The sequence below is a fragment of the Apodemus sylvaticus genome, chromosome 5 (genome assembly GCF_947179515.1).
Source record: "Apodemus sylvaticus chromosome 5, mApoSyl1.1, whole genome shotgun sequence".
In the NCBI taxonomy this organism is placed as follows: Eukaryota; Metazoa; Chordata; class Mammalia; order Rodentia; family Muridae; genus Apodemus; species Apodemus sylvaticus.
In genome coordinates this window covers 44,678,538-44,822,716 of record NC_067476.1, presented here as the reverse complement: position 1 = coordinate 44,822,716, position 144,179 = coordinate 44,678,538, and the positions used below count along the sequence as shown (strand labels likewise).

The 144,179-nt window shown below is 38.0% G+C and overlaps 1 pseudogene; it reads left to right on the top strand.

Annotated features, from left to right (window-relative positions):
- Positions 1 to 139,556: 139,556 nt before the first annotated feature.
- LOC127684761 (glutamine amidotransferase-like class 1 domain-containing protein 1) lies at positions 139,557 to 140,310 on the top strand (annotated as a pseudogene).
- The last annotated feature ends 3,869 nt before the right edge of the window (positions 140,311 to 144,179 follow it).

Below are 144,179 nucleotides of genomic sequence, written 5' to 3'. Positions count from 1 at the left end.
TACCTGATTATCATAACTTAAGCACTGAATTGTAGTCTTAAACCTGGAAAAAGCAATGAATGATTCCACAATTTTTTCTCTAAAACTAAACACTAGGTGTATTGGGACTAATAAGTTAAAGGTGCTCAAATTAACCTTTGAAGGCAGGTAAGTGTTAGAAGAACCATTAGTTTGCGATGCCTTTTAAAATGATTTTTAATCTATGTGAAAGCATCTCTTCCCCTCCCAAGTAATTTTAGAAAAGAAATCTACTTGAAGAAAGTCACTCAAAATCAGATTTTATACAGAATAAAATTGAGGCAAGATACTTTTTTCTCCACAAAGGTCACAAAGTACTCGCAGAAATATAACAGTAAAAGAAGACAATAAGAAAAATTCTCAGTGAAGTTTAATTCAGAAATTAACAGTTTGTTCAACTGAATTGCTATGCTTACACTAGCTGCTAATTTTATTGACCCCATTCTACTAAGTGTCTTACCAAGCAGGCATATGTTTTTGAATAATTAATTATTACTTGCTGTGATGATATCTCATTACCATACATTGGCATTTTCAGATAGCCAAAGTATCCTTAGGCAGACAGGGTCTTTGGCATAGAGCTACTGTGAGAATGTCAACTCTAGCACAAAACAGTGTCTAGAAATGTGTTTGGAAGCTAATGGATCCCAAGAACTAGACAGCAGGTGCTTTTGTTAGGATCTCAAACAACATTTTGTTAATGGCATATCACAGAATCAGATGTTTCTCTCCATAGTTCTATTGGCTGCAACAGTTATTAGCATGAGAAGCATATTAACCTATAATAAGTAAGTCTGCCAGCCCTGTGCACAGATGGTTCCCAACAAGTGACAATTTGAGGCATCAGATTTATCATGAAACAAACAGAACTGTTTATAACAGTATTCTGGCCATGAAATTAAGAAGAGGAATCACGGTAATTAGTAATTACTGTTCTGAGGGAGTAAAGATTTTTAAATTGCATTTAGGAAACAATAGATAGCGAATTTTCTAAGATCAAAACTTTTCCGTTTCCTGTTAAATTTTTTTCCTTCTTTATTGAGCTACAAACTAAATCTTTGACCTGTGTCTGATAATAATTTCAGTTCACACTTTCTGCTTACAGGGTTTTAGCAATATGTGCTCATCTGTATGCATGATTACAAAGATAATTTTTGTGTATACATCTACTAAAATGTCAACAGAAATCACCTGTGAGAAATAGCAGAAAGGACCGAGGGTATTATGACATGTGGAGGTTGGAGATTAGAGGCAAAATCAAAGTGATTTTTCACAAGCACATGGAGGAGATTGAAGAAGACATGCATTAATGTGCCATTAAATAGAAGTTTAGCATATTACAAGGAGAATCCATGCATAAAGCAGTTGTGAGACATACCTAAAAATTAAAACAGAGGTTATTACCAGCACAATATTACTCTAATATCAGTGCCATAACTGACATCAACCAGAGTTAGCCAGAAATGATTCTCCTGAGGCAACCGTTATTTCTTTCTGTTGTCCATATCAATTGCCTGAAGACCCTTTTTATTGTCAATTTCTAGTGTAAAAGTTCTTGCAAAAATGACTTAAAGGATGCTTACTGGAAGATAACTTTTATTTAGCAGAATGTCATTTTTCTTTATCTGTATGCTTTCTAATTTAGGCTCCAAATCTGTTGAAATAGTTTAAAGCATAATTGGAGTGGGAAGAGAATTTGGGCTGCCGATTATGACCGAGAGGAATTTTAGTTAAGTAGAAAAGAGACAAGCAGTTTAGTGTTCTCCTGGATGTGAAGATGCCAATGATGTTCAACAGTGGTTGGAACTGTGTGAGAGAGCTGGCAAGGGCCTCAGTGGGTAAAATGCTTGTTCTCACAACCCCAAAAAACCTCACAACCCAGATTTGAACATTTGGACCCATAGCAGAAGGAGATAGTAACTCGAAAGAATTGTCCTTTGACTTTGGTTTGTGCACGGCTACTCCCACACACTCCACCTGATTCCAATCACGCACAATCTAAGCAAAATAACTCTTTGTAAGAAAAATACTCAAGTTTTAACTGAATAATTTTCTTGGAATGTTTGCATCTACCTACCCATTTAATAAATGATAGAGTTACAAAATTAATTGTCACAATCATAACAATGTTATTGTACTAGGTCCATGTTGAATATACAATGAGAAAAGATCTTGGCCCAGGATCAAAACAGGAAGAAGAGAAGACTGAGGACAAGAAAGAGTATTAATATACATAGTTCTAAAGTATAAATATACCTGGACAATTATAATCACACATAAGAACATACTGTAAAAGATTATTTTAAAGATGAGGGTCTTTTCATTGTTCCCATACCTTATAACCCTGGCTATTTTCTGCTTCTGGCCACTGCAATTTCTAGTATTCAAAATTCTGTTGTGTTAAGGATTTCTGCTATTTTGCCTTGTAATATGTAAAGGACTGACACATATTACAAAAGGAATTTACCATTAAATTACAAATACTATACTGTTCAGACTTAAGAAAAATTTGCCGGAGTTTTAAAAAAAATATTTAGTGATATTTCGCAATTTGATAAAACTTTAAACCACCAGCGATATTTTCATTAAAATTTCAAAACAGGTAAAAAATATAGCTAATGTGCCTAATTGGTTCCATTTTGATATTTATATACAACCATAAGATTATTCCTATTATCAAATGTATTAGTTATTTGGGGTTAGATATGACCAACCACTTGCAAGAAACAACCTGAAGAAGGAAAGTTTTTCAGAAGTGTCAGTCATGATAGTGGCGAGGTGGGCAAAAACCAAAGCACCCCCTAAGAACCAAGAAGCAAGAAAAGGCAATGCAGGAAGAACCCACTGCAACATGGAGTAACAAGTAATTGGTGTGTTCATTAGGTCAGAATTCATGTATGGAAATATCAACACAGTCATAATTTGAAGGGTGTTTTATCTGTATTTTTGTCCCCTTAGATGCAGTAGTTGATAATGACGATTAATCATTGCATCAAGCTGAGAAACTTTTCTAGAATCAACTGCAGTCTCTGTGTGTTACTTTGTGATCTACATTTCTTACTGTTTCATCTATAAGCAAATTCTAATCTGTTTTCTAATACAGCTGAGTTCTCATTTTCCAGAATTTGTGTCAATGCAGACTTTAATTTTTATGTTCTTTCATTAAAATCAATAATTTTAGGATGCATCGATCTTGTTGCACAGTGCTTTATTAATTAGCTGATAAATTGAACATATTCTTGTTTAAATGATAAAATTCTTCCATATATATGTATATATATAAAAAATTTATCACTTTTCAAATTATATTCTTATTAACCTAAAGCAACATTAAAACAAAGTAAGTTATGGTATAACCCCTAAAACTATTCTAGTTCCCAAATCTTTTTTTTATTCGATATAATTTTTTACTTACATTTCAAATGATTTCCCCTTTTCTAGCCCCCACTTCCCGAAAGTCCCATAAGCCCCTTTCTCTTCCCCTGTCCTCCCACCCACCCCTTCCCACTTCCCCGTTCTGGTTTTGCCGAATACTGCTTCACTGAGTCTTTCCAGAACAAGGGGCCACTCCCCCTTTCTTCTTGTACCTCATTTGATGTGTGGATTATGTTTTGGGTATTCCAGTTTTCTAGGTTAATATCCACTTATTAGTGAGTGCATACCATGATTCACCTTTTGAGTCTGGGTTACCTCACTTAGTATGATGTTCTCTAGCTCCATCCACTTGCCTAAGAATTTCATGAATTCATTGTTTCTAATGGCTGAATAGTACTCCAGTGTGTAGATAAACCACATTTTTTGCATCCACTCTTCTGTTGAGGGATACCTGGGTTCTTTCCAGCATCTGGCAATTATAAATAGGGCTCCTATGAACATAGTAGAGTATGTATCCTTATTACATGGTGGGGAATCCTCTGGGTATATGCCCAGGAGTGGTATAGCAGGATCTTCTGGAAGTGAGGTGCCCAGTTTTCGGAGGATCTAGTTCCCAAATCTTAAACCTCCTCATTCTAACTGGTTCCCGACTAGTTATCTAATCTCTGTGGATAGTCTAATAGACATGCACCTATTTAAAGCATAATCCAAGAAAACATAATCATGTGTTTTTTAACATACCCTTCCTTTCTTTTAACCGTTTGAAGGATTCATTTAAACTGTTTCAGTTGACATGATAGAGTGACCTATGCCTCTTTCTTGATCTTTGTCCTTTCTAAGTGATTGCACCCAGTTTCTGTCTCAATGCTTTAAATATGATAAAGGTACAGATTACCTACCTCTCATGAGGTAACTTGTTCTAGATCATTTCATTAAGCTTCATATTCATATTAAATTTCCTTTCCCACTTAGGTATTCAATATAAAAAGGTGACATTTTTAATATACTCTACTTTCAGATAGCTACGTGTCCAATCCTTGAAGCCATCAAAAAGGAAAAATATGAAGCATGAAAGATAAGAAATATTAAAAAAAAGATATTTTTATTTATGCTTAACTATGTTACCAAATAACATTAAGTATACATGGCCTCAGTATACCAAATAAAAAATGGAGATTCTTTTAAATAAATCTAAAAAGAGAATATCAGGATCTATAAGTGCTAGACTCAGAGATTCACAAGAATGGTGGTCACGAAACTCTGGGTACTGCTTTATGAAGTTGTTGATCAACAGATGCCTTTTCAGCTCATAGGACTAAGATCATAATTTCTATCATTCAACTTGCTAAAGAGAGTTGATAATAATATATTTTATTCTTTTCGAGGGTAGATTTTATGTGCTGTCACCATAAAAATTGTAAATACATAAATATTGCATGGGTGGTTTTTTTCCTTAGTTATTGCATGAAACAAAGACATCAATGCATATTTAAAACTAAGTGTTGTAAGTTAAAAGAAATACAATACTATTCATCAGTCAAAGTAATGCTTATACCAGCAGGCATTGACACAAACCTGTTTTTAGAATAAGTTGGAAAATAAGGCCGGAGGTTAACAAGTTCTAAGGTGCCTAGTCACAGAGCAAGACCTTCTCACCTAAATCATTAAATCTTGAGACTATTTAGGAAAACTTGTAAGTACTCTATGTTGCCTCCAAGAAGTGGTAACTATAAAGAAACAAAGTAAAAGTAGGACATAATATGTGTAATCCACATTTGTTTTTTCAAACTAAATGAGAACAGCTCTATTGCTGAATAAAACACTTTCTTTCAAAGCCCTCAATGCTATGAGGCACAAATCCCTCTGAAAAGGCATCCAGAGGGCATGGCAGGGTAAGTGCATTTCCACCAACTAGCCATGCTGTGAAATATACCAAGCTAAATGAACAGGATTGTTTTCATTAATAAATTATATATAGTTAGAGAATTTAATTTCTCTGGCCTAATAATAATTGGAAGAGGTAAATAGAAATCAGTGAATGCTTTCCTTATTACCAACTATTAATTCAACTTATTGAATTAATCTGGAATTATAGGCCTTTAACCCCAAAGTAGCAACACACATCATCATTTCAAACATATATAAAGACAGACCAAATTTAGGGATTAAAAAGTAAGTTTCATCAAGTTTATAGGAATTTCAGTTATAGTACATATTTTCTAAGTGCAGTGGCATTAATTTGGAAATTAATAACAGAAAGATGCCTGGAAATCAATTAGAACTGAAAAATGTTTTATAATGCTATGGGTCCAAAAAGAAATTGAGAGTGGAATCAGAGAGATATTGAGTTGCATCACATTAAAACTTCAAAAACTTTAATATGGTGTTTTAAAAGTGCTGAGTAAATATATATTAATAAAGTGTGAATTTAGATTCATTTCTATTATTTTTGATTAAAAAAAAACACCCTGACATAACAACTTTAAGAAGAAAGGGATTTTTTGGGTCACAATTCCAGGTTATCATTGTAGGAACATCAAGGAACCTAAAGTAGCCACTTATATTCCTTATCAGGAGTGGAGGAAAGGGAGCTCTGGTGTACTTACTGGACACATGTTCTCTGCCTTTACACAATTTAGGACTCAATCCCTTGGAGCTGGAGCAATGGCTCAGCAGTTAAGAGTAATGTCTGCTCTTCCAGAGTTCCTGAGTTCATTCCTAGCAACCATTTGGTGGCTCCCAACCATCTCTACTGGGATGGGATAACCTCTTCTGGCATGGAGGTATGCATGCAGATAGAGCACTCATGCATAAAATAAATAAATAAGTCTTAATAAAGAGTGGGCTCAATCCTGAAAAATGGCGCCACTCATAGTAGGCTGGGTCTTTCTACATCAATTAATGCAACTGGAAGAATTGCTACAGACATTGTTATTAGCCATCCTGATCGAGACAATCCTTTCCAGAGATTTTTTTATCAAGGAGTTCTAAATTTTGTAGATTAAAACAAACTACCACATTCCTTACAATGGAAAAACAGCTAAATCCTCAACTTAATTGCAGCAGATTCAGCTAAAAGTAATGAGATAGATCAAGGGGAGTTCAATAATTATAACAAAGGTAAAAAGCAAATAAAAGCACACTTTAGTTAATAGAGAGGACAAAACACAATTTAAAACCCTTGAGAGAACAGATTGAATGTGAAACAAAAAATAAGACACAAGTTACCAACACCAATAATGAGAGACCGCATCAGTACAATTATTATAGGTAATAAGGAGAGTTATGAAGAATATCCTGTTAATAAATTTTAGAACAAATTAGATGAAAGAAAAATTTTGATACTATTAAATCTTACCTAAGATGATGTGCATTTTAGTTATAAATACTCCCATGGAAGTGGCAAGAACAAATATATTTCCCTCTTCAGCAAAAAAGTTGGCTTTGACTTCCAAGACTCCAGTGTGTCAGGAAACAGACAGATTCTATTGAAGCCACTTGATAGTATTTTGTTTCAGTATCCCACAAAACCTAAAATAGTTATTTATTTCAGTGCTTGTTTTGGGTGGATTAGTCTTATGTAAGTTATACCTTAGATTGTTTTTTGAAAGGTATCAGAAAGTGACAGACTTTGGAGTTTTCTCCTTCCCTTAAGAGTTAGGGATACCTGCAAAGATAAGGAAGATAGAGTTTAAGAGCCAAGGTAGTACATGACTCCAGGGAGACAGCTTCTTCCAGACACGGCAGATGCATGCACACATAAATGCACAGAGAATATGCCAGCATGCACAATACCAGAACAGGTTCAAACCAGACAAAATCCCAGCACTGAGAAGTGGATATAAAGTTTCATCCACCATTACTCCAATGGAGTAGCACTGGCCCCAAGCCCACTAGTAGTGGGTCAAATCAAAAATACTCCATGGGTTTTTTTCCCATCCTTTTTTTGCTTGTTTATTTTGTATTGATATTTTTCTCATTAGTTTTTCTTTTATTCTTTTTTGTTATGATATAGCAAAGTAGACCAACCAGGTCTGGCTCAGAAAAAAATTTTTATTGGATATTTTTTATTTATTTATATTTTAAATGTTATCCCCTTTCCCAGTTTTCCCTCCGCAAACATTCTATTCCATCCCTCCTCCCCCTGCTTCTGTGAGAGTGCTCAACTACCCACCCACTCCCTGCCTCACTGTGTTAGCATTCCCCTACACTGGGGCATCAAGCCTTCACAGGACAAAGGGCCTCTTCTCGCATTGGTGCCAGATAAGGCCATCCTCTGCTATAAATCCAGCTGGAGTCATGGGTCCCTCCGTGAGTATTCTTTGGTTGGTGGTTTAGTCCCTGAGATTACCGGGTAGTCTGACTGATTGATATTGTTGTTCTTCCTATGGTCTAATCCATTCAGCTCCTTTAGTCCTTCTCCTAACTCCTCCATTCGAGTCCCTGTGCTCAGTCTGATGGTTGGCCGCAAGCATCCACATCTGTATTGGTCAGTTTCTGGCAAAGCCTCTCAGGAGAAAGTTATATCAGGCTCCTGTCAGCAAGCACTTCTTAGCATCAGCAATAATGTCCGGGTTTGGTGTGTACATAGGGGATGGATCTCCAGGTGGAGCAGTCTCTGGATGGCCTTTCCTTCGGTCTCTTCTCCACTCTTTATCCCTGCATTTCCTTTAGACAGAGGCAGTTCTGGGTTAACATTTTGGAGATGGCTGGGTGGCCACATCCCTCAACAGTCTGGCCATGCCTAACTTCTGGATATGTTCTCTACAGGTTCTTTCACTCCTTTGTTTGATATTTCAGCTAATGTCATCCCTGTTGGGTCCTGGGAACCTCTTGCTTTCCTGGCATCTGGGACTTTCAGGTAACTACCCCAGTTCCCCATCCCCCATTAATACACACCTCCGTTCAATTTCTTGACCCTTAGTACATCTCCCCTGTCTCCTCTCATACCTGATCCTGCCCCTCTTTTTCCCCCTCCCCTCCTCTCTCCATTGTATGTCCCTTCCTATGTTCTGTGATTATTTTATTCCCTCTTTTAAGTAAGACTGAAACATCCACACTGTGGTCCTCCTTCTTCTTGAGCTTCATATGATCTGTGAGTTGTATGGTGGGTATGGGGATATACTCAAAAGATGCTCCAACATATAACAAGGACACCTGCTCCACTATGTATATAGCAGCATTATTTATAATAGTCAGAAGCTCGAAACAACCTAGATCTTCCTCAACAGTGGAGAGGATACAGAAAATTGATACAGGACGGAGACCGGGCGGCGGCGGCGGCGGCGGAGGCAGCGGCAGCTGCAGCAGTGGCTGCTCCAGCTGAAGGGCCATCAGCGGTGGAACCAAGGCGTCACAGGGACCAGTTAGGCCCTGTGCCCACGACCACTGACCTTCGCTGACCAGCTGGCCAGCAAGCAGCTGCAGTTGTGCGGTGCCTTTCCTGCACGGAGGCCACTTCAGAACTCGGCCTCCCACCAGTCAGGAGAGGCGCATCCATCTTGGTTCCGTACTCCACGGATCGGACTGAGGTACACAAACATAATCCGAGGCCAACACCGCGGTGGTCTGAGCCCGACGGGCGTTGGCCTGCACCCAGGCCCTGGGCGGGTCGGGGGGCCATCGGGGTGCCAACCCAGGCAGGAGGTTTTTTTGCACAGGCCTGCGAGCGCGCCGCCGCCATTTTGCCTGCAGGACGACAGAGAGCTCAGGCGGGCAGACCTGTAACAGGCATAGCCTAAGGCTAACAAAGCGGGGGTCCAGGCCCCAAAAGGCACAGGACTGACCCCAAGAACTGGGCCGCTTGGTGGGCCATCTGTGAGTCAACCCGCCCAGGTGATTGTTAGCAAAGCAGACTCTCCCGGCGCTTTCAGGGAGCGCGGGCGCGCACGCCCGCCATCCTAGTCACCTGGTAGACCCAATTAACAGTCATAGCCCTAGGGGAACTTTGCTCGGACCTTGGCCTCCCAGGCTTTTGCCTGGACTCAGGGACTGGGCGGCCAGGCTAACCTTGTGTGCGACAGCCCGGTTGGTGGATCGGCTGCCCAGCGGAGTGAGCGGAACACAGAGGAGGTCACAATAGCATACACCATCAGCACTCCCTGGGAGTGCACACGGGCTCCATCTGCTCCACAGACACAATCTGGGGCAAGGCCTCAGGCAGAAGCCCTTAGCTCTACTCTCTCCGCTTCCGGATCCAGATCAGTCTGGGCGGCAGCATTACATCTCCAAGTCCTGCAAGTGGCTAGCTGGGCTTCCGGGCGGCCAGCTGGGAGAAGTCAGTGTGCTCCAGTGAATCCAGCGGGCCCCAGCGGGAGCCTTCGGGTGCCTGCTTTGGGATCTGAACAGCCTGGGCAGCAGCACACTGTCTACAAGCAGTGCAGGAGGTAAGCTGTGCACCAGAGGCCAACTGGGAAGGGGCAGCTTGCACTGGTGAGTCCAGCACTGAGAAGATAAACTAACACCAGTGAGAACTAGATGGCAAAAGGCAAACGCAGGAACGTCACTAACAGAAATAAAGGCAATATGGCAACATCTGAACCCAATTCTCCTCTACCAACATGCCCTGGATACCCCAGCACACCAGTAAAACAAGATTTGGATTTAAAATCACTGGTCATGATGCTGGTACAGGAACACATGAAGGTCATACATAAAGAAATTCAGGAGAAAATGGATCAAAAGTTAGAAGCCCTTGCAAGGGAAACACAAAAATCATTGAAAGAAATCCAGGAGAATACAAAAGCCAACAAGGAGGAAATGCAAAAAACACTTAAAGAAATACAGGAGAACTTTGCTCAACAGGCTGAGGTCATGAAAGACGAAACACAAAAATCTCTTAAAGAAATACAGGAGAACTTTGGTCAACAGGCTGAGCTCATAAAGAGGAAACACAAAAATCTCTTAAAGAATTACAGGAAAACACAAATATGCAAGTGAAGGAGCTAAGCAAAACCATCCAGGATCTAAAATCAGAAGTAGAAACAACTAAGAAAACTCAAAGGGAGACAACTTTGGAGATAGAAAGCCTTGGGAAGAAATCAGGGGACAGAGATGCAAATATCAACAACAGAATACAAGAGATAGAAGAAAGAATCTCAGATGCTGAAGATTCCATAGAAACCATGGACTCAACAGTTAAAGAAAATGCAAAATGCAAAAAGCTTGTAACCCAAAATATCCAGGAAATCCAGGACACAATGAGAAGACCAAACCTAAGGATTATAGGCATAGAGGAGAGTGAAGATTTACAACTTAAAGGGCCAGCAAATATCTTCAATAAAATTATGGAAGAAAACTTCCCTAACCTAAAGAGAGAGATGCCCATGAATATACAAGAAGCCTACAGAACTCCAAACAGACTGGACCAGAACAGAAATACTTCCCGTCACATAATAATCAAAACACCAAATGTTCTAAACAAAGAAAGAATACTAAAGGCAGTAAGAGAAAAAGGCCAAGTAACATATAAAGGAAGACCTATCAGAATCACAGCAGACTTTTCACCTGAGACTATGAAGGCTAGAAGGTCCTGGGCAGATCTCATGCAGACTCTAAGAGAACACAAATGCCAACCAAAACTACTATATCCAGCAAAACTCTCAATCACCATAGATGGAGAAACTAAGATATTTCATGACAAAACCAAGTTTACCCAATATCTATCCACAAACCCGGCCCTAAAAAGGATAATAGGAGGACAACACCAATACAAGGAGGGAAACTTCACCCTGGAAAAAGCAAGATAGTAACCTTTCATCAAACCCAAAAGAAGTTAAGCATTAAAACTTAAAAAATAACGCCAATAGGAAGTAACAATCACTATTCCTTAATATCTCTTAACATCAATGGACTTAATGCCCCAATAAAAAGACACAGACTAACTGAATGGATACGTAAACAGGACCCTACATTTTGCTGCTTACAGGAAACACACCTCAGGGTCAAAGACAAACACTACCTTAGAGTAAAAGGCTGGAAGACAATTTTACAAGCAAATGGTCTCAGGAAACAAGCTGGAGTAGCCATTTTAATATCAGATAAAATTGACTTTCAACCCAAAGTCATCAAAAGAGACCCTGAGGGACACTTCTTGCTGGTCAAAGGAAAAATACAAAAAGAAGAACTGTCAATCCTGAACATCTATGCACCAAATGCAAGGGCACCCTCTTTCGTAAAAGAAACTTTATTAAAACTAAAAGCACACATTGCACCTAACACAATAATTGTGGGTGACTTCAACACTGCACTTTCCTCAATGGACCGATCAGGAAAACAGAAACTAAACAGGGACACAATGAAACTAATTGAAGCTTTGGACCAATTAGATTTAACAGATATATATAGAACATTCTATCCTAAAACAAAAGAATATACCTTTTTCTCAGCACCTCATGGTACCTTCTCCAAAATCGACCATATAATTGGTAACAAGACAGACCTCAACAAATATAAGAAGATCGAACTAATCCCATGCCTCCTATCTGATCACTATGGAGTAAAAGTGGTCTTCAATAGCAACAGAAACAACAGAAAGCCCACATACACGTGGAAACTGAACAATACTCTACTCAATGATACCTTGGTCAAGGAAGAAATAAAGAAAGAAATTAAAGACTTTTTAGAACACAATGAAAATGAAAACACAACATACCCAAACCTATGGGACACAATGAAAGCAGTGCTAAGAGGAAAACTCATAGCCCTGAGTGCCTCCAAAAAGAAAATGGAGAGAGCATACATTACCAGCTTAATGACACACCTGAAAGCCTTAGAACAAAAAGAAGCTATTTCGCCCAGGAGGAGTAGAAGGCGGGAAATCATCAAACTCAGGGCCGAAATCAATCAAGTAGAAACAAAGAGAACCATACAAAAAATCAACAATACCAGGAGCTGGTTCTTTGAGAAAATCAACAAGATAGATAAACCCTTAGCCAGAATGACCAAAGGGCACAGAGAAAGTATCCAAATTAACAAACTTAGAAATGAAAAGGGAGATATAACAACGGAAACTGAGGAAATCCAAAAAATCATCAGATCCTACTACAAGAGCCTATACTCAACACAACTGGAGAATCTGGAGGAAATGGACAATTTCCTTGACAGATACCAAATACCAAAATTAAATCAGGACCAACTAGACCATCTAAACAGTCCCATAATGCCTAAAGAAATAGAAGGAGTCATAGAAAGTCTTCCAACCAAAAAAAGCACAGGACCAGATGGCTTCAGTGCAGAATTCTACGAGACCTTCAAAGAAGAGTTAACACCAATACTCTTCAAACTATTCCACAAAATAGAAACAGAAGGAACACTACCCAATTCCTTCTACGAAGCCACAATTACGCTGATACCAAAGCCACAAAAAGATCCAACAAAGAAAGAGAACTTCAGACCAATTTCCCTTATGAACATCGATGCAAAAATACTCAATAAAATTCTTGCCAACCGAATCCAAGAACACATCAAAACGATCATACACCATGATCAAGTAGGCTTTATCCCGGGAATGCAGGGTTGGTTCAATATATGGAAATCCATCAATACAATCCACTACATAAACAAACTCAAAGAACAAAACCACATGGTCATTTCATTGGATGCTGAAAAAGCATTTGACAAAATTCAGCATCCCTTCATGCTTAAAGTCTTGGAGAGAACAGGAATTCAAGGCCCATACCTAAACATAGTAAAAGCAATATACAGCAAATCGGTAGCCAGCATCAAACTAAATGGAGAGAAACTTGAAGCAATCCCACTGAAATCAGGGACCAGACAAGGCTGCCCCCTTTCTCCTTATCTTTTCAATATTGTACTTGAGGTACTAGCTTGGGCAATTCGACAACATAAGGAGGTCAAAGGGATACAAATTGGAAAGGAAGAAGTCAAACTATCATTATTTGCAGACGACATGATCGTCTACCTAAGTGACCCAAAGAACTCCACTAGAGAGCTCCTACAGCTGATAAACAACTTCAGCAAAGTGGCAGGTTATAAAATCAACTCAAGCAAATCAGTGGCCTTCCTATACTCAAAGGATAAGCAGGCTGAGAAAGAAATTAGGGAAATGACCCCCTTCACAATAGCCACAAACAGTATAAAGTATCTTGGGGTGACTCTTACCAAACATGTGAAAGATCTGTATGACAAGAACTTCAAGACTCTGAAGAAGGAAATGGAAGAAGACCTCAAAAAATGGGAAAACCTCCCATGCTCCTGGATCGGTAGAATCAATATAGTTAAAATGGCCATTTTGCCTAAAGCACTATACAGATTCAATGCAATACCCATCAAAATCCCAACTCAATTCTTCACAGAGTTAGAAAGAGCAATTATCAAATTCATCTGGAACAACAAAAAACCCAGGATAGCTAAAACTATTCTCAGCAACAAAAGAAAATCTGGGGGAATCAGTATCCCTGACCTCAAGCAATACTACAGAGCAATAGTGTTAAAAACTGCATGGTATTGGTACAGTGACAGGCAGGAGGATCAATGGAACAGGATTGAAGATCCAGAAATGAACCCACACACCTATGGCCACTTGATCCTCGACAAAGAGGCTGAAAACATCCAATGGAAAAAAGGTAGCCTTTTCAACAAATGGTGCTGGTTCAACTGGAGGTCAGCATGCAGAAGAATGCGAATTGATCCATCCTTGTCTCCTTGTACTAAGCTCAAATCCAAATGGATCAAGGACCTCCACATAAAGCCAGACACTCTGAAGCTAATAGAAAAGAAATTGGGGAAGACCCTTGAGGACATCGGTACAGGGAGAAAGTTTCTGAACAGAACACCAATAGCATATGCTCTAAGAGCAAGAATTGACAAATGGGACCTCATAAAATTACAAAGTTTCTGTAAGGCAAAGGACACCATCAAGAGGACAAATCGGCAACCAACAAATTGGGAAAAGATCTTCACCAATCCTACATCAGATAGAGGGCTAATATCCAATATATATAAAGAACTCAAGAAGTTAGACTCCAGAAAACCAAACAACCCTATTAAAAATGGGGTACAGAGTTAAACAAAGAATTCTCACCTGAAGAACTTTGGATGGCGGAGAATCATCTTAAAAAATGCTCAACTTCATTAGTCATTAGGGAAATGCAAATCAAAACAACCCTAAGATTTCATCTTACACTAGTCAGAATGGCTAAGATTAAAAATTCAGGTGACAGCAGGTGTTGGAGAGGGTGTGGAGAAAGAGGAACACTCCTCCACTGCTGGTGGGGTTGCAAATTGGTACAACCACTCTGGAAATCAGTCTGGCGGTTCCTCCGAAAACTGGGTACCTTACTTCCAGAAGATCCTGCTATACCACTCCTGGGCATATACCCAGAAGACTCCCCACCATGTAATAAGGATACATGTTCTATTATGTTCATAGCAGCCCTATTTGTAATTGCCAGATGCTGGAAAGAACCCAGGTATCCCTCAACAGAAGAGTGGATGCAAAAAATGTGGTATATCTACACAATGGAGTACTATTCAGCCATTAGAAACAATGAATTTATGAAATTCTTAGGCAAATGGATGGAGCTAGAGAATATCATACTAAGTGAGATAACCCAGACTCAAAAGGTGAATCATGGTATGCACTCACTAATAAGTGGATATTAACCTAGAAAACTGGAATACCCAAAACATAATCCACACATCAAATGAGGTACAAGAAGAAAGGAGGAGTGGCCCCTGGTTCTGGAAAGACTCAGTGAAACAGTATTCAGCAAAACCAGAACGGGGAAGTGGGAAGGGGTGGGTGGGAGGGCAGGGCAAGAGAAGGGGGTTTGCGGGACTTTCGGGGAGTGGGGGGGCTAGAAAAGGGGAAATCATTTGAAATGTAAATAAATTATATCGAATAATAAAAAAAAAAGAAAAAAAAAGAAAAAAAAAGAAAATTGATACATATACACAGTGGAGTACTATGCAACTGTTAAAAACAATGACTTCATGCAATTCTCAGACAAATGGATGGATATAGAAAATATTATCCTATGTGAGGTAACCCAGTCACAAAAGAACATACGTGGTATGTACTCACTGGTAAGTGAATATTAGCCATAAAGAAGCTCCAAATACCCATCATACAACTCTTTTATTAATTTTGAAACACAATTTTGTTTTTCTGTATTTTTAAGGAAGACTAGAGAGAGGGAGAGAGAGAGAGAGAGAGAGAGAGAGAGAGAGAGAGAGAGAGAGAGAGAGAGAGAATTTGGCTGAGGAGGTAGGTGGAGAAGTTAGAGGGGAGAGGAACGAATATGATCCAAATATATGAATCTATATGAAAAACATTTAAATAAAAACTAACGAATACTGACTTAGTTTAAATTACATTTTGGCATTAGTATATAATTAATTTTATTTTTAATCAGTTAATTGAATTTTATATATAGGTATTTTGCATGCATGTATATTTGTACACGTTGTGTGCCTAGTGCCCTCCACGCCCTGAAGAGGGTACCAGATTACATTGAACTCTAGGTACAAGCGGTTTTTAGACACCACATGCATGCCAGGAATCAAATTCTGGTCCTCTGAAAGAGAACCAGTCCTTCTTAAGTGCTAAGTCATATATTCAGCCCTGTCATAGCTTAAACAAATACTTTAAATTTTATATGTTTATGGTTTTCTCCTTTGGCAAATTTGATGAAAGTTTTGTCTTTCCTTTTTTTCCAAATGAAGATGTTCATATCTTCACCATTTATATATTTTCTCTCAATTGTACATGCAAGTAACTTTTATTTTATTTTCACATCTCAGAGTACATTCATTATTTAAATAATGTTTTGTAGACATTAGACATCTTTGCATCATTCCTGATCTATTGAATCCATGTGCTTGCTTTCTTCTCCATTAGATTTCTTCACTAGTATTGCTTTTGTATGTCCTATTCCAGTCGTCTCTAGGATAATAACCTATAATGTGCATCTCCTAGCATTACTAGCATAAGGCTGTTTGCCTCTTCAGAATTAATGGAATGACACCTTAAAGTGAAATTGTTGATTTTTGTTGAGTTCAGTCTTCCTTTGAGCAAGGGAAGACAGCCTGCCAGAGGAGAATTTCCTTGAAAGCAGATTCTGAAAGTTTCTTATCATCAAAATCCACCGGAGTAAATCTGCAAGCAGATTTTTCCTTAGTGGATCTAGGAGATGACATATCCTCTGGTTTGTAATTTCTTTTTTATTTTGACTTTCCATGTGGCACCGGGTGGCCCTGTTCCTTCAATATCAGCATCCTGGCTTCCCAGTACTAGGTACCATGCCACACACATACACACACACACACACACACACGCGCACGCACACACACACACACACTCACGCACACATACACAATCTATCTGTCTGTCTGTCTGTCTGTCTGTCTATCTATCTATCTATCTATCTATCTATGTATCTATCATCTATTGTGTGTGTACATATGCATTTGTGTGTGTGTGCATGTGCATGTATATGTGTCTGTGCGCGTGCACACGCGCGCGCGTGCGTGCGTGTGTGTGTGTGTGTGTGTGTGTGTGTGTGTGTGTGTATGTGTTTAGATCAGAGGAAATTGTGTAGGCATAGGTTCTCTTCTTTTATTATGTGGATCTAGGGAGTCAATTTAGTCATCAGGTTTGAAAGCAAGGCACCTTTACCCTATTCAGCCATTTGGCTGGCACCTCAGAATTTTATATTTAGTTGTCCTCAATCAAACTGTCTTTATGTTTAATTGGCCTTATTTCTTTTACTAAGCCATTGCCATTTCAGCTGTATTTTATTTATTTGTTCATAAGTGTAGTGTATGTCTGCACACATGGAAGTCCGAGGCTGATCGTAGAATGTCCTTTGTGCTCTCCACCTTGTTGTGTTAGAGCGATGCTCTCACTGGGCCTAGGAATCCCCGATGACTGGCTAGGCTATCCACACATGTCTGCCCCTTCCTTTACCTCCTCTACACACACACACACACATTCACAGGAGCACTTCAGGTGTGTGAGATCATTGATCTTTTTCTCTTCTGTCTGGGGGACAGGAACTCAAGCCTTGATGAATGTCAGCTCTTTGCTGACTTAGCCATGTCCCCAGAACCTGTGTTTATTTCTTGATATAACCATTTAAAATAAAAAATTTCCTCTTTTGATTTGAATTTCTTGCATATTTAAGTAAGTGCAGTTTGCATCATCACTAAGTTATAATATACTTTCTGATTACTCATACATTTTTTTAGATCTCACAAAATGATATTCTGAAATTTAAATTATAGATATGTAAGACAACAAAGTTATATTTCTTTTAATGACAGTGCCTTGTGAGCTGAGAAAGCCTTATATTCTCTGGGATTTATTGCTGCTCTTTGCATAGACACTAGTGTGTTCTCTTTATATTAATGTTATACAAAAATCCAAAGTACTACCCATTCTTAGTCTATGCAGATGGTATTCTGCATTCTCTCTCTTCATAATCTTATTAGTAGTTTCTTCAAAAATTTTACGAGTCTTCATATTTTTGTCTGTTTGTTTGATCCTACTTGCTTTATAATTTCTAAAATCTCTGAGTGCATTTATTGTCATTTGTTTTAAGTACTTGATTTATTATAAATGTATACAGTTATACTTGGTCCTCTGTACTTAATGCTGTCTATTCTTTAGTTTGTTCCTATTACCATGTACAGAATATTTTTCCTTTGATTGCACTGTTTTGTCTTACATGCAAGTCTGTCACATATTCAGGTAACCACACAGGTTTTGTTTAAATGTTCCTGGTATTCTTCCCCCACCTTTTTTTTATTTAAATTTCTTACCTAATTATATTTGCATTTATACTACATATTTGTTTTTTTTTATTTATCCAGGGTTTTATTGATACCAGTTTAAAATGCCAGTACCTCTTTTAGCAATAATACATCTACATATATAAGTGTAAATGTGAATAGTTATCTTGGGTTTCTGAGAGCTCCCGCTTGCCAACGCTTCTGTAGCTATTGAAAATAAGGGCTCTGTTAAAAAGTCCCCTGTGGGCTGTACACAAAGCCCCACCAGCTGGTACATTTCTTGGCATATCACTATGGTTCAGTGCCAGCCACATGAGGGAGGGCAGGAAAAGAAAGATTGAATATGACAAACCTGTAATTATGCTTGTGTGATATCCTTCAAATGAGTATGAAAACAGTATTTGATAGAATTTTTCTTCTCAGGATTGACTTAATTGGAATTTAAACAAGTATATATTAAAAGAGCAAATTATTACTATTTTAGGCTGTCAAAATGAGCTGAAATAGATACATTTGCATGTGAATTATGACAGCCTTACTCCGCATTTTCTTTCTTTATCTAAACTCTGTTTAGATGTATTTTGAAATTTCTTATGGTATGGTGCATGATGTTGAAAAATATGTATTTGAATGCAACTTCTCCCTTGCGAATCAATAGTAACAAGTTAAATCAGAAAATACTGTTTCTCTTTAAAGCCTGGCCATTCTGGGGCAAGTTCCAAGTGCTTATCTTGACGGTTTACTTTGAGGTTGTCTGAGCAAAGTGGAAGCAGCATGCTGAAGGCTCTTTCACGGGTGATGTCTGTTAAGTGTCATTTACAATTTATGTTGTCTTACACAGATCATTTTTTTTCTTTTTATCTTTAGAATCAAATAAATAAAAATATTCTTTTGCTCCTTACATTTAAACCTGTTCATCCAAGGAAATATTAAAATCTATCTTTTAACATGATGGGCTTAAAAAAATCTATTGCTTTCTTATTTTATTTTTAAATTTCTTTGTGTACTTCTTTCTAGGATATTCTTTCTTTGTTATTGTATTCGGTTTGATAATTAGAAATACATTTGTCTTTAATCTGGGTGAATATTTTAGGAAGTAAAATGTACTTCAGTCACCCTGAAAGTAAGTTGTGAGCTCTTTTCTCTTTGTGTGAGGGATTTACATTATGTCCTATAGAATATGTGCACAGCTGAAGGTAAAACCTGCTACAGTGTCAGAGAGGAACAATATACAAACAGTGCCTGGAAATACAGCCAAAAAATGACAAAGAATTAATCATAACACAAAGCAATGCAAATCTGTACTTGGTAGAGCTTGTTCTGTTAACTATTTAGTTATATGTAGCAAAACGGGTAAATGAATATGGATAAAATACCACAATGTCTATGTATCTCATAGGAAGTACTTAATAGTTAAGAAAAAAAAGAGCACAGAATTCATATATAACCATATGCTGCTTTTCTGTGACCACAATAAGAAGTATCATTTTAAATACTGTAATTCACTTATATCCTTATTAATGTTTTTAATATTTGACTCAGCAGGAGTCAGTCTCAACATGATAAGATAGGGATGTTGCCTGGCAACTTCTTTCAAGTTGAAGCCTTCATTCAGTCCTTGAAGGAGGTTCCTTACAACTCAGGGATGGATTCTAAAGGGAGACTCCTTAAGACACAGGAATTAAAAAATTTACAAGTGCTAGGAAGTTCTTGCAACTTCCTAGACTCATGAGCCCCCTCCTGCCCTGAGGTTATAAGTAGTAAGAGCTGCAGAGGAGGAAAAACTCTATGACCTACAAAACGCCCACAAGCTGTGCAGCACGCCTCAGGATTCCAGTTTTCACCAGTTATGCCCCATGCCAGGAGAGACTACTGCTGACATCGAGTCATGCCTGTTTCAGAAAGGAATCCAAATAAATCGTAGGTTCACTAGCTCGGACTTTGGTGGTATTGCTTCTGCTACCTGTCATTAACTCTCTATCTGGGGAACAAAAAGAGACATTTGTTCACGTGTTCTTGTGAAAGAGTATCATGCAACAACATATGTGTGTGTATTAACAGCATACTAATTTATATTAATGTAAGAACTGTTCAAAGCCAAGGTGAAGCTAGTGCAGAAATCACAGGGAAGATCAAAGATCTGAGTCTGTTTAGTTAGAATGATCACTTTTAGTTGTAAAGTTCCTAACAGATCTCACCCTCATTAATGACCACTAAAGTAGATTTCAGAGACTGCATTTTCAATGCAGGGGAACTTGACTAACAGGTGTAAAAGGATGAATGAATGATGTTTTTTAAAATAATTAAATAAAATTTTCTTGGGAGAAGTTTGTAATAAATGGAGGGTAAACAAAGATTAGAAGAAGAGAGGCGTTTACTCCCTTGTTCTCACTAAAATGTGAGCATGAATGAAGGAGAAATAACATTGATGAGAAGTCACAGAAATGGCTAGTAGAATACACAACTAAAATGATATGCTGAAAAACATGAGCGCCTGTAGAATTTGCCTTCTATGAACATGGTGTGAGGAAGCACTTCTCCTCTGTACATGGTTAGAATAGTTGGTAACTTGTTGCTTCCTGGAGCTGACATGTCATGTCCAATATGGACCTCATGGCTAGTGGCGAATGACAAGTGTAGGCTCATGTACTATTCATTTGCATAGCAAGTTGTGGTGCAGGCTTTTATGTACAGTGGTTCTTCTGGATCAAGGTTTATCACCCACTTATAAGTTGGCCTAAGCCAAGCTTACATAAAGTTAACAGATTCAAAAAATAAAAATAAAGATATTTGATTTTGTATATATGGGTGTGTGTGTGTGTGTGTGTGTGTGTGTATCTTTGTATCTGTGCACAACCTGCATATATAATGCCTATGGATGCCACAAGAGGAAATCAGATCCCCTGCAAGTGGAGTCACAGCTGTTTGCCGTCATGTGGGTGCCGAGAATCAAAACCAGGTCCCCTGGCAGAGCTATCAGTACTCTTGACCCCTGTTGTGTCTCTTTAGCACCATGAATGTAAATTTTAACACCTACAGCTCAGTCATCTAGAAAAGCCAATGTTCTGTAAAAATCAATTATCATCAAGTACATCAGGAAAAAAGAAGAGGACTTAGATCCTAGCCTGTATTGCACAAAGGAAGTAGCCAGTACATAATCAGTCAGGAAGGTGACAGAGAGCATCTTCCATGGGTGAAGTTTCCATGGAAAGTTCACGGGTAGTTCCTCTCCTATGAAATTTGAGGCATGGTAGTTGCTGTGAACAGGTTGCTCGCATAGCTCTTTTCTATAGTCCTGATCATGTCAGAGCAACTGGAACTTTCAGGAAAAGACAAGTCAATACCTGGGACATATGATTGTGGCCAGGTTCATCACTATGTCAGTGTGTAAAGTGGTTCCTTCATTTGGTAGTTTCAGAGTTCCACAGTCCAGGGATTAATAATTTTACCACCAGTCTAGGTGTGGTTCTAGGCATGTGGCAGAGAATCTAGGCTTAGCCACCTACTACTAATTTCACTGAGTTGAGGTTTTTTTCTATCACTAAGGGTAAGTGCATAAATAGACTGGACATATAAAATACAAAAAGCCCACAGACATCACCACTGGCAATATAGTGAATATACCTTGCTGATGGATAATATGAGCTAAGAAGACATGTTAGGGATCATGGAGGTTCATTTAGAGTTCAATGGACTAAGGGAATTTAAAAAGTCTGTAGACATAAAATGAATTTGGTTTCTGAAAACATACTTTTTCTGAGCTTTAAGGACTTCATGAAGATATCATGGAATTATTAGAGCAGCATGACAAAATTTGTAATAAGCTGATTTATTGTATTGTTATATTGTAACATTTTTGAAAATCTGTACAAAAAATAGGTTAAATGCCCACTTGCCATTTACCATCTTCAAAATTATTTCTAATATATATTTCCCTCTAGTAAATTTTATTGTATTTTTGTCTAAACTCTTTTCTTGATAAAATTCTGGTAAATATGAGCCTAGAACAGTTGTGCAAGCAAATTTCCATTTGATTTTTAATTTTTATTATCAGAAATACCCCTTCAACTCAGCCCCCAAAATCAGCAAAATAATAACAACAAAACTACCACATAGCATCTCCCAGATTTCTTCAAAAATAAGGTTGTTCTTACAATATTGAGAGTATGTGTGGAACTATCAAGAAAAAGATGCTCTACGAAGTTCTTCAGACTCCTTAACTTGAGGCTGGAGCATAAACACTAGGTGTAATTGAACAGCTGGTAGAGATCTACCTAAGGTTGATAAGTTCTTTGGTAGCATTGGTTCTAATTTTAGAACCAATAAACTTAAGGCAAAGTAAACAATTCTACAAGTCTGCTCAACAAAATTCACTTCTAAAGAAGTGTTAAATGTTGATGTGGTTGACAGAGTGATGAAGAAAACTATTGGTGGCCTATGCCAGCACAACTGTCTGTGAAAAAGCATTTTAGAATAGCAGAATATTAAATACTATAAGGAACTACTGTTGTGCTTCCAATTTTTACATGATTAGCCACTTAAAAATAAGTGAAATCTGACTAAGAATTTTCCCAATCTAGAATATTGTGTTTGATATTAAGAGTATTTTGCAATTAGTTGTATCTCTGTTTTAATAAATTATTTCACTCACACCCACTTTGACATGCATTTCGGTTTTTTAGTTTTCATGGTGCCGAGCTGGCTGTAGTGAAGATAATTTGCCTCTTGTGTGGTGTTTCATGCTTTATTACATTTGCTACTTCAGGATTAAACACTGCTGGGTTTCCTTTAGAAATTAGCGAACAGAGATGACAGGATTACCTTTGTCACCAATATAATGTGATAGATATATCACTCACATTCATCCTCCCTTAAGACTCCAAACAGCCAAGTGGGGTTTGTCAAGATGAAAGTTTTCTTCCACAGTTGTTTAAGCAATAACATTCGGGCCACAACATCAGCAAAACAAAGAAGAGAGTGTGCATCTTTGTCTCTCTGGCTATGAAAATTCCACTTGGCTCTTTTCTGGGTTATGGGGATTGCAGGTTGTGCTGATGGTGGGCAAAAGGTCCATTGCAGATGGACTGAGATCAGAAATAAATATGTGGTTCAGCCCTGATGAGTTAGTTTTCAATTAGAGACAAGCATCAGAAAACATATCTAGCTTTTGCTTTCACTCACTTCTAATGGGCACCTGCACGATAATAATGTGGAGGTGATAATTGTCAAAGAGTTTGAAATTGCAATTATTTTTACTCTTTGTGAGGAGGAGAGAAAAGAAAATGAAGGATTTTTCATGTCTCTCAGACATATTGGCCTATTCTCCAAATGACAGGTTCCTGACTGATCAACGGTACCGCCTGCTCCTAAAGCCCAGTAATATTAGTCTGTGGAATGGTTTCATTCTCATCTCACACCTCAGAGATCTTGCGCTCAACCCCAGGTATCCCTTGTGTGTTTAAATCAGCTTAACGGCTCATACGGTGAGCTGATTTCCTTGTAGGCCTCTGTTTTCTCAAAAAGTGATCACCTTTTGCCAATGCCCTCAGGATTAAACAGGGCAGTCTGGGTTTCCTTTTCTGCATTGGCTATACCTTTGTAGTCAATAAAAGACTAACTCGAAAGGAATCAGCTGATGAGAGAATCAATCTTCTGGAAGCCTCCCCACAGTTTTCTCATCATTTCTGTGCAGTCTGTCATCTCGGGTTGTAAAATGGAAACCCAAACTCAGTATGTGGGAAGACTTTTACTGCTCCTTGTTAACAAAAACAGTAAGACCAGGGGTTTTGATCTTATGAGTGTATAGGTAAACAGTAAGCTGTAAGTGCAGTGTCTTGAAGTGGCTTTTCTCTGTTTCTAATGGAGGTGTGCAAAGAATTATCAAAGTGGAATCACAAAGGTCTCCCCACACACTGGAGTGTGGCTATCCATTCTGAGGAGGTCAGGTTAAATCTGAAGGTCTTAGATATGACGATGCTGGGGAATCTTGTGCTATAGCAAGCAGTTCTACCTGCTTCTTAATAGCCATAGAAAAAGAGACATACAGAAAGACCCTTTCTGCATTTTTATAGCAGGCTACACTGCATTAATTTATTGCTGCAGCGATACATTTTAAATCAAGTGACATTTTGCCTCATTTAACTTTTTATCCTGAACAATTTTATCTCACATAATTTGCTTTCTTGTAGAATACTCACAAATGTGTAGGAAATATATTTAGATTACCTTGGCCAATAAAGGTCATTTCTTCACACAAGTCATTGTCTGTATTTTTTTTCCATCATCAGAGATTTTGAAAAGCAGTTTCCTCCTGGTTCTATTTTATGATTTTAGATCTTGTTTATAACTTGAAAAAAATTAGCTACAACAGGAATGTAAAATACAGAGCTTGAATTTTTTTATTAGTTTAGGCTTATAGTTCTTTATATTACTACATCAAGCTACTTAGGTTCTCCCTCTGATAATATTTTACATATTGATGATAAAAATAAAAATGTCTATTTAAATGTGTGGAATCTCTTATAATTTCCTCCAGTCTGCATTAGATCAGCACCTCATGAAGACAGAGAATGGTGTTCTTACTCTTCTTCAGTCACACTAAAATAACCACATAATTAAACTCTTACATGATTGTATTTGTTTTTCCTGACACCAGTGAATTCACTTATTACTGGTAATTTTCATGCATCAGTTCATGTTTTTGATCATATTCAGATATATTTTGATATGCTTATGGATATTTAGGAAATAATATTGTAAGAATGGAAAAAAAGCAAAGGCCAAATGGTTTAAATCTCCATATAAATTATGTAAGAAATTATCCTCCAAATGAAAACATATGTACTGTAAAAGTCTTTAGATCTTTTCTCTGTGATAGCATGTGTATTTAGGAGCAACATTGATTACTGATTGGCCAGCCATTGTATAGTATGTTATCTTTCCCTGGATACTCTATAATGTTTCAATGTTAATCAAAAAACAAAATGATATAAGGTAGAACTGACTTATTATTCTGTGTTGTTAAACAATCTTTGTCAGTTTGGTGTTACCTCTCTTCCATTGTAAATTATCTTTCACATTTGTGTTTAATCTTTATTTCAGTCTTATTCTTCTAGTCACATTCAGTAGCTACAATTTCCTGAGAAAATTAGGCAGAATATTGTTTTTCTGATTTTATACTTTAAAGTAGTTTTAAAGTATACTTTAAAATATTGCTTTGTCACAAAGAGTTTAAATCCCATGGTGGCAGGGTCCTCACCTGCCCCATCACTGTGGCTTCTCTTGTATCCAACACATAAAATCTAAAGGACATGCATGGTATGTACTCACTTATAAGTGGATAAAGTACAGGATACCCATGATACACATTCTACAGACCCAAAGAAGCTAAACAAAAAGGAAGGCCCAAGTGTGTATGCTTGAATCTCACTCAGAAGGGAAATAAAATAGACATAGGAGGCACAGGGAGGAAGAAAATTGGGAGGGAGAGGGGAGAGAGAAGGAAATGGGGGATCAGGATATAGTATGGGGAGAGACAAGAGAGAGACCCAGTGGGCAAGGAGAATGAATGAAAATCTGAAGCTATAGGGGGTTGGGTTGGGAGTGGGAGGACTCTCTAGGAAATCCCAGAAACCTGGCATGGGGAGGCTCCCAGGAGTCAATGCTGATGACCTTCGATGGCATGGGGACTATGTAACCTAAAGAGGCCACCTCCTGTAGCCCTGCATGACCCCACATGGAGGGATAAAGACAGCAATCCACCCAGAGACTTTCAATCCTAAATTTGTCCTATCTAAAAGAAATGTTGCACCTTTATTGGCCCCCCTTCCAGATTCTATCACCCATCCTATCTGCTATAAGACAAAGACATAGTAGAGACGAAAGTGGTGGCCAACCAATAAGAGGCCCAATTTGAGACCTGTCCTATGGACAAGCACCAATAACTGACACTATTAGTGATACTCTGTTATTCTTGCAGACCGGAGCTTAGCATGACTGTCCTTTGAGAGGCTTCACCCAGAAGATGACAAACAGATGCTGATATCCTCAGACAAATATTGGACAGAGATCTTCCAAATATGGAAGAGTTGGGGGGAAGGACTGAAGGTCCTGGAGAGGATAGAAACTCTACAGGAAGACTAACCAAATCAACTAACTTGGATCCTTGGGCTCAGAGAATGAGCCACCAACAGAGCATACACAGGCTATACCGAGGTCCCCAGCACATATGTAGCAGATGTACAGCTAGGTTTCCATGTGGATCCTCCAACAAGTGGAACTGGGGCTTCCTTAAAGCCTAACTGTGAAATCTGTTCCCCTTGTCTGGCCTCAGAGCCTTCAAGCACAAGAGTGAGATATACCCAGGTGTCCCCACACTTTCAGAGGAGAAGCAGATAGGATGATAGAATATGGAAGGGGGATCAGTAAAGGTGCAACATTTGGCTTATTAATAAATATGTAAATAAGAAATAGAAAAAAAGCTAAATAAGTAATAACTGTAAACTTAAGAAGATTTGGAAGATGAACCCAATGGCTCAAGATTGTGAAGCCCTTACTCAGGAACCTGAGGCAGGAGGACCATGCCTTCTAGGAAGTACAGAGTGACAAATACGTTCACAATCTGTCTAGGCAACTTAGTGAGATTCTGTCTCAAGGGGAAAACCAGTCAAACGAGGGCTGATGTACAGGGCAGCAAGAAAGCACTGAGACAGATAGCATGCATCAGTCCCTAGACTGGGTTGTAGCCTCTGCACACCAAATAAATGTATGGAGGTTATTCTGGATTCTTTTGCCTCAGGAAGCTACGAGGTCTTATGTTTTATAATACCAGAAGTGTACAAAGCATTGTGGTATATGCATTGAAAAATAATAAACTGTTTAGAAGCAATCTACCAAAAATAGGTCATTGAGCCCTCCCTGGTCCAGTATTTATTACCAATGAGAATAGGGCCATAGCTGCATGATCTAGTATTCACTTAACATGCAGAAGGCCCCATATTTTATTTCAACACTAGAGAAAACAGAGAAACAGAAAATCTTTTAAAACCTTAAGTATAGAGCAATTCTAAAATTGTTCCTTTTTATTGCATATATCTTTCTCCATCTGGGAATAACTTTATTTTATATATGTATATACAAAATCTCTGTCTATCTATTTATCAATCTCTCTCTATATATAGAGAGAAGATGCTATTGCTTTAATATAACCATTTATTATTATTTAAAAGTAGGAAATTCAATATCATATTAAATTCATATGTACCGTATATTTCACATAGTTTTGAGTCAGTGGTCACTGTCATGCTAAATACATGAACTGACAAACTGGCTGTGAAGATATCCAAATAATTACTAATTAGAGCTCTAGTTAGGGGTTATATTACATTTCCTTGAATGTTACATATATAGGGCTGTTCTCACTGTTTCTGTCAATGTAGCTTTTTTTTTATTCGATATAATTTATTTACATTTCAAATGATTTCCCCTTTTCTAGCCCCCCCCACTCCACGAAAGTCCCGTAAGCCCCCTTCTCTTCCCCTGTCCTCCCTCCCACCCCTTCCCAGTTCCCCGTTCTGGTTTTGCCAAATACTGTTTCACTGAGTCTTTCCAGAACCAGGGACCGCTCCTGCTTTCTTCTTGTATCTCATTTGATGTGTGGATTATGTTTTGGGTATTCCAGTTTTCTAGGTTAATAACCACTTATTAGTGAGTGCATACCATGATTCACCTTTTGAGTCTGGGTTACCTCACTTAGTATGATGTTCTCTAGCTCCATCCATTTGCCTAAGAATTTCATGAATTCATTGTTTCTAATGGCTGAATAGTACTCCATTGTGTAGATATACCACATTTTTTGTATCCACTCTTCTGTTGAGGGATACCTGGGTTCTTTCCAGCATCTGGCAATTATAAATAGGGCTGCTATGAACATAGTAGAGCATGTATCCTTATTACATGGTGGGGAATCCTCTGGGTATATGCCCAGGAGTGGTATAGCAGGATCTTCTGGAAGTGAGGTGCCCAGTTTTCGGAGGAACCGCCAGACTGCTTTCCAGAGTGGTTGTACCAATTTGCAACCCCACCAGCAGTGGAGGAGTGTTCCTCTTTCTCCGCACCCTCTCCAACACCTGCTGTCTCCTGAATTTTTAATCTTAGCCATTCTGACTGGTATAAGATGAAATCTTAGGGTTGTTTTGATTTGCATTTCCCTAATGACTAATGAAGTTGAGCATTTTTTAAGATGCTTCTCCGCCATCCGAAGTTCTTCAGGTGAGAATTCTTTGTTTAACTCTGTACCCCATTTTTTAATAGGGTTGTTCGGTTTTCTGGAGTCTAACTTCTTGAGTTCTTTATATATATTGGATATTAGCCCTCTATCTGATGTAGGATTGGTGAAGATCTTTTCCCAATTTGTTGGTTGCCGATCTGTCCTCTTGATGGTGTCCTTTGCCTTACAGAAACTCTGTAACCTTATGAGGTCCCATTTGTCAATTCTTGCTCTTAGAGCATACGCTATTGGTGTTCTGTTCAGAAACTTTCTCCCAGTACCGATGTCCTCAAGGGTCTTCCCCAGTTTCTTTTCTATTAGCTTCAGAGTGTCTGGCTTTATGTGGAGGTCCTTGATCCATTTGGATTTGAGCTTAGTACAAGGAGACAAGGATGGATCAATTCGCATTCTTCTGCATGCTGACCTCCAGTTGAACCAGCACCATTTGTTGAAAAGGCTATCTTTTTTCCATTGGATGTTTTCAGCCTCTTTGTCGAGGATCAAGTGGCCATAGGTGTGTGGGTTCATTTCTGGATCTTCAATCCTGTTCTCAATGTAGCTTTTATAATGGCTAGAACTGAATATTGTTGAGAAGGTGAAAACATGGCTATCTACTGAAGAATTATTTAATGTGCAATAGAAAATATATAAGTTCTATATGAAAAACATTTTTACAAATTATACCAGATATGTTGTTGTGGTTTGTATATGCTTGGCACAAGGAGTAGACTAATAGGAGGTGTGACCTTGTTGGAGTAGGTGTGCCACTGTGGAGGTGGGCTTTGAGACCCTCGTCCTAGCCATCTTGGAGCCAGTCTTCTAATATTTGTCTTCAGAACAAGATGTAGAACTTTCAGCTCCTCCTTTACCATGCCTTCCTGGATGTTGCTGTGCTTGATGATACTGGACTGAACCTCAGAACCAGTAAGCCAGCTCCAATAAGAGTTGTCTTGGTCATGGTGTCTGTTTACAGCAGTAAAACCCTTAGATGTATGTCTTACTTAGAAAAATAAGAAAAAAATTAAAACAACGATATCAGAGGAACACTTGCATTTTTGATGTTTTGGATTTTGACTTCTCTCTTTTTTCTTTTTTTTAATATTTTTATTTTCTATATTCTTTGTTTACATTCCAAATGATTTCCCCCTTTCCCGGATCCCCCCTCCCCATATGTCCCATAAACCTTCTTCTCTCCATCCCTTCTCCTATCACCTCCCTCCTTTTTCTCTGTCCTTATATTCCCCTCCAATGTTAGATCAATCCTTTCCAGGATCAGGACCTTCTCCATACTTCTTCATGGGAGTCATTTGTTATGCGATTTGTGCCTTGGGTATTCAGGGTTTCTGGTCTAATTAATATCCACTTATCAGAGATTGCATTCCATGTGTATTCTTCTGTGATTGGGTTACCTCACTTAGGATGATATTTTCCAGATCAAACCATTTGCCTAAAAATTTTGTGAATTCATTGTTTCTAATTGCTGAGTAGTATTCCATTGTGTAAATTGACCACATTTTCTGTATCCATTCCTCCTTTGAGGGGCATCTGGGTTCTTTCCAGCTTCTGGCTATTATAAATAAGGCTGCTATGAACATAATGGAGCATGTGTCTTTATTGCATGCCGGGGAATCCTTTGGGTATATGCCCAGGAGAGGTATAGCAGGGTTCTCTGGAAGTGTTATGTCTAGTTTCTGAGGAACCTCCAGACTGATTTCCAAAGTGGATTTTGACTTCTCAGAAGACATTGGTTTAATATCTCACATAACCCTCTTTAGCAGTGACTTGTATTTTCCTAAACTAGTTCAGGAGAATATGCTTAAGATCCTCTTGAAGGTTTGAATTCTGCTTTTAACACTGTGCCCACTTAGTACAATTGCAGCTTCAACAAAGCACCAAAAATTTATACTCAAAATTACCGCTGCCTTGTTAAACTTATAATAAAACATATCATTTTTGTTTGTTGCCCAAAATCAAGTAAAAAGAGTGGCACAAAATAAACTCTTAGAGGATGAGCACACTGGTGTTTTAGTATTTGTCAGCAGTGGCTTCCAAACTTTTGCACAGTCTCTGAGTTTTAATGTATTAAAAGTCATTTTCAAAAGCTGTACATGGAATTCATATTCTACTTACATAGAGCTATCCCAACGCAGATTTAATTGGGTTATGCAAAAGGAAATTGGGTATGTCTTATGAATGTCTGGATCTAGAAGTTCATCTGAAAGCAGGACCCATGATCTTTGTCATGCTTGGCAGTTCACTGAGAAGCCAGTTAAAGGAGGTAGACCAACCTCAACTCTGACTGTTCATCTTTGTTACCCAGGCAACAGAAAGTATTTCCAAGCAAATGTGAAACAGGTATAGAGTGAGGTGTGTGGACTGATAGGAACTGTGGAAACAGTGAGAACAGCTGTGAGATTCTCGAAGCTTTGGCATAAAACACCTTCTTTCAGTTCTGCCTGAAGATGCCACACTAATGTAACCACCTCCCTGCTCCACAGTTTCTCTCAACCAGTATCAAATTCTGTTTAAAGTTCCTTTTCACAATTTTCTTTCCAGAATTCTAGAAATAAGCCTAGACAAAGGGAAAATCAATTCCTAGATCTGATACTACTGAATGTTTCCAAAGGTTCACTCTATACTTCCTTTGTTGGTTGGTGAGGTGAACAAAGGGTAATAACAGTTTTCCAGCCTTTCTTGCAGCGAGTTGGAGCCTCCAAGGAGGAACCCATTCCAGTAGGATGGAAAGGTGACAGCCATAGCTTATACAATAACAAATTAAACACAAAGCTTTTCACCTGGAATATCCACTAATTTGCCTTCTCTTGGGTACAGTAAAGGATGTATGCACAGCCTTTGACCATGCTGATAAAAATACTTTGAGAAAGAATTCTTAACCTGAAGTAAAAAACAAAACAAAACAAAAAAAGCCCAACAAAAACCAAGCCATTCTAGTTTAGAAAGGAAATACATCTAAATTTATATTAGCCCTTAGCTAAAAAAAAAGTGTATCTTTCAATTGCTTTAAAGAAAGCATTATATTTTTAACAATAGATGGCCTCTTCATCCATAAAAATAATTAATACCATTTTCTTTTCATCTTTTTTTTCTGAGGTAAGATCTCATTGTACTGTCCAGGCTGGCTTCAAACTTATATCTTCAAGTGATCCTGTCTCATAAAACTCTCAAATAGCTGAGGATTACAGGCATAAGTCCTCGACCAGTTAGATATACTTAAGAATATCGAAATTATTTTTTCCTGACAATTTCTATGGAGACATTGTAGTTATTATCAAATCACTTTTCTTTTAATATGTTAATAGGAAAATATATCACAAAGTTATGTTTGTTTGTGAGTATTTTCTGGCTTATATTAGTTTTTTTTTTTGGTTTTTTTTTTTTTTTGATGTAACCAAATTCTTACTCACAACAACTTAGGACATAAAACATTCCTTTGTCTCATGGTCTCAGAGAGATGGCAGTTCATTAAGCTGAAGAAGCTTGGCAGAGTCCATCTTGGTAGGAGCATGTAGCAGATACTTCTCAAATGACAATACACCAGAAAGCAGAGCAGTCATGGCTACCAGCAGATGTCTACTTCCCAGCCAAGCCCCCTATCCTTAATGTTCAAAATCGTCACAATAATATCAGCAGATGTGGAGTGAGAACTCAGTAAAAGACCCTTGAGGTGGACAGTTCATATTGAAACCATAATTTCATTTAAACTAATTTCCTTTGTAGTCTTATGTATTTTATTTAATGCAAATAAAATATCACCATATAAGAAATTCATAGACTTTTGATTATAGTTAAAGGATCTTGTGACTCAAAAGGATTAAGAGGCAAGTGTCTGAGGTTCTCAGCTAGTTGGTACCTAGTGTGTATGTGTTCTTACTGTTGTGGTAACAAAGTAACACCAAGTAAAACACCAGAAATTAAGCTTTCCTGGCTCTTGTGTTTTACATTCTTAATGTCATCAAAGAGCAATTGTCCACCCACATATCTTGGGGAGGGGGGTGGTGGGGGCATTTATTAAACCCTTATGGTCCTACTAAATCCTAGACCAACCTTCCTAATGCTGCTACCCATTAATACAGTTCCTATGTTATGGTGACTTCCCCAACCATAAAATTATTTTCATTGTACTTCAAAACTGTAATTTTGCAACTGTCATGAATAATAATGCAAAACTGTGTTTTTTCTGATTGTTTTAAGTGACTCCTGTGAAGGTGTCATTTTACCCCCCAAATAGGATTTGACCCACAAGTTAAGAACTGCTCTCCTAGATGTTTCTGCTACCCGAAATATTTTTCCAAACTCGCCTTTTCAAAAGTCCTTCTCTCTGTTTCCCATATAATCTTTCCTTTATTCATAAGCTCAAATTGAGTTAATAGCTCACCCCACTTCAAACAGCTGATTTTCTCTTAATTCTTTAGATTCACAGTGATCACACTTTCAAATGAAGTCATACAATTGCAGAGATTTAGAAGTTCATTATATACAATGGGAAGACATAATTCAGATCGTAACTTTGCAGACACATGTGCCTGTAATTTAACTCAGTCTATTTTGTAACTCAGTCTATTCTATAAACACCATTCCCAAGCAGTTACACTTTGGAACAAAAACTGAGGTGAATTCTAATTTAGATGCAGGTAATGGAGCCCATGTGGGATCCTGACTGCCCATGCAAATAATTATTGCTAGATTTTCCAGTTCATAACTGTGTTCTCTGATCAATTAACAAGGCAATTCTTCTAGGACAACAGTACAGACTGCATCTGTTTTAATTCAACAAAAAGGTTGTGTAGTTGCAACAGAGGCTGTAACTCACAAAGCCTAAAATATTCAGTACTTCTTTACTTCTTTAAGTAAAAAATATTTTTTTCTGGTCTAGGATGCAAAAAAAAGATGAGAAAATCTGGATTTCTCTTATTATATGTTCCCCATAACAGAATATAAAGAACATGGGTACTGTTTTAACATAGAATCTGAAGAATTAACCAGATAGTACAATATGAACTAGACATTAGACTGAGATTATAAACTGCTGAATAAACATATGTAATTAGGGAATACATTTACCCATATAAGGATATCAATAGAAAGGAAGAAAGAAAACCATTAGCAAATTATTAAACAGTTAAAGCAACCATAAATTAAACTCACATGAAATAGGAGGAAATGGTCATTTGGCATAAAAAGAGTGGACAAGAAGAATCAGGTATAATTGTATGGTATATCTTACTTTCACTAGCATTATTAGTGGGACTGCTGTTTGACCTGACAATAAGAGTGGCCTCCCTTGAACATTTTGGCAGTTTTATTTCTGTCCTTTGAGAAATACGGAACAAAGGATAAAAGTCCTTTCTTGAACACTGAAACAATAACATGTTGTGAAGAAGTCTCAAGAGCTCAAAGGACTCCATTTTTTTATGGCTTCCTTGGAGCTAGAAATTTCATAAACACTCATATAAAAGACCTCAGTCCCCTTGAAATCAGTAGTCACATGGGAGAGTATCACAGTGTTAGGCCCTTATAACAGAGTAATGACACTTCTTTTGGGAAAACAAAAGATATCTCACATTAAACAATCATGAGCACCTGCTGATGAACAGTTAGTGTGATGGATTCAGGCACATTTCAGAAGGAAGACAGAACTTAGTAGTCATAGGTAGGTTCAGTTAAGTCCAATTAAGTTTTATTGTTATAGCTGAAAGTTTCCATAATTTTGTGATGAAGAATGTACATTTTACAGTTGGATTACTTGACAAATATCTTTAACATACCTAGAGGAAAGCCACAATGACAATGTGGTGGTCACTGTTTCACAAATAGTACTAGGGCACAAAGGTTTGCACTCTTGCCAGAATTTAATGAAACTTAAAAAAAAATGTGTTGACATTCCTAGGTACCAAAACACAAGAGATTTTTAGTAGATAGCTGTTCAACTTACTGGCCCCACTACTTGCTTTAAATCATACTATCCCTTGATATCACCCACATGAACTATTACCATGTACTGAGAAATTGTCTTCTCATTTACTGGCCCTTGTTATCTCATTTGTTCCCATTTCTCCCCAGTCCGTTTCTCATGCTAATCATTTGTGATAAAGCAACTTTGGTTCTCTTAACTACATGGATTTATGTTAACTATTAATGCATATAGGTTGTGTATATGTTAAAAAGACTTCATTAGATATTTTTCTAAGTTAAGAAAAGGAACTGGAGAAATGGCTCATGCTGCCGAATGTTGAGGTTCTTCATAAGTTTGAAGTTGCGTTTTTGCATGGTGATAAATATGGATCTATTTACATTCTTTTACATGCAGCCATCCAGTTTGATCAGCACCATTTGCTAAAGAATCTAGACAAAGCCTTCACTGAGGCTTGCAGAAAATGAGGAGAATCTGGCTGTTTCAGAGTAATGGTCACAAATTAGATCATACACACTACAGAGCAGAACAATCATGTACAGGCAGAGGTCTTCAGCACATGAAAAATTGATACTGGGAAATGGTGAAAACGGGATTTCAAATGTACAGTTCTAGTATGATCATTCATGTCATGAATGCTTACATCAGGTATTTATGGCACTCTTAAGAGGCTAGGAAAATGTGTCAACTCTATCTTCTAGCACTGATGGGAAGAAAATGAGAAATTTTAATTTCATTGAGATATATCGAGTACATGCTATTTATGAATGCTTGTATTTTGTTATCACTATTACTTTCTTCAAAGTTAAAGAAAATGTTCAGATACAGAAAATGAGTACAAGTTTAAAGTAATAGGACAAACCCAGGCAGCTAGAAATTAGGCTTGAGCACCTGGAGGCTTCTAGGGTGCTCAGAGCTCTTTTTTTCAACTCTAATAGAAATTATACCTGTTAGTAGGCCCAGACAAGTGGTCGGTAGGTGTTGTATTCTCCATCAGATCGGCTCAATATGATCAGCTCCATGAGCTTCATGCTCAATAGGTTTCATTTAGAAAACAACTATAGAAATGAATGGCATCTATAGTCTCCATAGGCTCTTCAGGTTTACTTCTTAGTAACTCCCAGCTTTCTTTGATGGGCAAGCATATATTAATGGAACCCCTCTTCTGCTAATATCTTGATTATGATGTTGTGAGCAAGCGATTTCAATTTGTCTTGAAACAATACTGAAATGATCAAATGCCAGACTCTTTTCTGAAGGAAAGCCCAGGCTCTTTGCTTAGGTCTAGGTGATAAGCTTCAAAAAGAAGACTGAGTCTTACTTCTCCCCCCTCTAGAAGGGCTGGGGAACTGAATTTGTAGTTAACAACTGTTTCGTTTTAAACAATTTTACTAATGTATGAAACAGTGGCCTTTTCATGTAGTTATTTACTAAAGAGTTTTGCAATCATTGATAGCTCCTAGACAGCCTTGGATAAGGTCTTTTATATCTGATTTCAAATGAGTCTTTTCAGCTAAATGAACATCTCAAAGAACTGAAGCAATTTTCTCAAAACTCTTTATTTTATGTAGATTTGATAAATATCTTTACAGAATTGTATTATGTGGGATAGATAAAAGAATATGCTTGAACTAATTTAACTATTTCCTGATGAGTCAGGCCCATTATAACACACATTAATCATAGTGCTTATGGCAAGACAATATAGGCCTCTGGGACTGTTAAATTAGACAGAACAGTCTGTCCCTGAGAGCAAATTGACTCAAGTTACTGTCTTTCCCTGCTTAGCTGTCTGTTCTCTATTCCTTTTCTTTTGTCACCTGTCATTAGCAGCTAAGATTAAGACAACCACATTTACTAAAACAGTAATCTTAGTTTTACATATGTAACATCTGAACTTATGTATTGGTTATATAGACTCTCCTAGGTAGTTGAATTCTAACAGTTGGTGTAATTCTCTTTCCAAGCATCTACTGCAATTATATTTTAAAAGAATTCTGATTTTAAAGCTACACTAAGATAGTTAGTTAATAGGAAATAGAATTTAAGTTACATAGAAAATATTGGTTCAAATATCAATACACAAAGAGAAGATCTATGTGATTCTTAATTCTTAAAAATATTAACAACATGTTGTTTCCCGAGTGCTCTGGATAGCTTGCTCTCCTTCTTTCCTCTTGTATATGTTCATCATGTGTGACTCTACACTGCTTTCTGACTCCTCAAATCTGCATATTATTTATTTTATTTGTAATAGACAATTTAAAATTTTCTCAAGATTATTTGAACATTCACCTTATACTATAGTCATAAGAATATTTAAATTCTTTCTATGCTTCAGATTTTAAATGTCTCCCTCTGTTATAAGCTTGGTCACCAGCTTGTGATACTATCTTGCAGATAGTGAAATCTTCAATGTGTGCCCTGGTGAAAAGCACCAGGCCAGTGGGCTGCTTGATTGAATACTGTTGCTCTTGCTACAGCCCAGCTTTTTTCCCTTTTGCACCCAAGTCACCCCAAGGGGGTAGCCTCCTCTGCCATGCTCCTTCTCCTCTGTACTGGGCCACCATAAACCCAAAGCAACAGGCCAAGTGCCATGAAGTGACACCTGTGAAACTGAGCCAAATTAATGCCTTCCCTCCTTTAACATTGATTATTTTGGATATTTAGTCAGAGTGACAGGGAGCTAACCTTGTTTTGTTCAACTCAGCTACCACCTCCTGGCTATATTTATAGCTCCTTTTTTTCATCAACAGAAGCCACAAGAATTACACAGGGTGGCCTCCATGAAAACCTCTACTCATTTTAAGTAGGACAATAGAATCCATTAGTCTACTCTCAAGTCTTCATCTTACTTGTCTGGGTGACTGCATATGGCAGAGTTGGTGATCTTTTCTTTTAAACAACATGATTCTTTTAGCTTCCTAGTCCTTATGACGTTCTTAAAGTCTTTCTGTCCAATGGGTCATTCTCCCTGAGTCTCCATTGCTGCCTTCACTTCTGCATCCAGTCCTTTGTATTATTATGTTGCCTGGCTTCTATTCATACTGACTTCCCAGGTACATGTGTTCTTATGTACACTGTGCTTGGAAATCTTACTTTTATGTCAAGAATTACTGAATCTTTGTCTTAAGTATTCCTTATTCTGAACATCAAATGAGTATTTGTTGTTTAAATTTGGATGCCTTAAATGTACCTTGAAATTGAATAAGATTTAAAACAAATTTAATATTTTCCTTCAAGAAGTGGACTCCTTCTTTCTCATTTCAGAATACAATGATGCTATTATTCTAGGTGTTCCTTTCTAAATTGTTTAAGAAAATGTTTATTATTTCAGAGATTCCAGAAGTCTTTTATCTCAAGTGAGCACTATCATAATATACATTTTAAAAGTCTAACCATAGGAAGAACAACAATATAAACCAACCAGACCCCCCCCCCTCACAGCTTCCAGGGACTAAACCACCATTCAAAGAGTACACATGGAGGGACCCACGGCTCCAGTCACATATGTAGCAGAGGATGGCTTTGTTGAATATCAGTGGGAGGAGAGGACCTTGGTCCTGTGACAGCTCTATCCCCTAGTGTAAGGGAATGTCAGAGAGGTGAGGTGGGAATAGGTAGGTAGGTGGGGGAGCACTTGCATTGAAGTAGGGGAAGGGAGGATTAGATAGGGGATTACAGAGGGGAACCAGGGAAAGGGGATGGCATTTGAAATGTAAATATATAAAATATGCAATTAAAAAATATGAACAACAACAACAAAAGCCTAACCATATCTCCATTGCTCCCATCCTTTCTCTTCTGACTCAGACATCTATAACTCTTAGCTAGCACAGTGCTGTGTGCTCCAAAACCTCAGACACCCGATTTTATCTAGTCTCTGACAGTCTACTTGCACTTCCAGAAGACATAACTGACCTTTTAAAAGTGAAACATGTTACATCACATTTCTCTTTGTCCTCTCAGGTACTTTACTGGTGAATTGAGAAACTTGGCATGGTTTGCGAAGCTGCAGATCCTGTAAAGTTGGTGCCTACAATCAAGTAGCTTATTAGGTATAAATTCCTATTCTGACTTAACCACCCAGGCTTTGATGCTATTCTTCATATATATCATATTCAACTTTCGTTTATGCTAAGTCTCTTCTCCCAGAGCTCATTTCCATGTGTGGCTGTATCTTACCCTCACCACTATCTTTCCCTCAGTAATATCACCAGTTAAGTGTATCCTTCCCTGACTGCTCTGTTAAAAATGATAGACAGGGCTTTCTGTGCATCACGTCAACCTCGGAACACCAGGCTCTTCTGTTTCTTACAAGTAGAATGTCTGACCCTTGGGTCAAAGCTTCTTGGCTTTGTCACTGTTCCGTCTTCAGACCATGAAACAGTGAAACAGTGCATATACATAATGAACAATACGTATGTGAAGGGTGAGTGGGTGCGTAAATAAAGACCTTTGTGGATTCCTCTATTTTGTTAGCTTCTAGTTGAGAGAAGTGCTTTTTCTAATCTGTCTGCAGACTCTCGGATTGTACTTGTCACCCTTTACTGTTTACCCAAACACACACACTAAATCAATTTGTTCTGTGTGGAGGATAATTCTACACCTAATCTGTACTACCAGATCTTTCTGACAATGGCGTTCTCTGATGCTTGGGAGCCTCTTTAAGCCTTATTTTTGGCTTGTGGGTTTCTTGTTTTGTTTTGTTTTGTTTTTTGTTTTTTGTTTTTTTTAAAAAACTAATTGTAGTTATCTGAAGCCTGGCTGCCAGTGAAGGCAGAAATTATCTTATGAAATTTTTAGTGAAAAATACCATTTTTTTTTACAGTGACTCTGTTGAGAAAATTAGGTTTGATTTTTTTTATTTATTTTATTTTATCTTTTATTTTCACTCTAGAGTATATTCCCTTCCCTGTCTACCCTCTGACTGTTTCCCATCCCATACCTTCCCCCACGCTCCCACCCACACTCCACACCCCAGTCGACCTCTAAACACCCTAGGGCCTCCAGTCTCTGGAAGGTTAGGTACATCTTCTCTGACTAAACTCAGCCCCGGCAGTCCTCTGATATATATGTGTTGGGGGCCTAATACCAGCTGGTGTATGCTGCCTGGTTGGTGGTCCAGTGTCTGGGAGATCTTGGGGGTCCAGGTTAATTGAGACTGCTGGTCTTCCTACAGGGTTACCCTCCTCCTCAGCTTCTTCTAGATTTTCCCCAATTCAACTACAGGGGTCAACAGCTTCTGTCCATTGATTGGGTGCAAATATCTGCTGGACTCAAATTTCCTTTGGCTTTTCAACATGTCAGAGCCAAATAAAAGCAATTTAACTTTTCTTTCACTGACGCTAAGTCTCTTCTACCAGAGCTTAATGTCCTTATATAAAATTTACTGAAATGGCATTGAATATATTAGAGTTAAATATAAGGGAAGAAAAATAGTACAATTGTTGAAAAATACATTTTTTTAAAAAGTCCCCAATGGGAAAATGAAGAGTAATGCAAGGAACAAAAATTTCTGAACCAGAATAAATTAAAATGAGAATTGAAACTGATACTCATTTTTATGTTGACAAATAGTGAAAACTTCACAAATGGAACTATATAAAATGATGCTATCAATTCTAGTGTAACAGCAGTTCTAATATACCACACTTATGGTAGCAGAATTATGTGCAGTATAGAGGTTTTAGGAGATGGGATTCCACCCACATTATAGGTAGAATAGACTTGAATGTGATTTGTTTTGAGCACTAACATAAATATAAGAAGTTTCAGTAATAACATGACTGTCAATCAAACAAATTCATAGAGGAATATTACTACAGTTACAAAATATTATTTATTTTTTGTAGTATAAAACCACCTCAAAATAGACTGAAGGAAACCCAGGTTCTTAAAATATGTGAAAAAAAATACAGAAAAGTCAAATGCTTTAAATCAAAACCAGACACTATATTGAAAACCGCTTCAGTTGGCAACACACTGAATGTATTGAAGAACTTGCTAAAGATAATATTGTGATATACGGGGGGGGGGGTGGTTATATATATATCCGGGTGGCAGATTTCAAATTTTTTAGTTTTTATTAATCATTCAATTCATTTACATCTCAAATGATATCTCCCTTCCCAGTTGACCCTCCACAAACCTCCCATCCAATTTCTACTCCCCCCTCCCCTTTGCCTCTATGAGGGTGCTCCTCCATCCATTCACCCACTCCTCCTCCTCGTGACTCACTGCTCTAGCATCCCCCAATGCTTGGGCATCAAGCTTCCACAGGACCAATGGCCTCCCCTCCTATTAATGTCAGATAAGGCCATCCTCTGCTATATATGTATCTGGAGTCATGAGTCCCTCTATGTATACTCTTTGGTTGGTGGTTTCATTTCTGGGAGCTTTGGGTGTCCAGTTAGTTGACATTGTTCTTCCTATGGGGTTGCAATCCTCTTTATCTCCTTCAGTCCCCTCCCCCCTGTCCCTTCCATTGGGGTCCCCAGGCTCAGTCCTATGGCTAGGTATGAGTATCTGCATCTGTATTGGTCAGGTGATGGTAGAACCTCTCAGAACAGTCAAATCAGGCTCCTGTCAGCAAGCACTTCTTGGCATCAGGAATAGTGTCAGGGTTTGGTGTATGCAGATAGACTGGATTCCTAGGTGGGGCAGTCTCTGGATGGCCTTTCCTTTAGTCTCTGTTCCATGTTTTTTTCTTATTTTAAAATTAATCATCCACTCCTTTAGATTTCAAATGATAATATACTTTCCCATTATCCCTCCACAACCCCCCCATCCCACCACCTCCCTCTCTTCCCTCTCCTTTGCTTCTATGAAGGTGCATCCCCACCCTTCCACCCTCTCCCACCCCACCCTTAGAGCATCCCCCTACTACTGGGCATTAAGCCTCCACAGGATGAAGGGCCTCCCCTCCCACTGATGTCAGACAAGGCCATCCTCTGATACTTATATATCTGGACCCATGGGTCCCTCCTTGTACATTCCTTGGTTGGTGGTCTAGTCCCTGGGAGCCCTGGGTGGTCCAGTCAGCTGATATTGTTCTTACTATGGGGTTGTAATCCCCCTCAGCTCCTCCAGTCCTTCAGGCAGATCCCCCACTATGGTCCCTGCCCTCAGTCTTATGGTTGGCTCCAAGCATCCACATTTGTATTGGTCAGTTGCTGGAGAATGGCTCAGTGGTTAAGAGCTCTGACTACTCTTCCGAAGGTCTTCAGTTCAAATCCCAACAACCACATGGTGGCTCACAACCATCTGTAATGAGATATGATGCCCTCTTCTGGTGTGTCTGAAGACAGCTACAGTGTATTGGTCAGTTGCTGGCTTAACCTCTCAAGGAGCAGTCACACCAGGTTCATGCCAAGAGGCACCTCTGGGCAACAGCAGCAGTGTCTCTTTGGTATCTGCAGACAGGATGGATTCTCAGGTGGAACAGTCCTCGAATTTGGACTTTGGACTGGAACATTTCTGGCTTAAAAACTTTGAGATGGGTTTGTGGTTTCATTCCATGACCAGGGGTCATGCATACTTACTGGAGGTGGTCTCTACAGGTTTTATCTCCCCTTCTCTGCTAAAATCATCCCCATTGGGTTCTGGGAGCCTCTGGTTTCCCTGGCTTCTGGGAAACAACAATGGCTATCTGCAGTTCCTCATCCCCCACTGCTACATATTTTTATTTAATTTCCTGACCCTCTGTACTTCTCTCCTGTCCCCTCCAGTACCTGATACTGTCCCTCTTATATCCTCCCTCTCCTCTCTCGCTCCCAGGTCCCCACTTCCACCACCTCCCTAGATCATCTTGTTTCCTCCTCAATACATTACTGAAGCATCTATACCCTGGTCTTCCTTCTTCCTAAGCTCCATATGGTCTGTGGGCTGTATCATGGGCATTGGGAGATTTTGAGCTAATATCCACTTATCAGTGAGTACATACCATGTGTGTTCTTTTGTGTCTGGATTACTTCACTCAGGATGATATTTTCTAATTCAATCCATTTTCCTAAGAACATCATGAATTCATTGTTTTTAATAGCTGACTAGTAATCCATTGTGTAAATGTATCACATTTTCTGTATCCATTCCTCTATTAAAAGAAATCTGGATTCTTTCCAGATTCTGGCTATTATAAATAAGGTTGCTATGAACATAGTGGAGCATGTATCCTTGTTATATGTTGGAGCATCTTTGAGGTATGTGCCCAGGAATGGAATATCTGGGTCCTCAGGTAATACTATGTCCAATTTTTCTGAGGAACTGCCGGTCTGATTTACAGAGTGGTTGTACCAGCTTGCAATCCCACCAACAATGGAAGAGTGTTCCTCTTTCCCCACACCCTCGGCTGCATCTGCCTTTATTTTCATTAAATTCCAAAATGTCTATAATTTCTTTCTTTATTTCTTCCCTGACCAAATTATCATTGCGTAGATAATTGTTCATTTTTATGGCCTTTCTGTTTTGTTTGATTGTTTGTTATTGAAGTTCAGCCTTAGTCTGTGGTGGTCAGATAGAATACATGAGATTAGTTCAATGTTCTTGTGTCTGTTGAGGTTTGGTTTGGTTTGTGTCCGATTATAGATTATATGGTTGATTTTTGAGAAGATACCATGATGTGCTGAGAAGAAAGTATATTCTTTTGTTTTAGGATGAAATGTTCAATAGATATGAGTTAAAAACCTTTAGTTCATAACTTCTTTTAGTTTTACTCTGTCTCTATTTAGTTTCTGTTTCTATGATCTGTCCATTGGTGAGAGTGGGTTGTCAAAATCTCCTACTATTATTGTGTGAGGTTCATTGTGTACTTCGAGCATCAATAAAATTTCTTTTACAAATGTGGGTGCCCTTGCACTTAGGGCATAGATATTCAAAATTGAGAGTTCATCTTGGTGGGTTTTTCTTTTGCTGAATATGTTGTGTCCTTCCCCATCTTTTTTGTTTGTTGGTTGGTTGGTTTGTTTTTTGACAACTTTTGGTTGAAAGTCTATTTTATTGGATATCAGAATGACTACCTTGTTTCTTGGGACCATTTGCTTGCAAAAAGTTTTTCCAGCTTTTTACTCAGAGGTAGTACCTGTCTTTGTCACTGAGGTATGTTTTCTATATGTAGAAAAATTCTGGGTTCTATTTACATATCCAGTCTGTTAGCCTATGTCTTTTTATTGAGGATATGAGTCCATTGATGTTGAGAGATATTAGGGACGAATGATTGTTGATTCCTGTTATTTTTGTTTTGAGAGATGTATTTATGTTTGTGTGTTTCACTTCTTTTGGGTGTGTTGTGAAAAGATTGATTTTTTGCTTTTTCTTGGGTGTAGTTCCCTTCCTTTTATGGTACTTTTCCTTCTATTATCCTCTGGAGGGCTAGATTAGTGAAAAGATATTGTTTAAATTTGGTTTTGTCTTAGAATACTTTGGTTTCTCCATCTATGATAATTGAGAGTTTTGCTGGGTATATTAGCCTGAGCTTGCATTGTTGTTCTCTTAGGGTCTGTATGACATCTGCCCACGATCTTCTGGCTTTTAGAATCTCTGTTGAGAAGTCTAGTTTAATTCTGATAGGTCTGCCTTTATATTTTAATTGATCTTTTTCTCTTACTGCTTTTGATATTCTTTCTCCTGTGCATTTGATGTTTTAATTATTATATCAGGGAAGGAATTTCTTTTCTGGTCCTATCTGTTTGGTGGTCTGTAGGCTTCTTGTATGTTTATGGGTATCTCCTTAGGTTAGGAATTTTCTCCTACAATTTTATTAAAGATGTTTGCTGGGCCTTTGAGTTGGGAATCTTTACTCTCTTCTATACCTATTATTCTCAGGTTCAATCTTTTCATTGTGTCATGGATTTCTTGAAATTTTGAGTTTTTTTTTTTTTTTTTTTTTTTTTTACAAATGTGGGTGCCCTTGCACTTAGTGCATAGATGTTCAAAATTGAGAGTTCATCTTGGTTGGTTTTTCTTTTGCTGAATATGTTGTATCTATTTTATTGGATATCAGAATGACTACTCTACCTTGTTTCTTGGGACATTTGCTTGCAAAATTTTTTTCCAGCTTTTTACTCAGAGGTAGTATCTGTCTTTGTCACTGAGGTATGTTTTCTCATTATTTTCCTTGTATTTTTTGTATTTTCCTTGATTGTCATGTCTATATCTTCTATGGTATCTTCTATACCTGAGATTCTCTCTTCTATCTTTTATAATCTGTTCGGATGTGACTCCTGGTCTCTGTCCTAGGTTTTCCATCTCCAGGGCTCTCTCCCTTTGTCTTTTCTTTAATGTTTATATTTCCAGTTTTAGATCCTGGATGGTTTTGTTTAATTCCTTCATCTGTTTGGTTATGTTTTCCTTTATTTCTTTAAGGGATTTAAGTGTTTCCTCTTTAAGGGCTTCTACTTGTTTGTCTGTGTTCGCCTGTATTTCTTTAAGGGAGTTATCTATGTACTTAAAGTCCTCTATCATCTTCATGAGCTGAGAATTTAGATATGAATTTTGCTTTGTAGGTGTGTTGAGGCATCCAGGTTTTGAGAGTCTGTGGTGGGAGAACTGGGTTCTGATGTGGCCACTTAGTATTGGTTTCTATTACTTATGTTCTTGGGCTTGCCTTTCACCATCTGGTTATCTCTGGTGTTAACTGGCCTCACTGTCTCTGACTGGAGCCTGTCCCTCCTGTGATCCTATGATCCTGTGATCCTGAATGTGTCAGAACAGCTGGGGCTTTGAGCTGCTACTGAGGTTGGTGTTGACTGAGTAGGTTGGGATCAAGAGTAGAGGTTCTACTCCAGGTACAGAAAGGGGAGGAGTGCAGGTATCTGGCTGGGCACTGTGCACCCCAGTGTCCCAGGGGTCCCAGTTAAGCTGGGTATTGGGGCGGGGTTAAGGTCTCACCTGTGATCCTGAATGTGTCAGAATACCTTGGGAGTCAAACTGCAACTGGGGTGTATGCTGAATGGCTTGGGATTCAGGGCAGAGGCTCTGCTCCCAGCACTCATGCAAACTGGAAGATGGAATATTAGTAAAGATGGAATATAGATTTTACTGTCTTAGTCAGGGTTTCTATTACTGCACAAATATCATGACCAAGAAGCAAGTTGGGGAGGAAAGGGTTTATTCAGCTTACACTTCTGCATTGCTGTTCATCACAAAAGGAAGTCAGGACTGGAACACGAGTAGTTAGGAAGCAGGAGCTGATGCAGAGGCCATGGAGAGATGTTCCTTACTGGCTTGCTTCCCCTGGCTTGCTCAGCCTACTCTCTTATAGAACCCAAGAATACCAGTCCAGAGGTGGTACCACTCATAAGGGGCCATCCCCCCTTGATCACTAATTGAGAAAATGCCCCACAGCTGGATCTCATGGAGGCACCTCCCCAACTGAAGCTCCTTTCTCTGTGATAACTCCAGCCTGTGTCAAGTTGACACACAAAACTAGGAGTATTGGATGGGAGGCATAAGCAATGTGCAAATTTGGTAGTGGATCACCACTGGGATGACTAAAGCATATTAAATACAAAGCTGTGTTTGTGTGTCTTTCATTTGAGAGTCCAGAGCATTGGGGCAGGTAGCAAGGAACATGCATACTTCTGCTTGGGACAGTATAGTGGATTAACTAACTACGGTAACATCCTGTGTCCCAGGTTACTGAGGACCTCCTGAGAGACAGACAGGCTCTAGAGTGTAGAAGGGTATCAGGCCCACTTATCTGACCCAGATCGGGAGACAGACCAGAAGGAAGAGGTAGATTTGTGTTTAAGTTTTACTATTCAGGTAAACCAAACTAATTCATCTCAAGCTTTAACCAAGCAACATGCTAATTAAATACATTTTATTATTTTCTTCTATTTATTAAATAATGTAATAGTATATGGTGTATAAGTTAGGAAGCTACATTTGTCCAATGTGTTTAGAACTTCTTATACTGACTTCTCTCATTTGTATTAACACATTCTGCCTTTTAGTCAGAATGTTAGTATAATTTTATTAGAAAATGTCATATCTTTCTTTCTTGTTACCATGTTGGCAATGCTAAGTCATAGATATGAAAGCTTTTAGTAAGTTTAATTTATGTTATAACAAAAAACAAGTTGGCAAGGAATAAACTTATTTTTAAATTACGTTTGGGTATTGTCAACTTGACAAAAAGCTAATCACTCCTGGAAACAATGAGTCTCAGTTAAGGAACTGCGTACATCAGATTGGCGTATAGAGTGGCCTTTAGGTCTTTTCTTTCTTTTCTTTTTAAGGTTTTATTTCAGTTTATTCATTGCATTTCTACATCACATTTCACCATCAACAGAAGTCAAAGCACGTATTCAAAACTGGAGTTTGAAGCAAAAGCATTCTGAAGGCTTGTTTTCTTAGAGCACCCAAGACCACTTAGTTGGTACCAACCACAGTGGGCTGAGTCTCTTATCAATGTTTAATCAGATATGGTCATTGTACTATCTAATGTTGGCAATTCTTTCTGAGTTTCCTCTTGTTAGTCAATGATATAGTTTTTATGAGCTCAAAATTACCTAGCAAAATATTATTATGAATATAGTCCTGACCCCCCCTGTGGGAAGGAATACCAGTAGACAGGTGGGCCTGGGTTGTATAAGAAAGAGCTGAGGAGTGTTCCTCTTTCTTTACATCCTCAACAGCATGTATTGTCCCTTGAGGGTTGGTTTTTTTTTTTTTTTTTTTTTTTTTTTTTTTTTTTTTTTTTTTGTGGTTAGCCACTCTGACTGGTATGAGGTAAAATCTCAGAGTCACTTTGATTTCCATTTCCCTGATGACTAGGAAGTTTGAACATTTTTATTTTTTTTATTCGATATGTTTTTTTATATACATTTCAAATGATTCCCCCTTTTCTGGCTCTCCACTCTCCAAAAGTCCCATAAGCCCTCTTCCCTCCCCCTATTCCCCCATCCACCCCTTCCCACTTCCCTGTTCTGGTATTCCCCTATACTGCTGCATTGAGTCTTCCCAGAACCAGGGGCCACTCCTTCATTCCTCTTGGACATCATTTAATATGTGGATTATGTCTTGAATATTCCATGTTTCTAGGCTAATATCCACTTATCAGTGAGTGCATACCATGATTGATTTTTGAGACTGGGTTGCCTCACTTAGTATGATGTTCTCTAGCTCCATCCATTTGTCTAAGAATTTCATGAATTCATTGTTTCTGAAGGCTGAATAGTACTCCATTGTGCAAATATACCACATTATTTTTTGTATTCCTCCGTTGAGGGACACCTGGGTTCTTTCCAGCTTCTGGCTATTACAAATAGCGCTGCTATGAACATAGTGGAGCATGTGTCCTTATTACATGCTGGGGAATCATCTAGGTATATGCCCAGGAGTGGTATAGCAGGGTCCTCCGGAAGTGTCATGCCCAGATTTCTGAGGAAACGCCAGACTGATTTCCAAAGTGGTTGTACCATCTTGCAATCCCACTAGCAGTGGAGGAGGAGACAGCAGGTGTTGGCATGGATGTGGAGAAAGATGAACATTTCTTTAAGTGCTTCTTTTTTTTATTGCGTATCTATTTCTTCTTCATTTACATAGCCAATGGTAAAACCTTTCCTAATTTCCCCCCTCCCAAAAGCCCCCCTCCCCATAGGTTTCCTACCCCTCCTCCCACCCCCTGCCTCCATGTATATGCCCCTCTACCTAACACATTCCCACCTCCCCCCAGTGAAGTAACCCAGTCACAAAAGAACGCACATTGTATGCACTCACTAATAAGCAGATGCTAGTCCAAAAGCTCAAAATGAACAATTTACAATTTACCCAACACAGGAAGCTTAAGAAGAATGAGGACTTAAGTGAGGGTGCAATGGTTCCTCTGAAAAGGGGAACATAATACTCACAGGAGCTATAAGGGAGGCAATGTGTGCAGCAGAGTCTGAAGTAAAGGCTACCCAGAGACTGCCCTACCTGGGGATTCATCCTATAAACAGTCACCAAACCCCGACACAACGACAAGAAGCATGTACCAAAAAGAGCATGCCATGGCTGTCTCCAGAGGGGCCCTGCCAGAGCCCTACAAATACAGAGGCAGAAATTAGCAACCAACTATTGGATTGGGCTTGGGGTGCACAACAGAGGATTTGGAGGGTAGTCCAGAGGAGCTGAAGGGGTTTACAGCCCCATGGGAAGAGCAATGACTTCAGACACCCCAAGGTTCCCAGGGACTGAACCATTAACCAAGGGGTACACATCGTTCCAGCCAAAAATGTGGCAGAGGAATGCCTTGTTGGCCATCAATGGAAGGAGTGGTCTTTGGTCTTTAAATGCTTCTTAATTCAAGATTCTTCTGTTTTAAATTATCTGTTTAGCTCTGTACCCCATTTTTAATTGGGTTATTTGGTTTCTTAGAGGTTAATTTCTTATGTTCTTTATATATTTTGTATATTAGCCCTCTATTGGATGTGGGGTTAGTGAAGGTATTTCCCAATCTGTATATTGCTGATTTGTCCTATTGACGGTGTCTTTTGCCTTACAGAAGCTTTTCAGCTTCATGAGGTCCCATTTATCAATTGTTGATCTTAGAGTCAGAGCCATTGGTATTCTGTCCAGGATATTTCCCCCTGTGTCAATGACTTAAAGGCTCTTTCCCACTTTCTCTTATATTAGATTTAGTATATCTGGTTTTATGTTGAGGTCCATATGTATACGGGTTTCTTTCTGGGTTTTGATTCTATTTCATTGATTGACCTGTTTGTCTCTGTACCATTACTATGCAGTTTTTACCACCATTTCTTTGCAGTAGTAAAGGTTGAGTCAGGGATGGTGATTGCCCCAGAAGATCTTTTATTGTTGAGAATTATATTGGCTCTCCAGGGTTTTTTGTTTTCACACATGAAGTTGAGAATTTCTTTTTCCTCATTTGTGAGGAATTGTATTGAAGTTTTAATGGGGATTACATTAAATCTGTAGATTTGCTTGTGGGAATGCTAACTGTTATAATTCTGGAAATCAATCTGGTGGTTCCTCAGAAAATTGGAAACAGTTCTACCTGAAGACCCAGCTATACCCAAACATGCCTCACCATTCCAAAATGATACTTGTTCCACTGTGCTCATAGCAGCCTTATTTATAATAGTCCAAAGCTGTAAATAACCCATATGTCCCTCAATTGAAGAATGGATACTGAAAATGTGGTTAATTTATACAATAGAATATTATTCAGCTATTAAAAACAGACATCCTGAAATTTCTGGCAAATTGATGGAACTAGAAATTTTCATCCTGATTGAGGCAACCCAGACCCAAAAGCACATACATGGCATCGACTCACTGATAAATGGATATTAGCCAGAAAGTACAGAAAACCTAGGATACAACCCACATACCTTAAGTATAACAAACAGAAAGGCCCAAGTGAGGTTGCTTCAGTCCCACTTAGAAGGGAGAAGAAAATAATCAGAGAAAGCAGAGGGAGGGAATAACCTGGATGGGAGAGGGGAGGGGAAAGGGAAAAGGGGACCAGATCACGCATTGGGGATAGGGGACCGGAGAGATGCCTAGAGGGCTTGGAGAATGGAAATATTCAGTCTCCAGGGAGGGAGGGAGGGGGGAACCTCTAGAAAGTACCAGAGAACCAGGAGGTGAGAGACTCTCAGGGCTCCATGGGGGTGACCTTAGCCAAAATGCCCAACAATGGGGAGAGGAAACTCAGATTCCACTTCCAATAGATAGACAGGGCCTCAAGTGGAGGAATGGGGTTACTAATCCACAGTCAAAATTTCTGACCCAGAACTGTTCCTGTCTAAAAGAACTGCAGAGACAAAAATGGGGAAGAGACTGAAGGAAAGGTAGTCCTATCACGGACCACCCCAGCCGGCCATGTGGGTCTCTGGGATGCGGGTTCTTGAGGCAGGTGGGTAAGGATTCAGCTGTGACAAACAGAAACAAAGAGGCAGTTTGAATCTGAGAGGGTTTTGCAGCTCTTGAGCAAGGGTTTTATGCATAAAACTCTGAAAGCCTGTGTTCAGCGAAGCAGTACAATAGAAGGGACATTACAATAATCATTTGGTACAGCCAAATAAAAACCACAAAATTATCCAAGTATTATAACTTCAAAAAGGTTGTTTCCAGTAAAAACAACCAGGTAGAACAGACATTATTATGATCATTTGGTACATCAAAAATCATCTAAGGCTAGTGGCAAATTCCCAAGAATAAACTAATGAATTTTTATGATCAGTTACTGTTTAACTTCTAGCTTCTGTTTTTCTGTAAATCTTCAAAGCATAAATTTAAATTGTTTTAATTATTTTTATTTAAGGCTTTCTTAAACATTATACCAAAATCTACTTCTGATGACACACGTGCAGCCATATATAATTAATTGTTGGGAAAGTTTATATATATCAATACTACCTTATAGATGATTTATAAAGTGAAGCGCTGGTTTTCCTGGAGATGGGGTCATGATTAGTGACTCCATCTCAAGGGACGGTTTTGTAGCCATAATACTTGCTTTAGATCTTAGCCTAGGCTATCGGGAACATCTCATATATAGGAAAAGGAGTAGAAAACATAACAAGGGTAAGTTTCTAAGAGAACTACAGCTCAATAATTTTTCTCTGGTGAAGAGTTCTACAACCAAATCCAGGAGACCTCTCGCTGTTTAGATTAATCACCTCAGTCTGTGGAACTTGTCACACAGATCCTACTGGAGGTGGTGTGGCAGATCCAATGACTGGCCCAACTTGGGATTTATCTGATGGGGGAGGGGCATCAAGGCCTAACACTATTACTATGATGTATGCTGTGATCTGCTTACAGAAGGGAGCCTTGGTATGACTGTCCTCTGAGAGGCCATACCAGCAACTCACTGAGACAGACACAGATACCTACACCCAACCATTGGACTGAAGTCATGGACCCCTATGGTTGAATTAGGGAAAGAATTGAAGAAGTTGAAGAAGAGGGTGACCCCATAGGGAGACCAGCAGTCTCAATTAACCTAGACCCCAGGGAGCTCCAGAGACTGAGCCACCAACCAGGTAGCATAGAGGGGCTGATCCTAGGCCCCAGGCAAATATATAGCAGAGGACTACCTGGTCTGTCCTTAGTGGGAGAAAATGTACCTAATTCTTAAGAAATGAGGCCCCAGGGGAGGGGGAAGGCCTGGTCATGGAGGATCACCCTCTCAGAGGTGGGGGGAGGAGGAGCAGGATGAGGGACTGTGGTAGGGCAACCGGGAAGGGGGACAATGGCTGGAAAAAATATATATGTATGAGAAAATAAATTTATATTTTCTCATATATATATATGAGAGAGAGAGAGAGAGAGAGAGAGAGAGAGAGAGAGAGAGAGAGAGAGAGAGAGAGAGAGAGAGAGAATATGTTGAGGAAATCAGAAGAAGTGAGCCAACAATGTTCCTCTGTGGTCTCCACTTCATTTTCTGTCTTCAGTTACTGCCTTGGTTTCCTTCAACCAATTTGCTTTTGGTCTTTGTTTTGCCATACCAGCAAAATAGCAAACAGGAATGACTGACAACTAGTCTGAATAATACACTCATGTACAGAAAAGTCCTTTTGTTACACACATACATACACACAGCATATGGGGTGTTTGTGTGTATGTGTGTATGATGACACACATGTGCACCCATGTATGTATCCAAGAATTTCTGTGGCATAACATTGTACAAACAGTGAGAGTTTTCATTTGTGTATATATATATATGTATATACATATATATATACACATATATAACATGTGTATATAATAAATTACTCTTTGTATATGTATTATTTTGCTTTATCTTACTGTTTGGGACTCTCGAATTGTTTGTTCTTACTGATTTAAATATGAAGTTTTCTAAGCCCCTTTATGCATATGCTTATTACAAATAACTTTCAGCTGATTAAATGCTTTCCTTAGTTTGGGGAAACCTCAAGGTCAGAAGTAGTATCGTGCACCTCCTTGAGCTTACTCTTGCTTTCATCATTTTGAGTAACTTGAGCTATCTTGGTTTGTGAAATTTATGTGTCTTTATGTGTTCAGAGGAAGACCTAAATTTCATTTTTAAATGTTTCAATAATTATCCTTGGTGATGAATTCTTCCTATTTTCTAATTATGTGGGCACAGTTTTTATATTTATGATTTTTTCTATGAAAACAGTTAATTACATAGTTGATTTTTCTCTTCTGCTTTTCTTCTGTACATTTTTGATTCAGAATCATGTTTCTTTGATGGTTTTATGGCTTTATTTTCTTATGCAAGTCCTTTATTATCAACATTATTTTTCAAAAAATTAAAATATTTTAAGATATGTTTTAGGCACATCATAAATTCAACCTTTCATGTTAAAATGATTAAAATGTGGACATCCTGATGTAGTTAGTAATCACTGTATAAATTAATTTGAGGAGACGGAATTTTTATTCTCTCATTTAGAAACCTTGTAGGAGATAGTCATTCAAGGTGACCAATAAAGGTAGCAAAGGAGAAACTCTCAGTAAGGACAGAGATTGAAGGGCTGGATCATAGCAACAATCAGGAGCCATGATCAGGAACTTAAAGGAATAAATAGGGCACATGGTTACTATGTTTTGTGAAATGGCTTCTCCTGACAGAAGAAGCTATGTGACAGATTTTATGATCTTCAGTGGGGAATTCACCTGCTACCAGCCTCTCATCCCATAGCCAGAAAGACTAGGGCCAGAGAGAAAGAACCACGAAATGTCTTTCCCCAACTGCCCTTCTCATTTTCCTGACAGAGCCAGCAGCTGACTAAACCTAGAGAGAAAACAATCCAGTGTGGGAAAGTCCATAAAGGTTCAAATCTGGAGTCAAAGCAGGCAGGGGAGAAGTGAAACAACCACCAGAGAGTATGTGGCCTGCTCTGCCTAGCATGGCTCCCGATACCTCCATGGGACTAGAGAGATTGCTCAGTCATTAGACTGCTTGTTTTGCTAGTAAGATGACCTGAGTTTGGACACCCTTTGCCCATGTGAAAGCCACCCGCACCAGTGAACATCTGTAATCCAGTTGCTTGGGAGCTCCAGGCAGGAAGATCCATGGAGCTTCTTGATGAATCTAGCTGATCAGTAAACTCATACTCTGTGAGAGAATCTGTCTCAGGGAAATAAGGTGCAAAGCCACTGAAAATGACACTTGTTTTCAACATCTGTTCTCTACATACATTCACATACATATGTTTACAAATGTTGTCTTAGTCAGGGTTTGTATTCCTGCATAAAACATCATGACCAAGAAACACATTGGGGAGGAAAGGATTTATTCAGCCTACACTTTCACATTGCTGTTCATCACCAAAGGAAGTCAGGACCGAAACTCACACAGGGCAGGAACTTGGAGGCAGGAGCTGATGCAGAGGCCATGGAGGGATGCTGCCTACTGGATTGTTTCCCCTGGCTTGTTCAGCCTGCTTTCTTATAAAACTACCAGTCCAGGGATGACACCACCCACAATGGGATGGGCCCTCCCCACTAGACCACTAATTGAGAAAATACCTTACAGCTGGATCTCAGGGAGGCATTTCTTCAAGGGAAACCCCTTTCTCTGTGATAACTTCAGCTTGTGTCAATTTGACACACATATCCAGCCAGTACACATGTTTAGAGGAAACAATGTATCCAACACACACACACACACACACACACACACACACACACATATACACACACACAAACATGCACATGCAAACACACACACACACACTGAGAGGCATTTCATCATTTCATTCTAGGTCCTTCTGTTTGTCATATTCTATCATAGTGACACAATTCCCAGCTCATGGTTTAAGCCCATGGTCACTGGGATTGGTAATTTGTAGGCTGTTGTGGGGCACATCATTTTGAGAAGTAAAGGTGTTCACCTTATTAGAGAGAGAGAGAGAGAGAGAGAGAGAGAGAGAGAGAGAGAGAGAGAGAGAGATACACCGATGACCTACTCCTATTCCATCTATGCTCCAACTTCTAAAATATCCTCTTCATCGTCCAGAAATGTCATCAAAGAATTGATCCATTGGTGGACTAATCCACTGAGGAAGTCAGAGTATTCACTACTTATTCAGCTCTCAGAATTTCTACACTGAACACCATTGCACTATGGATTGGGACTTGAAGACAAGAGCCGAGAGTCTTATGGTACAGCCAGGTAGAATATTTGATCTTAGTGTTTTAATGCAAAGAGCATTTCTGAGAATGTGCATAAAATGCACTAACAAGGAATGATACATATTTACAGCTCTTCAGGAACTAATAAGGATAGGGATTTGGTTCCTCCTCTAGAGTTAAAGGAGTGAAGAGGGATGCTGTAAATCCATTCTTTAATAGATTCAATATTCTCAACAAATTTTATAAAGGCTAATGTACATATTGCTCATGAATTGTATCAAAATGTATCAAAGCATCACCTCACAATATCTTCAACTGTTTTGAGTCAGTATCTTCACACATTTCAGTAATTTTAGGAATTCCATTGTGATTCACATAAAATACAATGTCAGTGTCTACAAGCTGTGTGCTCTGAACTTATCTAAGGTCGCCAGATTTTATAGGAAAGTCTCCAGGATGTAGCGAGAGGGAGTCACTGCTGTGCTATGGTCATCAGATCATCTTTAGTGATAAATGAAAGCTAAGCCACCTGCTGGACTCTGTGAGGCTGTGCTTTCCTCTTTCATAGAGAAGGCAAGAGGCCAGACCCACATACATGCATGTGTGCATGCCAGTACACGATTGTGTGCCTCTGGGCACATTAGCTCTTTACTGACTTCTTTTCAAATAATTGTATACCATCTAAATATTTTTTGGATTCAGGTCTGCATGTAAATCTTTTTTGTTGAGGGAGGATGACATTAAAATTAGTAACTAATAAGAAAACATGAATAAAATCCTGCTGTTTTTAGGAAGCTATATCTCCAATAGAATATAAACTGCTTCTTTGCAATCAGGTGAGTGTGTACTCAGCTGGGAAGTGAACGGAAGAGATTCTTAGGACTTTTGGATGAAGGATTCAAGCAATGAGTGTGTGGAAACTCTTTTATTCTCCACACTCATCTGTGGAATGGGCTGTGGGTGGAGTATCTATCATCTGGGTTTGATCAGGCAGACAAATATAACTAGACGCTAGGACAGGAATGGAATAAAGGTATGTTAGCATATGTCTTTCTAAAACTAATCACAAAAGTAGGATTGTGCATGTAAGAGATTTCTGGGTGGGGGTTCAAAGGCTACATGTGTAAAGTAGAAAGTATATTAGTGGCACCTTCAGAGGTCCAGAGAATTTGTCGCTTGTAAAAATAATGAAAGAAAGAAGGTTTGGACAGTGGACATCTCATTATTAGAGCATTTCAAATTGACTGACAGGAATGGCTCTTGCTGAAACCAGGTCCAGGTCCACCTGGTCCCTGCAGAAAGGGATGACACTAGTGTCTGTGACATGCATTCACTGAGTGATGGCATCTGGTGCGGAGCAGACTGGGAGCCATAGAGCTGGCAGCCTGAGCTATCTGTCACTCTGCTTCTTGATACAAGACATGCAGGGAATGGCAGGAAAGCTTTAGGAAGGATTTATTGATTTGATGATTAACTGTAGGAAAAAAGCAAACTTCTCCTCCAAATCATGTTCTACCTGTTTTGTCCCAGGAAGTAAATTTGTTTCATTTTTGAAAGCAATATTCTGTGGGGATACTCTGTTACAGCTACTTTGTAATGTGCTGTATACAGTTTCTTCCACATTACATTGGCTAGACAGAAAAAAATAAATACCTTTTCCTATGTTTTTTAAACTGTGTCAACCAGGTTGTTCTTTACTGAAGAATGTAGCCATATTTTATAAATCTTGAGAAGAGTTTAGGTACTATTTGAAATTTCTGAAATTATAATTGTAAATGTTTTCATTTTTATATTTTCTTTTATAGATAATGTTGACCAAAATAGCAACTGAAACACTAAAACACACACACACACACACACACACACACACACACACACACACACACACACACAATGTTTAAGCAAGCATATTTGAAAAAGTAAGGGGAAATATTAAGCCCCTTTAAAATATTAAACTAATGCAGTATTTTATGTCTATTATGGTTATAAATGCAATTTTTCAGATCTGACTTTTCCATAGAGGCGGCCTCGCAGTTCTCTTTCAACCATCCCTCACCTAAGATCTCTAACACCCTCTTTGTCTTAATCCTGATACAGTATTTCCTTGGCTCCATGCACGTTGACCTCGACCCTACCCAGGAGAAGTGCATAACAAACTTGCATTTATATCCTTTTAATCTGGTCTGATCTGGCCTATTTTAGCATCACCAAGAGAGAGAAAAAGTCTATTAGCAAGCCATTCAATAAGTATTCTACATGTTGGGATATAGTAGCATGTTATGAATATATGCTGAGATTGAAGAGAATTGAAACACTGGTGAAATTGGCTATTATATTAACCACAGTTTTAATGACATAGATCTCAAAGTAGACTGTTACATTTAAGAAAGTTTTAAATAACAAAACAAAAAATTGAGATTTAAATTGAGTAACTTGATGGAGATTCCTACTTGGAGTGGAACTCACATGTTTAACCCTGAAGTTGGGATGCTTGGATGCACTGTGCCGTTGCAAAACTTGCTAGAAACTCTGAAATAGGTCTGAGTCTTTGAATGTTCAATTTAGTAACTTACTACAGCAATTTAAAATATTGATGAATGAATTCAAATACAAGATAGAGAAGAATAAGCTCTACTTTGAACCAAAAATGAATTTTTGAGTAAAGTATTATGTGCAGAACTATTGTTCCAGAGGTTAGAGGAAATTGGAAAATTGTCAAGATACATGCTAAAATTTATTAGAATAATGATAGCTTTCTTCCTAACCAGTGCTTATCAAAATTAAAGCAATATATTCATTTCCAAAGTTTCATATCAAATGAAGAATGGGTTGAAGAAGTCAGGATGATCTAATCAACATCTGCACCATATTCACTCGATAAATTCTTGTTAAAAGCAGTAATTTTTTTCCCTTAAGATTTATTTTGCTCCTTCTCATGTGGGTTTAAGAGCAACTGACTTCTACTCCCACAATGAATTTTACATAATGTTAACTATTTTTACATTTCTCTTTGAACAGTAACCACAAACTCACAATCTCTTCTATAAATATGAATTTTATTTCTTTGCTATTGAAACTCACAAACTCAGATGTAAATATGAACATATCTATTTGCATTCCAATTTTTTAATTAAAAATTAAGGTTATATAAGAAATAATGTATTCACTGTGTGAAGTTTTCTTGAGAACAGTCGTGGTATTAAAATCCTTTCTATATTCTTGATAGCATAACTCATCAGCTAATTTGATTATTGTAGCTATATCTATATACTCATCAACTGTAATTATAATTTAGGAAAATAAACATAAATTCATCTGATTCTTACACTTAAGTAAGATTATCCATTTTATCAAATGATCAGTCAACTAAGCTAATGTCTAGTGTGAATAGTCAAGTTTGCTCAACAATCGAACCACTTCAAGCACAAAGATTTATTTTTAATTGGAACACCTTGTGAATTTCATATTGTATAGCTAATTAATTGATTCAGTTTCCAATGTTCAACTAATTCTGAGTTTTCACAGTTAATTTTTAGATCAATATTAACCTCTATGATTTGCCAATATACCATTTATGTCAGAAAACATGGTCTCAAATCATAGATATGACTTCCAGACAGGCAGTTGGCACCTTATGCTTTTTTTGTACATAAAGCATATGTCCAAATGACTTTCTCTTTATGCATTTCATTTCCATACCATAATGATGGGATCAAAGTTACTTTATGTGGACATAAAACCATTAAAATAAAATGTGTATCTTACAGAAGTCACCCTCATTCATCCTTCATTTGCTCCAGAGTTCAAGCAGTGATCTAAATAGTCCTGTAAAATTAAATTTTTATTTAGTGTGGATGAAATATTTATTTATTAAAAATGTAGTCATCTGCAATCAAATGTTTCCCTCTGTCTCTATATTTGGATTCTGCTGATAGTTACTGGAAGCTGTTTGGGGATTGAAACACTCAGCACTATTGTATTGTGATCAATAATTAAATTTAGTGCTGACATGCATCTAGTTTATGCAGCCGTCTCTGACAATCCCATCTTGCAAAATTAATCCTTTCCAATTTATTTAATAGGGGACATGGACAATAAAATAATTCAGATGAGTACCAATGCAGGATTATTTCTGGTCAATATTACTTTATTATAAATTGGGTCCACATACTCATTAGTAAATTAACTGTCAAATCTGAAAACAGCCTTTTTTTGTTTAAAGGTAATTATTGGTACTGAAGACAAGAAGGCACTTAACCTTGCTGTACAGTTGTCCTTACCACAGTGGTTTTTTATTCCAGGCTATAACTAACCCATCAAAGCTGCAGAAGGAAAATAATTAGTGATATTAAATGGATGAATTTTAACTATTACTAGGCTGTAGCTGTTTAGATAAAGAGCCTATGACTGTATAACATAAGGTTTTATAATGATTTGAAGTCTGGGTTCATTTTAGAAATATTTTAGCTTCTGTTAATTGAAGATTCTACTAGAAACAAATGAAACACTATTATCAAACAAATACTGCTTTTAGAACTCGGGCTAAATGGGGCTGTTTTTGTTTTTGTTTTTGATAAAAATATCTTGTATAAAAGCTGCTCCTAGTTCTCAGTGACACTTGATAGTGTGTAAATTATTTTAATGTGAATTTTAGAAAAATAAACTTGCATGTAAAGTACTTTGTCAACTTTATGGGGTTTTTTTTTTTTTGCCATACCAACTAACCAGTAACTTTTTCTATTTTTCTTTATGATCTGCCCGCAGGATCATAAGATCCATGAACAGAAACATTCCTTTGCATCAACGCACATAATCCTAATTAACACAACTTATTTTCAACATGTTATCTTTTTCACAGTTGTGCAAATGCTCAGAAAACCATATCCATACAATGATTGGAATACCTTCGCATTATGCTTTTTTTAATGTTAGACTAGTCAGAGGTATTGTTTTGTGGTGCTTGTGCCAAATACAAATTTGATGTAAAGTGCTGAGTGTTGCTGTATTGATCGCTGCTACACCTAGCAAAGAATTGAAGAGTGAAGAGAAAGTGGCATATATTCATTCTATTGATGTTGCATGTCATCAATAATCTGCACCTTAAGATGTCTACAAATCACTTTTGTTAACTATTTCATCTTTTTATTACATGGTGCAGAATTCACAAAGAAGTGCCGTGTGCTGTTTGTGTCTGAAAAATATAACCGTACTTATATTTTAATAACTGAACTTATGTTACACTTGGGAGACCAGGAACTAGATGATGAATAATAAAAGTTGAGCTTGTTAATAATACACTATTGACTGATATAAAGTGACTCATTTATTCAACTTATCCACACAGGCTCAGAAAAACAGAATAACCCCAGAGATACGTCTTGCAGGTACTAAAATACATTTTTACAACTGAATGATGGTGTTAAATAGTTTCATAATTTTGCTCCTTAAATATAATAACTGCACAGATGAAGTCTTTGAGAAATATGATAATTTTTATTTCTGTGTCCCTTCCAGAACACTGCTGACTGCTGAATGGCGGGTGATACTTTGCATCATTTAATCCTGAAAGGTAGATATTGGACATCAGCAAGATTTTCTTTTCTGTATTGAGTTCCCTTTCTTTTTAAAAATTGTTTGAGAATTTTACTCCTTCATATGATATGTTTGATTCTTCTTATTAGTACTGTGGTGTGGTGCGTAGAAGTGGAGAGGAAGAACCAGGGATCTGATTTCTCTGTGTATGATGGTGCAGATTTCAGTGCTGAGATTTTCTGAACATGATGGCTTTGTGTGTGAGTGCACAGAAGCTTCCATGAAACCACCTTTCTCCCGACTGCATCTTTACTGTGTGTTCTAGAGTGGTCAGAGCTCAATTTTTTTGTGCAGATAAGAAAAGACTCATCCAGTTACTGGGCTTAAGATATATTTATAGAACTGGAAATTCAACTCAGCAACTCAGAGACCCTGTTCTTGCAGAGAACCAAGGTTCAGTTCCCAGCATTCATGTCAGCTTCTAACTGTTCTTAACACAATTTAAGGAACCCCAACTCTCTCTTTTCTGGTCTCTATGTAGATTCCTGTATGCCTGGAATACACACACACATATACTTAGGCACACACACACACACACACAAATACCTTAAAAATTATTTGTGAGATACACATATAAAATCAGCATTAGCCCCTTTAGTATGGTGATGTTTCAGATTGTTCCAAGTATCAGACAAACATGGTTTGTAAGAATTTTCCATGTATATAAATAGAAACTTACAGTGATGTACCTGGGAAGAGGTTAAAAAAAAAGGCTGCTATACAGACTTACTACTTCCTTCATGTATTAACACTGAGAGTTTTGAGTTATCAAGCATGGGGAGAATGTACGTGCCTCCCTATATTTTATGAGGATGGCAACATGTCTGAGACAGAGTGCAAAGCAGTGGCTGCATGCAGCCTGGATTATAATATCTCGAAAGATGAGTCATATGTGCCTTGAAGCCAGTGTTGATTTCCTTTGTTCATTTCCTTTGTTAGTAGGAGGATTGGTCGGTGATGAGAATCAGCTTGTGTGAGCCAGTCACGAAGGTCAAGCATTTTAGTTTATTAACATCATAGAGCCAAACCTACATTCAGGAAAAATTAATGCTATGTTCACCATTAAACCAAGAGTGTGAACATTGAGTGACAGACCATACAGCAGGTACCATGGACAGGTTATGTCATTGTGCTCCCTGTTCTTCATAACTTCCAGTTTCATGTAGCACAAAACATAAAGAACCCCTAGATAGAGGACTCTTTCCATTTCAAATTTTGGTCACTTCTCTCATGAAAATCATCTCCTATATCCACCTCTATGAAGCTGACCTGCTGTACCAACAGGTCAACTGCCTACCCTGCTCTCACACCACCACACAATGCTTACCTGACCCTGGCGTCAGGACTCTGAACAGACAGCTTTCATTTTACTCAAGTCTTCACTCTCATCAACTGTATCTTGTTCTCTGTATTTTCCATACTATCTCTTGGATGAAATGTAGCTAAATGCTGTGTGTTCTAGATAACAATAGAGTGGACACAATTCTTTTTTTTTCTATCAAATATGAGTCCACCGGAATATAGATATTTCTGATGACGCACTGGTAATTAGAGGAGAAAGTCGTGACTGGTAAAAGAGTAGTTGTTGTGGAATCAATGTTTCCAATCTCCTTGCAGAATTCTTAAAATGTACCATAAAGTCCTGAAAGCTAGAACAAGGAAGAAGCATGTATTCTTTGTGCAGACTTCTAATTTCTCCCCATGCTGCACAGACATCCCTTTTGTAACCAGAAAGTAGGCTGTGCCTTTGATGGTTTCCCAGTTTCTAACACCTTGCCTGGCATATGGAAAAGCAAAATAAGCGCTTGGCAATGGTGCCAAACCTACCAGCCTTGGAAGTTAGATTAGGACCATGTGGAAGTCATTTTGGAACAATTGCAGAGTGACCAGTAGCCACCCTCCATTTTCTTCTAGACCATAAAAGGTACAGTTTTAATAATACTGGCTTCTAACTGTCTTCTTGGCTCTCATTAGTGGAAAATCTTGTCTAAGAACAGTTTTTAAGTGTCATTGATAAAGTGGGTTCAGAACCTGTATGTGAGGTCTATAACACATTAAATGTATGGGATCTTACACTGGCTAAAGTGTTTATGGAGGGTTGCTGAATGAGGTATCTCATTATACAGGAACACCGCAAATCGCAATTACTGACTGCATATTGTGCAAAGGACGTAAGTAAGTGATTAGGTATACATAATTTGAAGACTCAATTTACAGACATTAATGCCGGCAAAGAAAAAAAGGAAGCTTCTGCTGAAGCACAAGGGCTGGATTTGAATCAGTTATGATAATCTCCAGCAGGCTGATCCTTCAGTTCCCTCAGCTGTGGGCTTCATTACCTTGGCTCTGCAAAGGTGAGAAGTTCTGCCTTAAAGTGTGTTAATAAAAGTGTTATTCCTTTGAGTTTAAAAATATACTCATTAGCACTCACCACATGCCAGAAACTGTCAGAAGCATTTAATAAGCATTAACTCATTTAATCTGTTGTATAACCCTTTGAGCCATGTACAGTTTCATCAGAGACAATTCACAGACAACGAAACTTCTGCCTAATAACTTTACCAGGGCCACAAAGTGCCACATCCTGAGGCCCCTTGAAACCCCTAATTCCTGTTTTCTGCCCCACCAAAGGTTCTGAAAAAAGTGTTTTTATAGAATATAAAGAGCTTTTAAAATGAAGAGTATAATTATTACAAATTAATTTTTCAGTATCAGTGTTTGGTTCTCTTTATTTTTTTTCCAGCTAATAGGCTGTAGGGCCAAACATGAAAATAACCCTAGCTACTATGATTTAATATTTTGTGACAATATTGTTGTTATTACAAATAATGAAATGTTATGTGAAAAACAGAATTTATCTCTGCCCAGAAATAAAGGGCAGAGGGTAAGCAAGGGTCAGTGTGGAGAAGGTCTAAGCTGATTCACAACCCTTTAATAATATTATGCTCTCAAGCTCTTGACCAAGCCTGGGATGGGGAATTGTTTGGTAGTTTCAAAAGCTTTCCACTTCCAAATTCCATTTGTATGTAAACAAAAATAAAACGGTCAGGCAGAGAATGTGGATGTTTTAACAGCTTGTCTCTAATTTCCCGGCCATCTTGTCTTGTGTTCAAAAGTCTTGGGAAATTAATGAAATAGATTTGTTGATATTTAAGATCCATAGGTCAGACAGGCATAAGTGTAGGCTTAGAAGGGGTGGGGGTAGAGCGGGAGCCTGCTCTGCCCAGGGAGCGGATGACAGGCCAGGCTTGCTGGAGGAGAGGAAGCCCTTTTCCTCAGTAAACAGAGCAAGTGTAGCAAGTGGGAGAGCAGATTGCACCCCAACCATGCCCATGCCAGAGAGCTCAGTTATACACAGGGGATCGCAAACAAGAACGGAAACAAAATAAAGATATGAAAATGGGAAGGGGAACTGCAGGGAAGAAGGAGCTCAAATGACAGTGAGGGACAGAGAATGGAGAGGGAAGAGTGACCAGAACGTATTAATACACACGTGGGATTGTCAAAGAATAAAAATATGAAATAGCGTTATTAATGATTTCATATAATCTGACAGGAGGATTTTATGCACTAGGTGAAATCAGACAAGCTACTAGGACTTTCAAGAATGTCAAGGTAAACTTTAAGACGGCAAAAGCATTCTATATTAACACATACAAAGTGAGACTTTTAAGTGTAATCAATACCATAATTACAGGACTCTGACTCCTAATAATCCTCAAGACTTATTAAAATTCTGAGTTAGGTATGGGTTTGTGTACCTATAATCCCAGGACCTGAGAGGTTGAGGCTGGAGGGCTGAGGGTTCTAGGCCAACCTGGACTTCATAGTGAGTTTCCAGCCAACCTGATTTATAGAGTGAAACCCTTTTTTAAAACTAACAAATTAGCCAACAAGAGTTATAAACATTTTAATCAATTATAATATACTGCTATGACTAAAAAGTATAACACACTGGTTATATTAAAAAGGGCATTGCAAAAAGAAAGAGACAGCTGTTAAGAGCATGGTACTTTATCAGTTGAAGTAGTATTGTAAACTTCTACAATATGACAAGAGAGACAGTCTGGTGAAACTCAGCTAAGACTAACTAGAAGCATCTTCGACATCAATTAGGGCAGGAGAGAAGGGGATAGTTCTACTTGAAGTCTAAGAGGCATATGTTTATAAAAAAGTAAAAAGAACAGCTGAAATATGGCTTGTGAGGAAAGATAAGGAATGTATCACTTTGGTAGTGAAAATTAAAAACATAGAAAATAAGTTTTGATTGTAATATAAGGTCTATGTTAGATTTGCTACACAAATGAAAGCAGAGAGAAGACATATTTGGAATTTTCAAAACAAATGCAAGGACTAAAGATATGACTCAGTAGTTAAGAGCACTTGCTGCTCTCCCAGAGCGTTTGGGTTTTGTTCTCGTACTCTCACACCTGTTCAGCTGCTCACATATACCTGTAACTCCGATAGGGATCTGACACCTCTGACTTCTTCGATGGTCTCCTGCCTGAAATGTACAATATCCACCAACGCAAACTCACATACCTAAAAATAAAAATGAAATGTGTAAAAAATACCTAAAAGTTAATAAAAATAAAAGTGAAATTCTAAAGCAAATCGTATTATAAAACAAATCACCTTTGGAGTGCCTTCCACTTTACCAGTTGAACTGGATCTCACTTTTGCTTTTTAATGTGCCATAAATAGCCTTTGTTGATTAGATGCTAGCTAGTGCTATGCTGCACTCCACTAATTGGAACTGGATCGTTATGGTTCCAAATCTGAGAATGGTAAACTATTGTCGTAGAAAGTTATAATTGATACTACAAGGAGGAAAGAATGTTCCTGAATTGTGAGCCAGGAAGAAACGATGTTCAGAAGCTAAAATCAATAGCATTTGAATGAAACAGAAGAACATTAAGGAGAAGAAGAGGAAGCAACGTGAATTTGAATCTACATTTCTTTTACTGATCTGCAAGCCTCATACATTTGATATCATACATTTGATAGTGAGTTAATACATAATGCTCTTGAGCCTCTACTTCCTGTTTCTTGAGATAAGCTAATTAGTAAGATGAAATTTATGTCTATGTAAAATGCCTACCCCAATATGAAGCAGAGTAAATACTCAATAAAAAATTGCCTGAATAGAGAATAAGACTGACTGACTGCGTAATATTAGAGATTGTCTAGATTAATGACTTCCTTTTATAGGTAAGACAAATACAGACCAAAGAAATGAGCAGTGTCTATGGCCATTATTGGATGTCAAGGCTCACTCAGTGACAGGGCACACACCATCTGCAGAAGAAGCAGATCTTTACAAAAGCCCATGGATAGCTAGAGATGTGTTTCTGGCTTAGAAATTATTGTACAAAGAGGAAATCTAATGTATTCTTACAAAGCTTGTCATTTTTTTTTGAATGCGTAGAATGTTCCAGGGACAGGTTACACCTGATCTCTTCTGATCACTGTAATGACCCATCGAGGCAGCCCTGGTTCCTGTCTCCTCCAAGTTTACAGATGAGGAAAAGTTCAAAAGGGTGGGACAATTTCCTCAAGTTCTTACAAATGGAAAGTATGATAGGAACTTTTTTTAGTCTAAATCTAATTGCCTCTGGTCATGATTTTAACCAATATTCTATTAGAGAAAAAGAGAAGACAGTCCTGGAAAAATGTTTTATTAGGATTATTCATGCAAGTAAGTGTGGTGACTCAAAATAGCTGATGAAAACAGTTTCTTGCAGACAGGATGCTTGATTTCCATTTTATTACAGTGTAATGAAAACATCTCAGTAGTTCCTAGTTCATTATTGCCATCTGCCTCTTCCCCTGCTCTATAAAGTGTGGATAATTATACTTCTGCAAGATGTTTAGAAACTTAATTAATATTACTAGTTAGATATCTTTAGATTAACAATCCAATTTTGTTCATAATAAACATTTCTAGACTTGTCCACTGCCTCCTCCTCTCTTTCTTCTAAGAAGGGAATAATAGTTACATTAATATCACTCCTTTCCTACTGATGGCCATCTCAGAATATCTGCTTTCGTACTGATTGTATATAAACATCTGGGTAAGGTAGTTGTGTTTCTAATACACAAATCCTGTCTTCAAAGAGCTTGTTATTTAGGGAGCTGGGAACTTTTATTGCATATTAAATAACAATTGAACACATTCAGATAAGGGCAGGCATCAATGAAATGCGTGTTGTTAACATAAAACCAGCACAACATCTGCTTGGCTGAGGAAAGGCATGTTTTTATTTTCAGAGTTACCACTTAACTGCCATTTTGTACAACACCATATTATGAAAGAGAAAAGATAACACTTAATTTAAGATTGTTTTACATTGCTGACACCGTTTATTTAATATATTTGAACAGAAGTCCTCAGATGAGAAGTGAGACATTAGCCATGGAAAGACATTTATTGTAAAGGAAGTGATACACTAGCCAATCAGTTTTTATTTGGTAGTATGGTGTGGGAAGTTGAGAATGGCCTCTCTCTGGGTTAGGCATGTAGATAAAGACATTAGCAGTAAGATAAAGAAATACTATACATAACCAGGGAAATTTTTAGTAGGCCTTGAGAGTGTATGGTCTTAAGTATTTGTTTTCCAAACTTTTAAAATAAATTCAGTGTTGAGTAATTTTACTACTAATTAGTTTGTAAATTTTGCACTATAACTCTAATTTGGGAACTTATTTACGATGGTAAATCTGTAAAAATAATTTGTTCAATTAACCCAATTCTGCTATCTTTGAGACAAGATAACAACCTAGATTATGCATTTAATACTGCAATCTTAAAGGTGGCATATAGGCCTTATACTAAGACCTTCATTTATTACCATTGTCTTTTCACTAATTCAAAAAAAGTAGCATAATTTGAGGATCACGATCTCTTGTGTATTGCTGCCAAATTATATCTCTTAGTTGGCAACCATTGTACTTATCATCTCCAACATGAAAAAATGTACAATTAATTAGATCATTGAATCAACTTTTCTGTTGAGAAAGAAAATGATACTTCAAGAATACAGAGGAAACTAACTTGTCAATGAACACACTCACACTCATGGTGGGACAACACCATTTCTGAGGAGAATGATGAACAGCCACACCCTCGCTCTTGGAGAATGGGCAGAGGGACAAGGGCATATGGTACTTATGAGGAGGGGGCAGCCTGGAAAGGGAAAATCATTTGGAATGTAAACTATATAGAAAAGAAAAAGAAGAAACAAGACTGCCTTTATTCATAGAAGGTTAGAATGTACTTATGTTTAAAGGGAGGAAGATGAGCACATTATCCTTATGATTTTGTGAAAAGTTCTTACAAGGTATTTAGTATATTGTAGCATCATTGTTCGCTAGGTTCTCTGGATAGGAGGTGACTTTTAAGAAGGAAAGGGCTAAATATTATTCTTTTTATTTCAGTACTTTGCACACTTTAGACAGATTGTAAAAGATTAATAAATGCTTCTAATTAATGCTGATTTTATTAATTCTGGTAATTCTGTTTATTTATCTTTACATAAACCACTTTAGGATTACATTCTTCACATGAAATCATTGTTGTGCAATATTCATGGGCTACATTACTTTCTGTTTTAGTTTTAGAATATATGCTTCTTCAGTTCTGCACAGTATATTTGAACATATTTTCTCTAAATATATATTCATTACTTGTCTTATTGTTGTTAGAAACCTGACAAAAGAAACAATGGAAGGAAGGGATTTGGCTCACAGTCTTAAGGGTACAATTTATCTTAACAGTAGGAGGCATGATTGTGTTCTCTGTATCTAAACAGTTCTAACATTGGTCAAAAGCTCAAATTGTAGAAATTATATTGAGAATCAAGCAAGCTCTCAACTATAGACTTCTGTATTATAATAATAATAATAATAATAATAATAATAAACCTCAAATTTCATAGGTATAATTTAGAATGACACGGAGAAAGCATTCCCATTCCAAAAAGGAGGAATCAGGACACCAAAAGACGGAATAATTGCAAGACTGAAAAGGACAAACACCAAATTCTTTAACATCATGTTGGATTTATAAAGCTCTTGGTGGCACCATCAATTCTCCAGTAGCCTTTCCAGTTAAACCTCATTGGTACAAACATCCTGACTGCTGGTCCACCTCTGTTCCGTGCCTGCAGCTTTCCATGGTGGACATTTGTGTCTGTTCCAACCTGGGCATCACTTGTTCAGCTTCGCTCACGCAGTGATCCCTGGGAGACTCCTTGATGGGTACCATTGTACATGTGGTACTTGTTTTGCAGGCACAAAAGATACAAACTGAGTTTATAGAGGCTCACCTGAGGTTCTAGAAAGCTACTGAGGCTACTCAACATTCATGCTGCAAAATAATAGACAATGATACCAGTTTCTGCTACCACTCCATGATGTAGCTGGCCCTTCTCTCCCTAAGTAGTTGTTTTGGGCAGGAGAACCCTGGGGCAGGACTTTGACTTAAGCTTTCAAATAATGTGTTTACAAGATAAGCACTTGATTTCCAGTACATTTTCTGTGGCTATAGTATAAAGGATAACGTTAGGTCCTTATTGGTGTTAATGCCACTATCAAATAGAGCAATTTTTCTAGACCTGCTGTGGTGGTTATCCTTGGTTGTTAATTTCAATACATCTCAAGTTAACTAAAATCCAAGCAGCTGGGCACACCTCTAAGGAATTTTTATTAATTAAGTCACTTGAAGAGGAAAGATCCACCTTTAATCTGCATCAGGTGTGTGTGTGTGTGTGTAAAGACATGTGGCTTATTGGACAATCCAATTGTGTTGGAATTTTGATGGGAATTGTATTGAATCTATAGATTGCTTTTAATAAAATGGCCATTTTCACTATGTTAATCTTACCAATCCATGAGCAAGGGAGATCTTTCCATCTTCTGATATTGTCCTCAATTTCTTTCTTCAGGTACATGAAGTTCTTGTCATACTGTTGTTTCAATTGCTTGATTAGGGTTATACCAAGGTATTTTCTCTTATTTGTGGCTATTGTGAAGGGTACTGTTTCCCTAACTTCTTTCTCAGCCTACTTATTGCTTGTGTAGAGGAGGGCTCCTGATTCCTCTGAGTTTATTTTGTATCCAGCCACTTTGCTGAAGTTACTTATCAGCTGTAGGAGTTCTCTGGTAGAATTTTTTGGGTCACTTATGTGTGCTGTCATATCATTCATGAACAGTGATACTTAGTCTTCTTTTCCAATTTGTGTCCCCTTGATTTCGTTAGTCGTCTTATTGCTCTAGTCAGAACTTCAAGTACTATATTAGAGTGAACAACTTTGTCTTGTCCCTATCTTAGTGGAAATGCTCTAAGCTTCTCTCCATTTAACAGGATGTTGTCTATTGACTTGCTGTATACTGTCTTTATTGTGTTTAGATATCCCTCTTCTATCTTCCAAGACTTTTTACTATGAAGGGGTATTGGATTTTTGTCAAACACTTTTTTTTTCAGTTTCTAGTGAGATGATCATGTCTACATAGTCCAAGACTGAAAGCAACCCAGATGTCCTTGAACCAAAGAATGGATACAGAAAATGTGATTCATTTACACAATGGAATAATATTCAGCTATTAAAAACAAGGACATCATGAATTTTTTCAAGCAAATGGATGGAACTAGAAAATATCATTTTGAGTGAGGTAACCCAGCAACCAAAAGGGCACTACTCACTGATAAGTAGCTATTAGTCCAAAAGTTCAGAATAACCTTGATATACCTCAGAGACCCAAAGAAGTTAAAGAAGAAGGAAGGCCCAAGTGAGGCTACTTGAATCCCACTTAGAAGGGGGAACAAAACAGTCATGGGAAGCAGAGGGAGGGAGGGACCTGGGAAGATGAGGGAGGACTAGGTGAATAGAGGGAGAGAATCGGGCATGGGGAAACACAAGAGAGAGTCCCAGAGGGCTAGGAGAATAGAAGGAAATACATAGATGCCAGGGGTCAGTGATGGGGTATTCTCTAAGAAGTTCCAGAGACCTGGGATGATGGTGGTTCCCAGGAGTCATTGATGGTGATCTTAGCAGAAATGTCTAACAGTTGGAATATGGATCTTGAAGATACCACCTCTAGTATCCAGGCAGGACCCCCCGCCCCCCGTGGAGGGATGGGGACACCAACCCATCTACAAAACTTTTGACCCCAAATTGGTCCTGTCTAAAACAAATGCAGGGAAAAACATGGAACAGAGATTGAAAAAATGGCTGGCCAGTGTCTGGCCTATTTTGAGACCCATACCATGGGTAGGCACTACCCCTTCACGATATTAATGATGCTGTGTTGTAGTGGCAGACAGGAGCCTAGTATAGCAGCACTTTGAGAGGCTCTGCTCAACAGATGACTGAGACAGATGCGGATACCCACAGGCAAATATTGGAGAGAGGTCAGGGACCCCAATGGAAGAGTTACAGAAAAGATTGAAGGCCCTCGTGGAGATGACAACTCCTCGGGCGTACCAACCATGTCAACTGACGTGGACCCCTCTGAGCTTCCAGAGACTGAGCCAGCAACCAAAGAGGGGCCTTGGATTAGCCCATATATGACTGGACAGTGTTATATACTGCCATGTCTCTTAGGTTATTCTGAATCCGTTCCAATGGACAATCTAGATTAACCATCAAGTCAGAGGCCGCAACTTATATGCAGCAGAGCGTTGCCATAACTAGTGTCAGTGGGAAAGGATGTGCCTAATCCTGAAAAGACTTGATGCACCAGGTTGGGGAAATCTCTGGGCAGGGGGCCGGGTTCTGCTCTCCCAGAGGTGAAGGGGTTGGAGGATGGAGGGAGGTACTAGGAGGGAGGCAATATTTGGGATGTAATTAATGAATTTTTAAAAGGAAAAAATAGGCTTCTTAGGGATAATAATAAAATAACAATATAAGATAAAACAAAAACTTACCGAAAAATTGGAAAAATCAACCAATCAGAAGAAAAAGGGCCCAAGAGAAAGTCCAAGAATCCCTTAATCAGTCATGTTCTGCTTTCTGTCATTCTTCCCTCACTGATTTTACATTTAAAGAAGTTGGAATGGAGAATGGATTGAGTCTTGACTTTGCCGTGCCCTTCTTCCTGTCCCAGTGAGGAACAAGAGGTTCCTCTAGTGATACACATGTCCTCAACAATTGATGGCCTCTTTGTCTGCAGCTCCCTTTGTGTGACTCTTTAAACTCACTCAGACCCTTTTTCTTTCTTTCCCAGAGTTCATATTTTCTTGTCTTTCTGCTCCTGTCACTATTCTTAGCTTTAGCTGTGTGGATGAGTTGTAACTGAATTATTTGGCCCATGCAAGACTGAAAAGCATCAGGGTAAAGCAGCTGGACAGTGTTATATGCTGCCATGTCTCTAAGGTTATTCTGAATCCGTTCCAGTGGACAATCTAGATTAACCCTCAAGCCATGTTTTGCTTAGCACATGGAAGGAAAATTATTATATGGTCTAAGAATAATTCCAAATTTAAATGAGTTGTTACATCTTCTCCATAATTTCAAAGTTAAGAAATACTGGAGAACTGTATTCTTTAATTTCATCTGTGTTCTTTTAATTTAATAGCAAAACCAAGAGAAGATGAAATTATCAGAAAGCAATCCTCATCCTACAGAGAAATTGGCAAATGTACTTCTCCTAATACATCCATAGAGCGTTCCCTTTGTTGCAGAATGTGTGACTTCTTTAGTTCTTATGAGAGAGTTAAACCACAGCAGCCATCAAAATTTCAAAGTAAGAACTGTGGCCAAATTCCAAACTAATAAAAATATTACACACCATGCATGATTTTTAGTAGCTCAATAGTATCAAGAAGGGTGTTCAATTATAATTTAAATATATTTGATATTGAATCATTTGTGGTCTCTTATATTATTGACACAGACAAGTACAGTAAGTTAGCATAGGATGATCTTTCTTTTGTGAAACTTGATTTTTTTCGTTTTAATACTTCTAATGAATACAGTGTTTTTTATAAAATTTTCCAAACTGCTCTATAAATCCTATGTTCTGATCATCATATAATTGCTGATCTAGAAAAAGCTTAAAATGCTCATACACTTGAGTAAGCTATTTTCAGTTAAACCATGACCTTGCCCATGTCTCTATTAAAGCCAAGTAAGCAATAGATCTATGCAAACAACAGAAATTAAGTTTCATGGGAACTTTTCTTCTTTTTCCATCTAGCACCCATGTTTAGTAAAATTCATCTCTATTGCCTCAGCCCTTACTTTCTTTCCTAGCCCTACGTTTTTTTTTTTTTTTTTTTTTTTTTTTTTTTTTTTTTGCATATGTTCAAATACCTCTTCTATATGGCTCTAGGCTGTTTTCACCTAGTGGCACTTCAGTCTCTTAGGGCCTCCATATGTCTTTTGATTAGAGACAAAGAGAGAGGAAAAAGAGAAAAAAACCAGAGAGATACTGACACAGAGACTGAAGAGTTATGCACGTCTTTCAATTTAATTCCATTATTAAAAATCATACATAACTGTAATTTATGCCATAGATATTTTACATTCCTTTCATTTTAATATCCTATGTAATGTCATGTGAATGAAAGAGTATTAATGTGGGTGATAATTAATCTTTCAATTCCTAGGAATATTTCATAGCATGACAGGGATTTAAAGAGTAGAAACCAACTCATATATTTTTGTAAGCTTATGTGATTTTTATTAATAACTGTGGTAAAATAATTAAAAATGCAGTCTTTTGAAATTATACGGAAAGTTTATTAGATTATATGTGCAGTTAATTGTCAGTTTAACACTGACAATGTGTCATGTTATGTTGATGTCTGTATCATAAAATCAATTTAATAAAGTCTTAACTGATATCTTTTAATTCTGACAAGTTTACCACCAACTTCATTTCACATAATTTTTCTTCAAATCCCAATACTCAGCGGTGTGGATTTGATCCTATTCATTTCCTCACACCTAGACTGAGACTTTTAAAATGTCCTACGTAGCTTTAGTAGGACATAAAGAAAAGCAGGACACTTAAACTTATCATGGAGAAGGCCCTTGAACACCAGAGATGAATTTGTCTCTACTTCCTCAGTGCTTGAATTGCAAAGGTATGACACCATACCTAGCCTTTGGAACTTTGGAGTACCTTGTCTTAATTTATCCTAATTTTCACGCAACATAATTGTCCATGTTAAAAGAAAAGAAGGGGAAATATATATGAAGTCTCCACAAAATGTATAGAAACTAGGTAACCTGCTAGATCTATGTTGGTCTATCTATCTATCTATCTATCTATCTATCTATCTATCTATCTATGTATCTGTCATTTATCTATAATATTTTATGTTTATACTTTACACAGTTTATATTAGATATTCTAATACAGATATAGTTTATATTAATCAAGCATTAATTCAAAAGAAATTATTCAAAAGAACAATGGCATGATTGTTGTTTATGAGAGTTATTAGATTAGGTATCTTCTGTGCACTGGCTAGGTTCCCAGGCATGGAGAAAGGTCAAGTTCAGTAGAAGTAGGAAGCTATGACGTTTGAGCAAGGATTGTACTGCATTGTGTATCCTGTCCACTCATTTTTTAATGTATTCAATTATACTGATACAATGTTTCATATTTAGCTGTAACTGTTTTATCTAGGCCATGGAAGTTTGTTAATAAAACAGAAGTAGATTAAAGATTTGTCCAAAACCTCCATTTAAATTATGCCACAGAAATTAATAAAATAATGTTTTTTAACTGCCAGTTATCATTCTTATCTTGTAAGGTAGAATGTAACATATTTATTCAAGAATTTAATTACAGAGAAATATTAGTCTTTTTGAAATTTAGCGTATTTTTGTGATAACTGGAATCAGTACAGTTCTGTTTTTGTTTTGATTCCAAAGATATCAAGTCAAAAATTAATGCAAAATTACATCATAAATATATACCTACAATATATTTTATTTATTCTTATGTGTTTTGTTTTTGTCCTATATTAAATTTTCAGCATTATATAATTTTAATATGTTTTCACATTCCATTTTGAAAGTTCACCCTAGATTTTTTGAAGAGTCATAAATTAGGCAAATTATTTTCCTTTATAAGACATACTAGAGGCTAGAAGTTGCCTCAGTGTGTAGAAAACTTTTGTGCAAAGCCAAGGAGTTGAATTTTGATCCCTAGGATAACATTCGGGAACTGCAATAACCATCTGCTGTCCTACTGTGGCAAGTAAAGGTGAGGTGGAGACAGAGAAACCTCAGGAACTCATTAGCGGCCATTCTAGCCCAATGGTGAGCTCCAGCATCAATAAGATATTGTCTTAAAATAAAATTATAAGGAACAGAGCAAGATACCCAAAAGTTGATCTTGGACACATTCAGGGAAGTATATAGAAAAGTGTTCCAGTCTATACACAGAATGCAGACATGAGCATACATCAAATGCACACACACGTGCGCACACACACACACACACACACACATGCAAATACACTAATTTGCATGACAAAAATGTATTTGTTTAAAGTCTTGGGACTTAGAGCAAATATAAAATAACAAAGAGTAGTAGGTATATTTTTAAAATAAGTGACTGTGAAATATTAACAAAGTCTACTTAGTGTTTATTAGTCTATCTCCTATGATTGTATTGTAACACAACTTCTTTCTGTGGAGTTGTTGCTAGTAGGATTTTTAATCTGCAACACTGTAAAACAACAGCATCACCTAAGGGCCACATATGAACAGTCTTCCCCTACCACATTCATTGTGATAGTAAATTAAATGTGAGTTAAATTTTGTAACAGTTTAGAAATTTGCATTTCTGCTCACCTACCAAGTTTAATTATAAGCTCTCTTGTCTGATTAATCTTGATTATGTACATGGAAATTCTGTTTTCAAAAACAGGTCTTTATGGCACTTTTAGGAAAAAGCTGAGAATAGTTCAACAGAGTCAAACTAATCTCGATCATTTCTCAACAGAATTTTTTACATATATAAAAAGCATTTCTTTCAAAAAATTTTATTGCTGTTATGAAGAAAACAAAATTCCCAATTAAACAATGTGGTATCTTCATTGACACATCTCATAAAAATATGAGAAGCCAGAGAGAGAGAGAGAACTGAGAAAGAGACCTGAAGATACAGAGTCGATGTTATATTCATTCGTAAGTGAAAAATGGAAGATTTTACTCAAGTTGGAAACAATACATTACTACTATTTTTATGTTCTCTGTTAGTACAGAGTATTGTTATAAAGGGCATAAATTTGAATTAAAATATGGAGACAGTTAAACCTTGGTATTTGAATCAAAAGCTTAATTATCCAATGTTTTCTACAATCTTTGATATAATTTTACATGTCTCTCGGACCAATTATTTGCTACATTTTAGTAAAATTTTTTGCTTGTGATTTGTCAGTGTGTTAAACATGAAGGTTTTCAGATACAGTTCTGAACTTGAATTTCAACTTAATGCCACTCAGTATGGGTGTGTATTCTTTGGCTCTAGTCCGTTCACACTTATTGAAACTGACAGCTGCCACACCAGCTCTGTTGTAATTGTATAGACCGAATGTATGTATGGATTTACATACTGTCTCTGCTAGCAATTCTGTTTTTACTTTGTGTGTTATGGAGTCCTACTCCAGGGGTTTTTCTGCTTAGGATCCATGTGCTTTGTATTAGAATTAACTCATTGCTCTTCCTTCATTATCTCTGCTTTTCTTAGTTCACCATGTGCTTCATCAGATACCAACTTAATTGACAGCAGCAACCCTCTGACTCGGTTTGTTTCTTTATATATTAAGTGTGTATCATGTTTAAGATGGAGTTTAGTCATCATTTCTTAACCACTCTAGTGTTCACTGTCTTTTAATTTATATTTTGCTTAAAAACGGGCGTGGCCCAATTGAAATTTACTTAGTCCTCTTTATTTAATTATAGCACCATGCTTTAGTTCAGCAATTAACTCCCCACCAACTCCTTTAGTAACCTCCCTCATCCACATTTTACTTTCATGTGTTCCTTCTCAAAGAAGATTATCACTATTGATTCAAATGGTTACTTATCATTTAATATAATCAAGCAGATGTTGTCTACATTATATGTACCCAGAGAGAAACAATTCACTTTTCTCTCTATTCTTCTGTGTAGATCCAGATACATGTGTATTATTTATCTTCCTTTGTTCACAAAATGTATCAGGATGCTTCCAGGGATGATGTGATCTTTTTCCTCCTCTCTCTCTCTCTCTCTCTCTCTCTCTCTCTCTCTCTCTCTCTCTCTCTCTCTGTGTGTGTGTGTGTGTGTGTGTGTGTGTGTGTGTGTTCATGTGTCCTTGAAGCTTAGGCTAAATTTTTTTTTTCATTCACTGCTGCTCAGAAGTTATTGTTCTACTGTCTCCTGGCTTGAATCATATTTTTCCTTTTGTTTTTGAAATTATAGTTATATCATTACTCAATTCTCTTTCCTCTCTCCAAACCCTCCAGTATACCTACTCCTTGCTCTTTTTCAAGTTCTTGCCTCTTTTTCATTAATTGATCTTACATGCACATGTGTATGCATATATGTATATATTCCTAAATGTGACCCCCTCAGAAATCATTTTTGAAATCAGGTATGCTGGATTCAAAGTCTATGTATGTATTTCTGAAGTACCGGTGTCCTTTGCATTTTGAAGATATCATGTTTATTAACAGTTTCAAACAATGTGCGCCTCATACATTTATTTTTAATTTCATTGAGGGTCTTGGACTTAAGCTTTGTTTTCAGAACAATGTGGCCTTTATGTCCTTAAATTTTTATTACCACCCCTCTTCCTTTCTTTTGAAATGTGTAATTATTTGAAATTGAATCTTTTTTATTCACGCTCCGAGGGATCACAACAGATTTGGTCTTGTGTCTTTTGCCCTCTCTGTGTTTTATTGTACACGGCATGGAATCCACTAATCTTTTCTCTCCCCGTTTCTGCTAAGCTCACATTATGCCTATATATGAAAAACATTTATGTGTGAATGTATTTACCTCTGCCTTGTAACTTGTATTTTTATTGAGTTTGCTTTATTCTTTTCTATCACCATGTCTCTACCCAGTCAACCATCCTTTAGCATGTAGAAAGCTTGTGATCATTTTTTAAAAAAAAAGGTTTATCAATGTTCTCTGCTGTATACTTTTTTGGAGGATGCTTTAACTGACCTTTCTGCTTATTTAGTCTTGTTTCTTAGTTGCTTGATGGTAATTTGTTGTTTTTGTTTTATAGAAAGCAGGTGCCTTTTTTTACGTTTGGGGGTGAGACATATCCTTCTAGGTCTTCCTCTACTTATGCACACAAGGCCACAGTAATCTATAGCCGCAACTAGTATTACTTTGGTTCTTTGGGAAAGTCCATTATTTGTTGGGTTTTTCTTGTCTTGTTGGTTGGGGCAGGAATGCCTTTTGGTCCTTTGGGAGCTTCTCTTGTTTTCCCTTCTGCTTCTTTGATGTGGGTTTTCTTCTGGACTTTCCAAAGCTTTCTTAGATGTTGCACCCCTTTGTCCCTGGCTCAAGCCTGTGCCCTATGGCTTCCTGGTGCCTACTCACTATATGTATTCCTGCTCTTGTATCTTGTTTTGCAAATTCTAGCTGACCTGGCCTTCCCAAATTCTTAGAGAAAGTCTCATCATTTTATTTTTAAAGGCAACTAAAAGTTGCTTTGTGTTAAAGAGATGTGAATGCACGAATAACCAAGAAATTTTACATCAGCTCCTGCCCCCAGGTTGCTCCCAAGTGTGAATTCCTGCTTTGGCTTCCCTCAAGAACTGTGACCTCAGAATACTATAAACCAAATAAATCCTTTCACTGCTTAATTATTTTGGCCATGGTGTTTCATTGGAAAAATAGAAAGCCTGACTTAAGACTAAACCTAGGCAATTCTTCATTGTTGTAAGCATAAACAATAGAGTAAGCAAATCATCTACTCATTGGCGTTTCTTTTTTACTTTTTTTATTCAATATATTTTTATTTACATTTTAAATGATTTCCCCTTTCCTGGCTCCCCACTCCCCAAAAGTCCCATAAGCCCTCTTCCCTTCCCCTGTTCCCCCATCCACCCCTTCCCACTTCCCTGTTTTGGTATTGCCCTATACTGCTGCACTGAGCCTTTCCAGAACCAGGGGGCCATATCTCCATTCTTCTTGGACACCATTTGATATGTGGATTATGTATAGGGTATTCCAAGTTTCTAGGCCAATATCCACTTATCAGTGAGTGCATACCATGATTGATCTTCTGAGATTGGGTTGCCTCACTTAATATGATGTTCTCCAGCTCCATCCATTTGTCTAAGAGTTTCATGAATTCATTGTTTCTAATGGCTGAATAGTACACCATTGTGTATATATACCACATGTCAGTCACTTTTTTGTCACCATGGCAAATAACTGAGTAAACTTATTTAAAGAAGAGAAGTTTTGCTTTTTATCTCACCATCATTAGCGTTTCTTGATTGTGAGAGAAAAAGAAAAATTTCTCTCTTTAAATAAGTTTACTCAGTTATTTGCCAGGGTGACAAAAAAGTGACTGACATGACCCTCTGTACTGAGAAATATTTCAATGATTTATTCAATAGTCATGGATGTATAGAATAGTTTCATTGTGGAACAATAATTTATCTTATCCTTGGTAATAGGGTATTATACCTACCAGCATAGAAATAAATGCGTTTGGTGCAAGAAGGAACTAGTTGGGAGATATTCCAAGAGTCAGAATGGCTTATGATGTAAGTATTCCATTAATAGAAAGGTTCACAGCTTCATAGGTTCACCCTATAGGTGGCTATGGTATCCACAAAACTGATCTGTTAATCGTCTGAGTTTTCCACTGTTACTGCAGAGTCTCAGCCACAAGACTATTACATCTCTGGGAGTCATGATAAAAACCATATTATGAGATCTTCGCTGGGGGAATGTTCTTTTTAGGTTTTTTGAGCAACAGTGAGAAATAGTTTGTTCATTCAGATACATTATATTATTTTATTGCCTTAGAACAGCTAGTGTTACACAAATTATATATTGGGAATTCAGCAAGTTCTGAATTCATAAGGGTATTCATTTGGAGCGATAGTATCATCAATGCCTGCTGTGTATTACATACCCACCGCGAATTCGTTCAGAAGATGTCATTGCATTTTCCTTATGTGAGGCCCCTTAGGTCTTAGAAACTTAGGACGAAACTCAAATTTCCCTTAGAAATGTAAGACAAAACTATAAAACTTGCTAGGCTGTGGCCACCTCATAGGCATTAATCATGGTTAAAAGCTCCAATAAATTGCCATTGATTTTGCCACAACCATTTTAAACAATGTAAACATTCTTTCCTCTATGCTCACACTCATCAATTTCCCCATGAGCTCTAACTGCTTACATTTTCTTTAAATTATTTGACTTATTCTGATGCCGGGCACTGGGCAGTTTTCTATGACCGGTCCTAGTTAGAGTTGGTAATTTGACATTGACTTCACTCAGGTGACTAGGCATTTTATGTAAACACAGTCAGGCACCTCATGGTGCACATTTCTGTGTTCTGTGTTCCTCTCCCCTTTGCTTGTCTTGACTATGCAATTCCTATTCACTGAACATCTAAGTTACATACAGTTAACACATTACCTTTTTCCTTCAAACATGTTTTTATTTTTAACTTAATGAATTGAAATTGTGTGGGAAGTCACTGTATAAAGAATGAAATTAATCTATCTCCTGCCTCCTGTCTCCTCCTTGAGGAGTTAACCCAATGAAGCAGGGCAGGGACCTAGTTTGTATAGAACACTTGCCCTAGAAGAAGGGCTCACAATTAATTTAACTCCATTATTTTCATAAAACATTGAAATTTTATTTATTTTATTATTTATTGTTTATTGTGCTTAACTGTACTAGGCATTTAGTCAGCCTTCCTAATGTAAAGATTTGTACCATTTGATTCTGAAAAATTCTTTGCTAATTATGACTTAAGTACTTTTATTTCTGAAACTCATCCATGATCAAAGTATTTTGGAGTAATCCTTTATTTATATTGTTACTTTTCTCCATAGTTTCTGTTTTTATTCAGTTTTCCTGGCCACTAATGTCTTTCTTCAATTCTTTCCACAAGATATTTTTTTAATTTAGTTCAAATTTTTCCTTATTCACTTTGTATCCTGCTCACTGCCCCTTCCAGTTACCCTCTCCTACTATCTTCCCCCCTTTCCTCCTTTCCTTCTCCTCTGAGCAGGTGGGGGCCGCACCTGAATATACCCCCAACCCTAAAACTTCAAATCTCTGCAAGGCTAGATGCTTCCTTTCCCATTGAGGCCAAACAAGGCAGCCCAACTAGTAGAACATATCCCATGTACAGGAAAAAACTTTTGGGATAGCTCCTGCTCCAGTTGTTCAGGACCCACATGAAGATCAACTACTACATAAGTGCGGGGGGGGGGGGGGGGGGGGCTGGGTCCAGCCAGTGTATGCTCTTTGGTTGGTGGTTTAGTTTCTTAGAGTCCCAAGGGTCCAAGTTAGTAGACTCTGTTGGTCTTCCTGTAGAATTCCTTATCTCCTTCAGGGTCTAAAATTCTTTCTCTTCCAAAAGAGTCCCCAAGCTCCATCCACTGTATAGCTGTGGGTGTCTGTATCTGTCTGAGTCAGCTACTGTGTGGAACCTATTAAAGGACAACATACTCCTGTTTAAAGCATAATAGAGTATCATTAGTACTGTTATGGATGGTTCTTAAGCTGGGCCAGTTATTGTTTGGCCATTTCCTGTGCCATGCCTGCATATCTTGTAGTTAGAAAATAATTTGGGTTGAAAGTTTTGTGGGTGGGTTGGTGTCTCTATTGTTCCACTGGGGTTCATGCTTTAGAAGGTGGCTTCTTCAGGTTCTGTAACTGTCCATGATTCACTGAAGAATGATACTCTGGATTCAAATAGTATGTAAATGCATAGAATGTTTTATTATGCTGAATTCAGCATGCTGAGGTTCCCCCATTACCAAGATAGATACCCAAATGAGCTTGCAGTCCTGATTTAAAGCACATCAGGGAATTCTGGGGTAGGTGACCTCTATGTTAATCTGTTGGGTCTATCTCTACAGACATTCCACTACTGGGGTATGGGGGCTGGAAACTTCCTAGGAAGGTCTGGGAACTATTATTGAGGAGGTAACTGGGGAAGTCTGGAAATTGCTGCTGACCAGGTAGCTGGGATATTCCATTACCTGGATATGAAGGCTGGAGCCTTGGTTATTTTTTTTTCTATTTGTAATTGACTTGCCCAGGCTTGCAGAGGCTTACCCAGTACTTAGGTCTAGTCTCCATAACTGCCAATTTGAAGCCTGCCATGGGTTTGGAGTGAGACTGTCTCATCCCTCTCAGTTCTACTCATGCAACCACTCTGGAAATCAAATTTAAATGGTTCTTCCTCAAGACCCAGCTATACCATCACTCCTGGGCATATACCCCAGAAATGCTCCACCATTCTACAAAGATACTTGCTCAACTAAGTTCATAGTTTCTTTATCCATAATAGCTAGAAACTGCAAACAAACCCAGATGTCCTGCAACTGAAGAATGGATAAAGAAAATGTGGTATATCTATACAATGGAATACTATTCAGCTATTAAAAACCAAGACATCATGAATTTTGCAGGCAAATGGATGGAATTTGAAAATATCATCCTGAGTGAGATAACCCAGTCCCAAAAGGACATGTACTGTATATACTTACTTATAAGTGGATATTAGGCATAAAATACAGGTAGCTTGTTATACTCCCAGGCACAAAGAAGTTAAATAATAAGGAAGGTTCAGGTGAGGAAGCTTGAACTTCTCTTATAATGAGGAATAAAAGAGTTATAAGAGGCAGTTGAAGGGAAAGAACTGGGAGGGAGCAGGATGGGAAGGGGAAGAAAGGGTTCAGAATCAGGTGTGGGAAAGGACAAGAGAGATGGCTAGATGGTCATGAAAATGAATGGAAAAGTGCAATTGGTGGGGGTGAGGTGGTGGGGGCATCTCCAGGCCGCAGCAGAGACCTGGGATAAAGGAAGTATCCAAGAGTCAATGGGGACAACCTTAGTGGTGACATTTTATTTTCATATCAGAGTTTTAGTTTATTAAATCTCTACCTTACTTCCTACCTTTTTGTTGAAATAATGGCATGGTTTTTGTAGTTACAATTCCTCTTCCCTCCCCCACTCCTGGTTTTCTTTCTCAAACATAAATCTCAATCCTAGAGCTTTGATTAATCTCAAGAAGCATTCCACAACCAAGGCCTTCCACAGACTACTTAATTTTCATCTGCATCAATATCTTCTCTTTCCTCTGATTTCTTTTCTTCCTGTGTCTCATAGTGGACAGAGAGAATAAGAATTATTTCAACCATCAGTTCACCATTAGTAGGTCATCCATATTTATGAACAAAAAAATAACGAAAAAGGACATTCTGCTGACAGAGGACATCAATGTACCAGAGTGACAATGAAGAGCATCATAAAGGAGAGTCCTCCACTTGGTCAGGGCTGATCTTTCTGTTTTCAGATCAGCAGACAAACCACCTTATTTTACATCAATGATTCATTAGATAAACAGAAGTCCTGATCCATTTTCTAGAATTTTTCCAAGTGCCAGGAGAATTGACGAAAGGAAATACAGGCAGAGAAATCATCAGAGTCTGGTTTGAATGTTGTGTTGGTTAATTTTAATTGTCTATGACATAAATTAGAGTCACCATAAATGAGGAATTATTTAATCAGATTGGTCTCTGTCTTTGAGAGATTGTTGTGACCAATGATTTCTGGGGGAGCTCCCAGGCCACTGTGGGTGGCACTATCCCTAGGCAGTTACGACTGGGTTATATAAGAAAGTATGCTAAGCAAGTCAGAAAGGAATAGAAAGATAGGGAGTAAAAAGATTGGGGTAAAACACCAGTTACATAGAGATCATCTTGAAACTTTAAATTGTGCCTTTGTTAATTTTTTCCCCAAAGATATTTTCTAATTATAGCAAGAAATACAAAGATGGTGTGTTTAAAAACGGTTTAATAAACTGATTTCTAAAACACAGACATGGTACTTGGTTTATGCATAAACAAGGCTTTCTTTAACAAAACAGCTTTGCTTTGTGTGATGGCTGGGCCACTCCAAGGAGCTTGCCCCTACCTAGTGGCAGAGCCCTCTCTGTGGACAGGAGATTGCTATCTGCTGGGTGTTTTTAACAGGGCTAATTAAGTTCATTCACAAATCCCCTTTATTAAAGATTTCACACAGAAATATCTCCAAACATGCAACAGGACACTATTATTGAAAAGTCTTTGTTTCTAATCACAATACCAGGGTGATAATTAAAGACAGTACAAAGTACCCCATGAGAGTACGGATTATGCACATCTCCACTATCAGCTAAAACACTGTGAGGGACACACATGGGACCAGTACTCTGTTAGCACATAGCCTAGACATAGCTTTTAAAGTAAAAGTCTAGAGTCTACAAATTTTAGACACTTTATTCTAAAACTTAAAAATAAATGTAGTAAATGTAGCCATTTTTGTTAATGATATTCAGATTGCATTACATACAAATTTCCAAAGATTCTTCCTCGCAACAACGTTCCTGTTTATAATTAGCAACCATTTCCTTAAAAGAAAAATCAACATTTTAGATTTTTAAGCCAGTACTTCTCAATATTTTAAAGCACTTGGAAGTGCTAAATAACTGTCTAGGGAGAGCATTCATTGAACCATTAGCACTCTAGGCAACATGAAAATACTGCACAGCCACTTCTAGAAAGATTAAATTTAGAAAATAAAACATATCTTAATTGGAATCTGTTATTCTATTTTACATGCCTGTATTAAAATATGCTTATCCAGTTTCATATATAAAGGAATTTTGTTTTGATACCTGAGAGTCTCAGGCCAGGAGTTTTTCTCATGTCCTTAGTGCAGCCAGTTTAAAAGTGCATGGGTTTTGTCGGGAAATCAAGATGTAAAATTTCCAATGTATTTCTCTAAATGTAGACTCTTCAAATGAGGGCCTCGAAAGCAATTTATTCCAGCCAAACACACTTCCACATATTTTTTTTTTAACAGCACTGTGTGCTTCAACTCATTTAACAGCTTTTTAATTCAGTGGTTATTCAGATTTAATAGAGCCGTGTCTTCATCATTTTGCATTTAGTAATAAATGGTGCCAGCATTTATGATAAATTAAACTGCAAAGGACCATGTTAAAGTTATCTTAAGGGTTTCACATAAAAGAAACCAGCACCTATTTTGTTCAGAACAGGCATCTGAAACTTCACATGGTGGGAAGAGTGTCTTACTGGGTATAAACTATGAAATCCATTTGAAAGTTAAGTTTTAATTATACTTTTCTCTGCCCACTTTCCATTGGCAGTGGCTGTCCAGCTGGGGAACTAGCAACATGGATGCTTTAAACTAAGGATTCTTTCTTGTTTTAATATTTGGTTTAACAAGTAGAAGAACATTCAGGTTGAAGCTTTGATGAAAAAAAATCCTTACATAACAAGGCACCAGATACAGGGGGCAACTTTTAAAAAGTTTGGTGGAGAGACACGGCATCACGGGGTATGGAAGAGATAAATTGGGCAGGGCCAAGTCGTGGGGGAGAGGAACGGTGCCAGTGGACAGCCCTGCCAATTACTGTTCTTATTATCCCCGCACCCTCCTCACTGATGCACCGGCTTAACAGCTACTGCAAAGGGATACAAGGGCTGAATTCACAGCCTTGTTTCTTCTGCTCCTTCCCATAGGCACATTTTATAAATGAAAAAAAAAAAAAAAAAAAAAGGTCCCTTCAATAAAGTCTAAAACATGGTTTGCAGCTATTACCTATTCCTCTTTCCAGACATGTTAACGTGTATAAACTAGCTTAATTAGGTCCTTTTCCCTGCTCAACTATACTCAAAGGGCAGGCAAGCTGGGCTGGTTAGTCAAACAAGGCAAAGTCTATCAGGACAGAGATCACGGGAAAAACCATGTAAATGAAAGACTCTGTCCTTAAGGTTAAAAACCTTTAGGTTACTCTTGACAACTAATGAGAGACCAGGGAGAACCTGAGTCCAAATATGTTCATTTGTGCTGGAAGATATGTTTTGGTCCCTGACACAGTCAGAAATAACACATCCATCTCCTTAACTGTAAGCAAAGCACATGTAAAAGAGCTCTGTGTGCGATCCGCATTTACTCACAAAAATGAAACAAAACACCACTCCACCATCCATATTTTTTTGTTTACCATAGAATTTTATATTTCATGACTATTGATGTAATATGGGCTTACATATTCATTAAGGAATGCTTTTTTGTGGAGGACCTACTATGTGAAAGGGGGTTGGTGTGTGTAGATGAGTGACACCATCTCTTCTTCAGAGCAGCACCCAGTGTGGTGCAGAGGAAGTTGGTGTTGAAGCATTTCTGTTGTCAAGAAGCTGTAGGAGTAGGCACAGTGCAAGCCAGTTGGTTTTGATGAACCATAAAAAAAAAAAAGAAAGAAATCTGCATGGTTGCTTAAAGGAAAGGCTAAATTCCTTTGAAAAGCAGTGCCACTGCCTTGTATCCCTGTTCTTCGTCTTTCCTTTCTGTCAAAGCTTGAGTGTGCATTAATGCCTACACTTGTATGTGCATATGTGTCTTTTCTGTGTGCTGTTGTGTGCCTTTACAAGAATTATCGATGCTGTGTTTCTGGTAGACTACTCACTGGACATTATAAACTTCCCCATTATATTTGATAAAAAATTATAATGGTGTACTAGCAATCTGGAAGCTTTAATCATGGAGCTAGAAATAAAATACTTTGGATTTCTACCTTTAAAAATATGTGACATGAGGTAGTTCTTCTTAAGGATCTTTCCAGAACAAATCTATAAGGCTCTGATTCTGAATGCCTTTCTGTGTTTTGAAAGGGCAAAGTAATATTTTCTTCTTCATTCTCTGAGAGTCTTTCTTCTACAGATACCTATAAAGTAGAAAGGTGATTACTTAATTATTGAACAAATGTTTAGTAGGTAATGCACAAATCTTTCTATCTATCTATCTATCTATCTATCTATCTATCTATCTATCTATCTATCTATCTCTATCTCTCCTTTCCATTTCTATATAATTTACAAAATCAAACTTATATCAAAACAATTTTCAAAATTAGAAACGTTTTATCATTTCTTGATCATTGTAAGAAGATATATATTTTTAGCAGATAAATAGGTTGAATTTGATATCTATCTATCTATCTATCTATCTATCTATCTATCTATCTATCTATCTATCTATCTATCTATCTATCTATATTTATCTATCTATCTATCTATCTTGAAAACTAGGTCTAAATTATTTGATAAGTGGCTTTCAACTCAGGATTTTCTTACCTCAGACCTCGAAGTGTTTGATTATATATGTTAGCCACTGTAGATTCCCCAGTAGTATTCTCTTAAAGTCTTAAAACTATTTGCACCATCTCTCCTGTTATAAAAATTTTTTTTCCGGAGCCACCAGTGGGCATTACTTAACCTGACAGATGGACCACCAAGGCTTATCTACTCGTTAACTTGCCCATTGCTTGGTGTGGGGCTGCTCGCTACCTTCTTGCTGCATATGTTGCTTGTTATTTTTTTTTTCCTGGGCTGTTTATTCTGCAAAGAGCAATTGCCAAAGAGTTGGAAGCACTTTTTAGCACAGGCTATTCTCCAGCGCAGGTTCATGCCCTTGGTTCTCAAGCTTAACAGAAGCCCACATCGCCTGCAGCATCTGTCCTTTCGGTTCCCTTCAGGATTGTGTACATTTCTTTGTCATATCGTCATTTCTCAAACCACAGAGTTCCTTTAAATAGCAGCCCTGTCCCAGGAGGATTATGGGGAAGCATAATGCTATAATTTAAAGGGTCTCCTGCTCAAAGTGCACTGTCCTAATTGACTTGAATATTTGAGACATATCTTATTGTGTCTCACTGTTAAAAATGACCATGCTTATTCAACGAAATAGAAAAGGCAAAAGGGAATTTTTATTCCAATTCTAGTGGGCAGTTAAGAGCACTGACTTCCTCCACATAAATGGAATACAAAACATATTTGTTTATCACGAAAGGTGCAAAAAGAAAATCAAGCTGATAATATCAGGTATAGTAAAGAATAAACACCTGAATGTGTTTTGGATTTGTTTCTACATTTTAATTTATGTAAATTATTGTTTTTTCACCACTATCATCATTAAATATACAATGATTATTTAAATTAAAATTCCTGTTTACAATATAAAAATATTTCAAATAGCATTCTGTTTTGAATATTTCATATAACTAAATAAGTAATAAACAAACCCCAACTTATTTTTATAATTTATCACAAAGAGTAGAATTATAGAAATGTTTCATCAGTTTCTAGATTTTAGGTATTTTATGTGCAAAGGCCATTATTCTAAAATGCTTTCTTAGTATTATAAACTGTACTTTCCAGTAAATGACAAATCGACTACACGGAAGATTCTTAGGTTTTTTAGACTGGCTAACTGCTCACAACTTGCTTCTTTTACTCACCCAAGCAATGCTGCAGAAGATTAAACAATACTTGCCTTGCATCTGGGGGGCTATGAAGTATAACGGACCTGAAGACTGCTACCTTTTACACACTGGAGCTTTTGGTGGGCACATTTGTAAGCAAAGATTTCATCTGAGATTCTTCTTGTCCAGTGTCAGTGTTCGCTTGGTCTTTGTTTCACAATGAATTGCAAAATGCCATTTAACTTCAAGGTTACTAATCACACAACTGCGCCGCTCACCACCCATCTTTTTATCGACTGCCTATCCTTGGCATTTTGTTTTACCAGCAAGATCCTTACCTGACGCCACATGCTTTCAACTTGGCCATCAATATCTAAAGTAGAGAAACCTCTGTGAAGCGGCTGCTTGCAGCAGCCTTCCACTTATCACGTCTTTCCATCCGCAGAGGAAGGCTCTATCTGCTGCCTCTGAAGTGGCTGCAGATGCTGTGCCTACATGGAATCCTTTTTTGTAACACTATCATCTAAGGTTCCCCAAAGCTCAGGAAAGTATTGTCACTGTAGGTCAGCAATGTTTGTGTTTCTTACCTCTGTGTCTGTCTCTCTCCTCCTATTTCTTGTCCTTTTCATTTGTGACAGTGAGGTTGTTAGTATCACTTTTATAGAAATTGTACAAGGACACGTTTGAATAGATCCAAATGCATGTTGGTTTGATTCTCCATTCTAATATATACATATGTATCTGCTATTTTGACCACTGTCATTAAACATTCTATCATTTTGAAATAAAATTTATTTATGACATATATATATATATATATACATGTTTATATAAAAACACACATGTAATGTCTGTCTTAAAATAAAACTGAGGGTGTGTGTGTGTGTGTGTGTGTGTTTCCTTGTAGGAATAATAAAAGTTTATTTACAACTTGGCACTTCTACTAAATATCTGGAAATTTCTCCCGAAAAAGCATATGAAATATTTATGTGTCTTAACCATTGAAAAGCATTGGTATATATGGTCCCATATGTCATGACATTATACTACCATAACTAACAATATATTTATATGAAAAGCACCTTCATTGAGCTTCTTTGTTTCTGTACTGGGTATTTTCTTCTCTAGCTAATCATGTATTTCAATATATTTGCAGACCTTCTGGAAATCTATTGAGTTAATTTCATAAATCCAAATAGGATCAGACTTGGCCTTGCAACATCACCCAAATATTTATAAACAAAGCTGCATAACTTTCCCCCAGCTATATATTTGGCAACATCACTTAAATAATCACAGAGTGGAAAAAAATCATTTCTTTCATAGCTTTGGTTCATTGTGATGTTTCACAAGGAAAGGCCAGGGTATTGAAAAAAAGAAAAAAAAAAGAAAAATAGCATAGTACACCCATATAAATAAAGACATTAGCTTTCATGCTGTTGTGGTTTCTGTTCATTTCTTCTGCTAAACAAAGTATTTTTAACTGTCTCTTTCCAAATGCCTGATGGAACAAAAACTGCATTCATGATGGAATAACTTTATTATTTAAGAAACATGGTCACCCAGCAACAAAAGCTTGGCTCTCAGACTCAAGTACAGAGTAAAAAGTTTCTCTTAACAGTGGCAGGTTACAGAGCCGACCCACCAAGCATGAGCCAGCATTGCCGAGTTAACTGTGCTACACCACGTTGATTTTTTAAGTCTATTTTTCTAGAAGTTTGGAGAGATCAAAATAGACGAAATACAAATGAGAGTGTTAATGAACAGTGTTAAGCAAAATATTCTTAATGATAAAGGCAAAACCTATTTTTGAAATCTCTAAGATGCATTTTTTAAGGATAAGAAAATCAAGCTGGAAATGCTGATGTTTAAACTTCTCTGTTCTCTCTCTGTGTGAACTAATTAGAGAGAATAAAACTTAATTTAATTAGGGATTCACAACTCTTAAGTCTTAACCAGGAATCCCATGCATTTACCACAAGGCTAGGATTTAATCTGTCTAATGATTTATGTATCGAAACATTTGGGATGAACAAAGATTCATTGAGCTAACCTTCGCTCATCCAAAACGCAGTAACAAGGAATAATAGATTCAAGGACAGTTCGTGGGCAGCTCAGTTTTGTACTCTGCTAGCAATATTTTATCAACTCGATAACAGGGTTGTAGCACGTGCCCTGCTTTGAGTAAGTGCTATGAATGGTGAAGCATGGGAAAGATGAGTCTGTATGTAAGAGTGGTGGAGAACATGAATAAATGCACCAAGTCCTAAGAGGCAGAGAGCGACTGCAGACAGGCTCAGAGGCAATTCTTTCATCATGGATATATAACCTCTGAGCACCAGAAAGCTATCAATCAAGTTCTCTTCCTCCTGGTGATGGGAGAACGTCCCCTACTAGGAGAGTTCCCTAGTTTTTGTTTTTGTTATTTTTTTCCTTATCTCTAATTTTTTACTTAATCATTTATTCATTTACATTTCAAATGATATTCTTGTCCTGGTTACCCTTCCACAAACCCCCATTCCATTCACCCTCTCCTCCCCCCCCTTTGCCTCTGTGAGGGTGCTCCACTCACGCATCCACTCCCACCTCACTGCTCTAGCGTTCCCCTATGCTGGGGCATCAAGTCTCTACAGGACCAAGGGTTGCCCCTCCTATTGATGTCAGATAAGGGAATCCTGTGCTATATATGTAGCTGAAGCCATGAACACATCCATGTGTACTTTTTGGTTGGTCGCTTAGTCCCTGGGAGCTCTGGGGGATCTGGTTAGCTGATGTTCTTCCTGTGGAGATGCAATCCCCTTCAGCTCCTTCAGTCCTTCTCCTAGTTTTCCCAAGGAATTTTTATGCTTCTGTTTCCAAGTAGAGTCAATAGGAAAACCACAGGAAATTAGTACAGGGTTTGTTCACAACCAAAGGAAAAGTTGGAAGCACTGCTTGTAATGTTACCTGAAAATAAAAACATGTATGCCTATCAAAAACCCTTTAAATAAGGTTACCAACATGGGATCACGGGATCTCTAAGTGGCATTTCAATTTGAAGAGAAAAAATTGTTCATGGTGTTCCATGCTTTTCACTGTAAATGACTAGCAGAAACCAACACACAGCAGCTAACAAGGAAAATATTTGCAATGCACTGTATAACTGTACTATTTACTTATTTTATTGTTTGTACATCGTAGCAACAATATCTAACATTGATCTCTCTTCTTAAAGTTTTCAGTGCTAGACATGGTGGCAAAACAGATTGAGGCCAACCTGGACTATGTGAAACCCTATCTCAAAGCCCCAAACAGAACAATCAGATGAAAATTTCAGTATACTATAAAATCATATAAAATATAGAACAAAGGAGCAAAGCACATCCTATAAATGACTCGTCTTTCATAGCTGACACTTTAAAAGCATCTTATGACAACTCTAATTTCACTTCCTCCCAGCCCTTGGAAACCACCCTTCTATGTTCTGCTTCTGGGACCTGTGATTCGTTAGGAGCTCACATGTTTGGAATCACTCAGTGTTTGTGTTCCTATGACAAAGTTCATGAAGTTCCTATGGTTTCATCAATATTAGCACCTTTTGTGAGAGTCCCTTGTTTACAAAGGATGGATGGTATTTCCATTAGGTATATATGGATCACTTTCCATATTCATTCTTTTGCTTGTGGATATTTACATTGTTTCAAAATCTGCTGTTATGGATAAGACTGCAACACACACAGGAATGCAGAAAACTCTCCCATGTAGGATTTCACATTTCTTTGCTAAAGACCCAGAATTGGGACCTCTAATTTATATGCTATTTCCATCTTTCGAGGAAGTTACAAAGTTTTGTATCATATCTGTGCCATTTTATAGCTAGTCAATGAAAACAGTATAAAGATCCTAATTTTTTCACATCCTTTCTGACATCTTCCTTTTTCAGAGTAAACTTCCAAACACACACGAGATAGCTTATTTTCATTTCACTTATTATTTATGCTTAGTGCCTTGCTATATATACATGTTGGGAATTTGCATGTCTTCATGTCTGCTCAGTCTCCTTATCTATTTTAAAATCAGTCTCATGGATTTTTGTCACTGAGTTTTGCAAGTCTCTTACATATTTTTCATACTAATTCCTTACCAAATACTGTGAATACTTCTCCTTTGAGTTGTCTTTGTGCTTTGTAATTTGGTTTCCTCCTCAACTACCTACTTTTGCTTTTGATGTCTGTGCTTTGGGAATTGATCTGAGCAGTCAATGCCAAGACCAATTTTGAAAAGATTTTTCTCCTATGTTTTCTTCAAAGACTTAAGCAACATTGGGACTTTCGTATATTTTTTAGCTGATCTTTGAATATGATAAAGAGAGCAGATTAAATGCCCTTATTTACCTTGTAGATGTAGACGTAGATTTTTCTAATACTATCTGTTGAAAACATGGTCTCCTCTTTATGATACTGGTACCAGTGTACTTCTGGAATTTTAATATTGTTTTATTGGTCTGTACATTGGCTTTATGTGAGCAACATAATGTTTACATAAATGTAGCTTGAAATATGTACATATATTGCAACATAAATTTATATATAACGTGTATAAATTTATTTTAATTTCTTTTCATTGATGTTTTGCCTACATGTTTGCTTGTGTAGAGGTGTCCAAAGTTCTGGAACTTAAGTTCCAGCTATGAACTGCTAGGTGGGTCCTGGGAATTGAATCCAGGTCCTCTTCAAAAGCAGTTAGGGCACTCAGTTGTTGAGTCTTCTCTCCAACCCCACTCATTTGTTTGTTTGTTTGCTTGGTTTGATTTGGCTTGGTTTGATTTGGTTGGTTTTGAGATAGGGTCTCTCTGTGTGGACCTAGCAGCCCTGGATCTCACTCAATAGACCAGGTTGACCTCAAACCCTTGAGATCTGCTTGTCTTTGCTTCCTGAGTCCTGGGATTAGAGTCCTGCAACATCACCACCCAGCTTTATATGTCTGAGACTACTATGTGATGCCTCTAACTATTTGCAATATAATGTGGTCCTTTACAGCTCCATAGTAATATTAGAATTGTTTTATCTATTTGTGTGTAATATATCACTGCCTTGAGTTTGTAGATTACTTTGTGTACCAAGGTTTAAAACTATAAATACAGGGCTTCTCTTTTAATTACAACTTTGCTAATGGTATTCAAGTCCTTCACCTCCTTGATTGTTCGCTCTCAAATATCTTATCCTTTTCAATGCTATAGAAGATAAAACTATTTTTAAACTTATGGGAAGATTCACTTTAAGTGTTTGTAAATTTAGCTGCATTTTGCATGTTGTTGTTGTTGTTGTTGTTGTATCCTGGTAATTTACGGTGCCTGTTTACTTATTTCCTTATCTTTTGTAAGTGGAGTCTCATGAGACTTCTATAAACAAAGAGTATGTGATCTGAGGACAATTATAATTCTGTTATACAATTGTTTGAATTCTATCTGCTCAGCAATTTTATTTTATATTTTTTCATGGTAGAAACCAGATGATTTAAAAAAAAAATAAGTGTTTTTCCAGGATGTCTTGAAGACATAACATGGTACACAAATATACTTAAATGAAGGCTTTCATAGGACACTTGAATATAGTTACAATGATACCTTTATCTATTTTATTAAACCCCTGTTTAATTTTCTTCAAACACTATATTACAGTGTCAATGATTTACTTACATGGATATTGTTTCTATTTTTCTCCTAATGATATTAAAATTTAATGACATCAGTTGCAATATCTAACTGGTATCTGTAAGCTTGTGGAGAGCCCAAAGGTTTTATACAAATTTATATGTATAAAGCCTTCACTGATATAGTTTGCCAGCAGATATTTTACCTTGAGTAGTCAGCTCTGCAAATCCCTTCCCACAAAAGATTAAAAACATCCTCCTATTACATCTAGAGATTCCTTTTTGTTATTCAAAGCCATGAATAAATTTAGGAAAAATGTATATGATTTTAATGCCTTAAACCAGAAAGCCTCCTTGATTCCTATTAAAAAATAGAATATTTAATGTTTTTCTTCTTCTGTGGTACTTCTTTTTTGATATTGTGGCAAAGAACAAAAAAGAGTTCTGAGAACATATAAAACAAAAACTGTGTTTGAAGTGTTATAATAGAACAACCTTCTTCTTTTAATGCTAAGTCCCTTTTTAATGAAGATCTCCTCGTGGCTCTTGAATGTATAACTAGTTTATATCATGGGATGAAGCTGTCTGTTCTGATGATTGACAAGAGCCTACATTACAATGTGATTCTGAAAATTAGTCCATAGAGGTCCTTTTCAGGTACTCCTCAGTCTGAGAGCTGCCCTCCAACTACAGTAGAGCCTTTTTAACCCCACTCATTGGTATTCTAATCTGGAAGTGCTGTCCTGCCTTTTAAATAACTCAGGCATTCAGGCTCATACCCCCCTTGACACATTACTTAGCCAAAGGATTCAAATGAGATTCAAGAAACATGCAGAACAGCACAAAGGGATTGGAATATGCACAATTAATAATCACACAGTTAATTCATTTTTAATGCAAGGAGGATTCCTGAAATTTTACCTTCAATATCTAGCAAAGTATAAGTTATCTACTCTGCTTACATTTCCAAAATTCTAAAATATAAGCAGTATTCTTAAATTGTTTTTTATTTTAAATAGATTTTACTAAAGGGATAGCTTTAGGTAACATAGAGGTTAAGACCCTAACTGATAAAATTGGAAGGTAAGACTCTCTTCAGTCCACATACTGTTTGAATAAACATGTTAAGAATTTTTACAGCCTTGTGAAGAAGAGATATCTCTGATTAGGAAGGGGTTCAGTGGGATAGAAACTAGTCAAGTACATTGCACAGTGTTATGATTTGTATCTCATATCGTTTTCTGTTGGTTTAGAATTTTTATATCCAATGTTAAATGTCATCCTACCCTTGTTTGAGGAAAGTGTGTGTAGTTCATTGCAATACGAACTGTCCAAATATTTTAGATCCACACTCAGGAAGACAAGTAGTCATGAATCAATAGCTAGTGGCTAAATTCTTTCTGTTTGTGAATAATATGCTAATTCATTCATTCGCCATTTTGGATTGCCTGTCATATGTCATACCCAGAGTGATGAAAACAATGAATAAGGAAGATACAAAGTATTTTTCAAGTAGACAGATGAGTGGGCCAGAAGAACTCAAAGACTGGTATATTATTGTGGGCAGAAAAAAAAAGCACAGCAAGAGTATAGGGGGATAGAGGACCGAGCAGACAGTAGCCTATGATGAGGAGAGTTGAGTGTATCATGGGGGGATATAAGAGGGCATCTTACAGAGGAACAGGAGTGAGACCAAAGCCTCACTGAGGTCATGCCTATCTCAACTTTGAGGAGCTGATAGAGCTGGAGTAAGAGGGAGCAAATGAAAGTTATTTTTCCCAACCAAGAGAGTTACTGCTTTGGAATCTTAATTACATAGTATCCTAATTCTATGAAACATACTTTTACTGATGGGCATGCATTGGAATTAAAATAGGAGACAGCATCCAGAAAATTAATCACATGTAAGACTTTGCCAATAAGCAAAATAAAATCATAACACTTCCATTTCCAAACACTTATGATCATCTAGGTATACCCACAGTATGAGATAATGATGTGGCTTCCAGGTTCAACATTGTGTTGTACTTTTGTAATTCTCCATGTCTTACTACAATTGGTTGCAGTAAGATCAGTGGAAGCCTCACAGTGAAAATCTGGATTATGCAAATAAAAGCCTACCATAGGATATTTATATGTTTTTCCCAACATGATTCAGTAACTTACTTGCTTTTATATCACTGAACTTTACCACTCTCTAATCTAAATCAAAAGATGATGTGTCTATATAGTCAATCTTTAATGGATAAAGGCTGTGTTGGAAAAGATGGTATTTCTATTCCTCGTATGTTGAAGATTTGAATTTTTGATTCTATGGGAGGCATAGAATCTTTATACTCTAGTCAGAAAAGAATTCTAAGCAGAGATATGATGGTGTTTAGCTTCTTGCAATTTCTGTAATCTAATTCTAAAAAGTACAGGCAATCTTTGCCTAAGAATCCCCTGGACCAGTTCAAAGATATTTCTCATCAAGAGTAGTAGTCTCTGTCATTTTTCTTTGTTATTTTGCTCCTTATTTTTCTTTACTCCATTGGGATTTGCAGTGATTGGCACATGATCTCATGTGGATCACTCTGACAGGTTCCCAGCATGCTTTGCTCTCAAACACTATACCTCCATGGATGGTGAACTAGCTTTCTGTGATCATTTAATTTTACTAGTTTCCAGAAAGTTGAAAACATTCATACATAGGTGATTGCTCTAGTGATTTTTCCCCAGTCTCTGAGTTTGATAATAATGCCTAATTACCCATTGAGTAATTTCCGAGAAAGGCTTTATAAGCAAATTCTTCTAATACATGGTTGACATATGTTCCCAAATATAATATTTACAATATTAATGAGTTTACAAACCTTTCTACCATGAAAGACAATATTAGGCTTTCGCAATACTCAGTAGTGTGACCAATCCATGTTCTTCCCTTGGAGATTGTGGGCAAGAAAGTTTAGGTCTACCTCTATGGTAGGCTACCCTCCTAGTGCTAGAGACAGCCCATATGTTGGCTTGGTTCTCAAAGCTCAAATTAGGTCACAGTCATTAATGCCTTAAATATCAAATTGAGTGTCTTAGGTATTAAACTATCAGTATTACTGTCTTTAATAAACTTGAGTTTTAGAAGTAAAATAATAGCCAAAATTTGTAATAAGAACTAAAATACCCAACTACATTAGCTGTGTCTTTTAGAAGATTAGTCCATTAAAATTGTTGCCATTAGTGAATTATTAATGGATAAAATAAATTAAAATCCCTTTAGCAGAAGCTTTCCCCTTGCAGGCTGTGTCAGGCCTAATGTCAAAAGATCCAATTTTATATTCATTAATTTGTGTCCATTGGCATTTCCATTGTTAAATATTCACAACTAGGTTTTAAAAAGTCTTGCCTAATCACCTGGGTAGTCCTTTTGGAGAAGAAATGAACATTACAGTTTCTTGATGCTGAGTAGAATAAATGCCTAATTTATTTCAGTATTACCGTTGGATGATAGCCATGGGCCTCCAAGTTAAAAGGATGGCAGGATTTGTGCTGCTTCTCTGTCAAAGTGACATACTCCTCTCCACAGTCTTTGCATAGTCTACAACTTGGGAGTCAGAGGAGGGAGGCCACCACAGTATTTCTGTCAAGTGCTTCTTCACTTGCTGTCTATACCTCAAGGGCAATTTCTAAGAGCATCTCACATATACCCAGATTGAATGTTTAAGAGTATCTTTTTACCAAGTTGTGATTACCAACTCTCAGCTGCAAAGAAGACAAAGAGGCATGCTGAAACCTTACAAGTTCTTGCAAAAAGTGATTAAACCCTGCTCCTACATAAAGCTAGTACTCTAAATAGGCAAAGAAAAGGGAAAAAAAATAGATTTAGTTTTTGTCGTTTTAGTCTCTATTGGAAGGAAATCTCCCTAGAAACATGGGACCTGTACTGGTTGTTTGTATTTAGGTTATGTAAGTATCACTTTAAAAGTGCAGCCATCCTAATTATCATGGAATATTTAATAATTCATAGGCTCCCAAATGAGCTGGCATAGCATGCAGATTAGAAGGGATCCAATGGTAATGAAGGCCTATTTACTGTTCCTTATCTGAAAGAGTTTCATCATGGTCAGTGCATCAGCTTGAGTGTTAATAGGGATTTAAATTAGTCAGCAGTAGGAATCATGTATTTCTTTTTTAGAGAACATTTTTCTTGTCTTCCCTGTTCCTTCTCTCTACTGCTTTGAATTTATAAATTTGATAAGGATAAAAATATTTTGGGAGAGACACCTGTTAATGTTATTCTCATTTTCATACTTATGATGTTATCTTCATCAAAATCATCAAGATACCTATTATGGTTTATTGTTCATTGTTAACTTGACACAATCTAGAATCTGAGAGATAGACCTCTGGGCATGCTTATAGGGAATTGTCTATCTTCTTAATTATTGATATGGGAAGACTTTTCCATTGTAGAGTGGGTAGTTACCTGGTCTGGGATCCTAGATTACATAAAAGAGAGGGCATGAACTAAGTACTAGAAATTATGACTAAGTCCCATAAGCTTCTGCCACTGTCTTCATTCAGTGTTGAAATATTACCAGAAACAATGAGCCAAGGAAACCCTTTTCCATATAAATTGGTTGTCACAGTTTAAAGTCAGAAATTGGTACTGAGTGATGGAATCATTTCTTTGGTTAAATCAAACATGTAGTTCTAGGCCCTCAGAATGGGCTTCTGGGAAGGTCGTTTGAAGAGGTTGAAACATTGGCTTAGAAAAGTTTTGAATGTTCTAAACATGGCTTAATTGACCACTCTTGTGGGAACTAAGAAGTCATAAATCCTGAGAGAAACCTAGATAGGTCCTGGTCCATGAGGAGTTAGAAGTAACTAGCAGCATGATCAAGGATTGTAGTAGCATTTCAACCACGAATCTGCATTGCTATTTTGGAAAGCAAATTTAAAAGTAGAATTGCGTTGTTTAGGCATAAGTTGTAGTTGTCAGAAAGAACAGCACCAGTGAACTGAATTGAGATAAGAGGGAAAGTGTACACAGGGTCAAAACCATCCTTTGAAGATTTAAAGGAAGGCAGCCTAAGTTGAATGAGCTATTTCTTTCTTAAAAACAAAACAAACAACTACAATAAGAACCCCCACTGCCTAAAACAGTACAGTGCTTTCTTAAGGTCAACACTCCAAAAGAGATACATCCGTCCGGAAGATAATGGCAAAGCCTTGCAGTGTTGATGAAGATCTAGTTTTGAAGCTGTGTAGACTGCTAGATGGAGGGTGTCAGTAGAGAGCAGCAGTAGTCAGGCAGTATGTAGCAGGCTCTGAGTATCTACTGAGAGGCCACTTCTTAATCCTGTGAAGGTGAAGGCCAAGATGCAACGTGGACATGAAGGTATTGGAAAGGCCAGGATCGTTTTCTATTTGTCAAGGGATGTTGCGGACATGGAGTACAGTTGGCCTAGGGAAAAGTCAATGTATCTTGAAGGCAATAGAGCTGGAGGGGTAGGGCTGCATAAACCTTCTGGAGCCTAAGAGGTTACATTTCAGGCACCAGAAGCCAGGCAAAGAATGAGAGGATTTCATGTTTTCTCTGATGGATTTTGGTTTTGCTTTGGTGTGATTATTCTTTGCTCTGCCTGGTTGATGTATATTGGAAATATGTAATTTAGTTTTACATTTAGAAGCTCAAAATTTAAAAAAATGCAAAATAAATTATTAGCACTGTTAAAGTCTATGAGAACACTTAAAGTTGGACTATATTTTATATTATACTATATAATGTATACACTATATAGTATATAACATAATAATGCGTATTCTGTAGAAAAAGGTTAAACTTTGGGGACAAAAGTTGGAGGTTCTTTCTTCAAATGATGTGATTGAGTGTTAAGCTGACAAAGGGTGGAATTGTCACAGGTTTGGCTAACTGACAACTTGACAGCATTGAGAATCACCTGTGAACATAGACCTTTGGTCATGCCTATGGGGAATTACCTTGATTACATTGATTGACCTGGGAAGATTCACCTTAAGTGTGGGGGTGAATATTCCCTGACAGAGTAAAGCAAGCTGAGAAGCAGCCTTCCATTGCTTCCTTCTGACTGTAGACTTTGACAGCTGACTGTGTCCAGCCCCTTCAAGCTACTGTTGCTCCCAGCTACTCCTGCTTTGATGTCCCTGCCACGATGGACTGTACCTTGAAGTGAGAGCTAAGATAAGACACCTCTCCCTCTCAGCTGACTTTTGTTAGTATATTTCATCACAATAATAGGAAAAGAAACTAAGGCAGCACTCTTCCAGAACCTTATTGGAAAATAATGAGCATTAGTAACAGAAACTCAAAAGAAAGAGAACTGAACATACGAGGAGTTCAGAGAGAGAGAGAGGAAGTCACCGAAGCACTTGACTAAAAATAGTAATATTGTCTTTGAATTGAATCCTTCTCCCAAAAACTCTAAGAATTGTTAATTTAGCCTTCATCTTTCGATTCTTAAGTATTTGCATATCATCAGTAATTAATGTTAAATGACAATATCCATTTGAATTTATCTTGCACATTAGAGAAGCCACTTTTATATCCACCTTGAAGGATTCCATGTGCCATGATTCCATATCAATTCTCCCCAGAAACTTCATACACTGCTGATTTTAAGTTTGAAATTTGTGTGGCCAGAAGATTTCTATGAACTGAAAGAGAGATTGAGCCCATTGACACTTTAGTAAAAATATATAAAATACCATCCACATAACAAAATACTAGGCATAGAGTTTCTGTGCGAAATAGGTTAAATTCAATCAATTGTTCAAAATCAAGTGACCTGATATTTTATGCTAGCATATAGGCAAACACTAACCGTAACAGTGATTCCTGCTTATATTTGAGTTTGTGCCTTCAGTATGCATTGTGGCTCTTCCTGTCTGCCTACATGTTGAGAGCTCTTGCATGGTGGTATTTGTTTCTTCTGGATGTTTGCAATTGCTTGAGCTATCCTTGAACAATTATATATGTAAATGGTACATAAAGAGACATATCTAGGTTATTAAGATTTCTTTCCTTCACAGAGATTATACGTAGTGCCTTTTGCTCACATTGAGTAATCACCTTGACTTGATGATGCTCTCGGGTCTAGTTTCTGTTCTTCGATTTGGGAGCACTATCCACCATAAACACATTTTAACACATCAAATGAGGTGATTTGGCCCATTTTGCTATGTATATAATTTAACCTACAGAGGACTATGGTCTATAGAGCCAAACAGGTTAATAGGAAGGTTTTAAAGAGACATTTTCTTTCATCTGATGGGATATAATTGTTCCTAAGGAGCTGTTATGGTCCATTGTATAAATCCTTCAAATTCATGGACTACTGGTGCAAAACATGGTAATGGATCCTGTTGAACATTGAAAATCTATCATGTTAATAAAGCTGATGCATATGCAGAGTATGACTCTGCCTCCAGGCCATAGGGGATTTGTATGCAATTCTCATATTAATAGGATAGATTCCTATAACCTATATGGGATACTTTATCAGGCCTTTTATATGCTTAGGTGAAAAAAAAAAAACAAGAAACAAATCTCAGCATTTGCAAAGAATCCAGCGACAATAGCATATGCCTGGGAAATGCTGCCATGTCTAACAAAAATATTTGCTTGTTCAGAATTCCCACAGGAATCACAACACTTCACGTTTGTAAAGCAACAAAGAGCTTTTTAAACATTGTTAGTTTACAAATCGACACCTGAAACTTTCAGTCGTATTCAGTGAAATGCCAAGTACCTTCAAAATGCCTTCCGTTGATGTTGGCAAGAATGGTTTTATTCTAAGCACATTATGTATATTTATAATTTTAAAGGCTGATCACTGGGTTTCGTTTTGGACAATGTAAGAGGCTTGTTCTCACACAGCCCATCATAACTTGAAAGGTAAATGTTGTTCATATATTGTCCTAGCTTATTCACTACTTGGTACAAATCTATAGTTAGAAAAGTCTTAACCCCAACCTTCCCTCCCATCCTAAGATGCAGAGACATAATGGATTTCCAGGGTGGGCCTGAAACAAAGCATAACTAAATCTGCAATGCCAAATGTTCGCATCTGGTGAAGGGTGGTTATGGTTGAAGAAGGATTTCTAATCCCAACTTAATCTAGCTAAATGGATATAAAGGGGCTGAAATAGTATTCCACTTAAAGCCCATTTTGTGGACACATCCTATCCATATTAGATTTAATATTGTGTCTGCATTTTTAAATGGTTATGTTTTACCATGCCAATCACTTGGCTAGTGTCAGTTTCTTCATGCTCACCTTTATTATCCTTTGTTGACTGAGCTTGTACCCCAAGTAGTAATCCAAAGATTGAACAGAGACCAAAATAATTATTCAGCCCATGACATTCCGAACATATTTGAGCATTGCTGAAGACAAACTGGGCATCTGTATATGGACCTTCCTCATGCTGGAAACATTGCCCACATTGAGTTGAAGCAGATGATTGATCTTGATGACTTTTTCAACATTTTTTAAAAACAAGAGACAGATTCAGAAAGGAGTCACACTGAACATATATCCTAATATTTATATTATTGTTTCTTTCACTATAACATTTCTTATTGAAGTTCATTACAGGACATTCACTCCGCTGTTCATTTAGCATAGATGAAGGAAAAAAGCTAAAATAATAATAATAATAATAATGATAAGATAAATCTCAAAACAAAATGTTTACTGTCCCTAGCAATTGAGGAAATAAGAACACTTTGAGTTTTCATTTTACCCCAGTCAGAGTGGCACAGGTCAACACGAAAACTAACAACAAATGCTGAATGGGTGTGGGGAACAGAGGACCTTCATTTACTATTGGTGGGATTGTGAACTGGGGCAGCTACTATGCAAATCAGCTGTGAGATTTCTCGAAAGACTAAAAAATAAATCAACCATATAAACCCATCTATATCAGTCTTTGGCAAATTCCCAAAGGATTTGCTATCCTACTCCACAGATACTTGCTTGCATATGTTCATTGATGCTCTTTTCATAATAGTTCGAGAATGGAAACAATGTAAATATTCTTCAACCAATGAATGAATAAAGAAAATGTGATACATATATACTGTGGAATAGTAGTCAGTTGGAAAAAATGAATTCATGAATTTCACAGGTAAAGGGGAAATCACAAGAAGAAATCACACAGAATGGCATAGCCCAGACTCCCAAAGACAAATATCACGTATTCTTTCTCATTGCAGGCTCTTATCTCCAAACCTCTAGATGTCCACACATGTCATACAGTAATAGCAAAAGGTAGGAAATCATAAAGAAACCACTGTGGGAGTGTAGGAGATCAATAGAGAGGGGGATAGCAGGATACAAGTCATCTTACTGAGGGAATGGGAAAAAGAAATGACTAATTAGGGATGGGAAGTTGCTCAATACAGAAGAAGGATATTTGAAAATACCATAAGGGATAATGCTCTTGAACATCTATATAAGAAATTATATAATACATTTAAGTATTTTGTACTCTTACATGTATTTATTTATACTCACATGTATTATGTGTATTATATATATATATATATATATATATATAATACACACTATATGTATCATACACAACACACATACGCACACATACACACATATATATATTTAGAATAAAATTTCTCTCTATTGGCTAGCAATGTTCCCTCCAAAAAGCCAAAGATCATCTAAAAAATTCAACACTAGTAATGTGGAGTCCAGCTAAGTATTTTTGGTCAGAGTTATCCAGAAGACTCCAAAAAATTACCGCTCATTTCCCTTAGATGCCTTACAGAATGGAAGGTAAGTCCCTAATTCTGAAGACATCAAGACACAATAAGTCCCTAATTCTGAAGACATCATGAACTTCAGGCACAAGGCCCAGAGGCCCCCAAGTTGGAATTGACCTGAATGCTTTGAGGACTAGTTTTCACGGTACCAGAAGGTACCATTCAAGAGTACAAACGAGGGAAAGAAGCAGCAGTTCTACCTGTGGTTGCCTCTGAAGCATAATAATGACCAGATGTCACCATAACCTTAAGGGTATTGTGCTGATAAACATACATTGACAGTAACCAACACTGTCTAACTGGACTTAAGACCTGCTCAACAATAAAGAAACCATGCCTGGAAATAGAAATATAGCTACACCCAGAGCTAGGAAAGTAATAGATCCTGGACTTAAAAATATAGCCACTAACTAAGCCAATATACTTCCAAACTATATTCAAAGTATTTGTTCTTATTCCCACTGTCAAATATTGCTACTCACCCCTCAACAAAGAGATGGAGACCATTATCAAAGAAAGAAAAGAGAACTCAAGCAATCAAAATGCAGAGTTGTGAATCCCAGTCCCAATGCCTACATCTCTAAAGCAGCTCTTATACCTGAGGATCATAGAACATTGTGGAAAGGGGCACAGAAAGATTGTAATAGTAAAAGGATAGTGGAGATTTCTGTGAGACTGTCTTTTAGTAATGTCAGAAGCTATACTATAAAATCTTACCAACATGACTGCCTAAACATAAGCTAAACCAGGATAACAACAATAGACATGATGAAGTGAACAGGGGCGCATCAATCCTACACAAACCTACCAAAGAATGCTGAGAAAGGGAGAAATAGTCACTCCCAGAGAAGAGCACACCGATCTGTTATCCAGTACAAATGCATACAAGTGACATTATACGGACTAAGCAAGCTATCACTAGGAGTATATATGCGTAAATATATGAATGTATTGCCAATAAAAAAAGACTCCTTGAGTTTGAAAGAGAGCAATGAGAGGGAAGGAAAGGAAAAGAAAAATTGCGAAATTATAATCTCAAAAACAAAGGAAATAAACAACTGAACAGATATTTCTCAAATAACAAATATAAAAGACCAACAAATATTTTACAAGTGTTCAATATCCTTAATTATCAGAAAACTCAAAATTAGGACTACTTTTGTGTTTTATGCACGTTAGGATGGCTATCACCAAGAAAAGAAATAAAATTAAGTGCTAGTGAGGATGTGGAGAAAGGAAAATCCTTATTGGTTGGTGGGTGCTTAGACTCCTATAGTGAAGACAGGCATGAAAGTGGTGGTTTCTCAAAAGACTGAAAACAGAATGCCCATATAAAGCAACTTCTGGACTGAGAACCAACATGTCTCTGTCACAGCATGTTCGAGCAAATGAGGCAACACAGTCTCAGCAAGATACACATAACATGTTCTCTCTCATACTTGGGTTATCGATTCTAATTTTTATCTAGGTATGCTTGGAGTGGAGTGGGTATAGCGCCTGGGCGACTAGAGAGGAGCTCATGAGAAAGAAAGAAAAAAACTATTCTTGAATGGGGAGAGTGTAGTAGAGCACATGCGGTAGAAGCAGGAATTTGGGAAGTGCAAAGGCTTAAGTAGAAAGAGGGTGGCGATATAGGGTATAGGGGCTGCTGGACAAGAAAAGAAAATAAAAGAGAAAAAAAAGGCAAGTTAAAATAAGGTTGTGTCACATTTCTCTTTCTGGTTGGGCCAGTGTTTACTGAGTTGTCCATCTTTTCCAGTTACAGAGTCCTAATGAATTTATTGAGATACTTAAGCAAAGTTACATTGTTTTTCACCTCAGTGAAAAGCAATGAAGATAATATCTACTTATTGGACATGTCACCATATTACCATGTCATGTGGAGTCAGTGTTTTCTTTGAAGGGGTAAAGGCTATAATGAGAGGATTGCTAAGTAGATAAAGTGCTTGTCTTGTAAGCATGTTTACTAAGTTGGATACCTCGCACAAGCACGGTACTGTGTGCTTACTTCTGAACTTTAATTCTTCTGCTGAGGAGGTAGAGACGAGAGGATCCTTGGGACTCACCAGCCAGAAAGTCTTGCCTACTTAGGTAAGCTTCAAGCCAACAAGAAACACTGTTTCAAAAGATGTTGATGTTCCTGAAGACAAGGACGAAAACTGACTACAGTATTTTTATGAGTCCCTTCCACCCACATATGTAGTGAGTTTGGGGGCTCTTTAAAAAAACATAGAAACATTATAGGAATGTTTACATTTTAATCCCAAGTGTGGGGATATGGGTCTGCTTCACAGCAGGTGACTGCTTTGTCTCCTGCTCTAGATGGGCCAGGTTTCACCAGATGCAGACAGTTTCTGCAAGTGTGTGACATTTGAAATTCTGGGGACATTTCAGAGACTATCTAGGTGCTAGATCCCCACTAACTGTTTGGGTGGTGGATGGTTGGATGCTGTTTGTTGCTGTAGGTTGCTATCTGTCAAATAGTTATGTACAAAGAGATGAGAAGAAGAAATTAGATATCCTGACAACAAACTTGCCCCAAGGAACTCAATGACCCTACTAATTAGGAAAATGTCCAATGATATCGCTGCTCCCTTTTCCTACTCCTGACATTACTGAGGATTTTTTTCTCTTTCTAGCCTCTCTCCTTTCTCTCATACCTAATGTTAGGGGTTAAAAAGGAAGAAGAGTGGTGGAAAGAGTGGAAGAAAAAAAGAACTTAAAAAGTAGCCAAAATCCAGCTACACACACACACACACACACACACACACACACACACACACACACAGAGATACATACACACACACAAACTATAGATAGGAGTTAATGTGGCTCACAACAACCTGTAATTCCTGCTTTGGCTAGCTAATGCTCTCTCTTCTGGACTCTGCAGGTACTTTCACTTTTGTGTACATACCTAAACACAGACAATCATGTAAAATTGTGATAATAAAATAGAATTATCAAAAAAAATAACCCTGCATGGATACTGTTATAAAAACTAATAACAACAATAAATGGCCTAGCATATTTGGTAATCTGAATAGTAAGTCACAGATAGTACTGTTTTTGTTCTGGTTTATTTTTTATTCCACAAGCAGAAGCTGGGAAAACACCAAAGAAACATCTTTGGTGTAAGATGTTTAAAAAGATAACACAGAAGAGGTTGCACTCATAAAATCTCAATAATATGGTTGTCCAAACATGACCTGAATAGTGGCATCATGCATTATGCCAAAAGGGATGAGAAGAAGTTCACAAGATCTCATCCTACATGAAGAACTCCAGTCACCCAATGGCTGTTGAGGGAGAGAGAATCAGGATTTTTCTGAGGATGCTGTCCCTGGTAGATTATTCATTTAAAAGTGGTTAGTTCTAAATGTATGAAAATATCAACGACATTTAATTGACATTAAATGCTATGTCTGAGCTTCTTTTAAAAATCTTCTTTCTGGTCATTAGCTAATCTCATTAGGGAAAACAGGAGGCTGCATTTCCAGGAGGACGTAGAGACTGTAATCCATGCTGTGGCACCTCAGCCTTTTGTTTTGAGCCTTGGTGAAGAAACATTGTCTCCCAAGATTTAAATATACTAATTGGGATCAACAAGGTCTTTCCAAGTGTCCAGAAATTTCCAAGTGCGAATGCTCAAATCAGAATATTTCACTGGCATGATATGAATCCTTGTAGGCTTCTTGGTATTGATACCTGTAAGAAAGTCCTCTCTCTGTAAGTAAAGATACTATTTGTGTGGAATTGGACCTCTTTCAAAGCAGTAGCTAAGGTCTGATGTTAGCTCAGCATGACATTCCTAAGGCTCTGGGCCCAGAGGACTCTGCAGTACCATAGGCTAGAATTCCTTTTGCTTTTCATTTGGCATTATGCTATGCCAACACAGTGAAGCTTGAACTTGGCTCTCTGTAATTTGCCTTTCCTGATGCAGATACATTAGGGATAACTCTGGAGAAGTTTTCACATGAGATCTGCATGGTTGAAGTGAAGAAAGAACCAGGTCAAGCTGGATGTGTTGATGTATGCCTTTAATCTCAGCACTTGGAAGGCAGAGGTAACTGGTTCTCTGAGCTTCAGGCTAGCCTACTTTACCAAGTGAGTTCCAGGACAGTCAGAGCTACACAAAGAAACCCTGTCTTGAAAAACCAAAATACAAGTCCTAAAACCCAAACCTCCAAACACCAAACCTAAAACTTCAAACCCCAAACCCAAACCCAAACCCTAAACCCCAAACCCCAAAACTAAAAAGAAACAAAAATACCAAGCCAGGTCTACTCCTGTGTAGGTTTTAGTTTTTAATTCACATGCATTATCTGATTTGTCTACTCAAGTTCCTGGTGTGGGACAGTTACTATGTCAGCAGCAACTTATCTGACTCATCACCACTATGTGGACATAGCTGCAAAGACCCCAATTTTATCAGAGGCTACAAGCCACCTACACTACTAAAGTTAGACTGAGGGAGGTACCCAGCAGTTCTGTGTGTCCTCATTCTCCTCTGCTTCCTCTGCATGATTACCACCCAGTTCTCTGGCCTGCAGATACCATGCTCATGCTCTGTACCACATGACAGAGCTATATCCTATATACATGGCTCAGACATCTCCAAAATCATATAAATAAACTATACAACCTCATTAAACAAAAGAAACAGGCAAGATAGAATACAGTTGTGCCATGTTTCCCTTTCTGGGAGTGAGTCATCATTTGATCACGTTTAGAATGTCTTCTGATTTCTGGACAGTGTACAACTGATCACTGTGGAACAGAGAGCTTCTCTGTTGTCCATTCTCCACAGAACAGCTACAGATGCAAAGCCTGTCCTCTCCATGCTGCTCCACCCCCTTGGCAGTGAAGATACTGAGCCTCTAATAAGTATCCATGTCCCTCCTGTACTCTCATGCTTCTGGCTAAGCAGAGACAGTAACTATCTGTCCCTTGGTGGATAAAATGCCAAACCACACACGACACCCACTCTGCACTTCCTATTAAAATTTTACAGGTCAAAAATCTAAAACCCACTTAATAAAAATTGTTCTTCATCATATGTGGCAGGAAAGAACAGGTCAATCTATGGAATAATGGCGCAGTAATTAGAAACTTTGTAGTTGATAAAGTGTGACTGCTGATCAATGTTCTACTAATTAATCAATAGTTTAATCATTAGACCTTTTAAATTATTTTAATGAGCATTTCCTCTAATTCCCCTGATACCATTGCTTTCAGTGGCTCTGATATCACTGGAAAAGAACAAAGGCATGTTAGTATATTCTGCATCTAGTGTTATCTATAGACTTTGTAGAGCAGTCTGCTTCACAAACTTAGAGGTGGCTAGTAGGAAGGTCTAGCTGTAGATGATTAAACAAGATGGATAACAAGTCACATGCTATTATGGAATATTTGTTCCATGGTAGAGAGTTATGATTTAGAACATAGCACTAAAGCCATCATAACCTTTTCCATTCTCAAGGGGTGTTCAGAAAGGCGTGTTCCTTTCCCACTGTGAAGCTTGGGTTCTATTCCCAGGAATCACACTACTGTTTTAGAGTTCATTTTGCTTGCATGCTGTCTCCTAATTTCTATAGGCACACTCTTTTTTTTTTTGATTCCCCTTCTCATTGTCAACTTTCAGCTTGTAACCTGCTTCTTAGTTTCCAATTACACCTCCTCTGTGTGATTTTTCTTTTATTTTTTTACTTCCAAACTCCAAACTCATCTTATTATTATTCAGCAACACTCTCATTTATTGTCTTTATTCTGCCTAAAATCCTCTATAGAAACAGCACTAGAGACATAGGAGAGCAGCATGGATTAGCCCTTCCTTTATTTAAATGAGAAAGGAGGTAAGGTTTGGAAAGGTTCAAAGACATGTCCAAGGGACTCCCGGTATAAAACAGAACCAGCTCCCCTAAGCACTCTTCTTAAATATTCAATATTCTTTAAATTGACTTGGAAATTTGGCTTGGGCAGGACATTTTCCAACAAGCTTGAAAGAAAGAAAAAACTAATTCATTTCCCTTCAGTTCTGTTTTTGCAGCTGTCATTTCCTGCATTATTCTCTCTATATTTATCACAATGAAAGCAAAGGTACAAGTTCAAAGCTCTAATAAAAAGTGTGTTTGTCCCTTTAAGGTGTTCTTGGGAACGTGCCATGGGGACTGTCCTAAGACTGCATCTGGACATCTGAGGTTGGGGTTATAGTGCTTAGGACTTGCTGAACGATGCCGTGTTAAGTACATGGCAATGCCTCACATGAGCCACATCAGACTCAGACTGTGTGAAATGACAAATCCTAAGTGCTGCAGCATGCAGAGAGGAAACAATGCCTAAACTAAAACCTTCTTCCCATCCTGACTATTCTGGAAATTCAAGGTACTTTGTAAATTATCAAAGTCATTGGAGGAAAATCTGTTTAAAGTTTCCTTATTAACTCCATAACTGTTTTGCTCTAGAATTTTGGTCATGCTACATATGCAGGTCACTGGAGGGCTTGAGAACACCCACAGAATTCCATCTTCTCTCTCCTTCCACTCATGTGGGTTACCATCACCTTGGAAGTTAAGGGTCGCCATTGATTTGCCTACAAACACTTGCATTTCACTCGGGTAGGACAGTTCCAAACAGTTAGATGATTGTCTATCTTCTCTGACACTGTGGCCTTCGAGCCACAAGCGGGTATCCTACAGGAAGGAGCTTCTTTGGTGAAGTTGTATGGTCTTTGACACAGCCAAATACAATGCCCTTCTTCGTTACATCACTTAAAATAACCTTTTTCTCTGCAGCATTTTAGGAACACTGGACTCTTAGCCACAAGAAGGAAGTCAGAGCCAAGCTTTTGGTGGCTTGGTCAGCTGCCCTACTTCATACCAGTTCTAGACCCCAGCTCCTTCTGGACCTCAGTATTACACCAAGTGCTAGAGTTCATCCTCTCTTCTTTCAGTCACAAACTCCAAAATTCTCTTTCACTTCACCTCAAACTGCCCAGTATTCAGAGTTCATCTATCACAGAGATTCATGGTATTGGTAATGAAATTATTATAGATACATTGAGATATTTTTATGCTTTATGGACAATGAATTAATTGATATTGGGGAACATATGGCTATGTTTTTGAAATAAAATTTCTTTTGTATACCTTATTTGCAAAAGTATGAAAAGAAGGAAGGTTTAATATTTAACTAGATATAGATATTGATATCTGATCCTTGTCATTTTAAAGCATAAAATGTGAGCTTTCCATTGTTGACTAGTTAGCACTATATTTTGAGTGAAATTCTCTGACATAAAAAACTAAGAGTCCTGGAGGCAAGCCATTAAGAGCCTGTACCATCAGACAGTAACAGATTTTGGCTTTCTAGGGAGGGGTCAAAAATAATGCCCCTGCTCCCAACCTGAGATCAGAACCAATTTATAGGGAATGATACAGGAGGCAGACAGTTAGAGATCAAAATGTCAGTTTTATTACTGATAAAAGCAATAGTGAAGGACATAGCCTAGATAAGTCCTAATACACTGGCTAAGACGCCTCTGAATTGAAGTTGCCCCCTTTCCCATCACCAGCAAACAGACAACAAACAAAACCCCTGCAGACCACAGTGGTGGAGGTGCAGCCACCAGACCAACTTTATCACATGGCTGACAGCAGGTGGGAATCCACCTTCTCTGTGGGTTGTACAGTTCTAGAGAGAAAAGCAAAAGGCCAAACTGCAGTGTGCTAGCCGGCATTAGACTTGCAAACTAAATAAGCTGTTTCCTTTTTTGGTAAAGAGAAAGGAGGTAGTGTAAGTAAAAATGACACTACACTGTCAGGGCAAGTTTCTCTACCTAAGTACACTTAGGCTGTACTTTTAGGATTACTACTTCTTTGTTTTCGTGCCAGACACTGCAGGATCTACCCAGTGAGTAGCAACAGTATCCCATCATTTGGGATATGCCATGGGCATAGATACCATAGGCAGGTGTCTAAAGTGAGAATAGAAATGCAGAATTTCACAATGACAGGGTTTCTTCCCTTACTTAGTAACATGAAATCCTGTATTATCTCCATTATTAAAAGACATAAAGCCCATTGGGATCAGTCACTATGGTTTGAATCCTCCAGAGTCTTAGGAAAGTAGAGAATAGTCCTTTTTAACTAGCAACTGTAGTGGTTTGAATGAGAATCCTCATCCCCACAGACTCATATGTATAAATGTTTGGTCCCCACATGGTAGAGCCATTTAGGAAGAATTAGGATGTGTGAGCTTAATGGATGAGGTGTGTCACCAGGGGTGGGCTTTGGAGTTTGAAAAGTCCATACCATTCCCAGTTAGCTCTCTCCATCTCCCTCTTTTGTTCTGGCTGTGGTTATTGTCTCACCAACATGTAAACACTCAGCAGCTGCTCCAGCACTATGCCTGTCTGCCTGTTGCTGTGCTCCCTGCATTGATGGTCATGGACTCATCCTCTGAAACTGTAAGCAAGCCCCAACTAAGTACTCTCCTTTATAAGTTGCCTAGGTGGTGTGCTTTGTCACAGCATTAAAAAAAGGCAACTAAGACATCCACTGAAAGTTAAAGTTTAGTGATGAGTCACTGATCTTTAGAAGAAACATAAAGAGTCCTAAGAAGAGAACACATTATTTCTGTATTTTGTGAAGCACAAATTTTTGTATTAATATGCAAAATGTTAACTTCAGAAAGCTAAGTGTAAATGAAAGTGTACTAGAGGAAATGAAGGCAAACAAGCGAAGTGGAGGAGGACTGTGGATGAATTTATCTCTTAACAGTTACCTATCCTCTACACACATAGTATTCACCCAGATGTCCAAGGGTGTACAAAGTGTTTCTTCCCTGTATCATATAAACTGCTTCTTCCCTGAAATGAAATACTTATGTATATATACATACCCATGAAAGGCTCAACATCTGTAATTGTAGGGTGTGATACTTGACCTCTTCTATTTATTTTGAACTCCAAGCCTTAACTCTCTGAAGGGAATATGGCCCTTGGTTACTTCCAGTCCTTAGCTGCACATAGTTATGTAAGAATCTGCTGGAAGACCCCACCCCCACACTCAATATAGCCACAGAGACCAGAATTGCTACAATCTGCAAGAGGTTTATTGTTCCAATGTACTCCCAATGTGGCTCCCCAGCACACAGGCAAAAGGAGACTCTGAGCTCACAAAGCACGGTTTTTATGAACATTTTGGCGGGGAGTTGAGGATAGTTGAACAACTGTGATTGGTTACCCTGAGCAACATTTAAAATTATTGGTCAACTCAAATGGAGGAGGTTGTCTCCACCTTTTTAGCCCTGTCCTGCCCACCTTGTTTGTGGTATTTGTTGTATTTCCTGGCATTGTCTTTTTTGTCTCTTCCCTCTCTGGCCTCACCTTAGGCAGGGTGGTTCTGTTTAGGCCATTTCCTTATCTATCCTTCCCCAGGCAGTCCTGGGCAGAAAGGAAAGTTTCAGTGCAGCCTTTGTTGTGGCTTCTCCCCTGTCTATGTGGGATTTCTTATGCCCCTTTGAGTATAGTTAAGCTTCCTTGTTAGAAATTTCCTTTTACTGTGAAATGTTTCTTCCTCTACCTACTATGAGTGACATTATGGCTGGGTTTAATTCTCTGGGCTGGCGTCATCTGTCATCTCTCAGAACTTGTAGAACACTTATCTAGGCACTTTAAGCTTCCATCACTACAAACCCAGGTGTTATTCTAATGGGCCAGCCTTTATAGATCATTTGTTCTTTTCCTTTGCAGTTTTAAAAATCATTTCAAATGTTCAGTACATTTCATGCATTGATTATTATGTGTGTGGGGAGATTTCCTTTCTGATCCTGCCTATTTGGTATTCCATATACTTGTTCTTTGATAGACATCTCTTTCTTCTGATTGGGAAATTTTCTTCCATGACTTTGTTATAAAAATGTTTCTATGCCTTTGACCTAGATTATGTCTACTTCCTGTAAACCTATTATTTGTATGTCTGGTCTTTTCCTTCTGTTTTAGATATCAGGAATGTTTTATCCCTAAGCTTTTTTCGATTACATGTTTTCTTTGACAGAGCTAGCCATTTCTTTTACTTTGTCTTCTAGACTTGAAATTTTCTCTACCATGCCTTTTACCTTAGAAGTTTTGTTTGACAGCCTGAGCTTTTTGAAAGGGGGCTTAAAAAGGAGAGGATAGGGGGTTAAGGGAGTGTGGCATGGTGGCATGGGAAAGGGGGTGTCCAGGCAGGCCCCTGACCAGGCACCTCTTCTCCCTGAGGGACCACACACATACAGGCATGGCATAGAATAGAGTTTATTCAGAGCAGGGGATGGGAGTTAGTGGTAGAGAGAGGGAGAGAGAGAGAGAGAGAAAGAGAGAGAGAGAGAGTAGAGAAGTGGAGTGGTGGCCGACCATGACCACGTGGAAAGGGGGGAGGGGAGAGGATTCAGAAGGAATAGGATTGAAGGTTGGATCATATAGTGGAATATTTATTATTAGAGAAATCTATAGGAATGCAGATGTTAGGAGTGACAGAGCAAGAAGAGGAAATATGAAGCATTTAATGGAAACAGTTTAGGTAAGGAGATAACTGTTTAGCTGTCAATGTAGTCAGAAGTCTGAGGGATAAACAATAACTTAGCATTTATATTATTAAAGAATGACAGATTCCAGTAGCCAGCAGTTCTTTGTGGTCTCTGGTCTCCATGGTTGGCTGTCAGTCTGGCTTTCAAGCACAGAAGATGCTGGCTTTTTCTCTGTGGAATGGATACCCATGACATGAGAAATGGCTTACATTTGTTTAGCTAAGTCATTTGACTCAAGGTATCCGGTTTTGTCCACTGCACTCTTTCAGGCAGCATCCTGTGGCGGTGTCCATCTTTCTTCTGAGACCTCCTGGGAGAAGCTGTCAGGCCTTTGGAAATTCTGTCTGTCTTAAATCTAATAGCAAACTTCTGACAAGATTAAGCACAAGATAGGAGAGCAATAGTTAAGAGAGAATAGGAATGAGAATCTTAAGTAGCTTTGACAGGTTGCATAGGTAGAGAAAAGTATATTGCCTTGGTTCGTAAAGATGCTAATATCAGAATAAGAAAGCTGGCAGCAATGGATTAAATTGTGGTGACAGAAAATGAGTTTGTCTAGGCAGATTTAGGCTCATTAACATCAACTTGAGCACACAGGCTATAGGAACAAATGAGTTAAGGGTGTGGGAACAAGGAATAGGTGAGGTTCAGATTCTTTATCATTTACCAGACTGTTAATTTTAAAAATATATAGTCGAAGACAAGTAGCGCCCACTGGGTAAGGGAGGGAATGTTGTAGATACAAATCCAGCATCCTGAAAGAGTAGCAACAACAAAAATGCAGCTAAGCTAAAGAGCCCAGGCCGTCCTGAGGGCCTTTAGGAGCTGGGGTGTTCACGCCTGAATTCCCCCGCCTGGTCCAGGATTTTGTCTGCAGCTGTAAGCCAATGGGGGATTCAGGGTCACTTCCGGATTAGGGTACACCTGAGGGTGGGCCTAAATGTCCTAAGTAGGAGTGTGGGCTAGGCATGAGAGGAAACCCTTCGTTCCACAGAGGTTGGCCAGACTTCATTTCTAGTTTTATTTCAGGTTGGATTTTGTTTAGTGATTCTGCTTCTTTGTTATATTCTACTTTGCTGTGAATTGTTTTCATTAATTCATCCAACTGTTTGTGTTTTCATGGTCTTCATTAAGGCATTTATTCAAATAAGCTTTAAGGTCTTTGAATATAATCATAATTACTATTTTGAAGTCCTTGACATGTGCTTCAGGTACATTGTTTTTCTCAGGGCCTATATAATAAAGCCACTGGATTCTGGATTAAACATACTCTATTGACTATTTATGATTTTGTATTTGGATATAGGCATCTTGAGATACAATATTGAAGTGTCTCTTGCTTTCAATGTATGGTCTTGTCTTTGTTGAGTTGGTTGTTCTTCAGTTGTTTTTATCCATTCTGAGTAGGCCAATTGTGGTGCATATAAGGTTCCTGGTTGAAAGGGGTTCTCCTAGTCAGTAAATCACAAAGGATGATAAGCTAGAATGGTAATGAGCTAAAAGGAAATTCTGAAAGAGGTGACAGGAAAATATCAGGGGGAGTCTAGGTCTGCACCAAGAGATTCCTGTTGGGTGGAGGTAGGAGAGGAAGAAAGGCTCATTGGGGGAAGGCTGAAAGAGCATTAAGGTAAAGTCTGAGTGTTTGCTTCAATGTTGGAATTAAGAGCCTGTATCACTATGCTCACTACTCAATTAGTCTTGGCCGTGAACATAACTTTGATTTAAATAATCACATCCAAAAGTTTCATTTTCTGTTTGTACCATATCACTGATGTCATCTTTATAAATTTAGATTCCAAGGCAAAGGAGAAAAAAAATGTGAGGCAATATAATTTATGATACACATGTAAAATAATCATCTGTGTGTGTGTGTGTTTGTGTGTGTGTGTGTGTGTGTGTGTATGGGTGGGTATGCTCTTATACATCTTTCACAAGTTTACCCTATAAATATATATATATATATATATATATATTTAGTATGATATATGTTTTATGTTGTATGTCATAGGTTATAGATTGCAGGTTATATGTTTTTTAATTTTTTATTAAAGAATTTTATTAAATGAAATTTTTCTTCATTTTTGTCCCTGAAGTTCCTTCAGACAGGAACAATTCTGGGTCAGAGCTTTTGACTGTAGATGGTAGCCCCATCCCTCCATTTGATGTCCAGTCCCTCTACTGGAGGTGGACTCTACAAGTCCCCCTCTCCACTGTAGAGCACTTCATCCAAGGTCTCTCCCTTTGATTCCTGAGAGTCTCTCACCAAGTATCAGGTACATTCTAGAGGATCCCAGCCACTTCCTACCTCCTGATTGCCTGTTTCCATTCTTTCTGCTGGTCCTCAGGGTGTCAGGCCTTTTTTCAATACCTGATCATGTTCCCCCTTCCTGTCCCTTCTCCCACCCAGGTCCCTCTTTCCCTCTGCCCCCCCTCTCCCCGCGATTACTTTCTTAGAGGACTAACCCCCTGGTTAGCTGATAACTCAACAAGATCCACTCCAAAAGAACTCCTGAGAATCACTACGTACTGAACACCATCATAAACATATTTAAAAAGGAGGAGAAAGGTAATTAAACTGGTTACAAATATGGAATACTTGATGTCCTTCATCTTCGCGCTCCTTTCTCTCTGCATTCTAAACCTCACAGAGAGCAAAGCAGCCACACACAGAAGATTCAGTTCAAAATCACTGCATGGCTTTACAGCAGTGTCACCAGGGTAATGATATACAGTGATTTGAAAGCCAATCTAATATGTTATATGTTACAAGTTATAGGTTATATGTTACATGTAATATATTACCTTGACTGTATATCTTTTAAAATTATGTCAAATTTTGTTTTCCTTATAACATTGTTGGGACACATCACTCTTCATCTTTTAGCAATGATAAAAACTGTTCTACCTGTCCTGTTTTTTTTTAATCCACTCTAGCCCTGTCACAGCACTTTTCTGAATTAAAAATCAGAGCTGAGATACAGCTGTGTTGACTGAGTTGAGCAGTTTCTCCATAGCATCTAACTTATTATCCAGTTACATTACCAAGTAACCACTTTTATGGTTATTCCTCACATATGGAATCTGATGCTTAAATAATCAAAACACTTTGATCACCACTATTAAAACTGATGGGGCAGAAGTGCAGACTTGGACATTTGTACCGCAATCTTGAATCTTCACTATCTTCTACCACACTCATGGCAAGGTATATACATGTTATCACTCTTGATTTTATAGTTCTCTTCTTGAAAAATATTATTATAATTATTTTAATTTCTACGTCCTTCAATTCTTCCTTTCACATCATGTGTTCTGTATGTAATTTATAATGTTAATGTTGCTGTCCCTTAAATTATTCCTGGGGGAAAGAGCTGTGTTCATATGGAAGGACCCAGGTGTATTTTGTACATAATTCTGGTTTCCATTTTCACTACTCTCCTCTAGTTCAAGCATTATTAAAACTTGATGTAGTATGCTCTTAAAGTCTACTTTGCCTGCTCTACACTGCTTCTGCTTTTAAGATCTCATTTTTTATGGTAGCATTTTAAAATATGATAACTTACTTTTCTTCTGACTTAAAGGTTCTTCTCATACCTCATTACGGGGGTGGGGGGGATTGGTCAAGTGAAGAAAGCTTGTAAAGGACTTCAGGAGGCTGAAATTTAATTCCTGACAGTGCCCCAGAACTCTCATGCGCCCTTGGATTTAACCTTGCTGCAATGGGCTTGGTGAAGAGGTGTAAGGACTTTTCTGTTAACATGTACTCAACGGGCCAGATCCTTCAAATGAGGCAGTTGCACTTGGGGATTAAGTGAAGTCGTTTGGACAGGCATTAACCCTTTCTGGTCAATGAATTTCTCTATGCATGAATGGAGCAACTCCCTAAACACTACTGCTGTCCTCCAGTCTACACCCATCTCTCCCAATTGCCGAACTCGCACAGCAAGTGTCACACTCAGTCAATAACTTAGCAGTACTTGGGAGAAGTGCTGAGCAGCAGAAAAGGGAATCACAAGTAAATGAAACGACCCTCAGCAAACAGGTGAACAAACTGTAGAAATCAATGGCATGAAAAGAGCTTGCTTTCCTCTCCTCATTGAATTTAGTTGCCTTTTTGTCTCCCTTTTGAAGGCTGCCAGCATTCAAGGAGAAAAGATGTCGTAAAAGCACACCGCAGAGCCACCCTCCCCTGTCTGAGAAAGGCCTTGTTTATTCAGTTCAGTGGTGACCAAGTTGAATCAAAGAGAAGCTCCCTGGCACCTGCCTGTGGGTAGAATCTCTCCATGGGCAGGCATTACTCCAGAAGCATTTTCTCTGTTCTTCCAGCTATTTTTCCCTCTTGTATTGGATCACAATGAGTTCATCTAACAACATGTGTTCTCTTTTCCTTGATACGTACTATCCATATGACTGTCCCTTACCATCTTCATTTCAAGCAGTCAATCTGCTCCTTCAAAGCTTTCCACAGTTTCTTCCTCCAAGAAAATCACCTACAATCCAAAATTCTTTAGGGTCTACACCTAATATTCTTTCTTATAGATATGGAATCTTTCATTAGATTTTTATGTTTCTTGTATCTTAGAGACATGTTAAATTTGATAATATGAAAGTCCAGTTCATTACCAAGTAGCTCATTAATATAGTCAAAATGAGTGCAGTCAATTCTACAGCTTGTGGAAACAACAGGGTTTGTTAAAGATTTCAGAAATAGTTATCAACATTCGTTGTCAGTTTTGAAGGAAGAATTGTACTTAAATATCTATTTTTTATCTATTTGGACATTGTGTGTATATGTCCATTCAAAAATAAAAATATAAACAAATCTAAGCTAAAGCAAGTGAAGGAGAAGTGCTGTGTTGTTTCTGTCATAGTTTTAATTAATCTAAAACATTATTTTTAGATTATGATACCTTATACTTGTAACTTTAGGGGCAGAGATAGAGTCTTGCCAGGAACTTAAGATTAGTCCTAAGTGAGGTAACCCAATCACAAAAGAATACACATGGAATGCATTCTCTGTTATGTCTATATTAATTAGCCCAGAAGCTCTGAATACCCAAGGCACAAATCGCATAACAAATGACTCCCATAAAGAAGTATGGAGAGGGTCCTGATCCCGGAAAGGATTGATCTAGCACTGGAGAGGAATATAAGGACAGAGAAAAAGGAGGGAGGTGATTGGAGAATGGATGGAGAGAAGAAGGCTTATGGGACATATGGGGAGGGGGGATCTGGGAAAGGGGAAATCATTTGGAATGTAAACAAAGAATATAGAAAATAAAAATATTTTTAAAAAAAGATTAGTCTAGGCTGCATAGTAGGGTCTTGTCTCAAAGTAGTAACGTCAAATTGAGCCACAGAGCTGAAAACTCTTGACTGCATGCCTTACATTATAGGTTCCTGGTTGGACAGGAGCTAGTACATAACCATGACTTCATGAAGATTAAGTAACAGCTTTGAACCTTAGTTAATTGTTTGACCCAGTGATGAGTTCCTTTAACTCTGTGAGGATGCAAATAGTTGGCACATATATGGTACTACAACATAAAGGTTTTGTGCTTGCCTCTGCTCTTTGTCTTTCTTGTTTCTACATGGGCTTCATACACTTTCAAATGTTAAATAAAAAGACAAAGGCAGAACACCACAAGCACCAACAGAGAGAACAGAAAGGTGGAAGGGTGGACTATGAGCAGAAGAGAATGATTTAAACTTGTAAAGAAACACATTATTTATATGCTTGTTGAAATTAGTAACACACAAACCTTACAAAATCAATGACCTTAAACTATCTTGAGTAACAAAAGGAAAGGTTGATTTAAATTGAGTCCCATATGACAGCCTTGATTTACCCTCTAAAATGTCTAAAATTGTCAGAAACTAAGAACAGGTACCAACTCTGAGATCCAGTGCTCACTATCATCCTGTCACCAAAATTTGGACAGCATTTTCAGTACCATTAAAGCAGATGAAACTCCACTGAACAATTGATAGCTTTTTCTTGTCATAATGTAGAAAAGAAGCAATCCTCCTTTCTTGAAAGTTGTCAGAAACACCTTTCATCTCTCTCCTCATACTCTATTTCCTGGTTCAGAAACACAAGGTCAATGCCAAGCGAAGCAACTATAAAGACGCTTTCTTCCCTTAAAGCAGCTAGAGTTCTGGTAGACTGTATCCTGCCAGCTATAGCATCCTCAATAAATACCAGCAAGAGGAAAAAATAGATGTAGAGCTAGGCTGGGCCTTGAAAATACAATACATACTAAAGATTGTAATTTAATATGTGCTCTGTCTGCACACAGTCTTGGACAACAAGAGTGTCAGGTTCATGTTAGGTTAGGGTAACCTCTACTCGCTGAATAGACTAGATACAGAAGTTGTGAAGCTGGAAGCCACACACTTCAAAGTGCCAACTTCATGAAGATCTGACATAGGAGTGTGTTTGGAATTTTTAGAGACTAGGGTAAGTTTTATATATATATGATATCTCAAGATAAACACTGTCTATGGATATATCTCTGCTCATATGAGAATGAATAAATCAGAAAGGAGGTTTTTAAAGGAAAAAAGAATGAAGTTGGAGAGGTTTTGTGGCATGTAGATTCACAACAAACCCTAAAGATATGTAACCTAATGCACTAGGAGCCATTGGATACACACACACACACATGCACACACACACACATGCACACACACAAACACACACACACATATACACACACACACATACACACACACACACACACACACACACACACATATATATGTGTGTGTGTGTGTGTGTATATATATATATATATATATATATATATATATATATATATATATAAAATCTTATTTTATGTATAAAAATGGTTGTGCCCAAATGTAAGGATGTCTACTACATGGATATCTGGTGCCCACAGAAGTCAGAAAAGGGTGTCTGGTCTCCTGAAACTTAATGTAGGTACCAACAACTTAATGTAGACCAACAACTCCATAACAACTCTTCTCTCTCTCTCTCTTTTTTTTTAAGATTTATTATTTTATGTATATGAGTACACTATTGCTCTTTTCAGACACAACAGAATAGGGCATTGGATCCCATTATGGATGATTGTGAGCCACCATGTCATTGCTGTGAATTGAATTAAGGACCTCTGGAAGAGGTCAGTGCTTTTACCACTGAGCCATCTCTCCAGCCTAACAACTCCTAACAGTGGAGACATCTCTTCAGCTCTGAGGGTTTTACTTTTTTTATATAAGTCTTAAGGTTTTAGATAAGTTAATCTGTGAGGTTTTCCAAAGAAAGTAGAGTGTGCCACAAAAACTTAAATGTAAGGGCTTGCTGGTAGAGCAGAGAGGGGCAGAAGTTGGTGCAGTGAAGAATCCTAAAGATACATGAGGAGCAATTGAAAGAATAGGGGAGATCTAGTGTAGTGAACAGATATGGTGCTCTAATAAATTAGGGTTACTACTTGCTAAATACCAGGAACCTGGATGAATATAATATCAAACGATCTTCTCAGGGACCCCCTTTTTGTTTTAAAATTTTAGATATCACAAGCCAGGTCCTTTGATTATGCTTTCTTAGAGGACAATTTTCCTATAATTGTGAAACCATGAAAAAACAGTGAATGGACTAAACCACAAATCAAATAGTAAACATGGAGGGACCCATGGCTCGAGATGCATATGCAGCAGAGGATGGCCTTGTTGGACATCAAAGGGAGGAGAGGCCCTTGGTCCTGAGAAGGCTCTGTTCCCCAGTATAGGGAATGCCAGGACAGGAAAGCAGAAGTGTGTGAATTGGTGAGCAGGGGGGAGGGGAGTATGGGTTAGGAGATTTGGGGGGGTGCAGGAGACCAGGAAAGGGGACCATATTTGAAATGTAAATAAGAATATATCTAATAAAAAAAGAGTGAATGGATTCCCAAATTATACCACAAAATTTAAAGCAAACAGAGAGAGGAATGTGGTCTAATCTGAGGGGAGATGTGGCTTGATCAGCTTGAATGAGTTTCACTCACAGGTAAACTTCAGTGCTGGCTCAAAGAACATGTGGTCAACAATATTGCCAGGAGCTAGCATAATGTTACCCCAACCACTCTACCGCTTGGGTGGAAAGATTATAAAAGCTGGAAAACAGAGAAAAGAACAACAAACCATTATCTCCTGTGTGACTGTTTCTACACAGGAATGACTTTTCCATAGTCAGGGATAGATGAAGAGGAATTCATGGGGCCATAACTCTCCCTGTTGAAGTATTTGCTACTGATAAACTCAGGGAGAGAAAAAGTCACTACCTTCAGTTGTGTAAGCTGACCAGGCTCCAATGAATCACTCCAATCTAGTGGACCCACAGATGGCCCTGGTTAAAAATCAGTATGTCATAAAACAATAGTCAGTGATCTGGGAAGGGGGCTTGCAGTCAGGACAATAGATGCACAGGGCATGGAGAGAGATTAGAGAGGGTAGTGGTGGTAAAGTAATCGGAATGCAGTAATACTTGTAGGAATGTGTCAAGGAACAAATTATCAAGTAGAAAATAGGTGATTTGTATCCATAATGAAATACTTTTCAGTTATTAGAACCTTCTAAGCAAGGCTTGATGGTGCCTCAGCTTAATGTTCAAAAGAAAAATAACTAACACAGATGGGATGAAGAACTCAGAATCTGTGTTGCCTTCAGAATATCTGGAGCATAATGCCAAATCATTTGGTACATGAAGAAGGAAAACTGTAGCACATAGGCAGGGAAGGAAAATAAATTGGTAACAAATGTATCTGATGGTGCAACTCACAAAGAGAAGAAAGCAACTGTTATAGATGTTCTCAGAAAGTAAATCCAAAGAAATAGCCAGCCTGGCTTCCGGGAGACCTGTTGGGAGAAGTCAGTGTGCTCTGGTGAACTCAGCAGGCCCCAGCAGGAGCCTTCAGGTGTCTGCATTGGGATCTGAACAGCCTGGGCCACAGCACTCAGTTTCTAGGAAGTGCGGGAGACCTGGTGTGCACCCAGAGGCAGTCTGGGAGCACACAGCTTGCTCCAGTGGCAAGGAGCTTAGTTTCCAGTCCTGAGGCCTCTGGCGGGAGCCCTCAGATCGCTCTGCTTCCAGATCCAGATCAGCCTGGGCAGCATCACCACATCTCCAGGTCCTGCAAGAGGCAAGAGGGGCTTCCGGGAGACTGGTTGGGAGAAGTCAGTGTGCTCTAGTGAATCCAGCGGGGCCCCGGCAGGAGCCTTCAGGTGTCTGTTTCGGGATCTGAACAGCCAGGGCAACAGCACCCTGTCTCCAGGCAGTGCAGGAGGTAAACTGTGCACCAGAGGCCACCTGGGAAGAGGCAGCTTGCACTGGTGAGTCCAGCATTGACAAGACCAACTAACACCAGTGAGAACTAGATGGCAAAAGGTAAACACAGGAACGTCACTAACAGAAATCAAGGCAATATGGCAACATCTGAACCCAATTTTCCTCTACCAACATGTCCTGGATACCCCATCACACCAGTAAAACAAGATTTGGATTTAAAATCACTGGTCATGATGCTGGTACAGGAACACATGAAGGACATACTTAAAGAAATCCAAGAGAAAATGGATCAAAAGTTAGAAGCCCTTGCAAGGGAAACACAAAAATCATTGAAAGAAATTCAGGAGAATACAAAAGCCAATAAGGAGGAAACGCAAAAAACACTTAAAGAAATACAGGAGAACTTTGGTCAACAGGCTGAGGTCATGAAAGAGGAAACACAAAAATCTCTTAAAGAATTACAGGAAAGCACAAACAAGCAAGTGGAGGAGCTAAGCAAAGCCATCCAGGATCTAAAATCAGAAGTAGAAACAACTAAGAAAACTCAAAGGGAGACAACTTTGGAGATAGAAAGCCTTGGGAAGAAATCAGGGGACAGAGATGCAAATATCAACAACAGAATACAAGAGATAGAAGAAAGAATCTCAGATGCTGAAGATTCCAAAGAAACCATGGACTCAACAGTTAAAGAAAATGCAAAATGCAAAAAGCTTGTAACCCAAAATATCCAGGAAATCCAGGACACAATGAGAAGACCAAACCTAAGGATTATAGGCATAGATGAGAGTGAAGATTTACAACTTAAAGGGCCAGCAAATATCTTCAATGAAATTATGGAAGAAAACTTCCCTAACCTAAAGAGAGAGATGCCCATGAATATACAAGAAGCCTACAGAACTCCAAACAGACTGGACCAGAACAGAAATACTTCCCGTCACATAATAATCAAAACACCAAATGTACTAAACAAAGAAAGAATATTAAAGGCAGTAAGAGAAAAAGGCCTTTTCTAACTCTGTGAAGAATTGAGTTGGGATTTTGATGGGTATTGCATTGAATCTGTATATTGCTTTTGGCAAAATGGCCATTTTAACTATATTGATTCTGGCGATCCATGAGCATGGGAGGTTTTCCCATTTTTTGAGGTCTTCTTCCATTTTCTTCTTCAGAGTCTTGAAGTTCTTGTCGTAAAGATCTTTCACATGTTTGGTAAGAGTCACCCCAAGATACTTTATACTGTTTGTGGCTATTGTGAAGGGGGTCATTTCCCTAATTTCTTTCTCAGCCTGCTTATCCTTTGATTTGCTTGAGTTGATTTTATAACCTGCCACTTTGCTGAAGTTGTTTATCAGCTGTAGGAGCTCTCTAGTGGAGTTTATTGGGTCACTTAGGAGGTAGACTATCATGTCATCTGCAAATAATGATAGTTTGACTTCTTCCTTTCCAATTTGTATCCCTTTGACCTCCTTATGTTGTCGAATTGCCCAAGCTAGTACCTCAAGTACAATATTGAAAAGATAAGGAGAGAGGGGGCAGCCATGTCTAGTCCCTGATTTTAGTGGGATTGCTTCAAGTTTCTCTCCATTTAGTTTGATGCTGGCTACCGGTTTGCTGTATATTGCTTTTACTATGTTTAGGTATGGGCCTTGAATTCCCGTTCTTTCCAAGACTTTAAGCATGAAAGGATGCTGAATTTTGTCAAATGCTTTTTCAGCATCCAATGAAATGACCATGTAGTTTTTTTCTTTGAGTTTGTTTATGTAGTGGAGAAAAAGCAATTAACAAATTCATCTGGAATAACAAAAAACCCAGGATAGCTAAAACTATTCTCAGCAACAAAAGAAATTCTGGGGGAATCAGTATCCCTGACCTCAAGCAATACTACAGAGCAATAGTGTTAAAAACTGCATGGTATTGGTACAGTGACAGGCAGGCAGATCAATGGAACAGGATTGAAGATCCAGAAATGAACCCACACACCTATGGCCACTTGATCCTCGACAAAGGGGCTGAAAACATCCAATGGAAAAAAGATAGCCTTTTCAACAAATGGTGCTGGTTCAACTGGAGGTCAGCATGCAGAAGAATGCGAATTGATCCATCTTTATCGCCTTGTACTAAGCTCAAATCCAAATGGATCAAGGACCTCCACATAAAGCCAGACACTCTGAAGCTAATAGAAAAGAAACTGGGGAAGACCCTTGAGGACATTGGTACAGGGAGAAAATTTCTGAACAGAACACCAATAGCGTATGCTCTAAGATCAAGAATTGATAAATGGGACCTCATAAAATTACAAAGATTCTGTACGGCAAAGCACACCATCAAAAGGACAAATCGGCAACCAACAAATTGGGAAAAGATCTTCACCAATCCTACATCAGATAGAGGGCTAATATCCAATATATATAAAGAACTTAAGAAGTTAGACTCCAGAAAACCAAACAACCCTATTAAAAAATGGGGTACAGAGTTAAACAGGGAATTCTCACCTGAAGAACTTCGGATGGCGGAAAAGCATCTTAAAAAATGCTCAACTTCATTAGTCATTAGGGAAATGCAAATCAAAACAACCCTGAGATTTCACCTTAAGCCAGTCAGAATGGCTAAGATTAAAAATTCAGGAGACAGCAGGTGTTGGAGAGGATGTGGAGAAAGAGGAACACTCCTCCACTGCTGGTGGGGTTGCAAATTGGTACAACCACTCTGGCAGTCTGGCGGTTCCTCTGAAAACTGGGCACCTCACTTCCAGAAGATCCTGCTATACCACTCCTGGGCATATACCCAGAGGATTTTCCACCATGTAATAAGGATACATGCTCTACTATGTTCATAGCAGCCCTATTTATAATTGCCAGATGCTGGAAAGAACCCAGGTATCCCTCAACAGAAGAGTGGATGCAAAAAATGTGGTATATCTACACAATGGAGTACTATTCAGCCATTAGAAACAATGAATTCATGAAATTCTTAGGCAAATGGATGGAGCTAGAAAACATCATACTAAGTGAGGTAACCCAGACTCAAAAGTGACTCATGGTATGCACTCACTAATAAGTGGATATTAACCTAGAAAACTGGAATACCCCAAACATAATCCATACATCAAATGAGGTACAAGAAGAAAGGAGGAGTGGCCCCTTGTTCTAGAAAGACTCAGTGAAGAAGTATAGGGCAAAACCAGAACGGGGAAGTGGGAAGGGGTGGGTGGGTGGACAGGGAAGAGAAGGGGGCTTATGGGACTTTCGGGGAGAGGGGGGCTAGAAAAGGGGAAATCATTTGAAATGTAAATAAAAAATGTATCGAATAAAAAAAAAAAGAAAAAAAAATAAGGAAAAAAAAAGAGAAACAGGCCAAGTAACATATAAAGGAAAACCTATCAGAATCACAGCAGACTTTTCTCCTGAGACTATGAAGGCTAGAAGATCCTGGGCAGATCTCATGCAGACTCTAAGAAAACACAAATGTCAGCCAAAGCTACTATATCCAGCAAAACTCTCAATCACCATAGATGGAGAAACTAAGATATTCCATGATAAAACCAAGTTTATCCAATATCTATCCACAAACCCAGCCCTGCAAAGGATAATAGGAGGAAAAGAGCAATACAAGGAGGGAAACTTCATTCTGGAAAAAGCAAGATAGTAACCTTTCATCAAACCCAAAAGAAGCTAACCTATCAAATTTAAAAAATAACGTCAAAAATGACAGGAAGTAACAATCACTATTCATTAATATCTCTTAACATCAATGGACTCAATGCCCCAATAAAAAGACATAGACTAACTGACTGGATGTGTAAACAGGACCCTACATTTTGCTGCTTACAGGAAAAATACCTCAGGGTCAAAGACAAACACTACCTTAGAGTAAAAGGCTGTAAGACAATTTTACAAGCAAATGTGTCAGGAAACAAGCTGGGGTAGCCATTTTAATATCATATAAAATTGACTTTCAACCCAAAGTCATCAAAAGAGACTCTGAGGGACACTTCTTGCTGGTCAAAGGAAAAATACAACAAGAAGAACTCTCAATCCTGAACATCTATGCTCCAAATGCAAGGGCACCCTCTTTCGTAAAAGAAACTTTATTAAAACTCAAAGCACACATAGCACCTAACACAATAATTGTGGGTGACTTCAACACTGCACTTTCCTCAATGGACCGATCAGGAAAACAGAAACTAAACAGGGAAACAATGAAACTAATTGAAGCTTTGGACCAATTAGATTTAACAGATATATATAGAACATTCTATCCTAAAGCAAAAGAATATACCTTTTTCTCAGCACCTCATGGTACCTTCTCCAAAATCGACCATATATTTGGTCACAAGACAGACCTCAACAAATATTAGAAGATCGAACTAATCCCATGCCTCCTATCAGATCACTATGGAGTAAAAGTGGTCTTCAATAGCAACAAAAACAACAGAAAACCCACATACACGTGGAAACTGAACAATATTCTACTCAATGATACCTTGGTCAAGGAAGAAATAAAGAAAGAAATTAAAGACTTTTTAGAACACAATGAAAATGAAGATACAACATTCCCAAATCTATGGGTCACAATGAAAGCAGTGCTAAGAGGAAAACTCATAGCTCTGAGTGCTTCCAAAAAGAAAATGGAGAGAGAATACACTAACAGCTTAATGACACACCTGAAAGCCCTGGAACAAAAAGAAGCTATTTCACCCAGGAGGAGTAGAAGGCAGGAAATCATCAAACTGAGGGACGAAATCAATCAAGTAGAAACAAAGAGAACCATACAAAGAATCAACAAAACCAGGAGCTGGTTCTTTGAGAAAATCAACAAGATAGATAAACCCTTAGCCAGACTAACCAAAGGACACAGAGACAGTATCCAGATTAACAAACTTAGAAATGAAAAAAGAGATATAACAACAGAAACTGAGGAAGTTCAAAAAATCATTAGATCCTACTACAAAAGCCTATACTCAACACAACTGGAGAATCTGGAGGAAATGGACAGTTTCCTAGACAGATATACGACACCAAAACTAAATCAGAATCAAATAGATCAACTAAACAGTCCCATAACACCTGAAGAAATAAAAAGGGTCATAGAAAGTCTCCCAACCAAAAAAAGCACAGGACCAGATGGCTTCAGTGCACAGTTCTATCAGACCTTCATAGAAGACCTAACACCAATACTCTTCAAACTATTCCACAAAATACAAACAGAAGGAACTCTACCCAACTCGTTCTATGAAGCCACATTTACGCTGCTACCAAAACCACACAAAGATCCAATAAAGAAAGAGAACTTCAGGCCAATTTCTCTTATGAATATTGATGCAAAATTACTTAATAATATTCTTGCCAACCAAATCCAAGAATACATCAAAACCATCATCCACCATGATCAAGTAGGCTTCATCCCAGGGATCCAGGGATGGTTCAATATAAGGAAATCCATCAATGCTATCCACTACATAAACAAACTCAAAGAAAAAAACCATATGATCATCTCATTAGATGCAGAAAAAGCATTTGACAAAATCCAGCATCCTTTCATGCTAAAAGTATTGGAAAGAACAGGAATTCAAGGCCCATACCTAAACATCATTAAAGCAATATACAGCAAACCAGTAGCCAACATCAAACTAAATGGAGAGAAACTTGAAGCAATCCCACTAAAATCAGGGACTAGACAAGGCTGTCCTCTCTCTCCATATCTTTTCAATATAGTACTTGAAGTTCTAGCTAGAGCAATTAGACAACATAAGGAGGTCAAGGGGGATACAAATTGGAAAATAAGAAGTCAAATTATCACTATTTGCAGATGACATGATAGCCTACTTATGCGACCCGAAAAACTCCACCAGAGAACTCCTACAGCTGATAAACAACTTCAGCAGAGTGGCTGGTTATAAAATCAACTCTAGCAAATCAGTTGCCTTCCTATACTCAAAGGATAAGCAGGCTGAGAAAGAAGTTAGGGAAATGACACCCTTCAAAATAGCCACAAACAATATAAAGTATCTTGGTGTGACTCTAACCAAACAAGTGAAAGATCTATATGACAAGAACTTCAGGTCTCTGAAGAAGGAAATCGAAGAAGACCTCAGAAAATGGAAAAATCTGCCATGCTCGTGGATTGGCAGGATTAATATAGTTAAAATGGCCATCTTGCCAAAAGAAATCTACAGATTCAATGCAATCCCCATCAAAATCCCAACTCAGTTCTTCATAGAGTTAGAAAAAGCAATTCTCAAATTCATCTGGAAAAACAAGAAACCCAGGATAGCTAAAACTATTCTCAACAACAAAAGAAATTCTGGGGGAATCAGTATCCCTGACTTCAAGCAATACTACAGAACAATAGTGTTAAAAACTGCATGCTATTGGCACAGTGACAGACAAGAGGACCAATGGAATAGAATTAAAGATCCAGAAATGAATCCGCACACCTATGGTCACTTGATCTTCGAAAAAGGGGCCAAAAACATCCAGTGGAAAAAAGATAGCCTTTACAACAAATGGTGCTGGTTCAATTGGAGGTCAGCATGCAGAAGAATGTGAATTGATCCATTCTTATCTCCATGTACTAAACTTCACTCAAACTGGATCAAGGACATCCATGTAAAACCAGACACACTGAAACTAATAGAAAAGAAACTGGGGAAGACCCTTGAGGACATGGGCACAGGGGAAAAGTTCCTGAACAGATCACCAATAGCTTATGCTTTAAGATCAAGAATTAACAAATGGGACCTCATAAAATTACAAAGTTTCTGTAAGGCAAAGGACACTGTTAAAAGGACAAAACAGCAACCATCAAATTGGCAAAGGATATTCACCAACCCCACATCTGATAGAGGGCTAATATCCAATATATACAAAGAACTCAAGAAGTTAGACCCCAGGGAACCAAATAACCCTATTAAAAATGGGGTACAGATCTAAACAAAGAATTTTTCACCTGAAGAAGTTCAGATGGCTGAGAGGCACCTTAAGAAGTGCTCAACATCATTAGTCATTAGGGAAATGCAGATCAAAACAACCCTGAGATTTCACCTTACACCAGTCAGAATGGCTAAGGTCGAAAACTCAGGAGACAGCAGGTGTTGGCAAGGATGTGGAGAAAGAGGAACACTCCTCCACTGCTGGTGGGGCTGCAAGACGGTACAACCACTGTGGAAATCAGTCTGGAGTTTCCTCAGAAAACTGGACATGAGACTTCCAGAGGACCCTGCTATACCTCTCCTGGGCATATACCCAAAGGATTCCCCGGCATGCAATAAAGACACATGCTCCATTATGTTCATAGCAGCCTTATTGATAATAGCCAGAAGCTGGAAAGAACCCAGATCCCGCTCAAAGGAGGAATGGATACAGAAAATGTGGTATATTTACACAATGGAATACTACTTAGCAATTAGAAACAATGAATTCACAAAATTTTTAGGCAAATGGTTTGATCTGGAAAAGATCATCCTAAGCGAGGTAACCCAATCACAAAAGAGTACACATGGAATGCAATCTCTGATAAGTGGATATTAATTAGCCCAGAAGCCCTGAATACCCAAGGCACAAATTGCATAACAAATGACTTCTCCATGAAGAAGTATGGAGAGCGTCCTGATCCTGGAAAGGATTGATCTAGCATTGGAAGGGAATATAAGGAGAGAGAAAAAGGAGGGATGTGATTGGAAAAGGGATGGAGAAAAGAAGGTTTATGGGACATATGGGGAGAGGGGATTCTGGAAAGGGGAAATCATTTGGAATGTAAACAAAGAATATAGAAAATAAAAATATTAAAAAAAAGAAAGTAAAGCCAACTGAGTTTCCAATCCAGGAAAGTGTCTCCACAGGAGTTTGTCACCAAAGGAATTAAAAGTCTAAACAGATAGAAAACAGCATAAAGAACCAAATGTGATATGGAATCTAGGATGATGAAATAATGAATAAATGAACCTCCTGCTCTGCTAAGCAACAATTTAACTCAGAAATACCCTTGAAAATCATTGACCTATATGCATATGTGTATGTGTATATATTTATGAATATATGAATATATATAAATATGAAAATATCATTCAAGAAAATCTGCCAGACCTTTGTAGGTATATCAAGAGATGATAGCCTATGAAATATGGCTCTATTATTCACCTCTCTTAACATTGTGCTTCAGGGGTTCTCCCTTACTTATATGCACTTGTCCATGATAGATCTCAGACAGAGATGAGGGCTCCACATTCCTATCTACCTATCTATTAAAGAGTTTCATAGTATGCTTCCAAAACAGAAGTGATCTTCTCCTTCTCTATTCACCTCCCCTTAGAATTCAGAAGTGTTAGCCCAGGCACACCAAGAAGAGAATATAGGAACTCTGGTCAACCATCTTGAGATAGAATTGAGGAGCAGTATACACAGAGAAGAGCTTGCTCCCCCTCCAGAGGACTGGCCACAGGCAAGAACTCTGAGGTTCCCTGGAAGGAAAGAGAGAAAATACATGAGATCACAAGGACCCCAATATTTACTGCTTTGCCTGCTTACTTGTACTGTATTTGCAACAGAATAGAGAAGTCCGTGCATGAAGATATTTTGGGAAAAAATATTGGTTTTATTAGACTAGTAACAGGATCTTGGTGGCTGTGATTTAAGCATAGAAGTTGAACAGACAGAAGTTTGAGACCAGTAAGAGCCCTCTTGTGATCACAGACAACTTTGGTGGGTGAACAGGGCATAATGCGTATGCTACACTGAATATCCATTCAGAAGCAATCAGAGAAGAACACAGGGCTGATGAGACCAAGTTTCTCATGCTTGACACAGATTCATCAAAGTCAGAATGAATTCACACTGGCATAAGTAGTTGAATACAACCTCTTATCAAGCACTGAACAGTAAGCTATGCTGATGCACAGGCACCTCACAAAGAGTCTTCTTTTTTCCCACAGTGAAAATTCTCTTTCCCCTAGCAGCCTGGAAACCACATTCAAAGTCCACATGGTATTATTTCAAGAGAAAGGTGAATGTCTCACCAAGCTTTTCAATTCCAAACGAATGAATAGAGGAAATAGCAAATTCCCTAAACAATGACAGCAATTTTTAGGTCACATACTATATGTGTGATGGTTTGAATGAGAATGGTTCCCCTAGGCCAATATATGTCAATGCTTGTTGCTTGTTGCAGAGTTAGTGGAACACTTTGGAAGAATTAGAAGATGTAGTTTTGTTGAAGGAAGTGTGTCACTGGAGAGAGTATTGACGTTGAAAAAGCCCATACCATTTTCAATGAGTCTCTTTCTCTCTGTCTCTCTCTGTCTATCTGTCTCTGACTCTCTGTCTCTGTCTTTCTCTCTCACTCTCGGTTTTCATCTCAACATATAAGTTCTCAGCTACTGTTCCTCTACTATTTCTTCCTGCCTGCTGCAGTGTTTCCCTCAAAACCCATCATGGAATCACACTATGAAACTGTAAACAGGTCCTCAACTCAATGCCTTCTTTCATAAATTGCCTTCGTCATGATTTCTTTTCACGGCAATAGAAAAATAACTAAGACGGTACAATAAGAATGAGTTCAATGTACCAGGGTATTAACTATGTCTTTTGACCAATATGTAGCTTGTGGTGCACCATCAGCAATTCTTAACTGTCTGTCAAACAATGACATTTAAAGATCAAAGTTTAATTAGTAATAAAGAGTGCAGAATTAAATCAGCCAAGTCACCAAATAAACAATTGCTATAACTCAATGTCCATACCTTCTCACTACTCATTACATATAGTGTGAAACTTTACCAAAGACATAGGGATTATTCAAAGAAAGAGAAAGATGTGACCCACAGGGATAAATAGGATACACCAATTCTTTTTGAGAGGACTAAACAATAAACTTGTTGAAGAAGTTCTTATGAATATGTCCAAAGATCCAAAGAAACCATGCTTTAAGGACTAAAAGAAAGCTTCAGTAATAAAAATAATAATATTTATTTCAAAAAACTGAATAGAAATTTGGCAATAAAAATGTAACAATTCAAATGAAAAAATCAATAAAGTTTTCCAGTGGATTTGAAAAAAGAACCATAAAACCTAAAGTTCTTACATCAGAACTAGGGAAGAAACAAAGAATAAATATAACAGAGCTTCAGGGAATGTGGGACTCCACTAGAATTACTAACATCTCTATATTGTGTATGTCCGTACAAGAGAGAGACTACACACTCTGAAATACAACTGAAGGTCCCACTTGATAGAAAACCTAAACTTTACTAGCCACAAAGCTTGAAGAGCTACATCTACAGTAACCATGAAAAACTATACACAGACACATCATAGTGATAACTGAATGCTAAATTCAAAGACAAAAATTATAAAGTCAGAGAGTATAATATGAGGTGATATACAGAAGCCCCCAGTAGGAGTCATACCTGAATTCTCCTGAACTCTCATGCAAAACACTGGGGGCCTGAGGACTAGAGTCATACAGTCTACATGTTTGGAGTTCTTGTCTTATATGAATGTAATGTTAATCAATGAAGCTTTCAAAAGTGAATGCTGAGTAGAGTTATTCCCCAAGGAAATGAGAGGAGATCTGTTCCTAGTGGTTCCTACTCTATAATTGATTTTTAAATAAAGTATTTTTATTAATTATTTGAAATTTCCATACAATGTATTTTGAATATAATCAACCAAACTCTTTTTCCTAACTTCTCCCAGTTGTACCTTCCTGTTTTCCTTTATTCTCAATAAGTCATTGACTTCAATCTATACTGGCTGGCCTCACCCACTGAAAAGCCTGACTTGCCCCATCCCTTACAAGATATCAACTCTCAATAGCTCCTTAGTTAGGCTCATATGCCTCTCCATGCTCCCTGCAAGAATATTGATTGGCTTGACTTTGTCAAGGTCTTCTGCAGGCAACGGAATCTGCCATGAGAGTTCATGAGTGCAGCAGTCCTGTTGTGCCCAGAAGTTTCTGATTACTTCAGTTCTCCCTGACCTCTGCCTCATACATCTTTCTTCACACTCTTTCTGTGATAATTCCTGAGCCATGGATGGCACTGATATAGACATAGCATTTCTACAAACAGCATTTCTACAAACAGTTTTAGAGTATTACCCAAGCATGAAGCAAGTGGCATTGGATGGAAGTCAGGTGTGTGTGTGTGTGTGTGTGTGTGTGTGTGATAGAGAGATGGGGATAATTATGTAAGTAATATTTGATGATATGATTGCATTTTAAAAATCTTTTTTTGACAAATAAAGAAGTCAATTTCTTAACTTATTAAGCATATAATGATGTCACTTGTCAGAGTATGACGTATTTGACAATGGTAGTAGGTTGATATAAAATTGTTGCAGGAAAACAAATGATAACATGGTAATTGGAAGCCATAGGTAGAAGAGAGAAAAAAGCTGAAAGTAAACATAAAAACATTAATCATGTGGACTAGTTCACATTACTCTTACAGTCTCATACATCTCAGGCTGTCCTCCAACTCACTATGTAGGCATGGATGACATGAAACTTGTGATCCTCCTTCATGTTCTTGCCAATTAGTGGGATCCGAGTTGTGTTTCAAAAGGGTCAGTGTTGATGAGCTGCTGGGTATGAACTGAGTATTTAAAGACAATAGGTAAGTTCTCTCCCAAGGGAGCTACATTTCCAAGTCCCCTTAGCTTTGCAAAAAGGTAATTATGCACAATGATAACCATACCAATTAATGATTTAGTAGTTTATAGTCAAACATGACTATCACATCTGTAATAGTTGTGGCAAAATGAGAGAGAGGGACAACACAATGGCAGAACTTCAGTATTATGTTGGAAATAAATCACTGAAAAAATGAAGTAGACTGAGATAAATAATAATATATTTGGGGATTTATAGATCATCTATTAAGAAATTAAGTCAAATACATTTTAAAATATCATTATAGAAATTTAATTACTGCCATATAAACATATCTACTTCCAATAGAATAAGGCAGGAAGATGAGAATGCTGGAAAATAGAGAAAACTGAAAGAAAAATTAGGACTTTAAATTCAGCTCTACTTTTGAGATATTTAAAAGTATAGTGAGTATTGATAATGTTATATAGAGATTTTTGTACATTGATGGTGAGATATAAATGATATAGTAACTGAAAAAATACTTTAATACTCTTCAAAACAATCCACAATAGATTTACCTTAAAATCAATTCTAAAATCTTGGTTTATAATCAAGAAAATTGAAACCATATGCCTTCACAATACTCTGTAAAGAATACTCACATTAGCAATATGCAAATAGCCAAACATAGAAACCCAAGTGTCCATCAATGATGAGATAAGTAAGCTAGGATATAGCCATATAGTCTACCATAGAAAGAAGTCTGGGAAGGAGGATCAGGAAGAACCTGGAAAGAGAAACCAAAGAAGTCAAGGAGGAACTGTGAAGCAGACTAGTTATGGTAGGAGAGAGGTGGGTTGCTTAGTGATATTTATGGTATTTCCTCTAAGTAAGGTGAAAATGTTAGATGTGGGACTTGCGGGGAGTGGGGACCCAGAAAAGGGGAAATCATTTGAAATGTAAATTAAAAATATATCAATAAAATAAATAAAATAAATAAATACATTTTTGTTTGTTTTTATCCAATTTCCCCTTGTATCGAAAATAGATTATTTTCTCTTACAATGTATCCTTATAATACTTTTCCCTCAGACTCCTCCTCCCAGTTCCTCCCCAAGTCCCCTCCACTCTGGATCCACTCCCTTTCTGTCTCTCACTAGAATAGAACAGGCTTCTAAGAGATAACAATCACACATGACAAAATAAAATACAAGATAAAGATAAAACAAATATACTCTAGTTGGTCAAAGTGACTCAACTGAAGGAAAAGAGTCCGAGGAGCAGACAGAGGAATCAGAGACCCACTTATTACTACACTCCTGAGAATACTAAACTAAAGGCTATACTATGCAGAGGAGCTAGTGTAATCCTGTGGAAGTCCTGTGCTCGCTAATTCAGTCTCTACAAATTCCTAAGTGCCTTGCTTAGTTGATTCAGAGGGGCTTGTTCTTCTGGTGTCCTCCATTCCTTCTGGTTCTTGTGCTCTTTCTGCTTCCCCTGTGTGGAAGTTTCCTGAGCTCTGAGGGGGGGATTTGATGGAGACATTTCATTGAAATGCTCTTTCCACATGCCTGGCTATGAATCTCTGAATCTGTTCCCATCTGCTGGATAAAGCTCTTCTGATAATGACTGATAAGGCACTGATCTATGAGCATAGCAGAATATTATTAAGAGTCATTTTATTGATAGCGTTTTCCCCCATAGATTCCAGGAAGTTTCTACTGCACTAGGTATCCATATCATCCCTCCCACACTCCATCCGACAGTTCAAGCTGTCTCTTCCTGCAACCACTTCCTCTCCCCTGGGTACCTTTCCCCTCCCCACCTGTTCGTCCCACTCTGATGCACCTCGTTCTCAGGCCACATGCAAAATCTGTTCTGTTCAATCCCCAGGTTGAATTTGTGTGTCCCCCAGAAATAGGAAATATAGGATAAGAAATGAACAAATTCAAAAAGCAGGAACAAAATCTGCTCACAAAACCTCTAATAACACATAAAAGCAAAGAGGGGATTTATAAATTCTTCTGGAAGAAATAGAAGATTCCATTGATGATCATTAAGTAATTTTTTTCCTAATTTTAAACTAGTAGGAAAGCTCAAGGAGTTTTACTAGATAATTTCTTCCAAATGCTAAAAGTATTAGCATTTATATTTATTTCATAAAATAAGAGGAAATATTTCATATTTCTTTCATGTATCTTTTTGGTATTAGATGGTAGTCAGTTAACACAACATGATGCTTCACACCCCCCAAAAAAGCTGAAAATAAAGGAAAATATTGAGCAATATCCTGTAAAATGAGGGTATAAAAGTATTTAAAACACTAGCAAGTTTAGCTCCACTGAATGTTAAAGAACACACACACACCTTTCCAACTGGATTTTACTCCTGTGTCCCATAAAATTAGCTATTCTGTAATTAATTAGTGTTTTTCACCATTCAACAGGTTAAAGGAAAAAATTGGATGGTTGCCTAATCAATGAGAGGTGATTGACAAAATGTGATAGCTATTAACAAAACTCCAGAGGAAGAGTTGAGTGACATTCCTCAGTGTGATAAACAATAGCTAAGGAAATTCCAGTACATTTGGTACAGAACACTGCTAATGTGATTTTCCTATTTCTTCAATAAAAAGAGGGATGAAAGAAATGTTCTTGCATTGGACATAATTGTGTAAGTACAGAATACTAAACAGACTAAAGCAAAATCATAAAGTACAAAAAATGCAAACTAATAAGTGAGTTTACCTAAGTAACAAAGAATGAGATGAAAATACAATTATCAAGCAGTATCAATAAAAAGAACTGATGTGAAAAGTCTAACGCTGCTTGGAAAACCAGTGCATTTGGGCACTATGAAATAGACTTCAAAGGCTCAACCCATGAAAAAGGAAAGCAGAGAAATAGAATTTATCAAAGTCTGAAAGTTTTGACTTTCTCTCAAGTACTCACTGCCTTCAAAATCACTACCTGAAAAGATGCATATATAATTACAGAAATCTGGTTAAAACGAAGCATTACCAATGTAAAATTATGCCAGAGTCAGCCAAGCCAAAGCAAATGGTGTCTTCTTGGGCTAACATGTCACCTGGCTAACAACAAATGATTGCTGATTTTGAACAATAATCATATTGTGTGAGATTAAAAGTATTCTGTATAAAAAAGTAGAGAAAGCATCTAACTTTCACTAGGCAAAGATTATACAGCTTAACAAGGAACTCAGGGAGACTGTCAGGAGGAGGAAACAGCATGGGTTGGAACATCGGTAGAACCGATGCACACTGTGAATAGGACATTAGCACTCTCCTTCACACCACATGTCAATACCTGCAAAAACACACGTTACAGTAATTAGAAAAATACTCTGATTACATGAAAACATTCGTTCCACTTGCCTAAGTAATTAAACTTTCATTGTTAATTTTAGCAAGAGTATGTAAGATGCTGTCATGGCTACATTTGAAATTTCAATCTGTAGTTAAATGATTAAACTTTATTTGGGGCAGCAGTTTTAATAAATCACATATACTAGAGATCAGATTTTGTGAGGCTATTCCTATCCATGGGATGCAGAAGTAATAAGCAGAAATCTATAAAAACAGCAACAAAGTTGATGAGAACTATATAATTGAGTTGTGTTAGCTGAACTTACTTGACCAGTCACCTAGAAACACTATTCTCCATGTTAGTCACTGAGTTTTCCATCACCATCAGAGCTTTGGGAGTTTGGAACTTTGATGTTTATTTTCTCATGATTTGGATTGTCCATTAAAGGTGAGATTCATTGAATAAGTACGAATCATTTTATATTTCTCAGATTTATTGTTACATCCAATTAAAATTTGCATAGATAAAAATGAAACATACAAAAATGTTTCTATCTAGTATGCATATATATGTGTTTCTGTGTGTGTTCTTTGCGTGTGTTTGTGTGTGTGTGTGTGTGTGTATGTGTGCGCGCACGCAAGCGAGAGCTCATGTTGAGGTCAGATAACAACTTAATAAATGTTTATCTATATCATATGTATCCCAAGAATTGAGCTTAGGTTGTGAGGCTAAAATTGAAAGCGCTTTAAACCATCTCAGTTGACCCAAACTGATTCTTCATAAATGAATCTGGTTAGGATTACAATAGGTGACATAATATTAACTTTGCAAAATAATCTAAAATTAAGAATTCTTAGATTGCAGACATATTTACATTTTCATACAATTTTTAAGAAATCAATGATGGATATACTTGAAATGTAGACCTCGCAGGAAGGATTATACAAAAATCCCTAGAAGACTGAACTCCCCTGGAAAAGCTTTGGCTTCGTGTCAAGATGGTTTTGCATGCTTGCATATGAATTTTTGCTTTTAGGTAGAAGAGACGGTTTGGGGGACACAGTATCATTTTTCATGCTTCTCATTTCTGCTAATGTTACTAATGATCATAACACCAATCAGTCTTGATCACTCTTTGGCCAAGCCAGATGTGAATAAATCACCAAATAACCAGAGTTACCTTTGGACTCTTGATCCTATATGTGACCCAGAAACTATGAAAGAACTATAGGGCAAATAGGGAACCTTGAGGCAGAAATAGTGTCAAATTGATTTGCCAATTTAGTGGCACATGCTCTTAAGTCTTACACAAAGGGCAATAATTCTAAACGTGATGGGTTTTGCATATTAACATGCTATAGAATAGCAATGTCAAAGGAGAAGCATTTTCCATGATGTTTGTATTCCTCTCTACAGTTAACGTGTGCCATTTCCATGACTAGAGAAAAGAATAATGTGTTTAAGCCTCTATTTTCATTACGTACATTACACTAATGAAATTCTGACACTTCTGTTTCAAAGGAAAGGAATATAGAGATATAAATGTCAAATCACTTTGTACCTCCTGACTTCAAACGAATGAAAACAGCCCTTGGTTGGGCTTTTACTATGATGTTTATAGAGGGATACTCCAAAGAGAAGAAGAACTTACAAGTGCAGCTGAGAGACACAGGGAACAAATGGAACAAATAAACAAAAACAAATGAACAAGTGTCCACCACTCAGTGAACGAAAACTGGAGTGGCCCTCTCAGAAGACATCACCAAGGGCAGAGGGATTTCTGGATAACAGCTGGGTTACTAATAAAAGTTACAGGCACACATCAGTCTGGGTCTGCAGTCATGGTGTTGGACTGGCTGCCCAGCAGGACAGCTGCTCTCCTGGTGGGCATCAGTGCTTCTTGAGGGACAACCCAGTCCTTCCATTGCTACACAGTGGCCAGCGATGCCTTCAATCTACAGAAGGTCATTCCAGGGAGAAAGGCCAGAGGTTTTGTGTATGTTGGGTACAAAACTTCTGCTTCAAGGCATATGTCAGGCTTACTAAGCATGAATCCACAGACAGTGACCATTACCATGACTTCCTGATTCCCAGCTGTCCTGATACCCTGAATGACCTCGCCAACAGTGAGTCCTTGGCTCGACTCCTGCAATACTTCCTCTCTAAGAGCGCACCCATCTGTGCCATTGGTCATGGTATTGCTGCCCTGTGCTGTGCTATGAAAATGGGTCCTAGGTTTTCCAGAGATTTCTGTGTATGAGCTCATCAGGGTACCTGGCTTCATCTGCTTGCCACTGAGCTTTGAAAATATTGTGAAGGACTCTAGTGATGGTTTCCATGCCAATGAGCCTGAGGCTGTGCTTGTGGTGTTGGGCTGCTAACCGGGTCACTAGCCAGAGTGCCAACTCCACTGTTTCTGCTATTTAGATCCTGGTCTTCCCCTACAGAAGCTGGCAGGATGTTTGGATGCTTCCTGATGGCCTAGAAACAATAGCCAAACTCATTATGGCCTCTTCTACTGGACCTTACCAACTTAATGGTGGCCCCAAGCCACCATTTGGACCCTGTGGACTGTTGGAGGCCTCCAGGAAATAAGACTTGTGGAGTAGCACTTATAATGAGACTGAACACCCCTTGATCCATTCTCAGCACGCAATGTGGAATTGCTGGGCAGGCAATCCCAGAGCATTCCAAGAATCATCCACGGTCCATAGTCAGCTGTGGGGTCTTAGGACAGGGGTGTTGATTTTTTGTGGCCTTTGGCTATTCCCATCTCTTTAGCTGTTCACGGGAATCATGAGTAAGGGACCAAAAGGCTGGAGTTTTTCTGAACAGATCTTGCCAAAGGTGAACATCCTATCCCTAAACAGGCAGCATTCTTGAGGCAAAAAATCTACTCTTGTTTAACTTTTGCTGTCCTGTGGTTTTGAATGCAACAGAGGCTCCATCTCAGTCTCACATGGTCCTAGGCCCTTGGAGTGGACACAGTGATGTCACTCAACCTCATATGACATGGGGAAAAATATTAGGGACACACCTTGAGATCCTCTGCCCAAAGGCCTCTAGCTTACAGAAGCCTCAGTCATATACTTTTATAAAGAGCAGGCAAAGATGGGATCTAGCTACATGGAGAAGGGGAAGCCATGGTCCTGTCTCTCAGACCCTGGACAGGCTTTTGCTGAGGAACTGATATGGCCATGTGGCCACTTCCCTTCTGAACATTCTTTTTTTGATGTCGATTCTGGGGCATCTGGCCTAGACAGTAACCTCTAGTGAGCAGCCTTTTAGCCCTAGAATATAGCCTGACCTCTCACCTTTCATCTCCACTTAACTTTGCATGCCCCAAGCCCCAGAGTAGCACCAGTGCCAGCGACCTGGAGGAATACCTTTAGGAAGTTAATAACCTTTAATGACGAAAGTCCAGAGCAAAGTGGAAGAAAGAAACAGGAGAGACCCCGTCCCTGGATTTCTCCCTAGCCTTGCACTGCCTTTGTAGGCCATGAACACTATGCAATGATGGATATTCCAGGACAAAATCCTTAAAAAAAACTAAGACTTTGTGCCAGAGCTGGCTAGTTCAAGCACAGGGTTGGTGGTCTATAAACAACAAATATATTTCACATACTTCTTGAAAAAAATTAGGTCTGGGAACATAGGCCTTCCCAGAAAGCAGACTATCTTTCCTTCTTAAATTCATATAGGCTACCCAGAAATTCTTAAGTTCCTGGAATTTTTATTAAAATTTTTATGTAAATAAGCAATCATCTTGAGGCTATAGTTCCTGGTAACAACATCTATGGATGCAATCAAAACATGAACTTAGATTAGAAAAAAAGTGGATAAGGAAAATGGGGAAGACATTTTCTTAAAGATACATTTTTATTAAAATGCTTATTCTTTCTTAATTCATTCACATTGGGTGTTATAGCACCATTAGTAAATTGTTATTTTTATGAGACTGTTTCACTTAGGAAATTTCTTAATTCATTACATTTTATTAGATCAGCAGTAATGAACCAAAAACAATATCATTTATTTTTATTACTACTGTAGGTTAAATCACAATGATTTATACTGCCAGATTGAAGCAATGACTGTGTAATTACTCGGTTATTGTCAACGATATATTTTTCTTAAATAAGACACTTTAACCACATGTACAGTCGATAAACACAGAAACTTGTGAGGGAAAATATGCAGCCACCATCTTGCACTCCAGGCACCGTGTGCTCCTGGTCTGGTTGGCATGTGAGGAATGTTAGGCAATGGGCAAGCGGCTGGTATAATGAAGACGCAATGTGAGCTTGCCACAGTCAAGTTACTCAGTATTAAAATGTTATTTATAGCATTGTAATCCTAACAGGGCTAATTTTCTTAAGTGGAAACCATACACCGCCATTTTACATAGAGAGTTTTCTGGATGCTTGCTTCTCTGATAAGGAGAATATTTTCTAAGGTTCTATGACCATTATTATTATTTTTTATGACCTTAAAGCTACAATGCTGTCAGGCAATGCTCTTTTGGTCTTACATTTGCACATTCGTCCTCTCTTCCAGGTAGTGAAGAATAGATGTGCTCTGAAACTTTGTAATCTGTAAGGAGCTGACAATCTAAAAGAAGCTGTTTTCTTTTTCTGGGTAAATAGTCTCAGTTCACATAGATGTTGAGATAGCAAATCAGCAAAGAGAGGCTTCATTTAGGAAGTGATGAGAGCAGATGCAGAGACCCAGAGCCAAAAAGTAGGCAGAGTTCTGGGAAGCCCTAGAAAGCAGAGGACGGTGGAAGGATTACAGGAGTCAGAGGGGTTGCGGACAAAGGGAGAATAAGGCCCCCCAAACCATCTCAGCAGGGCTCATAGGGGCTTATAGAGACTGAAGAGATGATCATAGAGCCTGCATGGGTATGCAACAGGCCTTCTGCGGAAATGCTGTGGTTATATAGCTTGACGTTCCCTGTGTTAGGAGTTCCTAACAGTTGGAGCAGGGGATGCCACTGACTCTTTTGCCTGCTTTTGGGACCCTTTTCTTCTACTGAGTGTCTGTGCCCAGTATTAATATAAAGGTTTGTACCTACTCTTATTGTATCACGTTATGCTGTATTTGATTGATATCTGTGGGACACCTGCTCCTTTCTGAAGGGGAATGGATGGATAGCAAAGATAGGGCACTGGAAGAAGTGGAGGTAGGGAGCTGCAGTCAAAAAGTTCAGCACAATTACGAAATGCTATTACCAAATAAACGTGATTATTCTTTGCCACAAAAAGTTCTTTACATAAGAGGTTGCACGCATGATTTGTTCTTTTCAACAAATGATAAGTTTGCTTTGGGAGAAGGGAAGGAGAATATGGGTTTTGAATTCAGATATTCTGGCTTTCTTTCATTTTCTTTGTATTTGTTTGTGCATCGGTTAAACATTTTTTTTCTACTCTGCCTAGTTAATTCTGAACTGTGGATGGCAGTCAATACAGGCGTCCAAGCCTTTTATCACTGACGTTAGGATAGCAAAAGTATGACTAGTCATTCCACATTCAAGTTATGCAAGAGGGGGTTCTTACCCTAAGTGACCTGGGGATGGAAAGATGATTATGAATATTCATCAGAATATTTTTTATCAACACGAGAGCCAACATAGAGAACTAAAAACTGAATTTGTGATGTGTATTTAGAAAGTTACCTGATAATAGAGCCTCCTAAAGTCTGAAAAGTCAAGCAGTCCTGTTCCCAGAGAGTTTTTTTAGGCATTGCCAGATTCCCAGGCATTTCTGTCCTCACTGTAATGTCCAATCTACTTCTCACAGAAAAATCTTTCAGTTTTTTTTTTTTAATTTTGTATCCAAGACGACTGGGAGATAATGACCAAAATTTCTCTTAATAGTATACAGAAAATGTTTGCAGTATTGAAAATAGTGCTTATTCTAAACTGTGTCATAAAGCTTTTATATTTTATTACTAAAGGCAGTTTGAATAAGAGGACCACAAAACTTACTTTCAGTCTTATTTCCCTTCTCCCCATTTGTAGCTCTTCTTCAAGCACATTTCCCTTGAGATTTCAAGGGACAAATAAATTGACTTCATTTGTAATCATGTGACCATCCGTCACAGCTGATACAATGGTCAGTGTCAATACTGTCAACTGGAATCTGGAATAGGAGCTTAACTTCCGGTCATACCTGTGAGGGATTGTTTTGATTAGGTTAACTCTGTGAATGCCAGTGAGGGATTACTTAAATTAAGTTGGCCTCTGTGTGCATGTCTGTGAGAGGTTATCTAGATTGGGTCAGCCTCTGTGCATGCCTGGGGGGAAGTAACTCAATGTGGTTAGTTGAAGCAGAAAGCTCCACCCAAACCATGTCAAAAGTCATTTCCTGGGATTTGATCCTGGACTGCCTAGAAGGAGGAAGTTGTCACAGGACAGGCTTTCATTGTTCACTAATTTCTGACTGTGAGTACCCAATTACTTCAAG